A 144179-nucleotide genomic window follows, 5' to 3' on the forward strand; every position below is an offset into this window, starting at 1 on the left:
TACTGTTACTGTAATGAAATATCTCAAAGGCAGGCTAATTTTATGAAGAAAAGTTCATTAAGCTATAGTTTTGGAAGCTGAAAGTCCAAGATCAAATGGCCTCCTTGGTTTGGCCACTGGTGGAGACCTAATGGCAGATGGCATCATGGTGGGAGAGAATTCTAGAAGGAACATTCCCAAATAGGAATCCAGAGAGGCCAGGCTTCCACAATCTCTTCTGAGTGTACTTCTCTAATGATCTGAGAACTTCCCACTGTGTTCTGCCTCTTGAAAATTCTACTACCTCCCAACATTGCCAACCTGTGTTGGGCTTCCAAAAATAGAACAACTGGGGGACACATTCAAACCATTGCAATGGATTTTGTTAGTTAGCCTTCAAAATCATGTTATGTAAACTATTGCAAACTATTGGTTGAGGAAATTACTTAGTTTTGCCTCAGATCCTAATTCCTGATGGAGGAGTATCAACACTATGTTGTAAATAGCATATGGGATGGTGTATATAATGTTGAGGGTATCTATGAGAAGAACATCTGCCATAACTTACAAGCATCAATTACCTTCTTCTTTGACTCATATTTCTCCCTTGTATCTTGCCCTTATATTTTCACATAATTTCCAGTCCTGCATGATTTTCTTATTCTCTCATCACTTTCCTGGTTTCATTTCCTTGCCTCCCAATTTGACCCCATGGCTAGACACTTTTTCACATTCTTCAGTACCTCCAGATGCCCTCTCTTGTGATCCTTAAATACACTAAATATTTCAGTCACTAAATTTAATTATGTCTGCTTCTGAATTACTGTATCATATTGGATAAAATTACATTACTGCATTGTTGGATTTATTTTCATTCTCCTTATTTTAATTTTTTACTCTCAACTAGAGTTTTTGACACTGCCCAGCAGTACTGTCACAACTAGTAAGAAATATTGCTCATTCCCCAGGTTGTATTTTCTGAAATACAATTTTTTTTAATAATTCTTTTCTACTAACAGAAAATTTGGTCCATTGCAAACAGAAATTTAACTTATTTTTTAAAATTTAATCTCCACTTTATTTAATTTCCAAAATTCAATATTTTTGTTCAGTTATGTTTATCATTAAAAAGAATATGAACATATAATACTTCATTTTTATTTATAGATATAGCAGTTTTCCATCTATTGGTTTCTTAGAAGAAGAAGAAGACGACTTCTCTGAAGTCTTCACTTTATCTCTTTATTCTTTTTTTTAAATAAACTTTAGTACTTTCTTTTTATTGTAGTTGTCTCTGTATATTAATTATACAAAGCAATAGTATTCATTGTGACAATTTCACAATGCATGTAATATATTTTGATAGTATCCATCCACTCTACATCCTTCTGATTCCCCTTACCCTTTCTTGGTTCCTTTCCCCTTCCCTAACACTCCCCTTTTATCTTTTTTTTTTCCCTAGATTTGAGAGTAAACATGGGATGCGTGTCATTCTGATCTCCAGTTCCATCCATTTTTCCAAAAATGATGATGTCATTTTTTTTTTCATAGCCGAAAAATATTTCATTGTATTTGTCAAGTTTTCTTTATCTACTGATGGCCACCTAGAGTGATTCCGTAACTTGATCATTATGTATATTGCTATGATAAATATGGGTATGCAGATATTCTATAGTATGATGACTTTGATTTTTTTCAGGTATAAAGAAAGAATGTAGTAGTTCTATTTTCAGTTTCGTGACAAATCTCTATAGTGGCACTATTAATTTACATTCCCACCAAGAGTGTATAAGGGTTCCTTCCTTATGGCCCTTACAACATCCTCACCAGCATTTGTTCTTTTATAGTATTCTCAATAATAGCCATTATTACAGGGGTGAGATGAAATCTCAATATAGTTTTGATCTGCATGTCCTGATTGCTAAATATTTTGAGCATTTTTTTATGTATTTATTGTCTATTTGTACTTTTTAAAACTTGCAGGACAGTATAGTATATTTTGACATATTTATACAAACATAGAGTACATCTTATTCTAATAAATGGGATGGTATCAAACTAAAAAGCTATTTATAGCAAAGAAACAATCAAGAACGTGAAGAGAAAGCCTTCAGAATGGGAGAGAAATTTTTGCCACCTGCACCTCAGAAAGAGCATTAACCACCAGAACTGAAAAAAACTTAACATAAAAAACCCCAAATAACCCAATTAATAAATGGGCAAAGAAACTCAATGAGCACTTCACAGAAGAAATACGATTAGTCAACAAATATATGAAAAAAAATGTTCTACATATCTAGTAATTAGAGAAATGCAAATTAAGACTACATAGAGATTTCATCTCACTCCAGTCCAAATGGCAATTATCAAGAATACAAGTAACAGTAAATGTTGGCAAGGATAGGGGGAAATGTACACTCATATATTGCTGGTGGGCCTCCAAATTGGTGCCACACTGGAGAGCAGTATGGAGATCTCTCAGAAAATTTGGAATGGAACCATCATTTAACCCAGTTATCCTACACTTAGGTTTAAACCCAAAGGACTTAAAATCAGCATACTACATTGAGACAGCCAGACAGCCATATCAATATTTATAGAAGCTCAATTCACTATAGCTAAATTATGAAACCAATCTAGGTGCCCTTCAACAGATGAATGGATCGAAAAATTGTGATATATATATGTATGTGTGTGTTTATATATATATATAATATAAATATATTATATATATATTATTTCACTTATGCTAAGTGAAATAATCCAGGGCTCCCCTAAAACCAAAGGTTGAATATTCTCTGTGATATGTGGATGCTAACATCCAATGGGGGCAGGGGAGAATAGAAGTTCAGTGGACTAGACAAAGCATAATGCAGGGAAAGGAAGGGGGATAGGAATAGGAATGACATGGGAATGGATCTGACATAACTTTCCTATGTGTGTGTGTGTGTGTGTGTGTGTGTGTGTGTGTGTGTATAGATGAATATACCACAGTGCATCTCCACATTATGTACAACCACATGACTGGGATCCTAATTAGAATAAGATGTATTCCATATTTTTATAAATATGCCTGAAATATACACTAATATCATGTATAACTAAATATGTCAAAATATTCTCTTTTTAAATTTTGGTCATGGAAATCAAACCCAGGGTCTCACACATGCTAAACATATGCTCTGCCACTGTACTGCATGTGCAGCCCCCTATTTTTACATTATTTTTAAATTAAATCCATCTTATCTTTTACTTCATTTTAAATCAAGTACTACTTAAGAGCATGTGTCTTAACTTTTTAGGCTAACATATATCCATATTAATATTATTTGTTGGTATATTATTTATATACCAACAAGGTTTCTAAGTGCTTTATATGTGGTGAGTAGTTCAATACTCAAAAGAGCTCTAAGATGTTGTATTATAACTATATATACTATTTTATATTATATTTATAATATACTATATTATACCATTTTAATCCTTATATTACTGATGAACTAAGAAGAGTAACTTTTCAAGATCATAAGACTAAGCTAACTTAAGGGTTTAAGTTCACAACCACTATTAATATTGACTCAATTATGTCTAGTGGGTATTAAATTATTAAATTGGTTTGTAATATCCATACCTTCCTGCCTCTATCAAAGTTTTCTGAGTGACTGAAAAACATTACCAAGTTTTATAAATATTCTGACATCTTAAGAAGACAATCATGTTCTTATGTATAGTCAACAAAGTATTGTATACATATGTGTGATATCAATACATTATTTTAGTTTGATGTTACTTTGTGTGACAAACACATTAATGTTAGTATGATACATATATGAATAGATAGTTGGCATGTGATCAAGTTTTTTTATTTTTATATTGTCTGTATTTTGTTAAAATTATTTCAAGTTCATAAAAGTTTGTGACCATGATCATGGATTTGGGTTGTATTTATCCCTATGTAATGTTTCTCTTTGTCATGTTATCACCTTATATTTTACTTTGCCTAATATTAATATATTAACTTTACTTTAACTTGCACTTGCCTGGACTATCTTGTTCACGGTTTTTCTTTAAAATTTTCCTCATCATTTTAGATGGAATTCAGGGCCACATGCATGCTAGACAAGTGCTCTACCAATTTTTTAGTCTACATTCTCAGCCTTAAATACACTTCTTATAAACAATGTATGACCAGCATTTGGTTGAGTAGGATTAAATCCACTCATTTTTACTATAACATATAGTTACTTTTATACTTTCTAAGTCAATTTGTAATGACAGTTTTCAACCCAATACCCCAACTCATTATCAACTTTCAGGTTTTTATCTTAAATCATTTAAGATTTTTAGTCCCAGTCTCCTATGAAGTTTTTCCTTAAGTGTAACTCTTTGTTGTCAAGGTTCTTTTTAAATTTTTTTTTAAAAAATTATTTTTTAGTTGTTGATAGACCTTTACCGCTGAGCCCCAGCCCCAGTCCTCTCAAGGTTCTCAACATGCATTTTATATACTTTCATAAATTGCAGCATTAGAGCAGAGCAGACTGCTGATTTCCTCTCCGCTATCTATGTTACTATTTTTCCCTAATCTGAAGCATCACTGAGCCCAGTTAAAACACTTTATATCCCGTCCTCTCTGAAAATAAAAAATGGTTAATCAGGGTTTCCAGGAAAGTTCCTGAGAAGGGGAAAGGCTGATGTCACAGATGCCATGTATCTTTCTGTTCCTTCTTTCTCTTCTCTTTGCTATGATTCAGGCATAATAAATGCAGTGTTAACAGCCACCTTTCCTGCAGGGCAACCTGGAGCATGAAAACCTTCTTGAAAGATACAGAGAAAATATGGGAGCCTGGTGTCCTGAAGACTGTGCACCCTGCATGCCGTCCTCCCCTGCCCTGCCTGCTCTGAAGTGCAAGTAAGTGAAAGACAAGGAGACTTTGGCTTTGAGCCACTCACTTGAACTTCTGTTTTCTGTAGCTAAACCTAACCCTATCTAATAGATGATCAGTTTTGATTTGACATTGTAATTGTATGCGCATATGTGAATGTTTATGTTAAGATTTGCTGCTCAGCTCATTTCTTGTCACCTTTATTTTCCTGTTCTGAATTCTCATTTTGCCGCTTCAAATTTAGTTTTTAAAGTATTTTCTTGGGAGGCATTCTCTTTGATTCATAAAATCTCCCCCAAATGTCACCCTTTGGTTTGACAAATTCTGGATTTGGCACCCACAAATCGCAGACTTATCTTCCTGCCTAGACACAGTCTCCAGAAAGGGCTCAAGGATTACAGGGTGGTCCCCTGAGAAAGAGCAATCCAACTGTAAGCTGCACTACTAAAGAGCTTCTAAGACTTGGACCTAGGACAGGTTTTAATATGAGACACCTCTGGATGTGTATAACATGAGAAAAGAAAATGTGTCTTGCATTTCTTCTGTTTAAAGTAGACACATACACTTATACACTCAATGAGAGAGAGAGAGAGACAGAGAGAGAGAGAGAACAGACCCTTACAACCCACACTCATATAGGAAGGCCACCATTAGCCAGGGAGCAGCTAGCTAGCAGAGTAGGCTGTGGGCCAGGTGGTGGCAGATTCTTGGCTGTAAGACTGGCAGATTGGCAGCAATGGCTGGGTGGGTGCCTGAGGCAGCATATGCCAGAAGGAGCGGGTGGGGTATATCCCTTGGCAGAAAAGAGGAAGGAGACACCTCAGGGAGTGAACTTGCATGCATGGTCACAACTTAGCCTCCCCATCCACACACAGAGAATAAAACCATGTTAACAAGGGGAGGACAAACTGCAAATGTATTTAAAGTACCTCCTAGTCTCAGCTACTGGAACCAGACCACTGTTAAAGTAGGTGATGGCTAGGATCCATTGTAAATAGAATTAAACATTAATGTGATCTCTCTTATTCCCCAAATCTTCATCTAGATGTTAAATCTTTTGTTGACTTTCCAGCCCCCATTGCCACTGCCTTGGTATAGATCCAAATTATGTTCCTTGAGAATGGATACTTTTATGAAAGCCAGTTTGAGATCTAAACTTACAACCCTCTAGCTCTCGAATTCATCACTATAGGGCTATTAATATCCTTTGTAGAACACAAGCTAACCTGGTCACTGTTCTGAACAAAATTCTTACATTGCTCCTCATTATGTAACACAAGTTTCAAGTTTCCTTGAACACTGTAAAAAGTGTTTTACTATCTACCTCTTCCCGTCCATCCCACACCAGTTCCTGCCAGGGCCCCATTTTCCTTTAAATGATATGATGGGGGTGCTGCTCTACATCCTGTCTGAATATGGAGCTGTCCCTTCTGTACAGAATGGCCTTCTTCATGTCTGCCTTTACATTCCAGCAACCCTTTTCAATGTCACCTTTCTCTAAGCCGAGCCAGACATTTTATCCTGTCTAATCTCTGACACCTAAAAAATGATTTTTAAATTTTGTTTAACTTCTTCCCAACAAAAGCATTAGCTTAATGTGGGTAGGCATTTCATTCCTTAGATCTGTATATCACTTCTAAGTACAGTGTTCACATAAATAGTAAACATTCAGTTTTTGTTTTCTTTACTAGCAATGTCTCACATTATTCCTAACACTTTTCCTAAGTAAGTAAAATAAAGCACAATCCGAGACAGCGGACCACGCATTTATTGGTTCAGTCTGTGAATGTTTACTGTTAATGTGACACTTGATGGCACAGAAGTTTCTTAATTCCATCTAGGGAGTTCTCAAGATATGTAATGTAGGGATGTTTACTCTTTGGTGGTGGCCTGACCTGGGCAGAATAATTTAACCAAGTCTTCATGGAAATTTGTAGTAAGAATAATCTCTTATATACAGGCCATGTTTGGGGAGATTGGGGTTTAAAATCTGCATTTGTATCTAACATGTATTTTTATAGTTCCAGTTCACTTGTGATACAGTTTAGTGATATTGAAGAGAAACATTGTGTATATGTAACTATATCTGAAGCTAGCTTTCCTTTTTGCTTGCCATTCATGTCTTTAAATTTTTCCAAGTACTCTTGGTTTTTGTGCTTTCTAACAGACTTTATTTATATTTATTTTTTCCAAGAATCATTTTAGTGCCAAATACAATTTTAAAAATTAAAATTACAGGAAATGAAGACAAATAGGGAAGGAAAAGTAGGAAAATAAAGTGAGACTAGAATGGAGATTAGCACAAAGAATGTTGCCTAGGACATGGTATATATTTGCAAAGGTGGGAATGAGTAGGTTACAGATCTAATCTTTCCAACAGGCAATTTGAAAAATGAGCACAATTTGAAAAAAACCAAGATATTGTACAATGAAAGCAAGATGAAAGCAAGAAAAGTACAAGTACTCTCGGTGCTTAGTCCCCCCTAAATTTTCCTTACAAACTCCTTCATTTTAGGACTTTGGAATGCCATGAGCAAGATCAGCCACAATTTTGGAGTAATGTACTTTTAGGAATCATCCTTGGAATGCTTTTCTAGAATGCTAACATCCTGCAAAAGTACACACACACACACACACACACACACACACACACACACACTGTATCAAGAGAACCCAGTTCCTCCTGAGGTTAATATAAAAATGGGTTTTGAAGTAGATGGAGAGACAGGGAAAAGAAAAAAAAAAAGATTCCTTGATCTACCATAGAAAATTCTCCAAAGATATTGTTTCCAGTCATTGGTTTTGATATGCAAAAGTAAATTCTATAGGTTCTTTTTATTACTTCCAGTTAGTTTCTGAAAAGTCTAAGGAAACTTATTTATAAGTAAGTTCAAAGTGACACTATCTGGTAAGGGTAGAAAATGTTTTGTTTTTTCTTATAATTCTTTTTGATCAAATATTGCTAGTAGCAGATCTATAACTGGGAGAAAATCTGTGAATTGTAACAAAGTCTGGAATGAAGCTATATTGCTAGAAAAGAATAGGAACTTATAATTTAGCTCTTATAAAATAGGATTATATTGACATTTTCTGAACATTAAGAAGCCAAACAAGGACAATGGCTGCAACAGAACACAGCCAACTGGAGGCAGAAGTGGGCAGAGAGGCCCATAGACTAGAGACGCTCTCTCCAAGATACAACAGAATCCTTTCTAAAATGAATGAGTGAATGGTGGACCTCCCTAGAGTCCCAGGTGATAAATAAGTGGTTAAAGGCCATTCTGTACCATATGAGTCAGAATCTGGGTTTCATTCCAAACCAAGGGAATCTTCATTTTTAACAAGAATCTCAAGGGATATTGAAGCAAAAAAAAAAAAAAAAAAAAAAAAAAAATTGGTAGTCCCTGCCAGGGAAGACTGGTCACAATAATGCAAACTTGGAAACAAAGTATAGTCAAAATCCGCCCCCACTAAATCACTCACAGAATGTCCAACTTTAAGAGGCACTAGCACAACTTACCACCTAAGAACTGCTGAAAAATATCAGTGCTATTGCGTGATTGGATGAATTATCTTCTATATAGGTGACCAGGATTTACATTGGCTAAAATCCTAGAGTGGAGGTATTAAATTATACAAACCCTGGCTAGTGAGCTTATTGGGGTATAGCTATGCAAAATAATCATATTTATTTAACATATTTCATTAAGCTCTGTAATGATAGTAGTCGCTGTTTTTAGTGATCTATTCTGGATATTCCTGGTGACAACATGATACTGTTATATGTATATAAAATACCTAACTATCATTCTGTGCTCTGTAATTTAGTCATCCTAAATTCATCTGATTTAAGTATTGAATTAAATAACAACAACACAACAACAACAACAACAACAACAACAAAAATAGTTACTTAAAGAAGGTGGCAGAACTCATTAATGTTTTATCCCAATGAAAATCTTGTTAAAGGAACATCTTAACAGACCATGGCTCTAAAAATATCAAGTTTTAGAACCAGTATAAGCATCAGTAGCTGGCCTTACCATCACTTTTCAACCAACTAACAGACGGTAGATGGTTTCAGTTTCTTGAACAAGTTACATTCAGGGCTCTTTTTAATATGCTTGTAAGCAGTTGATGAACAATAAGCGTGAAAGACTGTCTTACAAGAATACATACAGTACTGTGAACTTTTGAAACAGAGACTTCTGTTCACAAAACAAGGGACATATTTCCTTTTTCAGCCTTCTGAACTCCACCATCTCACTGTATTCTAGTTATGTTTTTAAAAAAAACTCATAAGAAGAGCACAATCTAGGGGCAAGAAGGTAAGAAACAGTTAGCACCTTTTAGAAATGTGACTATAACAATCTTGGGGTAGCATTTGAAGCCCATTCTTCAGAATCTGTTGGTAAAACCAAACAAACTTATTTATGATGATACATCCTAAAGGCCTAGAGTGGATTTTCAGGTGAGGAAAGTGGAATTTTTAGAATTGGTGGACTCTAGATTCAGGAAAGAATACATATATTGTCAGGAGAAAGGTAGTTTTGTAATACAAATATTTTAATTAATTTGGTCAATTCTTACCAATCTGTAGAAAGTTTCTTCCAGAGGAGAACAAAATACAATATACCTACTTTAATAATTAAATGAGGAGGAGTTCTGCCACCTTTTCAACATGCCAGAGTAGAATGAGGTAAATTCTACATTTATAACAGCTCTGGATAAAAGGAATAGAATCACAGGATTTACATAGTAAAAGAGTACCTACTGCAGATACATTTCAAATGGATAATTTCCTATATAAAAAAGATGAATAAATGAGAAAATTATTAATAAATACTAAAGAAAAATTAGATGAACCTATTCTTGCCTCCAAACACACCTAGTTAAAAGCAAAGATTGGGGGATAAGAAGTAAGGGTTGTAGAGGCTTTGCAAGATCAAGTTTTGCAGATTTGTGTGGTCTTAAAGAGCATTTATAAATAATAAGAATTATTTTCAGAATTGCTTCTAAAGTAGGAGAAAAAATAGTGTGTGCTCATGACACGAGAGATGGGGTGAAAAAGTGACATAATTGAAGCCCTGGCAGTCTTCCTTCCTGGAGTGTTAGGAATCTGTACCACAGGAGAGAGGCTGGTAATCCTGAGGCCCATAACTTCCCAAGGACTTTGTGCCTGGCTTGGGCCTTTTATTTTCAGTGCTATAGAAGAGCAGTGTCTGCATTGCATCAAACTGACATGATCTTCATTAGGAAAAAAAAAGTAAAAATTTGTCTTCAGTACACAATGTCTACCAATTAGTGCAATACCATTCATGGTCTTGCTTTTCTCTGGGTAGGGAAGGAATTTCAGAATGGACCTTGTTATTAAGGACATTTGATTCGAAAGTACTATTGGCATGTAATGTTAGAGTAGATGGACTATTCATGGACCTCTCCTTTTCATTTGTTCCAATTTCTATAACCATATGAAAGCCAGTAAAAGTAAACTTAACAAAAATCAATACAGAGAAAAAAAATCTGTTGGAAAATCTTTCTAGAACAGCAAAGATATGAAACCTGGATATTTGTAACAGGGTGAGGAGAACTAGTTACCAGATTAAAAGATAAGAGAGTGAACTAGATAAAAGAGAAATCGTTAAAAGACTCATATGAAATTAAGATACATTGTGAGATATTTGCAGACCAACTACCTGTGTTGAACCATGCACACACACACACACACACACACACACACACACACACACACAAAGATTTACATTTGCAAACATTTTACAGTGTTGGAATATGTGTGTTAATAAGGCTCTAATATGAGTGGGTTATTTTTTCCAATTCCATAATGGATATTGTGTATGACCTGGACACAGCTTATTAGATAAAAGTTCTCCACTTACATCTTTTAAATCCATGTCCTGTGAAAGGGAACATTATCCGTTTCTGAAGATATCCTCTGTGTCACATTAGTAGGAAATGGAGCTCCAGGTTACCAGGCACTATCAGGGGTTTCCCAGTTCCACAAACATTTTGGTTATTTCATACTTCCCTGGTAATTAACATATTGCCTTAAGCATTTTGAAATTCATTTTGAATTTATTATGTAAAAACAACATTTAAAAAATAAATATTATCTGTAACTACATGGGGGTTTGACCTACAAAGGGTAATGCAATCAATGTTTTGCTTCTGAAGGTGCCGTAGGCTACTCCATAAGCACATATACCCACTGATCTACCTTGGCTTTGGATCTCAAAACTTGGATCCTTTCCAGTTTGGGACAGCAAGCTTAGCTAGGCCTTGGAAAAGGATCTGATACATCCAAAAGTCCATGGTGAACATTATTCTGGCAATCACTTATATTCTCGGAAGGAAATAACTGACCTTTTAAAAAATGTAAAATTGATAAGGTTTTTGTTGTAAAGCACTTTTTTTTTCCTTTTTTCCCTTTTCCTTGAATTCTGCTTCATTTTTTTTCTCCAAATTTACTACTTGCCAATTGTTCTTAAGAAATAGAGCCTAGAGCTGGGCTGCAGAGCACTTGCTTGGCATGTGTTTGATCCTCAGCACCACATATAAACACATAAAATAAATGTCAATTGACAACTAAGGAATATTTGCAACAAAAGAGAAAGAGCCTGAGGTCATTGAATGGTGCTGAACTGAAGGAAGATCCAGGAGCTCTGTAAAGCAGGAGAAACTCCTAAGAGATCTGTCAGTGCTGAGGTTGGGGATCAGCCCTATAGGCAATGAATGAGAAAGCAGCGAAAGGAAGATGGGACCAAAGAGGTGCTCCAAGAAACTCCTTCTGTTACCCCACTTCTCCTTCATGGCATTGGCCTGGAGCAAGGTGCAGATGCTCTGATCCCTCTTCAGGGTTGGTTCAAGGGGGAGATGATTAGTACCTACTCAGTGATCATAGATTGCTCAGAGCAAAACATTCTCACCACTAAAATAGATTATCTTTCACTATAAAAAAGTTCACGTACTCCTGAGGAATACCCTTAGACTCTAATCACATCTCCCTAGGAGTCAAGTATTTATCTTGCCTGACTACTTTATCTTTGATAAAGGTTAAAATTAAAAGTGCTGAATAAGAAAGGATCTTGAACATTAAAATCCTTGGCACTTGACTCTGAAATTTAACAGAATCTTTTAAAACAGAAAAATATATATTTTCAGAATTCACCATTGAGTTTAAACAGTCTTACACATAATGGCTTAGAACAATTAATTATGTAAATGGATGCTTTACATAATATGATAATAAATTGAAAATCATGAGGTTGTTTTTTCTGAGTCAAAAGTGCATTGAACCTCTGACTCAGAATGAAAGCTCCAAAATTTAATGCTTTATGTACATAACTTTATATAACTTTTAAGAAATATTTCTGTATTAATCTTAACCCTTATTGTAATACAGCTCTTAGAAACAATATTAAAGATCTTTTATAACATGATTATCCCTGGTTATATAAACTTATTGGGAAAAATATTTTGGTCATTAAGTACTGCACCAGAGGGCTTAATCTGATCCTTAACTGCAAAGATTTGACACTAATTATGAGTGAATATCCAATTTATCTAATCAACAACAACAAAATTTTTCATACAATAGAGAGGGCAGTATGATGTGATTATAGAATTCTCAATATTATTTTTTTTTACTTAAAAACTGCATCATGAGTACTCTTCACAGCAGCAGATGTGTAATCACCTTGGATGTGATAAGAAATTTCCTATGAAGATAGTACACTCAGGCATAAATAACTTTTAAAAGTATAATTGTTGAACAATTGACATGATGTTATACACATGGAACACCATAACTAGAAAAACACATTTCATGGAAAACTTAAAAGACCTTCAAACTTCAAAAGTTATAAAGAAAATTTAAAGAATAGGAATACGTGGCAAATCAGGGGGCATCTTTTGCCCCCTATTGGTAGCAGTAGTTATCTAGAAGACAAGTCCCTTTGAACTTTGAGTAAGTGTTTTTCATGCCTTTGTACTTCATTTTCAGTGGTAAATAAAGTAATAAAATTGAAAAATTAGCAATATTTCTCCTGTTTATATAATGGCTCTAAAAAACACTATTATTTTGCTTCATGCAACTTGAGAACCATTTGAACATAAGCTACTGGAATTATTATTATTTTTTGTTTGAGTTGTGACTTGTGACTTGTAGGAAGTAGAAAAGTCATCAGTTGTGAAATTAACTTTCTTAAAAAGCTTTCTAAATTGTAATAACTAGCCAGATATTTTTGAAAAGCAATTGACTATTATTAAGATATACACCAAAGGCAAAACATGGTATTATTACACTAGTATCAAAATACTAATAGCCCTCCTTGTAATTTGGATCAAACAACTTTGGGGTTTTTGCCATTCTGAAGTTTCAGATTTAAGCATATTCAGAGTACATTTTATGTGGATTTTCTTGATCATCTTTACAACATTATACACTGGGAGTGAAACTTGATATCATTGTGGTGAACACCGAAATGAACTTACCAACAATTTGTGACAGGTATTTAATATCCAGAAATTCTTCATGTTTTGTGAAATTTGAAAGTAATTTTTCTCACAAACTGGCTATAATCTATTGTCATGAATGAATGACTCAAATGTCTAGGTTTTCATGGTTTTGTAGTAATTCAGAAATAATAAAGCTCAAACATAGTCTATATTAGGTAAAATTATTATCCCTATTGAAAATAAAATTTCAGTGACAATGACATATTACTACATTAAGTTTTTAAAATGTAACAAAAAAACAGAGATACATATTCATTGTATAGCATAAAATGGCCCAACACATTCTTCATAACAAATCTTCTCATTTGTGTCATTAGCACATAATGAGGTAAGTAGTTGACCCTTTATTCATCACATTCATTGGGCTTAGGAACACTTGTGTCTTTACCATTTGTCCTATTAAGGTACCCATACAAGTCCAGTTCTCTTAGGAAGTTCCAGGGTTCACATGTTGAGAGATACATACATGGTCCATTATTTCCTTTCCCAGAGTTTAAATACTGGCTTTATTTTATGATTTTCCTTCCAGACAATGATCATTCTTAAAAACAATCTGCTTTCACAAAACTTAAATTTTAATAAATAAAACTGAGAATTTAAAAGTCTTAGTTAAAAACACAAGTCATTCAGGTTACTCTAAGCATATGAGTGCCTGGATACCGGTCTTCTTTCACACTTATAACACAGTGGCACTTGTTTTATAAGCCATTATCTCTTTGAGTGAGATGACACTTGTGAGGTTCAGCGTTGACACTCAGCCTCTTCTTTCAGACCTCCAACCAGGTTGACAGTAGTGATGACGGTGGTCCCTGTTGTAGATACCTGTGCAGTAAGAGACTTTATTTCACACGGGCTAATAAATTGATGCAAATGGTATCATTTTTAGCAGTGTTTCTCAAATTTTAAGGTGCTTGAAAATCACCTGTAGGTCTTGTTAACACATAGATTCCTGGGTACCACCCCAAGGTTTCTGGTTCAGTAGGTTTTGATTTTGCATGTTTAGTAAGTTCCCCGGAGATGCTGATGCTGATTCAGGAACCACACTTTGAGAATCACTGATTTAGAGCAAAGAAATTCTGATTTCAGATAAGTTATACAAATGCCACCTCTCTGAGTTTTCTTCTCTCTCTCTCTCTCTCTCTCTCTCTCTCTCTGTCTCTCTCTCCCCCTCATTCACTTTTAAATCTCTCTCTCTCCTTTAAATGGTAAGAACTAGGTTTAATAGTTTTTAAAATACTCACTCTTATTCTGAGCTTTACTTGTCTATTAAGGCATGTTACCAAATTATCTGAGATTTTTCTCAAACTATTTAAAGTGCTAACTTTTATCCCAATCTGAAAATTACAACTCTCCTTTCATGCAACATACATAAGACAAAAAATTATCACATGTACAAAATACACTATTTGCACTGATAATAGTGGAGATATTTAGCAATGTAGTTCCATAAACCTGTATAAAAGGGTTGTTTTTGCTTTGAGTAGGAAAAGGCACAAAGTAACAGAATCCTAACTTCAAAAGATTATAAAACAATTCTGGATGCATTACTTTTCTCTGAAAATGATGAATAGGGCAAAAAAGAAAGAGATAATAAAATATTAATTATCTTCTAAAATATTCTGTCCAAATCTTTCTCAAATATTGTGTCCATATCTTGTTTTAATACAATCAGAAGACATGCTGCTATACAATGAGATGAAGAGCATCGTTTCATGAACACTTCTTCTACTTTTAATGTAATTTCAAGGTGACTATTTGAATCAGAAGATTTTTGAAGAAGAACAAATCTAAAGTACTCAGTGCTTTGAGTTGCAGATCTATTGTTTATGCTACACATGCTCTACTCCTTTAGTTTATGTGTGAGTTGAGAGCAAGGCTCTCTTTTCTCCTAACCACCTGAATCTCAGCACAAGCCCAGTGGAAATCACTGGCATAGAGAGTGTGATTAAATGTATGGCCCATTTTCTGGTGAGGACTGTCCTCTTTAGTTGTGCCACAGCGCTGCCACATCAGGTAGCATCCCTTGAGTTGTGTGTCCTCTTGTGCTCTTCAACATGTCTTCCTGCCTAGACTACAGCTCCCTTGAAGGCACTCACCTCTTCCCTATTGCCTGTCACCTTGATTTTATCTTATTTTTAAATGTTAAAGTTTTTCCTAAGAGACAGAAATTATTACATATTAGGAGTTACTACAATTTTAAAATTTTAATATACTGTCTTACTGGTCATATGTTGGGGAAGAAATATTTGCAACAGTAAGGTTATAAACCTGAGAAAATTGCCATCAATGAGTGGTAAACTAGTGGAAAATAAAGTTGAATAGTACTTATTTTATGTGGTTTTGAAAGGTAGTTTATACATTTTCTAATGTAATATTTTATTTTATATATATTCTTTCAGATGTCACATTGTATTGGTAGTATTTTGTGAGTTTTTTAAAAAATATGAAGTTGTTAATATATGGCAGTTGTTAATCAAGAGTTAGTAATTGCTATCTCTTTTAGTAACCAAAAGAAAATCACTGAATAATACTTGGTGATTTTTAACAGCCAATTTGAATGTGTGAGATTAAAATAACAAAGGATTATAAAAAGGATTAGAAATGTTCAAACATTTAATTGACACAAGTTTAAATACATGAAGCTAAAAGTCAAATAGCCTGAAATAAGTTCAGTAATGTTAAATTTCTAACATGTTGAAGTCAAAAGTTGAGATTAGTTTAAACTCACTTTTTTTATTTTCAAAGAGCAATAAGTTATTTAAAAAAAAATCAATGAATAATTTTAGCTTCAGATCATTAGGATAATAAAATTTCTTTTACAGATATTTTAAAAAAGAATAGTTTGACTCAGGTATCCTCGTCATATGAATAAATATTCTACCAGTTTTGCAGTGGTCCTGCCCCATTGGCTGCTGGGAGTGTGCTTATGCTGGTGAGCACAACTTGCTCTGAGAGTTTTGAAACATTATCAAAGTTGCTAATCTGGGTGGTCAGAGACTTCCTGCTCTCTGTGCTTGTCCTTCCCCGGGTGAGACGATCCTCCTGGCGATGGTGAGCTCCAAGGCAACAGCAAGAAAATGCAGCTTTAAATTCCTCCCGAAATTTTCCTGGGAGAATGAAAGAGAAAGGAATTATGCATAAACGTTTCAACAAATACCGCTTAAGGTCCAACTGAGGAACTCCCTTGAGCCAAACCACCAACCAATGAGGTGCAATGTTTTACAAAGATGGAAAAAATGGGAAAAGGAAATTAATGTTATTGGTAGATTCTTATAACAATGAGACTTCTTATATGTGATGGTCACTGTTTGTTTCATTCCTTTTAGATCATACCCCATGTATTTATGAATTTAATTGTATTTAACTATATAATTACAATAAAAATGATCATCTATAGAGGCATACTCAGAGATACATTATTTTTATTCAAAAATAATGAAAGCCATGTTATGCATTGCCCAAACTGTACAGAAATGACTCCCTCAATTTCATTCTAAAGAAGATACCAATGGCACACCAAAGTTCAACAAAATATCTAGAAAAATATATTAAATCATTTATAAGCTTCGTAACTTATATCAGAAGAAAAAATAGAAGGGGGGAAAATCTTTAGAAGTCTGGATCAAAATTATTGATGGACAACTGGAAAGTTGTGAAATGAAACAATCACCTTTATTAGAGCTAATGACAGTGCTGGAAATCATCACTTCTTTTCTTTGTGCCTCAGTTGGGTTACCAAGTGTTTACATGAGAAGATGAATGTTAAAGCATCAGGATACCCCAAGTTTCAGCAATTATTGGCTGTTTTCCCTAACTCATTCTTAAACCCATACCAGGACTTTGACTTGGCAATAAAATGAATTGTTTCTTTTACATATAAAAATATCATATATTAAGCTAATAGGTTAGAGAAGAAGACAATCAAAGATGTAGTCAATGAAAATGAAATTCTAAAAGTCAGGCAGGTAAAATAGAAAGAAAACAATAGTTATTTAAAATAATTTTTAAAATCATATTTTTTCCATAGACGTAGGTAGAGTGAATAATTTATAGATGCGTGTATGTGCATGTTGCTTACATTATGTGTAAATTATGAACAATAGTTTTTTGTGGTCAGTGAGACCACACATTTTGGAAAAGGAACAATAAACAGATAAAAATTATTTTATATGATTGTGAATCATTAAGTTTAAAGTATGACACACAAGATTCTATGTCATTCATTTCTTACAAATTTCACTTTCTTCCTATTTAAACACTTTTTCTAAATTCACCAGAAAAAAAAACAAAACACTTAGATAATTTTCTCTGATGAGTGAGGTAATGTGTTTCTTCTCAGAAAAGAAGACACTCAAGCAAATCAGGTCAGAGGAAAATTTGTTTCAAATAGCAACAAAGCTCTTCACATACTTCAAGATTGTTCCAAACTTTTGGTTATCAATGCCTCAGCCTCTTTCAGAATTATGGTTTATAGAAAAAATAGTTGAAAACTTACCACTGAGAAAATTGTAAATAATGGGGTTTGCAGCACTATTGGCATATACAAGCCAGTGGGAAAATGTAAACCAAGCATATACAGTCTCTCTGTCTTCAGTGTGGGCAAACATCCCAAATACTCTGTAGGAAAAGAAACAAAAACAGAAAATCCAGAGTGATTCTGGGAGGCACATTTTAGATAATCAATTCAAAGGTGAGCAGGGCCCTTGGTAGAGGCCTAACCCCTAGTCCTCTGAGCAGGTATCTACCACTGATAATTTCATGACAGCAGAGTCCCTTTAGAACAGCCTCAGTACCTGAACAGAGACACCATGGCTCAATAAGTAAATCAAAAACTGAGTAAAATCAGAGGGGCGGCGGGGGTCCTCTTCTTTCTATAAACAGCAAATGCAATGTTTTATGGTAAAAAAAATATAGAAATTGAATATATATCCTTCTTATTTCATTTTGTTTCTAAATACAATTTTACAATATTGTGTTGATATTCACATACTATTATGATTTAAAAATCACTTCTTCTAAGTAATACTTCTTATTTGTTGGATTTGACTGATCAGGCAAAAAGTTAAGTTTCAAGGAAAAGAAGCTAGGATATTTTGTATGTGAGAGAGAAAGAAAAAAGCATTTAATATGCAGGGCAAACCTAGAGCTAACTATTTTAAGAAAATGTATGTGGTAAAGAGAAGAACGATTTTCAAGATTCTTTTTAAAACATTTTAACTTTGTGGGAAAGAAAACACTCAAAAGCTTGAAAATATTTTAAATTGAACTTGGACTTTTTCCTTAGAAAGCTATTTGTTTTCCTTGGATAGGATGATATTTAACTCAGAAGTATAAGATAAATATTACTGACAAGTAAGTATTTGGAAATAATGAAAGGAAAAGGTACAAGTGCTGAGATATAGGAAATTCAAATGAACAACCAAGAGAGCAGTAAATCCACTTTTTGTTGAATTTTGACTGGGTAATAAAGGAGTGAGAGAAAGAGAGTAAGAAACCCACCCATGACCATAGCATATTTTCTTATAACATTCTTAAGAACAGAACACAAGATCTAGCAAAAGTTCAGAATAAATTTGTATAGGATTTCTCTGAGCAAGAAAAATAAGAAGGGATGATTATGGAAAGATACGAAGGCAAAACAATTTTAATGATCTAGCATATGGCTCAAGGAAAAGCCACCCAAAATCTTATACCTTTAAGGTTGGGATGGCAGTAAATAATATTATTGAACAAAAGTTTATTTTTCATTTTTTTCTCTATTGAAAAAGCCATTAGGCAATCAAAAACAAGGGCCAAAGAGAATGAGAAATTTTTGGAGCTGGTTCTACCACCTTTAGTCAGTTTCCAGCCAAAGCTGCTGCTCTCCAGAGTCCCCAGCTGTGAGGAATATGATATTGACTCTGAAGCAGGAAAGAAAAGCAGCAATTCAAGGTTAAGTTTGAATCTATTATAAACAGAATTAGTATAGCCTTGGGACCTGTCTATTTGCAATATTTTTGCTAATTCCCAATAAAGTTGACTGGTCCTGAAGTTCAGAGTAGACCACTGCCTTTGCAACCACTTTTCCTGTCATATTGACCCATTATCTGAACTTAATAGTAGTCATGTCTGCAGCATAACAAATTCTATACTTTCCCCCATTGAAAAATGTTGTGCTAATTTTTCTTCAATTTGAGATTATTTCAGTAATTTAAAGGGATTTTCTCTTCTAAGGTTAGACATTCAGCACATAATATTTGTTTTGATTACTTTTGTTGTTGTTGTTTAGTGCTTCAAACAAAAGCTTATCTCTTTTTATCCTTTGGAGAGAATTTTTTCATGATTGCCTACTCGTTGAGAACAAAGTTTTGCAAAACCCATTTGTTCCCATCAAAAAAAAAAAAAAAAAAACTCTTAAGCTGTAAATGAGGTTTTTTTTGGTTTTGTTTTGTTTTTTGGCATTAGAACTTTTTCTGCATCTTAGACTTAGCAATTAGCTTGAGGAGGTTAGAGGAAAGGTCTGTTTTATGTCTGCCATTCAACTGAGAATCTGCATGAACAAGAGCACATGTCAATGTACTCTCAAAGGATATTCACCTTACCTGCTGGTAACAACAGCATAACTGAGTTATCTGGCCTGACAAGCTATCAAGGCAGAAAGTGGAGATTTTGGGTTTTGCCAACAACAACAACAACAAAAGTTCTTAATTAAAATATCAAGTCACTTTATTTTCAAACAGTAGATGTCCTTTACCTCTTTAGTACATTGAGGATGCTAATCGGCAGATAACAAATTGCAAACACCAAAAGCACCACCATCAACATCCTCGCTGTTTTCCTTCTGGCTCGGATCTGCTTGATTTCAGCCGCCACAGCACTAATCCGGGACTTGGTAGGCTGCCCTGGTCCTCGGGGCTGTGAAACCGGCTGCAGGGGCTTCCATTTTCTCTGAACTACAGATGATGTTCCAGGAATCTGAAAGGAAAGGGAATCCTTTATTGGTACTTGGTTTAGGAATGTTCCACTTTGGAGAAGTCATTAGAAGACACAGGAAAGGGTCTCAGACGCTGGCTGTCTGTGAAGTTTGAGCACCTGTTTCTCCAGAGCGTTTGCTAGGCTGAATATGTTCTTGGCATTCATTTAGTCGAATGCCAAATGGATGTTGGTGGGAAAAAATAATAATAATAATTAAAAATAATTTTGTGGAGGCATACCGAGAACAGTAAATGGAAAATATGACTTCTTATATAAAGAAAAGCAAAACGTGGGGGGAAAGAATGCTAAGAAAAGGGCAACCATATCATCCCACAAGGAATTCTAGATTCAGATCCCTTGACTAAATGTACAAAGAAAACCCTAGCAGGTAAAGGAAAAAGTAATGTGAAGGGATTTTTTTTTTCATGCATCAATACTGCCATCTGCTGTCAGAAGGAGAGAGAGGACTTAAGAATCAACTGCTTTTGTTAGGTTTTGTGTTTCTCAGATTTGGACAAAACAAATCTTTGGGGTGGGGGCCAGGGGAGAGAAATATTCTCTGTTGTTTACAATTTTTAGTAATGGAATTGTTTAAAACCAATTTTTCAGTTCATTTTAAGTATTTAAAATGCACACACACACAAAAAAAAATACTGAGAATCCTTTGTGCTCTTACATTAACATTTCAAATAGCTAGAATTGGAAACAACAGTTATACAACTTGTACTTTTCCATTTCTTTTCAAAGTTATTTGATAATAGCAGGGAGTCCTGCCAAGTATAATATTTTCTTAATTATAAGCTCATGAAGATTGATAGGGTTTAGTGAGCAAAACAATAAAATTCAGCATGCCTAATTTTTTTTAAGAGGAAAATGTGCCAACAAGCACACCATACGGCTGTCTAACTTCTATTAAGATTATTCAGCTGTTGCTTTTATCTCTGTGCTGCACGCCAGGACAGACCAATGCGTCCCTGTGGTCTCTCAGAATGAACGTTAGATGGATTCTGTTGCTTTTACACCACAAGATCAAAGTCTGTTAGATAATCTTTAATTTGAGAACAAAATTTTACTTTGATGTCTACACAGCAGAAATAAAAGATGCTCCTTTTGACCATCTTCTCTCTTGAAGAAGAGTCCATGATGCTAATGAAAACCTGAACTTAAATAGGAAACATCTAGTAAATGATTTTCCTCCTCCCTCTGTATGTCCTGTTATGTTGACTACCCTTTTCACACAGTGGTGGTACAGTTCAGTCTTCTCATGCAGTGGTTATGGGAAGATAGGAGCTGAGAAGTCCTTCCTCTTTTGTGACTCTTTAAGCATCATTTTTTTTTTTTTTAAGCAATTGAGATGAAGCAGCAATGGATGCTGGAAAGTTCCAGAACTCTAGCATGAAAGCCCCCAAAGTGCCTGCTAAATGGTCTTGAACTATTTTCTAAATGATCTCAGAGAGATCATTTAAACTTTTGTGATTCTATTATTGAGTGTTCCCCTGAAGGAGAGAACCAACAATCTGTATCTGATGATTATAGAAACTATCCGAAACGGTTCCCATGAAGAGAAACTACCACAGGGAGCACAGTTATGGTCCCAGCAGTCATTAAAAAAAAAAAAAAAAAAAAAATCAGTGATGCCTCTTTTCAGATCATAACCTAAACAAAGGACAGAAAATATGCTCAATCTTGCAACTTATTTTGAGGACACATAACCTTTCTCCACTGATAACCTGAACAAAGAAATTGAATATCCAGAGAAAACTGGCATAAAATTAATTAGGAGTTACTGACATTAACTGAATTTCAGGAACAATGAATAATTGTGAGTGATTCTTAACTCATAACTAGATTAGATTATAATCTCATTTTATAGGTTTTGATCATGTAGATACTGAAGATACTGAGAAGGATTATATCAAAGTCCCTATCTTTAATGTATGAAACCAGAATTTGCAATCAGATCATCAAAACTCATGTTTTTCTATTTCGATGCAAGTTTTTCATTTGTAAACTTGTGCAAAGTGATATGGGATGGGAATCAGTAAAATTTTGAACACATGTTTGGTTACATGGAAACAGTAATAATGATACAAAAGATAGGAAAGGTTAATCTTGAAAGGCTGCTCTTGTGGGAAGGTCTTTTCCTTGCCATGTTGGTCAGGGCTCTATAATCTTTAACTGTGGAGAGCACATTCACAGACACAACACTTTTATAGCACTATTTTAAACATTATGAATCATCTTTCACAAGAAACTATGTCCTAAAAGAGGGATTACCACCATTATGAATTTGAAATATCATGTAAATCATGGACTTTGGAAACTACACCATCTTAAAAAGTATTTGTGACCAGAATGAAGCTACATGTAAAGGGAAAACGCTACAGACATTAAAAAGAGAATAAGGACTTTTATGAACAACCAGTAAGTTTGCCAACTTACATGAAATGGGCAAAGTACCCAAAAAAGGATTACCCAAAGCTGAGATTGTGCAGCTGAAAAAAAAATCTGCAAGTCTATATAGATTCATTGATGAATCCTATGCAACAAGAAAAAATAAATAACATATATGTTTTGGAATTCCTTACAAAATTCATAGACAAGATAATACTGTGCAACAAATTTTATGAGGTTGCCCTTACCTTGATAATCAAAGAAATGATAATTGAGGAAAACTACTAATCAAATATCCCTCATGAATAGAGAAAAACAAAGATCCTTAAAAACATATTTTCAAATCAAATCAGCAATGTGTAAATACAATGATTCAGTTTGCTTACTTGGAATGTTTCCATCAGTAGTTTTGACTTTACTTTGAAATATCAGTTAATAAAATTTATCATATTAATGGTATAGAAATGATAAATTCAATAGAAAAAAGCACTTGAAAAATTCAACATGGGAATTTGAAAATTTCCCATTCATGATTTAAAAAACTCTCAGTAACCAATAAAAGGAAACTTTTTCAATCTTCTATCACCCTACTAAATGATGAAAGATAAGTACATTTTTATAAATCTGGGAATGAGTAATGAAGTTTTCCTATACTATTTCTACTCAACATTGTACAAGAGTTTTCGACCAGTATAAGAAGACAAGAAAAATAATAAGAGGCAAACATATTGATTCTATTGGGAAGAAATCATTGCTTACAAAGAAAATCTGGACACAATCATGCCAGAACTAATAAATGAATTTAGCAAGATACAGAACACAAAATCAATTGTTATATCTCTATACTGGTAATAAACAAATGGAAAATTAAATTACAATATAGATGTTTCATTCATACATAAAATTCAGACAAAATATGTGCACTGAAAACTATTAAATGTGGTTTGAAGACCTAATTAATGAAGATATTCATGTTCTAGAAGATTTAGTATTGTCAATATGCTAATTTTTCAAAAAATGATCCATATATTTAATGCAAAAATTCCATTCAAAACCACAAACTCTTTTGGGTTTTTGTAGCAATTGAAACAAAGATTTTAAGTTTTTTTTGTGTAAAATGTAAAGGACCTGTAATACAAATTTTTTTTTTTAAAAAAAAGAACGAAGTTGGAGAACTGATATCATCTGATTTCAAAACTTATAATAAAAGCACAGTGTGTACTTATGTGTATGTATTAATTGTGTGTATCCAGAGGACTGGTCTGATTTTCACATTTTCGATTACCACATTAAGAAGTTGTCAGGGGAAAGAGACATCTAAAAAAGTGCAGAGTTATCATGAGACCAAATACAGAATAATTCAATGGCCAGAAAGGAGAGGATAACCATTTAAAGGAAAGAGATGCAGAAAGACATACAGACGGGTCAGGGTAGGGAGTATATGGGCAGTGGAACACCATTGTTTAATTTTGTAAAAGTATCAAGCAAGAAAAATTTTAGGAAATTATTCTTTAAGAATCATTGCTGACTCTAGTGAAAGCTGTTTCACTACAGTGATAGAACTTGAAACATGAACAAAGGTCCTGAGAAATCAATGCTGTTGAGGGTTAGAAAAAGAAGACAAGTGAAAAAAAAGCAAAGAGTTAAACTGTATCTAGAATGGTCTTGAGAATTTGGATGACACTTTTTCTTACCATGTAACAAATGCCTGCACCAGGAGGAGGAGTCTCAAGTCTCCTTTGTCCTTACCCTGTTCCTTGATTCATTACCTATTTCATCAGCACAGAGTGCAGCAGACACTTGACAGGTGCTAGCTGCTGGCTGTCTTATATGAAACAATAACCACACATTTCTCTGTTTGGCAGGGAAAGTGGGACTTTTTCTTCTTCCTCACACTCAACAACATTTGAGGATGATTGTGTTCCAACACCCCAGTGACTTTTTCTCATTAAACTCTATGACTTTTTGTAATTAAAAAAAAAAAAGAAACAAAAACAAAACAATAAAAAAATAAAAAACTTGGCACTACTGTGTTGAAATTAAGATCCACATGCTAAGTTCTAACAACAAGGATTATAACAATTTTTGTTGTCCCTTCTCTGTTAACTTCATTCTCACAGTAAATACCCACTTTAAGAGCCTTATGGACTGCCATTGCTATAACTGATCTTCTCAGCTAACCCCAAACCCTTTTTTGGGTTCCCTGACCATCTCCAGATTCATTGATCCAACCTTAACTGTCATTCAGGGTACTAGCTCTTCTTTGTAGAAATATACTTCCTTTCTCCTTTCTGACAACTAATGTTTATTGTCCATTGACTAGGCTCTCTCACCTCCTGCACTTCTAGGGATATAGCCTCCAGTCATGGACAAACCTTGGGTAGTTTTCAATTATACTCTTTTATTACCTGGACTAGCAAATTGCATTTAACTCTTTTTCCCTTCTTACTTATTTAGCAGAATTTTCAAAGAGAAATCTCCATCTTTTTAATTTTTTATTTAAAAAATCAATTTTCCTTTTCTTTCTTAGAAACAGGTTGAACATACCATAAATTTATGGTTTTAAGGAGTAGAAATAAGTAGTTATTACTATACTTACTGAGTTGTACAACTACAACATCATCACCACCTAATTCCAAAACATTTTCATCATTCTGAAATATAGCTCTAAACTCATCAGTAATCATTCCCCATTGTCCCTTTCTGCCACACTTGGTAAGCACAAATCATTTTGTCTTTATAAATTTGTCTACTCTCAATACTTCATATAAATGCAAAGAGCTTTATTGTATGTGATCTTTGTACCTGGCTTCTTTCATTTAGTATCATGTTTCAAAAATCACTTATGCTGTGGTTTTGCGTCAGAACTTCATATCTTTTCATAGCTGAATAATACACTGTGGTGAGTATAGACCACAATTAGTTTATCCAGTCATTCATTGATGAACATTTGGGTTATTTCCACTTTTGGCTACTATGATTTATACTGCTGTGAACATTGTTGTGTAAGTATTTGTGGGTACATGTTTTCAGTTCTTTTGGCCATATACCTAGGATTGAATTGGTGGGTCATATAGTAGTTCTTTAAAATTTTGGGGAACTATCAATATGTTTTCCTAAGTAGCTACCTATTTTGCATTCGCAATGGCAATGTACAAAGAGTCTCATCTCTCCACATTTTTAAAACCAAAATTATCCTTTAAAATTTGGGAGGCTGTCCCATTGATTATGAAAACATAGATATTGTGGTTTGGTTTGCATTTCTCTAATAACTAATAAAGTTGAAAAGTTTTCCATGAGTTTATTAGCCATTCATGTATCTTTTATTAAAACCTTTGAATAGAAGAAATTTTTATTTAAATTTATGCACACTTTTTCCTTATTGTTCATTCATAAGAATACTTTATAAACTCTAGAGACCAGTCTCTTAACAGATATATGATTTGCAGATATTTTCTGACATTCTGTGGATTTAATTTTCATTTTCTAATGATGTACTTTGAAGCAGAAAAGTTTTAATTTTGATGATGTCTAATTTATTTGTCATTTTATGCTTGTGGTTTTAGAATCATATTTAAGAATTCCTTGCCTGAGCCACTGCATGGTGGAAACCTATTTTTTTTTCTAGAAGTATTTTAGTGTTACTCTTACATTTCAACCTATGATTCTATTTAGGTTAAATTTTGTATATGGTGTGAGGGGATTCCAACTCCATTTTTTTGTGAGTTGTCCTAGCACCACTTGCTGACAAGACTGATTCCCCTCAGTGAGTTATGTTGTAACCCTTGCCAAAAATAAATTGACCATAAATACTCAGGTTTACTTGTAGACTGTGAATTCTATTCTATGGAGCTATCTGCCTGTCTATATGTAAGTAGTAAATTATTGTCTTGATTACTACAGTGCCATCTTAGGATTTCACATTGTGAAGTAAATTTCCCAACTTGTTTTTCTTAGACAAGATCATTTTGGCTATTTTCTGTTCATTATATTTACATATTAATTTTTAGTATTAATTGCTTGTCTATTTTATAAAGGAAAAAAAAAAGCAGACACCTAGAAATTTATAGGGATTGTATTGACTCCATAAGTCAATTTGGTGATAATTTCTGTCATACCAATATTCAGCCTTTTTTGTTCTTTATCAAATTGAAGAACTTCTTTTTAGCCTAGTTTTTTGAGAGCTCTGATCATGAACGTTGTATTTTGTGAGATGCTTTTACTGTATCTGTAGAAATGATTGTGTGAGTTTTTCCCTTTATCCCATTAATATTATGCATTACATTGATTGATTTTCATATATTAGACCCACCTTACATTTTTAGGTTAAATCACACTTGGTCATCATGTGCAACCCCTTTTATACATTATTGGATTTAGTTTGATAATATTTTGCTGAGTACTTGACATCTCTGTTAATATTTAATTAGACTGTAGTTTTCTTTGGTTTTAGTGGAAGGGTATGCTTTCTCTTGATCTAAAGGAATAAGTTCTATTGTCTTCTATTTTCAAAAGTTTGTGAAGTATTTGAAGTATTTGTATTAATATTTAAATGTTTGGCAGAATTCAGTGAGAAAGTCAATAGATGCTTATAGATATAAATTTTCCTCTCCGTACATATTTTACTAAACTCTACATACATATTTGGTATATTGTGTTTTAATTGTCATTGATTTCAAAATACTTGTTTTCCTTGTATAATTTCTTCTCTTAACTATTGGTTATTTCAAAGTATAACATTTAATTTTCTTACATATGTAAATTTTCCATTTTTTTTGTGTGTGTGTATATGTGTGGTAGAACTGGGGATTGAACCCAGGGCCTTTCATATGCTAAGCAAGTGCTCTAACCATTGAGCTACATCTTTAGCTCCCAAATTTCTTTTCATGGTTATTTTATAATATAATTCTATTGTGATAGGAACTTGTACTTTTTATTATTTTAATCAGTTAGCATGTACCAGTGCTTGTTTTACGAAGCCCTATCGTATGATTTGCTTGAAACATGCATTATATGCATCTGGGACAAATGTATATTCTACTCTTTTTGGTGACATTTGGCAGATATTTGTTAAGTCTAGTGATAGATATTCTTGTTCCAATCTTCTAATTCCATTTTGATTTTCTGCCTACTTTTTCTATTCATTAGAGTTAGTGGAATAGTGGAGTTCAATTGTAATTGTTGAACTGCTTATTTATTTCACCAAAACTGTTAGTTTTTCCTTGGTCTGTTTGAGTTTCAGTTATTAGGTCCATTTGTATAAATAATTTTTGTACCTTCTGGATGAATTGATTCTTTCATCATCATGAATTATTCCTCTTTACCAGTAATGTTTTTTTATAACTTATTTTGGCTAATATTAGTATAACCACTTCAGTTAATTTTTGAGTCCTTTTTACATGGTGCATCGTTTTTACACTATTTTACTTTTTACCTATTTGTATTTTTAAACATAAGGAGTATCTCTTGTAGACAGAGAAAGTTGTTTGCTGGTTGGTTGGTTTTGTCTACTCTAATATTCTATGCCTTTTGATTAGAATATTTCACCTATTTATATGTAATATAATTATTGAGAATATGCAATCTGGTTTTATTTTGAGCCTTTCATTGGCAAATTTATTGGATTACCTTATGGTTGGCACAATTAGATAATTTTACTTTCAAAGTAAAACTTAGGAAGCTAATTAACTGATATACTTTCTAAAGAAGGATTTTAAAATTCTTTTTATTTGTTCCAATTACTTATACATAATAGTAGAATGTATTTTGACATGTTATACATATATGGAGTATCACTTCTCATTCTTCTGGTTGTACATGATGTAGAATTGCATTGGTCATGTGATAATATATGCACATTGGAAAGTGAAAGTCTGATCCATTCTACTATCTTTCCTATTCCCATTAGCATTCCCTACTTTGCCCTTTGTCTAATCCAAGTTACTTTGATTCTTCCCTACCTAACTCCCTCATTGTGAGATAGCATCCACATATCACAGACAACATTTGGCCTTTGGCTTTGGAGAATTGGCTTATTTCATTTAGCATGATAGTCTCCAATTCCATCCATTTACTGGCAAATTCCATAATTTCATTTTTCTTTATGGCTGAGTAGTATTCCATTGTGTATATATAACAAATTTCTTTATCCATTCATATGTTGAAGGTTTCCTAGGTTGGTTCCATAGTTGAGCTATTGTGCGTTGAACTGCTATAAATATTGATGTGGCTGAATCACGGTTGTATGCTGATTTTAAGTCCTTTGATTATAAAACTAGGAGTGGGATAACTGGGTCAAATGGTGGTTCCATTTCAAGTTTTCTGAAGGATCTCTATAGTGCTTTCTAGAGTGGTTGCACCAATTTGCAGTCCCACCAGCAACATATGAGTGTACATTTTCCTCCACATTCTCATCAACATTTACTGTTACTTGTATTCTTGATGATTGCCATTCTGACTGGAGTGAGATGAAATCTCAGTGTGGTTTTAATTTTCATTGATGCCAATTTAATTTCAATAATATACAAAATGTTTGCTCCAATATAGCTACATTCATCCTCTTCCTTCTTTTCAATTATATCTTTATACATCATAAACTGAATCTTTATTATTTTATGCAAGTGTCTTTTAATTTAGATATAAGAAATAATTACACATAAAATACATGTACACTATTTTTATATTTACCTATGTATTCACCTTTACTGGTGCTCTTTATTTCTTGGTGTGGACTTGAATTACTACCTTCATAATTCTGCCTTGCAATTGTGATTGACTATTTCTCACACTAGACTTATTTGTTATCACTTAACATTACTGTGTTAATTTTAAATTCTCCAAGAAGAATATTAAAAAATAACAAGAGACATAAGAGGGTAAGAAAAGAGCTGGGAAGTAGAAGGTCTTTCAAACTCTTCTGAAAGTAGAAATATAGTCTCAGACCCAAGTATACACTATAGTTCATCCCAAATGCCTCTTGCAGTACCAGAAACAGTATGTTCTTAATAAATATTTATGAGATGAATTAACAAAAGTTCATGCAGTCTTGAAGACTGAAGTTTTGTTAAACTCTCTGAAGGATCAGAACTGGAAATAATGCTGACACTATGCACACAGGGCCAAGCAAGCCAACGTTAAGAAGTTCTTAAACAGAAGATTTTAGAGAACAGTCTGTTGAGTTTTTTAAGTCATATTGTAAAAAAAAAAGAAAAAAAAAAGTAAGTAATTGATTTCAGCATAGCAATAGCTAATTCTTTTAATGAGGCTTAAAGTTCTTGAGAAAGTTGAACAAGGGCACACAGTTCACTTACTAATGATCTTATGCTTACCAATTCAAAAGTATATAACAGATTCCCTCCATCTCCGTAATTTTAAACAAATAGGATAGGCCTTCACTTGATGGCTCACTTGATGTAGCCTATGGCACACATAATGCCTTACAACTCTGTTTATAGACACTAGCAGTTGGAAATTGAGAGTTGCTCAAGCAGAATTCTACATAATTACCCATTTGGGGTTAATTTACTTTATTGTGGCTGCTAAAGTGAGCTCAGCTGAATTTGCCATTTTCCATTCCAATCTGTTTTGTAAATGTTTTTACTTTCACAGCCCAGGCATTTTACTACAATCTTCTGAATCATGTGGTTCGCACTAACCAGGACAGTTCATCAACAAGAATGTGGATTATTTCTGAACCTCTAATACAATTTTGAAGTATTTTAGAGTTCAGGCAATTGTGAACTATAAGCTTAATTAAGTTATGAAGACATAAATTGTTTGGGGTTTGGTAGTCATTCATTTATTCAAAAATGGTTTTGGAAGACTTTCTATGTGAGGCATCTCATAAGAAATGGGGATACAATGGTAACAAGGCAGGTCTACGTACCACCCTTAAGGTGTTTTAAATGAATGTTAATTTATAAATAAATAAGAAAATATGAGTTTCTATTATGCATAATGCACTAATGAGTAAAAATGTGGAAGGGGATGCTCTTCACACTGAACAGTTTCAGCATCTCAATCTAAATAAAAATATCTTCATTACTCTGTGCTCACTGAATATTTTTTCTTCCACAGTAATTTTTTCTAGGTTTTCTTAAAACATCTCTGAGTTAACTGGGCAATGTATTCTTCCACGTCCCCCTTCACTTAAACCCTAAATACTTTCTCATATCTTCTTATTTTTTAGCATTTATTGAGCAATAGATATATATTGAGCATTGTTAATTATAGTGATACAAACATGAAGACTATAGTGTATTATCTTAATTTAATACAGTAAAAGAGTCATTATAAGGTAATTTACAAGTGCTATGAAAGAGGTTCATTTTTAAAAAGGCAGTCCTATTCAACAATTCAACACATTATTTTGGAAATATAAGCAGAATTGGTTGAAAAGCCAAATAACAGCATATACTATTAAGGTATTTTATTTAATGAGCAGTCTCTATGCTTTAGGTCCTTAATTAGTCTATATGTAACCAATCTGTGAGGTGGATGCTATACAACCCCACTCTAAAGATGAAAGTGAGGCACAAAAAACAATTAAGCCATTGACAAGATTATGTAACTACTAAGTGACATTGTCAGGGTGTAAAATTCATGTTGTCTGGCCTTTGGGTCTGTCATTTTTACTTCTTTATACTATAGTATTCCAGATTATCCACCCCTCAGCTTGCAAAAAGATCCCCATAGCCCTGTGACCTTCTGTGTCTTTAGTAAGGAATGCTTCTCTTCTTCATGGTCAGGATTATACATAAGACAAGTCTTGGCTATTGAAAAGTAAGGAGGCATAACATATGCCACCTCATGGCAGAAATTTTCATTTCTTCCAGCTTTCTGCTCCTTCTCTCAGCCCCAGCATGCCATGTCTAAGGAAGAACTGTTTACTCAGATGGGAGCACAGCCATGGCAAATCCCCAGTACTGACATGAAACACAAGTGACACAGAACTGTTGCTGCAAACCACATCCACCTTTTTATAGCACAATAATCAGTGAAAACTTACCAACACAATTATACGTCCCAGGAAGTGGGATGCTATATTAACAAAACACTATAAAATATGTGGCCTTGGCTTCATGGGTAGGTGGAAAATGTTGAGGAAACTCACTGGGATCAAGAAAATCACCACTCATGGTTTACAATGGTTCAGATTTGGGGATTTTTTAGTTTAAAAGGTTGGGGAATGGAATGCTAATAAACTTTGCTATTGGTTGCACTTAAAGGTCATAAAAGAAATGGCTTCTTAGCAAAAAATTGAGAAAAAGAAAACTTGGAAATCATACAATATATGTGGAAGATGCAAGTATTGCTCATATCCAATCAGTATATATACAATCTTAAAAAAAATGCTTTGAATAATGAGAGTCGAATTAGACATGAATGAAGACCCAACCCCAATGACCAAATAATAGGTTTGTGAAATCCTTTTAACAAATTAAGATGGTCCTTATAAGTTCTTTCAGTTCAGTAAAATATGTCAAAGAAAACAGAATAACAGCATGGCTTTTCACTAACCTGATAAACTCCATATAATGACAAAAATTTTAAATAAGGACAAAAATACATTTAAAAAATACATCTTTAAGAAGTGTGTCATTTTAAGATACAACTTACAAAATATAGAAGGCTGACCCATAATCTTTTTCTGTGCCTTTATAAACCACTGCAGGTATGTGTTAGTGATTTCATTCAAATCATCAACTTAACACTTCAATACTTACATGTTGTAGGCCTTGGATTCCATACCCCTTCACTATGTCTTATTCTGGTTCCCTGTACTTATATAATTAAGGTGATTTTCAACCTGCATCTGACTCTGCCCCTTCGTATGTGTTACTCAGTGACATAAAAAAAGCTTTTAGCTTCTTGCAAGACAAGTGTGAGAAAGATCCGTGATGAATGTTTGGTGAGTGAATAATTGAGTGAAGCAATACAAGCCTTTGCCGACACAGCGAAATTATCTAACAGATTGCAATAATTCAACTTGGAATTATTAAAATTTTTAAAAATCTAAATGAGACCTGATTCTTCTACCCTTCTAAAAATGAGATCTCTGAAGTTGGAGGTTTAACCCATTAGTTAAAAATGTAAATCTTATTTTAAAATATTACCTTGTAGATATAGTCTCAGGAAAATTTAAGGAAATTTTTATTTGCTTCTTCTCATAAAGAACAATATTAATAATGTTATTCCTAGTCAAAAATCAACCCAATCACTGAAGTTAAATTTTGGCCATAAATTTAAATTCATTAAGACAAGACTTAATGTATTTATTCCCTAAATATCACTGTAAAAAAACATCAAGACATATACTTCCATGGCTAAAGCCTCATTATTTTAGAACAAATGATCCTTTGCTGAGCATGGTATGTGGCACAATTTGCATTCTTAAATTTTAAGCACATCCTAAAGAAAACACATGCAAATTATTTGACATTACATACCTGTCGGCACCAGAGTTTCCGGAATATTTGCAGATAAGCCAACACCATAAGACACAGGGGTGCCATGTATGTCACAAGAAAGAAACAGATGTGATACATCTTGGGGTAAATTTCACCTGGGATGAAAGTTAAAATAATAAAATCTTATGTTAAAATTGATGAATTTTTAAGATAGTTCTCTCAACATTTTTCCTTCAGAGTCTGCATTTAGTCTCCTTATGGTTTCATTAGCATATTACATATAGATATAAAATAATTGAAAATATTTAACTACTTAAATTTACTCAGTATATGTGTATACATATACATGTATACATATACCAAATGTGAAGTTGTGATTTCACTTTATGTACTTATTAGCCATGCCTCATTTGTGCTACCATAATCTATCCAAAATCAAATATTCCTTTATTAAAAGGCCTTTATTTCGCTAAGTACTAAATATTAATTGGGGTTGTTATGTTTCCATTTACAAAAAGGGACTTGACTTGATCAAAGCCTAATAAGGAAATCTTTTATTAAAGTGGGAAGAGAATATAAGCTCAATTGATTCTTTCTCATTAGAATATAAATTCCCTGAGAAATTGGGAGGTTGTTTCCCATTGTCTTGAATGAAATGTCTAAAACTTTTGGAAAAATAAATACAATAAACATTTGATGATTCTTTTTGTTGACTTACTGTAACACATACAAAACTTCTCTTAAAACAGAACATCTCTGTGTGTGTGTGTGTGTGTAGAATAATATATGCATGAACTTTCAATGAAAATGAGAATTTTAGAGATTTTTAAAGTTAATTTTTAATCCAACATGAGATTTTTCTTTATTATAACCATCTCACTTTTTAGGAATAAGTTCCTTTAGGCTTGTAGTGATTTTAAAAATTTATCCTTAATCTAAATACACTAATGATGTTTATTACTAATTAGACATTTCACTGAAGAGTTGATTAATTAGTTACTTAATGGCATTGTGGCTTACTGTTAACATTATACCATTTCTAAAATACTTCTATCACTGACCTTTTATTTTATTGTTGTTTTATGGTGCTGGGGATCGAATGAAGGACATTGCACATGCTGCACAAGCACTCTGCCCTATCACTGACTTTTTAAATGCTATAGAAAATGTTTTCCCTACACTAGTATTTGGATATATCACAGATATACCTACTTAAACTGTAATGTAAAATAAAACAGTATATGCTACACAGATAAGATTCATATTAAATCTAAAAACTCAATAAAATTGTAAGTGGATGCTAACAAAACAAAGTTATTATCATTTCCTTCTAAAACCACATGCCTTATTTTGACCTTGATATCAGCAAAAGGGTTAGTTTCATACTATTACAGAGAGGTAATGCTATCCCCTCCATGAAACATTTTTTTATTACTTCAGAAAGGGTGTGAATGATGAAAGATGAATTATGTGATCAAAATTCTGATAAGGGAAATTTATTGTCTGGTTTTACCAACATTAAGTCTGATAATGACCATAATAATGGATAACATTTATTTCGCAATCATCCATTTTATTCTTACTGAAAATATTTTAAACCTTTCTATGCATTTAATATTCTCCATATTCTCTATTCCATAGTTTGTTGTCCTGAGTTAGTTGAACTTGAGTCGAATATTCTCTGTATTCTCTCTTCTAAAACTGTCTTATTTCTCTGTTTTTTTCTTCACTGTAATCTTTTGAAGGGACAGCAGGATGCATGTGCTGCTAGGAGGTCTAAGAGACCAATTTGAGCTGTCATTTTTAGCTCTGCCTGGCCCAGAAGGCACTCACCTACCTCATCAGTTTCTAACTTCCTTTCAAGTTTATCCTGTAAAACCGGCCAGTGACATAAAAAGTGATAGAATTCAAGCAGCCTGACTGGAGGAATAACAAATAGTATTTCCCTTTGAAGTGCTACAGCCTGAGATGCATTTGGTGGGCCAATTTCAAACGAATTGGAAGGTGACCTCAGCACTTTTCAGGCACCTAAGTGGCTTTGAACTTTTATTTGTTTTGAAGAAAGTGTCACATGAGCTTTCCACATTAGAAAACAAAAAATTTATCTTTGAAGCTTAAGTATCTGTGAAGACCTGATGTCTGCATTATACTAAATTGACTGAGGGAAGGAAAGTAGATTTTATAGCTAACTTTTTAAAAATATCATCACTGTGATAACAGTTTTGGGTTTTGAACAGATGGGTGCAAAAACTTATTCTACAGCTTAGTGTACTTATGAATAGTTGGAAAAATATGTAATTGGCTAGTAAATGAATATTATGATAATGAACACTGAGATGGAGATCAGTTGATCAAGCAAAATTATATTTCCAGGCAAGGATAGATTGTTTTAATAAGGAGATTATAATAGATAATTGGGGAAACATGATAGTCTTAAATTCCTCATTTTGTGCTTAGAGTACAGGCCAATAGGAAACCCACATATGCCACTGAAAATTTAAAATGTACATTGAAAATATCTCTGAAACCTTTCTGCAGTAGATAAGCAATGTCTTCTAAACATTATATGACACTTACATATAACCTAGAATGGAGCTGTATAAAATGTGTTTCACTGGAGGACTATTTTAATAAGAAACCAGCATTTCAAAGATGGACAACCATTAAAAAATCTTTGTCTCTATTCACTTGGTGGCAGCTACAATCTAAATAAATATTTTGCATAGGTATGTATGTTTCATATATATGTTTATACACACATATACATATCTAACAAATAAGGAACAAATGAAGTTCTTAAAGCCATCTTTGAAATCAGAGATTAAAGATTGCTGTCATATTACTAAATTTGACCATTGTTTCAAAGCTCATAGGTCCATTTAATGTACCTGAATCTTTAATATGCTTTATTATCTTTCCTCTAACAAATGTTTTTAATAAATGTTCCAATTAATACACACATGTACATATTTAAATGCTTTGAGAGCCTCATAATAAGTCACTCTTATAGAAGAGTGCCACTATTTTTTTCAGACCATCAAAGAATAACTTGTAATATTCAAGAGAAGAGCTTTTCATCAATCCCCAGTGTTCAGAACCATGTTTGACTAACAGTACATGTTAATTAAAGATTTGCTAAATGAGTAGTGAAGTGATTATTTTTCTGACTGTGCAAAAAGAAATTACTTCCTTCTCAATAGATTTTTATCATGTGGAACCATGAATTTACAAACCAAACATTTGAGAAAGTAGGAATATAATTCTGAAACAATTTTTTAAACCTTAGGAATATGAGTTGAGTCAGTGGAGCAGTGAACACATACAAAGAGAAGAGCTATTCCCCAAGATTCTTAAAATCAGTAGCATGAATATACTTATATTTTCTTAAGTATACTAGTGTCTATCAGAATATGTGGTTTACAGTCAATTTTTAAAAAACAAACAAACAAAATATTGGCATGATGACTATTTATTTCAGAAATCATTTATCCATAACAGTTATATGTTCTGGATAATATCTCCATTGAAACATGATTCCAAATTATTTTTTACCACATGTAAAACAGGAATTGCTGGACTTTCTCAGAAGAAATTTTATAGAGATAAATCAACTGGCCACATGGTTTTCCTGACTTTTTCTCCACTGTGATATTGGTTGTAGGAAAATTAAATATCACTGTTTACTTTTATAATTGTATTATTTGTTGAATTTAGGAAAAAGACAAGAAAAAAAAACAGATTGTGAATTAATCTCAAATAAGATAGTGTATTTTACAGCAAAAGTTTTAAAATTGAGTTCAAATGTATTGGGCTTTTAGAGATACTTGAATTTAGAAAAGTGACATTATAAAGTGTACTTTCCTATGGTGTTTTTAGGTTTCGACTACCAGACATATCCCAAATTTTAACATCTTTACTTGGACATGGAATTATAAATATTCTACTTGAAAGAACTCATGGAATATAAAATCATTTTAATAAATGATGTATCTATAGAACAATAAGATTAGAACCTGATTGGAATTATTTTGTATTCCTCTAAAAACATTTAAGTGACTAGCAACTTCATTAAATATTTAAAAAGCTAATTTACAGCTTTAAGTAAGTTCAATATTGTGGATGGTTCAACTAAATTTAATATCACTTAATTTTGACCTTTAATAAGCATTTTAAATAAATGTTGAACTCTTTAAAAATCAATTTCAAATAGTTTTTAAAGTGACTCTGAAGACTGAGTATATATTTTTAGATATTCAATAATGTCTTTTATGAAAGAAAATATCCATGCAAGAGTTAGGCAATATAATACAGAGGGAGAAATGAACTTTTTGTATTTATGTTTATTGCTTAAAGGCAAGAAAAAATAATGTGCCTATTTTGTCATGTCAATAGTAAATTGATAACAATAACAATAATGGACAGGATTATAACTTTATAACTTTTTTTGTTAGTAGGAATTAATGCTCCTTAATTACTTAGGAATACATAAGAACTTTATGTGATAGTCCATAAATATGTAATGAAACTAATACCAAAATAGAGAAGATACTCCTGACACATGTTGAATAATAACTGAGTATTTTATCATAATTTATAATCTTTATAATCTTTAAGGATACCAGATTTTGAGTTGGAAGCTTTAGATTTACATGCAGATGTTATTTTATAATCTTGAACAAATAGTTTTTTCTCTCTAGCACTCAATTTAGTCATACATTAACTAAAAGATTCTGAGCAACAAACTTTAAGCTGTTTTTCAAATATTGTTAAGGAACTGTATAAGAAACACAATGTCACAATCTGTCCTCAACATACCTTATTTTCAAATTTTATTTTTTAGCCTATCTGCTCTGTGTTCCAGAAGTGATAAATTCCCATTAGGTGGGTTCCCATTAGGTGGGTTTTCTAGTTCCTGGTACACCCCTTTCCTCTTCCAGAATTCCCACTTATTTTTAATGCTTTGCTGAAATGTTCATAACTCCTCTGTAAACTTTTGTCCAAATGGCTAGGACTAAGTTTGCTCTCTCATTTGTGTTCCTAACACTTTGACTCTATTAGATTAATATAGTGATCACACTATAAATATTTGTTTATTGCTTTTCAGCCTCACCATAATGAATATGCTCAATTAGGGAGAGTCTATTTCTCTTCAGGCTGGCAAAATTCACGGCACACTCTAAATATTCATAATGTTGTTTGAACATTAAATAAGTGGGACACAAGGCACTTATGAAATATACCTACTATATTGGAACTTTCCATTCATTTTTTGGTCTATATTATTAAAGGAAAAAATTGTAAGATTGAAGATGATCCAGAAAATAAATATGGCAAACCAATTCTGATTTTATAAAGGAAGTGTAAATCTACATTTTTAAAAAGATTACTTAATATTTGGGGTAATAAAATTTGGATGAAATTGCTGTTTTTGGCAGGTCTTATGACAATAAAATATAATTCCAGTGTCTTTTTAAATTTTATATTGCAATAATGAAAGCATATTTCCAATTACTGATTTTTCTCCTTTTGTGTTCAAAACGAGCACCAAAGTCAGAATTATCAGAAATTCAATATTCAAACATTTGAAAATAACATATCTATAAACAATCCTTGGAGTACACTGCCTTTTAACCCATCTTTCTAATAAGCATAACTGTGCCTTTTTCTCACAAACAAGCACTCTACTATGTTTAAGTTGCCTAAATATGAGGCAGGCAATACACTTATCCAAAAGAAATCACATTGTTTTCTTCAAATTTCTTTTTTTTATCTTTTGTATATTTTATTGTATATTTTCTATATTTAAGTGCACAAATACCATTGTGTTTCGATTACCCACAGTATCTACTGCATGGGCCGTGATGTGCTTACCTCCCCAGCGCTCATCACATACTGTAAATAGAGTGGTTTTATTAGCTAAGCCGGGGAGCATGGTACTGCACTCCATGACGATGGCCTGAGGAATCATTATGATGCAGGAAACAATCCAGATGATGACGATGCTATTCCGGGCCCGTTTAGCTGTGCTCTTGAACATCAAAGGGTGACAGATTGCATACCATCGATCCAAGGCAATGCAGCTCAGTGTTAGGACAGACACAGACACAGACACAGTCTAGAGGAAGAGAACAAAGTACAGGAGAAGCATCAAGTGTTAAGAGCATTGCTTATAGAATATTTACCATATTACAAAGGTAGCACAACCAAGATTGCCAAAAAGCAATTCATGCAAGTGATTTCTATTTAAAGAAAGCTATGTAAAAAAGAAGAAAAAAATAAAAGTCTGTTACTAACATTACTATGACGATTACTATCATGATTCTGTTTTCCCACTTAGCCATTGACAGGGGAAATCATATCCTTGGATGGACAGAAATAAAACATATATGAGTGATATGAACTGAAAAATTCTCTTTCACTTAAAGACAATAGCATCTCATGTCTTTCCTTTAAATCATCAGGTAGAGATTTGATTGAAATATATTCAATTTTCATACTTGAATTCTGGGTACCTCATTTAATATTTTCAAATAATAAGGGATATTTGTACTTCAATATCTAATATGTTGCATCCAAATAAAGGCATGGGTCATGTGACAAGAGAATTCTATATATGGATCTCCTTACCATAGTTTGCTTACTGTTAGCATAAACAACTTGCCTCTTAACAATCAGATTAGGTTCACCCAGTCCAGCAGTCCAGATTTCTAAATACTACCACCACAAATGATTCTTTGTCTTGGAGCTTTAAGGAAATAATAAGCATTTAATCTTATTTCCACACAAAATGTGATATGTTTAATGGATTCTTCTATACTGAGTGAAACATTGATCCTGATATTAGTGTCAAAATTCACCCTTAAAAATAGAGGGTCCTTCTAATTTTCTTCTTAGTACTAGTCATATGATGGATTACTTATTTAATTTGTTCATTTGTGTGTATGCTCTATTGCAACAAAATCCTATGGCAGAAAGAGTTATTTTTTTCCACAACTGTGTCCTGAAAACCTAGCACAGGATTTAAAGTGCTTTATGTAATTAACAAATATTTTTTTTACTCAATTAATAGTGAAAAGCCTCAATGTAAAGTAATAGATATAATCCAATGATTTTCCTCTTCTTTTCTGTCTTAATTGTATTGATCCCATAGTGTGCAGCAAGGATGGGTATAATTGCTTCATACATAAGGATGCTCATTGTTAATGCATTTACTACAGGTATAAATAAATGAAAGGGAGCTAAGATTCAGTGCAGAAGAGAAGAAAGGGCTTTGGGCTAACTGTTAGGGTGACTGGTCTATTCTTACTCTTCCACCAGTGGACTACATAATATTGGGTCACACAATATTTTACAGCTTTGGGCTATGTGTGTATGTGTACATCTGTTAAATGGAAAAAAAATCAGCAAGATGAGATTTCTATCAACTCTGATTCTTTTGAATCTCTTTGGGAGAGACAGAAGGTTGTAATTGGATCAATTCTAAAACTAGGTTTCCTAGGCAAGAAGCACATCTGGTAGTATTGGGTAAGTTACTCAACCTCTTTATTCCTCAGTTTTCTCCTCTATAAAATGTGGATGATAATAGCACACAAAATAGAACTGTAGAGAGAGTTAGTTGAGATCATAATATGAGCTCAAGACCGTCACATAAGTGACAGGCTTATGATTCTTGAGAATTTTTTGTGCTATGTTAGAGTGCTTTCAACTAACTTTCTCTCTCTCTCTCTCTCTCTCTCTCTCTCTCTCTCTCTCTCTCTCTCTCCTCTCTAAATTCCACTCCTCCCTTGACCTATTAAAAATGAATCAAGTACCTAGAACCTCTTGATTCCATTGCTAACCCAGGAAATCCACTATGGCAGTCTTGATCTTCAGTTGATTTTATTTTCATATCTACTGGGTCAGGGCTATATTTATCCTCTCTAGCAATTAGAAGTGTAAAGTGTTCATCAAGGCTTAGTAATTTATTATTCATGAATTTTAATCAACCTGGATGAATGAGATAGAAGTAGCATACTTCAAACTTGAATGTCATTTCTAGTATTTACCACTACTATTATATACTAATAATCAATTCATACCAGCTAACTTGAAAGACTGATGTCCAGTGCCAAAGAGGTACCCAGGGTGCAGTGCCATCTGTTTTGTATAGTGAAGGGAGAGAATATGCTGGTGTGATCCTCATAGCAGAATTCATTGAATGCACCCTTGACAATCAGTGATTTAATATTCACTCTTGCTACATCCATATTTGCAGGTGTATAAGGCACACCAGTATGCAATTAACATCCAATTTACAAGATTTTCTTGAGGGGATATAAAATTTCATCTTATCTTAAGTGATTATAAATGAGAGCTTTGTTGCTGCTTTTCACTTCTAGGAGTTTACTTCTGGGTGCCTTTTTCATTTACATGCTGATATTAGCTTGTGTCATCCTGATAGTAAGTCATTTGAGAAATGAGTCTAGTATGAATTATGAATGTTGTTGAACGTGAGATGATGGGAGCAGGTTCTGCCTTCAGGTTCTTGGTGTCACTCATCCTAGAGGCACCAATGCAGAGGGTAATGCTTGAGGACGTCCTTTGGTAGAAAAGGATTCTTTTTTATGCTAGCATAAAGGTATGCCAAAAGAATCTCAAAGGTCCATGACAAGTAGGAATAGAAATCTTGCCAAATCATGAAGTTGGATGATAGGCACTAATAGATTAGAAGGTAGTAAGAAAGCCTGTCTTACCACCCTACATGAACCACATACATCTCACTTGGATTTTGTTCTTTTTCTGGCAGGTCCTATGCAGAGCCCATTATACAGTGTTTTTTAAAAATAAATTCATTCTGAAAAAGTAATCATCTGTTCCTGTCATTGAGTGAAATGCATGATTATTTTCAGTCAATATTCTACTAAATGTTAATGGTCTTGGAATTATAGAATTATTAAAAATCTAAAAGGGTCATTTTAATTATTCAGCTAAGCTTTATTACGTTTGTGAGATTATTAAGTTGTCTGAGTCTTTGCCAAAATGTTATAGTACATCACTCATAAATCTAAAGGTTGTATTTAGAAGAAAAAGAACATATAAATCATAGAAAATTAGTAAATGTCCTACAAATCTTAAGTGGAACCCAATAACCTTAAAACGTGGCTGGAAATTATGTAATGTTTTTAAATATTAAATAGGACATAAATATCACTTCAGAGATAAAATTCATTAGCTTCAGAATATCACATCTAGGGGAAAACTACTCAAGGCTTATTATCTATTGGCACTATTTGTGACATTTGGACAACTTCTATGGAAAGGGAGCAATAAATATTGAGAATTCAGACATAATTTTTGTCAGTGCATGAAACTCTTTGTATGCTAAGAAGTGATGTTGAATGAGTGAATGGAGGGACAGAGTCATTTCCATTCTGTGTCTATTCATTTGTTTCTTCCATGGCTTGTGGAGAAGAGAATCAACTGTGGAATCAACTAACTGGACACTGTTTATACAGAAGTAGAACTGAGGATGTTCCTTTAACTGCAGAACCTGCAGTTAAGCATGTGGTATGGATGACCACCATCAGTGAATTCAGGAGAGATGCCTGCTTGCATCACTTACTGTTTCCTTGCTGCTTCCCCTGTGTGTCCTTTAGTGCTTAGAGGACATCTGAAATACCTGCTCCATAGCAGGGTATTGCTATGCATCAAAATAGGGCTGCACCTGCTATAAGGTGATGCACTCCTCCTCATCACTCCATTCCCCACTAAAGCTTCTGGTTCACAGAGAAAACACAAAGACACTCTTAGTCAGCTGAAGAATCTGGGTAACTGGAGCCATCCTGAAAATTACAAGAGCCCCATCATTTCCTCCTGATGGTTATTGGCACCAAAAATAATAAAAGTTTTCTGGAAATACCACAGACAGTTGAATATTGGAATTCTTTGCTCCTTAGAATTTTCCCAGTGGCTCCATGCAAATACTGTCAGAGGTACTCATTTGTCTGTTGTTCTTTTTACTATCTCTTGCAAAAACTTTGCTAAAGTTCATTTTTTTATTATCTGTTCATGGTTTACAGCAGGCTGACCCAAACTAACCTTACAGTTAAACATATGTGCATGATGCTTACAACTTCTAGGGCATTTTCCATTAGTCTGCAAATGATGTCTGACCTTAAAAATTATCACTTCTCTTTATAAGAGGTCACTGAAGAACTATTGAGCTGAAAATCTCTTATAACATTTCAGTTCTAAAAGACCAAACAACATAATTTCCAGTAATGAGCTATTTGTAGTCTCCCCCCGACTTTCTGTTATCAGAAGCCTATTTTCTCTTCCTGCAAATATTATTATCCCCGCCTGGAAAACTGGAGAGAATAAGACAAAAGGTGGAGGAAGACTATGGAAGACAGGTTGAATAGCCACCATTTCACTTACTTTCCAGTTCCTAAAAGGGAATCTATGTTTAAATAATGTGGCTGTGGCCACTATCATAGGAAATTTTTTCCTCAAAGGTCTCAGAACTACAAGAAGCATTAGAAGATTACTCTCTTAAAGTATTTGTTTTTAAGGTTTTATATGGCAATTAAATATAGAAAACCTGCCCTTGCTGTTGACTAATAGAACATGCAATAACGATGTTGATAACTGAGGTTTATTGAGAACATATTATGTTTACAAGATCATCAGAGGGTAATCACTCTGCGAAGGCATTTATGTAAATTATCTAAGCAAACTGTCACAACAACATATGAGATAGATCTCATTAAAGATTTCATCCTTGTAAAATAAGTGAATTGCAAACAGTCTGAGTATTTGACTTGATAGCATGCCATTTGTGAACAGCAAAACAATTTCCAAACCAGGTAGCCCCAGAACAACACCAAAACCTGTTCACTGTAGTGCTTGACCCCACAGCTCTTAATTCCTCCATGTGAAAAGAAACCATTGTAAAAACAGATATCCTATTATTTGTACTGGAAGAAACTTAATCATTAATTTTTTTCACATTCCTTATTTAACAATGGTGATATTAGAAATCAAAGAAGCCAAATACTTGTGTAACACTATAAAGATAATTTAACAGCTTTGTGTCTCTATTTTATACTCAGACCTTAACTTGTTTTTCCAGAAAAATCTCAAGTATTATCTTCCTTAAGTCTGCCAGTTCCTAGCAAAGTATAATTCTTTCTCTACTTATTAGTTTATCCAAGGCCATAGCTAGCTACTATTGAAAATATTTTTTTGGTAGTGTCTGTGTTTGAATTGAAAATATATGTAATAAAAGAATTACCTGCAAGTAAGGAATCACTTTACAGAGGGACTGTCCAAAAAACCAGGTCTCTGTGATATCCACAACCAGCGTGGCCGGAAGGCAGGTGATGGTCACGAGCACATCAGCCAGAGAGAGATTGACGATAAAGTAGTTGGTCACTGTCCTCATGTGGTGGTTCTTCCACACGGCCACACAAACTAATGTAAGAAGGAAAGGGAACAGTAAGCAAGCAAAAGAAGCAGGGGTCGATAGGGAAATTCTGTCTATCTGGCTAACACTTCTTAAAGTCCCTACAGTGAAAAGGCAAGGTCATGAAACCTGTTCTGTTTTAAACTGAACTAGTCAATCTGTGTGGATGGCTGAATTACATGCTCAAAAATCTGTTCATTTGCCTTGGTACATAATTTTCGATCAATGTGTTTTTTTCCCACTGGAGTTTGAGTTGCAGCTATCAGAACTTAAAGAATAATCTTCTATTTAGCCTCTATTTTGCCAGCACTCAGCAATGCAGAAGGGCCTCAAAAAATATTTGATAGTTAAGATGAATTAGCAGCCAGTGGTTTTCAACCAACTGTTATGGTTTGCAACATCCATGATCTTTACCCAAATCTGTTAAACTGCATTTGGAACTTCTAACAGAGAAAAAGTCTTATCTTTAAAAGTCAAGAGCCAACAATTATTCAGCCCCTACTATTGCCAAATACTGAGCTAGACTGCTCATATACTTAAGTTGTTTAATCCTCACAACAATCCTAAGGGAAGACGTCACCCACATGCAAATGTGAGGTAACTGAGACATAGGGAATTCATGAGACTTGTCTAAGAACACATGGCTCATGAAATAGAAAACTACAGTTACGACTGGGATTTAGTTCCAAGTGAAAAGCTGGCTTTTTCACCACACAGGCTGCCTTCTTTCATGAAAATGAGGGAGCTGTAACAAAGCACATATAACTTTTGGAAACTCTATCCTCCCTCCTTTTTATTCTTGATGGTCTCCAAACATCACCCTCAAATCAAACCTGTTTTTCAGTACCCTCACAGCGGGCCTCCCTCATTGCCTTGTAGAACATCCCCAGTTTAAAAGCTGTGCTATCTCATTCAGTTGCTCTTTCCTAAAAGAACATCCAGTTCCCCTATTCTTGGTCTTCCGCTAGTCTGGTGTGTGCAAAGTTTACAAAGTCACTGGCTCCAAAATTATATAGGTGTCCATGTCTATTGATGGGTTTTCTTTACTGAAAGCAGCTGTGATTGTGTCTGGGGTATTATTAACCTGTCAGAGATGTCACCCATGCACCCAAATGATACAGTGATTAGTAACGTTATAGAGGGTAAAAATAAAAGTACATTTTGTTAAACTTATATTACGGAGTAAGATTTTCTTTTTGATTATCATGTGGCATTTATTAAGAGTCTCATATGGTTGAATATGCTTTTATCATATTCTAAGGCTGAAATTGGCCATCAGCTACGAGTTGATGTCAATTTAATAAACTACTTAGGTTTCTGATGATTTCATTTTGAATATTTCACCTCTTTCTCTAACACCTGCACAGTAATACCGAGAAGCTCAGGTGAGCCTTAACTAGGTAAATGATACTTTATTATTTTAAAAGGATGCTGTAGCATGATTTATTTCTCATAAACACTTGAAACACACACACACACACACACACACACACATACACACACACACACATACACCCTAGGCAACTGACAAACACATTGTCATAGTTTGTAAGGAGAACATTGGCAAAAAAAATCTTATTTCTGATATTTGTTCAACATATGGCCTAAATCATGGAAACTTGGATCTAGAAAAGAACATAGGCCTTGAAAAATGCAATTAGTTCTGGTTTGACTTTCAACTCTTCATATTTTTGAGATGAGGAAAAGCAGAGATGGGAAGACTGTTAATGCACTGCATCTAACCAACATTAAAGGAAGTCTATGTTCCACAAACACTCCTTTAGTACTTATTGCATGCCATGCCTGTATAAGGTACTTTAAATTATTAACTATTTTAACAGCAATAACACCATGAAGTGAATACTATAAGCATTCTTTTCAACATGAGAAACAAGAATAGAGAAGTTAACCTAACTTAGAAAAAAAAAAACTATATGCACAAGAGCTTCTATTTAAATCTCACCCCCTCCCAACATGGTCATCCTTACATACTCCTTTTTGGGAGGCAGGTACTGGGGACTGAACTCAGGGTCACTCAACCATTGAGCCACATTCCCTGTCCTTCTTACATACTTACATACAAGTTCTTTTTCTTGTTGAGTTGAAACCTGCTTCTCTTTTATTTCTGCTTACTCATTGTTAATTCTTTCTTAGAAACCAAGGAATGAACTTTACCTAATTTTTTAACTTGTACCTGCACTCATCTTCTAGGGCTACTTCAAAAACTGAGCATCTTAAAGCAAGAGAAATTTATTGCCACACAGTTTTGGAGATCATAAATCAGATACCAAGGTATTATCAGGGCTATGCTCCCTCCAAAATCTGCAGGGAAATCTTTCTTTGCCTCTCCTCAGATTCTTAAGGTTTTCTGGTTACTTGGGTGATTTTGACATTTTGGGCAGCTGCCTAAATGAAGTCTCTGCTCTGATCATCAGGTGTGGGTCATCCTGTGTTTCTGTCATCACGTGGCCATCTTAGAATAATAACCATCAGGCTGGAGAGGCTCACCCTATATGACTTCATCTTTAAAAATTATATCTATAATGACCCCATTTTCAAATCAGGTCATCTTCTGAGCTAATGAAGTTAGGATTTCATCATTTATATGGCGGCGGAGGGGGGGCAGATTTCAAACTACAACAGTATTTATTCAAATATTTAAAGACCAGTTTTTTTTTTCCATTCCCTAGCCTTTGCTCCACCCTTTTAAAGATCTCCAGAATCATTATGTGCACCTGAGGGGCTCTGTATCCCATATCACCATGGTCCTTTTGTTCTGAACACACTCCAGAGGATCAGTAATGGCTCTGAATGAACCATCTGTAACTGAACACACGTTTCCAGGTGAGATGTATCCGAAGCAGCAAGGAGCAGGATGATTTCTTGGGTTGCTCTCTCTTTGGACACTACAAATCTTGTAAGCTTTCTTAAGAGTAAAGTCACACTTCTTTGCATCATATATGTATCTAATGACTAGAAACTGGTTTTCTTGTGTAAATGTTACACTGTCTTACCTTTGAATCCTTAGGAGGTAAAAAGGGGGAAAAATCTATAAAGAATATTACTGGGACAATTAGAAAAAAAACTGAATTTAGATTTTATGCTAGATTACAATTATACTATTTTAAAACAGCTTAGGTGTAGTATTTATATTATGTTCATTTGAATATTTATGTATTGTGGCTATGCTTACTTCCCAGGGCTTTGTTGTGCTGGGAAAAGGAATTATAGTTTTTCATATACAAAGCAGAGTTTTGCTTATTGTCACCTGATCTATGACACATTCCAGATTATGAGTACCTTCTTCTAAATGACATATTCAAAACTGCACACACATCTCCAGGTGCAAATATCCTAAATTTTTGTTAAGCTAACATTCATTTGTTAACTCACCCATTCAAGTACAAAAGTCACAAAGTGAATACCTTCTTCTTCTGATAGCATACCAAATTGGTACAAAATTAAATTCACCTTTTCCTGAAATTGGAAATTTAACTTCTTTCCTTTTTCTTTCTACTGGCCAACTTTTGAAATCTCCAAAATATCTCCAAGCTCTATCACAATCTTTCTTTTCCTATTGCAAATACCCAATGTCAGATCCATGGAACCATTAGCTACAATAGTGCAGACCACCTAATATTTTCCTCTACAGTATATCTGTCTTTACTCCTGTGTATCTTATCTAATAATGCTATTCACTAAAATTATATTATTTTGATAGGATGTCTCTTTTCTTCTCAACTAAGTATAAAACTCTCAGGTTACCATTCTACCATTGCAGGTCTTCCCCTTGTATCTGGCAATGCTCCTCATATAATATTCAGACCACCAGGATAAGTTTGATATCTCACTGTTAATCAAACATATTCTATGTAGAGGTCATTGCTCACGTCCTTTTTCTGTCTGGCATTGCCCACAGTCGATTTAAATCCCCTTTTCAACGAAATAAGTGCTTCCTAGAACTATTCAAAACCAACAGAACAAAGAAATTTCTGATTCACGAACCATCGCCCAATTAGAGTAACTCACCATGGTTTCTTTCTTCTTTGCAACACTTTTTCACCTTTCGTGGTCACGAATTACATTCTAAAATTGCAGATCATTATGGACCCTTTTGGTATCTTTCTTTTTTTGTCTCCCTACCTTCACAGAGGTTCTTTATCATTATAAGCTATCCATTCGCTTTTCCTTACTGTTTTTTTGTTTTGTTTTTTACAACCGCCATCTCCAACCCCCAATGCTTCCTAAAACAAAACTTTGCAGTAACTATTAATTAAATTGGCTTTCATAAAATTATAATTTGGTACTTTGGTACGGCACATTCTCCCAAATGAAAAGTCTTTAAAAGGAAAGGAAAACCCAAATTACAGAAAGGAGTATTTACTTTCTCCATTTCTTTTGAGTTCTGAGAGCTGAGAACTCAATTGCTTCTCAATGTTCTCTTGTAAGCTACTTTTTGTCCTTCTCTATACACTGCCTTCTGGTGAACTTGGGCAAGTCCCAAGACCTGAATTGGATAGTACATTTGACATCAGTCTGTGAATGACATCATACATCAATATTAAGCTCTGTTTGTAGTTTCTACAATTAAAAACCTGCAACTCTCAACCAGGAACATGGAAAGAAATTGAGCATGAAGAGGTGAAAGAAGATAATAGAAGACCAGAATGCAGATTGCATGAAGATCTGCCTTTAACAAGGACTTTGTTGAATAGAGATTTCTGAAATGCAGATGTGCCAAGAAGATAAAAATCTACTTTTCCTTGTCTTATCATGTTTTTTTTTTTTTTAAGAATATGATGATGTATAGCTCTTGCTTTTTGTCTGCATGACAAACAGATGGAGGTGGCTCAAGCTGCATAAGAACCTCCACAGGCTATGATTCAGAGGGATTTTTAAAAGAGCACACAAATATAATCTTTAGAAATGAACTGATCTATTTGTTTGTTACTGTGTGGACCTAAAACTAGAGACTAAACTGACATTTAAACAGGAAAGCAAAATATGAACTTATAAAAGTTCTTTGCCACTACTGTCTACATTTATGGTAAATTTGCTTTATAATAAATTGGCTTTTAAAATCTATCAGATCACATATGGACAGAGTTAATTTTTCAAAACCAATAGTTATATGTAGAAAAAACTAAAACTATGGTGATACTATTAGTCTACTGCTATTCTGAATTAATTAACAACATATAAACTGCATGACTAAGATTGCATATCTTATTAAACATCTATTTGGTCCTTGAAATATCATGTAATAATTTCCATAAAACCTGATTTTGAGATGTGACTGTGAATGGTATATAACTAGTGTATTACTGCATGTTTTCAATGCTTTGTTCTAGATATCTCAGCATTTTTAATTTTTCATATTTTTGATGATAGTCACTCTTCTAATGGGTAAGAATGTTCCTTAAAAAAATCTTTAACACTGAATGGAAATGCTCAGGAGTGAACTTAATAGCTAATTTTATGAATGTATATATTTTAAATCTACTAACGTCTAAAGTAAAAGATAAAAAAATTTCAAAATTCAGTAGTTTCAATATATTAATGCAGTATCAAGGAAAGCAGTCATCTGATTTAGTTATTCATGTGCTAGCATGCTAATAAAATATTTTGCAATTTCTTGGTTGTTTATTTAATTTTCCTACCTATTTATATCTATCCATATGTATACAAATAGGTGAAGTAACAATTTATTGATATTTGTTATATTGTGCACATATAAAATAATAGTCATTTCAGAAAATTTTCCAAAATAACCTGTAGTTCCACCATTTACCACAAAGTGTCAGTGAAAGACTTTGAAACCATTTACCTTGTCTTGTCAAGGACGTTTTAAGCATTAAATAAATGGAAGTACTCTTTATAATGAGGAAGTTAATATATTTACTTCAATTTGGATTTTATAGACCAAAAAGAATGATCAAGAAAAGATAAAATTAGCAATGTCTTCTAAATTAAGTGCAAATGAATGAATGAATGAATGGGAAAAAAAAGAGAGAGAAAAAATGAATACATTCAGAAGAGAGCCTATAGTTAACTCCTTAAAATTAAAAAGAAAAAATATGTCTTGAAACAGATCATAGACTGGAGAAATCTAGAATTATTGTGGATATAGACTTCAGTCCCTTAGAGGTTCACCATCAGTATAGTCCTGAAAGAGTTGAAGGAACTTCCCTCACATTAACAAAGCATTTTCCTTTGTCTTATCTTCATGCCACCCAATTATGGCATTGATATTATGCCATCCTTATTTCTACCATTGGTTTCACTCCTTTCTTTTCCCAGATCAACATGCCTCTTTCAATCTTCCATTTTCCATCTCCACATCTTGGTGAAGTGTTCTACGAATCTCTCTGTCTTGGAAGCATGGCCCAAGAAAATATTTCCGTGTCCTGAAATGACCCACCCAAAATTCATTATTAGCTGGCATAAAAAAAAAACTTTAAAAACAAGTTATTATTATATATGTTTAAGACCTGTTTGGATTTTCATTTGCTCAAGAAAATATAAAAGTCTGTAATTTGATAAATGTCTCTCATGAGCACCCACCCATTATGTGAAACTGGGCAGAAATTCTCATAGAGTCTAATAGTGTCATTGTGGTATTAAAATCAGTGAGGCAGTATGGGGAGTAATTAAGATTTCACAACTAATAATTTTCCTGGGAAGAGATTTAGAAAGACAATACTTTTACACATGCAAAAATTCAGGGAAGAGATGCATAAAGGAACACTTTAAAACAGAAACTCAAGGGAGATAATAATCTATAGGAATCAAGTCCAAAACCAAATTCTTTAGAGAGGAAAAAGAATACAGCAAATAAAGTGGGAAAATAAGCTTATCAATGGCCTCTGAGTGGCATGATTCCTCACAGGGAGTGCTGGCTCAACCTTTTATGCAGGACCTGCCTGAGAACAAAAAGCATGGCTATTAATAGGTATCCATACTGCTGTCCTGAAGGGAAGGTTAAGAAGGTGAAATGCTCCATGTATTCTGAGCATTCTCAGTTAATTAATGGTTGCATGTAGTACATAGTTATAATTATGCTTCAATGGAATTTGTTTTTGAGGAAACGTCAACTTCCTGGTTACCCATACCTTTTGACTCTTTGCAAGTAAATCACTACAAGTCCCTGTTCTTAATGCAGCCTCTCAGAATTGCACCTGAATTTCTGCCCTACCCTCACAACTCTTTGGGGGCAGATGGTGAGTCCTCATTTTTGACCACTTTGCATTCATTAATACAATTAACCCACACAAGCAATGGATCCTTCCCATGATATCTGATGCTTGTTCATCTTACTCTGTGAATTTATTTGGGGTCTTTTGGCAGAGATGCTTTCTCTTTTCACCACATATAAATATTCAAACTACTTGTCTTTTTTCCTCCATGTTCTTTCCTTAGTTGTCATTAACTCTCAAAACTTCAACCCTCATCTTTAGGAGTCTAACTCACAGCTTTAACCGGCAGTTTTAATTCTAGTTCTTGGCCCTCTCTCAATTTCCATATCGTAATTTCTAACTATCATCAAGATGTTAGAAAGAGCTCACATTTTATGGAGTCAGAAAATGAAAATATTTTAAAAATATAATAATAAGGTTGAAATATGAGAATTCAGAGAGGGATTAGATATGAGAGTAAGGAACTGAGGCTAATTAGCAAGTATATGGCTGGAAGAAGCTCCTAATACTCTCTGAGGTAGCAAATGAAGGAGAAGGATCTGGCTTTGTTTGAAAGAAGGGATAGAAGATGAGTAATTCAATTATGTATACATGTGTTTGAAGCAATTGTGAATTATCCGAGTGAAAAAAATTCAGTTGGTATTTAGATTTATGGCTCATATTTCAGGCAATATATTTCATTTATAGGTAAATACTTGAGATTCATCAGAATATAGATAGAGATTAAAACCAGTTGAGTGACTAAGATCAAACAGGGATGGAATGAAAGTAAGAAGGGACCTAAGACAGCTCCATAAATCTGGGAAATTTCAAATATATATTTCAGACTGGGAAATATGCCAGAAGTTCCAATTGTCCTGTTCCAGGATTGAAGCATACATATGTTTTACTATTATAAAATAATTTATATTTCTGATAGTGGCAGATAACATTGTTGCAGCAGAAAAGTCTGACCTAAAACAACCAGAACATTGTACATTTCTTTAAGACATGGGAAAGCCACAAAGGCAGCAAAAAAGTTCAAGGACCAATATCCTGAAAGAAATGTAACAGGAAAGATGTTCTAGCCTTCAGTACCTCTTTTATTCTGAAGGCTTTGGCAGTTTGCAAGCACTAGTTTATGACTTAGAAGACAGAGCAGAAACTGAGTCAAGCAGGAATCTGAGTAGTCCAAAACTGAGAAGAGAACCTTTGAGTTTAAGCCTATCCAGCAGGTTTCAGCTGAAATTCCAAATTTCATGTCTGGTAGGGATAAACCTGAAATACATGAGCTCTCCTGAAGAGGAAGCTTAGGTTCAAATGCCTCCCTTGTTGGCTAGACAGAGGTTCTATGTGCCAAGACTAATGTAGTGGCTCTTCTATAAACAATAATTAGTAAACTGATTCTACAGGACAAATCTGAAATTTAATTTCTTTTTTTTGGGGGGGAAGGCACTATTACTGTAATAATATTTATTATAGTAATGAGCAATCAATCCAGAAACATCATTATCTCCTATTTTTCCCCACAATTTTTGTTGATACATTTTAGTTGCTCATATTGATGGGATTTATTGTTACATATTCATATGTGCACACAATATAACAATATAATTTAACCAATATTACTCCCCAGCACTTCCCCTATCCCTCCCCACCTACCACCCCTTGGTCCCTTTCCTCTACTGATCTCCCTATGATTTTTTAGAGATCAATCCCCATCTCTGATTTCTTTATTACATCTTATACAAATATTAATTCTATGTCAATTGTATAAAATCTAAAAAATAAATTTCCAGGCCTGGAGCTATACCTCAGTGGTAGAGTGCTTGCGCTAGCATGGGTAAGGCACTGGTTTCGATCCTTAGCACCACATAAAAAGTAAATAAATAAAATAAAATTATAAAAAAAAATTTTTACAAAAATAAAGAAATAAATTTCCCTTTGGTATGACTTTGTGGTACATAAGCGTATCTTGGACAGATTGCCTCAAAAAATATTAAACATAAAGAAAATGTTCAACAAACTAAAGAACCCTAAAATTACAGTACATCCAGAGAGTATGAAAATACATGCCACAGAGTAAGAGAAGTTAATTAGGGCACATTTATTTGAAACAGGTCAATTTACATATTTTTTTCTTGTAGCTAATGAGCTACCCCTCCCACACTGTTGATGATGCTTTTAAGATAGTTTTTATTGTGGGATGGCACATGTATAAATATATAGAGACTATAAATATATCACTGGTTTCATGGAGTGAACATACCCTTGTAAATACACTTCAAACCAAGAAATACTATATGATTTGCACCCAGAACATTCCCAGTATTTCCTCTCTACCAATATTCCCACTATGGCCAAGAGAAAACCTACACACTGATTTATAGCACCATAGATTAATTTTCACCTATTTTTAATGTTATCTAAATGGAATCAAATGTATGTTTAATTGTGTATCTGATTACTTTCATTCATGATTATGTTTGCAAGATCATCAATGTTGCTTTTGCTTACATAGCTGAAGGTCCATCATTTTCATTGCTGTACAGTTTTCCAATGTACAATTAGATTACCATTGATTTGCTCTATGATTCATGAACATTTTGGTTTATTCTAACTTGGAATATGGTGAACAGGCTACTACTCACATTCTTGTGTATGTCTTTTGATACACATTATTTGTGGATTTCTATTAGTTAGAAATCTTAGAGTAAAATTGTTATCATATAATATGAATATGACCTCCAATACTACATAATAGCCAATGAGGTTTCCAAAATGCTTGTTGCAGTACCAGCTTTTACTCTTTATCAACAGGTAGGACTGTATTGGTTGCTCTACATTTTTTGCCAACACTTAGTACTGCCAGGGGACTTCTTTTCCCATATTAGATAATCTTTTATGTTAAGCTTAACATGTTTTATATATTTATTGACTATTTAAAATTGGAATAGACCATTACTCTCTAGAACTTTTGTTATTTTCCAGAAGTATTATTAAAAAATACATCAGACAATTTGAGGACTACTTTAGAATGTGATTCTTTCAGAACTAACATGTGTTATTTGGTTTAAATTTGGGTATATTTTGGGCTGGGGCTGTGTCTCAGAAGTAGAGTGCTCGCCTAACATGAGTGAGGTACTGGGTTTGATCCTCAGCATCACATAAAAATAAAATAAAGGTATTGTGTCCATCTACAACTAAAAAAAATAAATATTAAAAATATATACACCAGACAATTTGAGGACTAGTTTAGTATTTGGTTCTTTCAGATTTTTTTTGGCTTAAATTAAAACTAAGCATGATTTAAATTTATCTAGTTATTTATCTTCCTTCTTCCTATAGTACTTGGCACACTTCTATATTTTTTCCTATCTCACATAGTCTATCGTTTCTTACATTTTTTTATACATTTAATCTTTAAACATTTATTTTCTTTAGTCAAGTTTTCTATTTCTGAATATAGTAGATGCACAATAAATGATTGCTGAGTGATTGATTACATAAAGAAAGACATTTATATGACTGAAATTTTGACATTAGGGACTTAATCACAAATATTTAATCCTGAATAGAAAAGCTATTCACTGTAAGTAAAGCATAGAAGCTACACCAGATTTTGCACCTTATATCATTTTGCTCACATAAGTTCCTGAAATAGTCTCAGATGAAATGTCTCAGATGAAGGCCAAAAATAACAGAATAACCTTTAAATAATAAGATATACCACATTAAATCTTTGCACCTAATCTAAAGACTTTGAGGAAACTTCTCTGTCAGGGTATAGGTACACTGCAATCATAAAAATTCCACCTCTGCCAGAAATCATACTGATTTCTATTTTATAGAAATTTATATTTAATGAATTTAAGTGGATCTAATACTCAATTACTACATGTTTAATTTTACTAAATAATATAGTTGCAAAGACTGAGTAAATAATAGAAAACAAAACTATTTGCATCTCTTTCAAATATTACTAATTTTAAGCTTGTCCAGGATTATGATAGTCAATTGAAATTTGATAATAATATGCAACGACTTCTTTAAAAAAAACAACCTATTGATTTTTAAAAATCTGTCTTTATCTCTCATTTGATTTTATAATATATATTTCACTTTTCCTGGATCATAAAACATTCTTTTCTCCAAACAATTGTTAAGATCCTGGAATGGTATAAAAATACTTTAATTTTTTTTTAAAGAGAGAGAGAGAATTTTTTAATATTTATTTCCTTTAGTTTTCAGCGGACACAACATCTTTATTTGTATGTGGTGTGAGAATCGAACTCGGGCCGTACGCGTGCCAGGCGAACCTGCTACCGCTTGAGCCACATCCCCAGCCCTACCTTAAATTTTTAATAAGATTTTATTAATAATAATGCATAATAGTGGTATTGATTATGCCATATTCATACATGCTTATAACATACTTTTTATTAGCACACTGTAGGGATCCATAGTAGTTGGATACATTTTGACAAAATCATACATTCAAGGACTTTGATTTCAATCACATTCTCCTGACTTTTCCTTTCCCCTGCTTTACTCTCCTTCTCTACTGATTTTCCTTTTGTTCATGTATTTATTGATTTTTTTTTGGCATTCTCTACATATACATAAAGAAATTTGGTACATTTATATATGCATACAACATGGTTTTGTTAAATTCATCCCATTTTCCTCCTTTTTACTATCCTTCCTCGCTCCCTATCATTCTTTTTCTTCTCCTCCACTCATCTTCCCTTGTCTTTTTTTTTAAAAATATATTTTTAGTTGTTAATAGACCTTAATTTTATTTATTTATTTGTATGTGGTGCTGAGAATCGAACCCTTGCTTCACACATGCTAGGTAAGCACTCTACCTCTGAGCTACAACTCCAGCCCTATCCCATGGCTTGTGACATTCAATCCCCCCAACATTCTTTCCCTTATTTTGCTCTACCTTCCACATATGAGACAAAACAATCAACCCTTGATTTCCTGTGTCTGACTTATTTTACTGAGCATTACTTCTTCATTTCCATCCATTTTCTTCCAATTCCATTATTTCATTCTTCTTTATGATTAAGTAAAAGTCCATTGTGTATATATACCAGATTTTCTTGATCCATTCATCTGTTGACATGCATCTAAGCTGATTTTATAATTTGGCTACCATGAATTGTGCTGTTGTAAAACTGAAATGCTGTATTATTATGGTATGCTGATTTAAGTGTTTTTGGATAAGTACTAAGGAGTGGGATATCTGGGTCATATGGTCAGTTCTACTACTAGCTTTTTGAGAAACCTCCATATTGCCTTCCAGAGTGGTTGTACTAATTTGCCGGTCCACCAACAATGTATCACTATGCCTTTTCCCCAACGTGGTCATCAGCATTTATTATTATTGGTGTTCTTGATAGGCCCTAATCATATATGCTTATAACATAACTATAAAAAGAAAAGAATCTAGTCTTTCAATCATCATTCCACTTGTATTAAAATCATTCTCTTCAAACTGTTTTTTGTTTCATAAAAGTTAAATTCATGTACTTAGGAAGTAAAATATCAGAATTCATATTCCACATTCAATATTCTGTTAACTTTGGGCAAGTTATTTATTCTCGCTCTTAATATAGATATGAATAAGATTGAGATTCCTGTATCTCTCACATAGAACTCTTGCTATGCTTGGGACATAAATATGAACTAAACCACATATTTTTCAAAAGAGAAAACTCAATAAAATTTATTAAAAGTGACCTATGTCACACAATAAGTAAGATTCCTATTAATGAATATTTTTAAAATTTTACTGAAGAAGCTAATCTTTATTCAGGGTAAAAACTTGACCTGCAATCAGACACCAACAAACTCTTCCTGGTGTTAGAGTTTGCACTGAGTTTCAATTTCAACTCTAAGCAAGGGAAAAAACCATAACGAGTGTGTCCACCTGGCTCCATTAAACAGCAAGAGCAATGGCATAAACAGCCACAGCTGCTTCAAATTCACATCCCATGGATTCAGTGAGAACTCCCAAGGAATTAGGAACTGTGTGATGCATTTTAATAAGTGAATATGTAAAGATTATATTAATTAATTGCCCATCTGACTCAGTAATATCCATACCCCAGTGAATGGGCATGAAAGTGAATTACATGCAAATTAATGTAAATAGTTGCTCATTGACAAAGACAGGATGCTCTTTGAAGCAACTATTAGTATTGTTAGTTTTTAATTATATGTTCAGGCCAAATGTTTTTTGTCAGAATAGATATTTGAAATAAAAAAAGGAAGCATTTTGTATACAAAAATGCATTTAGGAAAATGGGTTAGGACACATCTGTTCCATGGAAGATGGTGGACAATTAACCAAAATGGAGAAATTGATCACAGTGGGAGGGGAAGGATGGAGGTGAAGAGATTATGAGTTTTATTTTGAACATGTTAAATTTGATTTACTTACAGAACATCCATGAGGATGCATAGTGAGGTGTAGTCAAATTTAGAGCAACAATGAAATATATGATGAAAGAGACTCTACTTGGGTGATAGAGCATTTATTCAAGCAAGGATCATAAAAAAACTTCACAGTTTTGCAAATCTTTTTCCTTCATTCTTTTCTTTCATTCATTTTTCAAGGTTTGAACACATTTTTATACCAACCGAATTTGCCACATTTAAGTAATTCATTTCTAATTTGAAAAGACAATAAAGTAGAAATTTATTTTTTTTTAAATCCTTGCTTGTTTTTCCTAAAAAAAAAAATGTGTAACTATCATAGTTTTAATTCAGAAATTAACAACCTGGGCACTTTTCCTTGTTCAGTTAAATAAAGTGAGTTATTCTTTTTAATTCTTTTCTCCATTAAAACAAAGAGAATGATCAAATGTGTAATTTTTTTAAAGGAAAAGACAATTTTAATGCTAGTAAGTTATTTCAACATGCATTTATCTTTTTGTTAAAAAGCACACTAACTAAGAAAGCCAAAAGTCATATTTTTTTGAAACCTCTTAAAATATTGCTGCTGAGAAAATGAATTTCAGTCATTTTCAAATTTGTGTAATAAAACGGATGATTACCATTAACTGACAAAGCTTTGACTATTTTTAAACATTAGTTTTTTCGTGTGTTACCAAAAACTACTACTGTTTCAAAATATCTTAAAAATTGCCCCAAATTATTTCTGTAGCTGTGTAAACTGTACTTTGAAATGGGTATCCAAAAATCTTTTTTATTAAGTGAATTATTACAGTGCACCACTACATTTAAAGACTCAGTTTTATTATGCATGAGCTTTATAAACATTAAAGAATAAATTGTGAGGTATTTGACGGTCTTTATTTCAAACACTGCACTTAAAGGAAAGTACAAACTCTTGTATCCAGGTGGAGGTGTCTGATTCAGTCTGAAATGTTTGCCAGCTTGCCAAGGCTGATTGAACTCTATATGTTGGCAAAAGAGGCAGGAGGATGGTTCCCTTGTTTGACCAACTGGCTATAGATACCCTGCAGCATGTGTGAATGCACTGGCATCTGGAAGCTCAGTTTTCCCCATCAATGAGCAGAAGCGAAATTTTCTTGAAATGTCAAGTCTGATATGCACCCAAAGTCTTTTTTCCTTTGGAGTCTAGTGCCCAACAAGTGTATTTGACTTCCCTCTTGATTACATAGGTGAATGTTGCAAACTTCATTCAACCTCAAGAGACAAATTGGTATCATTTTGTAGAGTTGTCTCTAGCTAGGAAAGTGCCATTCTCGTTTATGTTTCAAAGAGCAATTGCTGCCTCTGATCAGGTAATGTAAGAAATGTAGTTCTCTTGTTTAATGAATTATCTTCATCTCCAGAGAATGACAGCTAAGGTTTGTTTGGCAGAAGTAAGGGAAATTATTTGCCTTTAGCTCTGAGAGGTAGTCTGTTGCTAGGGCCTTGAGAAACAGGTGGTTACTGTGGGGGACTTTGAGTTTTTGAGAATGCGCTGGCCCTGTGAAATGATGGGAGAAAGCACTCGGGATTTGACTTGAAGGGAAAAGTATGGGAGCTCATAGAAAATAACAATGGCTGGGTCAAGAGTCTCTTAATGCACGTCATCTCCATCATTCTCTCTTCTTTCTTGTCCCTCATCCAGGCTTTGACCCTGGTGGCTTCCCAGGCAGGGCGCTATTTCTTTAATGCCTGTGATTGGAGGTTAAGGAGGTTTTTGTATCTTGGATAAATGCTTCATGAGAGACCTTCTTGCTGGAGGGCAGGACCTGTCAGAAAACGCTGTTGTTTTTTTTTTTGTTTGTTTGTTTGTTTGTTTTGTTTTGTTTTGTTTTGTTTTTTACTGTGAAAGGCGTTGGCTAATGAATGACAGAGAGGAGGTTGTGTACTTCTCTCTACTGAAGAAGCAGGGAGCTTTGTTCTTTCTGTTTTTACTCTTTGGGATGGCACTGAGTGAGTAGAAGTTGTGATTCTGGCCTTTGGGACAGACAGGGATGGCAGCCATGCATCTTTGAGGAGCCAGAGGGATGGGAGACTTTTTTGGGACATGCACATAAAATGGAAATTTATATTAAAGGAAATTTATATAGAACATGGGATTTGGTTGGGACAAGGCTGGGCAGGTAGGATGGAGTTTTGCAGAGCTTCATCATTGTTGGAGGATGGTGGTTAGCAATCAACAATTTCTATGGCCTCCACTATGTCCAGGTTGGGCGGCTCCCATTCTCCATCATCCTCCCCATCCTGTCACTGGGACTCACACAGTGATCTGTTTTAAAGGATGCCCAGCCCAGGTTAGTTCATGGTGTTCTATCTTCAGGAAGCTGATAGACTTGAGGTTGGCTTGAAAATGCTCCTGCTCTCATACTTGTTCATCTCTTTACTTAATTTTATTCTTGCCCCCAACAAGTCCCCTTGCCCCACTGGTGGCCCTTTAGTGTATGATAATATATGGATATTTTATCATTGCTCCTCATAAGAGAGACTATTATTCTCCCCATGCATATCAACTTTTGTAACTATAACTTAAGAAATAATGAAAATTGGTATTGAAATATTTGTGGTTTAAAGTTAAAAAGTACCCTTAATGGAATCTAAGTCTATGCCCATTATAAATATGTGAGTGCTATTTACAAATTTCATTCATTTTTGCTTAATTACTGAAATGTCTGCAGATGACTAATATGAGTTTGGTATTATTTGTATCATATTTTTTTTAGAAATACAGCATCTATTTCCTAGTGCTTGCCCAAACCACATCTTTGAATGACCTACTGGTCTAAAAGTGGCAAGAGCCCCAGGACCTAGGAGCTAGGGGGAATAGTAATTACCTGGGCTAAGTATGGAAATGATTAAATGAATTGATCTTTCTCACTGTCTCATAGTTCTCAATAAAGTACTCCACGCAGACATAAGGTGAATGGGTCTTGGCCTTGTTAGTTAGAAACAAACTGGAAAAGGAATTTTGAACTATTTCCGTGGATAATAACATTCAGATGACTGAGTACACTTCTTGAGTTTTCACCTGAATTCTTATTCTTCAATCCATTCTTTCAAAAGATAGTTACTGAAGATAGTATTTCAAGCTTACAATCAAGCAAGCATGAATATACAATAACTTTTTACATGAAAAGTATAAACTGTACTGTGGCTTGAATAATTCTGATCTGGTATTTTAATATTCAGGCATTAATGCACATGAAATGGAAATTTATATAGTAACTAATACCTGTCACTCACTAGGCTAGATCACAGTGAAAAATGTTTTTGGTGTATTTTTAAAATACATCCTAATAATTCAGGAGAACTGTATTACTTCTCATTTTTTAAAAATTCCTGTTAAATATTTTAAAGTACAGTATCGAAAGGAGTGAAGTTTCTCAGGCAGGTGATGGCTATGGCTGCTTCATGAAATATATTTTGCACAACAAATCTCTAAGAGAACTGTCATATTAAACATTTTGTTCATTTTTTTTACTGTTGACATTATTATTATTACAGAGTTTAGTATCATACTACCCTTTAAATAAAGAATTATTAAGCACAAAGGCAAATTTTAGTACTTTATCATATGTAGGTCTATAATTCATAATTTAAAACAGAATAAATACGTTTTTGGTGGGATTAAAAGAAAGTTATTTATATTCTTGGTTCAGCCATATCCTGGTTAGGAGATATACACTCTTCCTTCTAATGGTGTCTCCACTAAATTATAATTAAGGGATGCTGAGAGCCATAGCCAAGTAAGAATGATGCATGGCATTTTTTGGTTGAAAGGTGACCCTGCTCAGGGATTAGGGTGGCTCTAGTTTTAGGGTGGATCCTGCTGGATTAGGGTGGCTCCAGGTTTAGGGTGGATCCTGCTGGGAATAGGGCATATCCTGCTGCCTCAGGCGCCCGCTCCTTGAGTTCCCGTGGAGTTCTCACAGGGTTCTGAGAGAATTGGTACGCAGAGCCCGGTGGAGGGAGTGTATTTTTTCCAGAACATGCATGTAGAGTGCTAGGGAGAGTTCAGGAATAAAGAGTTGCTGTTTGAATCTACAAGGCTTTTGTGGTGGCTCGGTTATTTTGTGCCCAGCCAGACTGTGGCATTTGGTGGCCTGTACAGGGAAGATAGGATAGCATTTCACCAGGAGATAGAATAGCACAGTTATTAATAATACCCAGCCTGCATGATAAATTTTCCAGTCGTAGTGTAGAAAGAGATTCCAGGGGATTAGGCTCCACAGGTGTAGATTGGGCTATGCTGTCTTTAAATTTAGATTCTTGCCCAATGCTAAAACTAAATATTTAAGGACATGAGTTTAATGGGCTACTGGACACAGGTGCTGACCTTAGCATCATATATCGTCAAGAAAGGCCAAAACACTGGCCATTACAACAAGCCACTCAAACACTTCAAGGCCTAGGAGTGGCAACTAATCCCCATAGAAGTGCAATGGTATTAGATTGGAAGGATCCTGAAGGATGTGAAGGAACTATACAGCCATATGTATTGGATCATCTTCCTATAAATTTATGGGGACGAGATGTCCTAGATCAATTAGGTTTGACATTAACAAATAACATCAATCCTAATGTGCCCACTACTAGGGATAATCAAGGTTTTAGGAAAGAAAAAAGATTAGGAGAACAAGAACAAGGTATAGCAGCTCCAATTCAAATAGATCAAGAAATAAATAGACATGGATTGGGTTTTCAGAAGGGGCCACTGAGACAATCAAAATTACTTGGAAATCAGAAAGACCAGTATGGTTTCCTCAGTGGCCCCTGACTAAAGAAAAGATACAAGCAGCCCATGACCTGGTCATACAACAACTAGCGGAAGGACATATACAAGCTTCCACACCTCCCCATAATACTCCCATTTTTGTCATCAAAAAGAAATCTGGTAAATGGAGATTATTGCAAGATTTAAGAGCCATTAATAATGAGATGGTTATTATGGGACCTGCTCAATCAAGGATTCCTCAATTGTCTGCTTTGCCAAAAACCTGGTATGTTTTAGCTATAGATATTAAAGATTGTTTTTTTTTTTTCAATTCCAATTCTTCCCGAGGATAGTCCACGCTTTGCATTTACTATCCCTGCACTAAATCATGAAGGTCCTGATCAGAGATATGAATGGAAAGAACTCCTTCAAGGGATGGATAACAGTCCAACTATGTGTCAAATCTATGTTGACAAAGCAATCCAGCCACTTAGAAATCAAAATCCTGAACTACAAATATTTCACTATATGGATGATGTAATATTAGCACATAAAGATAAAAACACATTGCTAGAATGTTATGCCACACTTACAAACTTATTAAAAAATTATAATCTAGAGATAGCAATAGATAAAGTACAATTAAATTTTCCAATTAATTATTTAGGAGTTCTATTATCCTCAACCATGGTCCGTTCACCAAAAATTCAAATACGAGTAGATCAACTCAAATCAATTAACGACTTTCAAAAGTTTTTGGGAGACATAAATTGGATAAGGCCTTATCTAGGCATACCAACAGGAGAGTTGGGACCTTTATTTGATATCCTAAAAGGTCCATCAGTTCCAATTTCACTCCGCATGTTAACTCCTAAAGCAAGAAAGGCATTAAAAATTATTGAAACATATATGGAAAATATGCATTTGGATAGAATTGATATAAGTTTGCCTTTATTATTTATTGTACTACCAACAAAAAATATTCCTACAGGAGTATTTTGGCAAGAAGTTCCATTATTGTGGATACATTTATCTTATTCTCCTAACACTATTCTTACTAGGTATCCTGAGGCTGTAGGACAATTAATACTCAAAGGAATAAAAGCAGCAAAGGGAGTGTTTGGAATTTCTCCCAATAAAATTATTACTCCATATACTATGGATCAAATTGATGAGTTAGCTAATGAGTTAAATACTTGGGCAATAATCATGTGTAAATCTAATGTTTCATTTGATAATCATTTACCATCTAATCCTTTGTTGTCTTTTTGGTCTAAGCATCCTGTAGTTTTTCCAAAAATGATAAGAAAAACCCCTATCATGAATGCTCCAAATATATTCACTGATGGGTCAAATAATGAATGGTACAGCAGCAATAGTTATACCTGATCAAACTTTTACATTTTTAGTACCCAAACAATCAGCTCAAAAGGTAGAGCTTAATGCAGTTTTACAAGCTTTTGTGATGTTTAAAGATTCTGTATTTAATTTATTTTCTGATAGTCAATATATAGTTAATGCTATAGTATCCCTTGAAGATGCTGGTAGGATTTCCCCTTCCTCTACTGTTTTCTCTTTGTTTTCCACTATATACAAAGTATAATCTAGGACAGAAAAGATCCATTCTTTATAGGATATATCAGGGCACATACAGGATTGCCTGGAACCCTTAGTTTGGGCAATGATTTAGCAGATAAAACTACACATGACATACATATTTTCTATACACTAGAAGAAGCTACAAATTTTCATAAAAGGTTCCATGTCAATGCTAATACTTTACAAAAGCATTTAAAAATAACTAAGGAAGAAGCCAGACATATAATAAAACAATGTCAAAATTGTGTGACCTTTTTACCACAAGTTAATCTTGAAGTCAATCCTAGAGGACTGATACCTAACCATATTTGGCAGATGGACATCACACACTTGCCAGAATTTGGAAAATTAAAATGTTTGCATGTTACAGTTGATACTTCTTCCAGATTTTTGATAGGCTCCCTTCATGCCGGAGAAAAAAACTAAAGATGTTACAGCTCATTGCTTACAAAATTTTGCCACTGTGGGTGTTCCAAAACAGTTAAAAACAGATAATGGTCCTGGTTATACTTCTACCTCTTTTAAACAATTTTGCTCATCATTTGGCATTACTCACATAACAGGAATTCCATACAATCCTCAGGGACAAGGCATAGTTGAAAGAGCTCATCAAACTATTAAAATGCACTCATTAAAGCAAAAAGAGGGAATTGGGAAGGGGTATATATCCCCCAAAGATAAACTTAAAATAACGCTTTTTACTCTAAACTTTTTAAATTTGGATTCATGAAGACTTAGTGCTGTGGAAAGGCATATGTATCCAAAAAATGTACATAAGCCTAAGGTACTTTGGAAGGATATTCTAACAGGACAATGGAAAGGTCCTGACCCAGTGATTGTCTGGAGTTGGGGTTCTGTTTGTGTGTTTCCACAGGGAGAACAGCAGCCAATTTGGATTCCAGAGAGACTAACCAAAGCAATTTCTACAGACCAAAAAGAAGATGATTTGACTCAAATCCATAACAGCTGATATACAGAGCTCTAACTTGGCTATTCTTACATCTGTGACAGTGATTAACCAGGATGCTTTTTTCAATATCTATTTTATTATTGCCTTTTCCCACATCATAAATTTCTGTTTTATTTTTTGAGCTCATACAAACCTAGGTTAATGTTTTTCTGATCAGTTTTATTTTTTGACTGTGGAGTTTTTAAACATTGCAATGGAGATTTCACCTAGGTAAAGCTACAAGGCCTTTATTATTGTCTTATGTGTTGTATGTTATGAGTGCACACTTGTGTTTTGTGTTGTATGTCTGTATGTGCGTATGTCCATATTTCATATATGAGGAGTGCTCATGAAAAAAATGGATCCAAATTTTTTTTTATTCACCTGATTTTAATGGTTTAATTTAAATTGGGTAAACAGCTGTTGAGGATTGTTTTTATATGTGTACAAATAAGGAAGTTAACAGATCTGTTTGTCTACTTTCACCTTTCCTTTTCATTATATTTAATAATTCTGTTCAGGATGATGTAAATTGTTCAGAAAATTGTTTTCTTAGTACCTGTTGGATTGTTACATAATTTTTTTTTAGCTTCATTGCCAGAATTTCTATCTTCATCCCAGTGCCGGTGAAGACAAAGATAAAGCCAAACTACAGCTTCTATAATAGCTATCACAGTAAACTGTATAAACTGATGCATCAATGAATAATAACCCAACAAGTAATGCTCAATCAAGGAGTCGATTTACTTTGGGATGAAATGGATGTATTGATAGATTCCTCCGCTTTGAACTGCTTGTAGAACTTGTCTGGACTATGTATCACTTGTATGCATTGTGAACTATCTGTTGGTGCAGCAAATTGTGGTAGTGCTGGGGTATCTTTGCTGATGGTGTCACCAGTGATGCAATTTTTCCAAAAGAGCCATCAATTGGCTTGGTGTCGTGGCATTTCTGTATCCTCCTCCCTTTTGCTGGTGATGGTCTAAAATTTGGGGGCCAACAGAGGTGAGGCAAAGAACCTCACCCCCCACTGGTGCATAGGCCTATCCACAAGTATGGCTGTATGCTGGACCGGTAGTCAGTGACGTGTATGATCCAATTGCAGTGGTACCAACTTAAGACAGGAGGCTGATGCCTAGAGGTCAGCTCATCTGATGATGGGTAAGGACCATGTGTTGAACTGGACGACCTAACAGGCACAGTCTCTAAGCCACATTGCTTATTGTTTAATTAATCAGAAGGGGGGAGATGCTGAGAGCCATAGCCAAGTAAGAATGACGCATAGCATTTTTTGGTTGAAAGGTGACCCTGCTCAGGGATTAGGGTGGCTCCAGGTTTAGGGTGGATCCTGCTGGATTAGGGTGGCTCCGGGTTTAGGGCATATCCTGCTGCCTCAGGTACCCACTCCTTGAGTTCCCGTGGAGTTCTTGTGGGGTTCTGAGAGAACTGGTACACACAGCCCGGTGGAGGGAGTGTATTTTTCCCAGAACGTGCATGTAGAGTGCTGGGAGAGTTCAGGAATAAAGAGTTGCTGTTTGAATCTACAAGGCTTTTGTGGTGGCTCGGTTATTTTGTGCCCAGCCAGACTGTGGCAAAGGAACACAAGTGTTGTTTGGGGTAGCGCCTTCCAAGTCAGAGAACTACAGTTACTGTCATTTGACTCCCTAGGACACCCCACTTCCCTCATGGGACTCTAAAAGACTTCCACTTCTATTCCTACTCAACTGACCTCTTCGAAGCAGCATATGTAAGTACTGCTGTATTTTATTTTATTTTTATTATGGTAAGACACATAGCATTGTATCGAGATGAATTTTAAACACATATTGTAGTATCATTTTAAGTACAATGTGGTAGAAAAGATACCTAGAACATACTCATTTTTGTATGATTGAAACCATATACTCACTGGATAGTAAATCCCATTTCTCCCGTTGTGTTCTGGTAACCAATATTCTGTTCTTTGTTTGTATGAGAGTTGAATTACTTTAGATTCCACTTAAAAGTAAGATAAAATCAATACCTGTCTTTCTGTGTCTGGCTTGTTTCACTAAGCATAATGTCCTTCAGGTTCACCCATGTTGCTGTACATAGCAGGATTTTTTTCTTTTCTCAAGGCTGAGTAATATTTGGTTGCGAATACACACAATATTTTCTTTATCCATTTATCCACACATGGGCATTTAGATTGTTTTATAAATAACGGTATAATAAAAAATAGAAGTACAGATATGTCTTTGAGATTCTGATTTCAATTCTTTTGGATACATATCCATAAAACAGATTTGCTAGATCATATGATATGTGTATTTTTTATTTTTTCAGGAAAAAAAAATTTCCTCAAGAAATTAAAATTTTCTATAATGGCTTCATCATTTTATATTTCTACAACAGTGTACTAAAGTTCTAATTTCTCTACATTCTTTGCTATCATTTGTTATTCTTTGGGTTGTGTTCTTTATTTTTTTTAATTTTTATTTTTTTCAAGAGGGAGAGAGAGAGATAAAGAGAGACAGAGAGAGAGAATTTTAATATTTATTTATTTTTTTTTTAGTTTTTGGTAGACACAACATCTTTGTTTGTATTTGGTGCTGAGGATCGAACCCGGGCCGCACGCAAGCCAGGAGAGCGCGCTACCACTTGAGCCACATCCCCAGCCCCCTGTGTTCTTTATTTTAATCATAGCAATACTGATAGGTGTGCAGTGATATCTCATTGTGGTTTTGATTTGCAAAAACTCTATGCCTAAACACTCCATCATGAAAATCAGCCTCATCACATGCACGGTGACCAAAACTGTGCAGTAGGCCTGCATGGCAAATGAATGTGAATATGTAGTTTATTTCTGAGTGCATCCAAAACAAATGGTAAAAATTTGAGTTTTAGTCAATTATTTCTGTGTTCTCAGCTTACTGTCATTAAAATATTTTGTCCGAATAAAAAATTACAGGTAACTTGAAAATGTCCTTCCTTAAATGTCTTAAAGACGTTTAAGGGAAAAAAAAGTAGAAAAATTAAATTGTTCAATCTAAAAATTTATGAGAATAAAAGTGAGCTTACTAATTGTCTAAGAAATTTGTTTCCACTTGATATAGAAAGTCAAATGAGAACTCTAAAGCAAAATGAATGTGTTGAGATCTTAGAGACTATTTGTTTGATTAATGAAAAATATTAGTGCATGTTTTTGGAAATTTTGGGTTTATTTGTAATGTTTGTCAACATGCTCTCTGAAGAAGCCCCATGGCCCAAACTTACCAGGAGTCCTGGCCTGTAAGATGCAGAGATTCTTACACTCCAGTCTACATTTCCGGCCAAAGAGGCTGTGAAGCAGCATCACACACTGAATTCACAGGCTTTGGAGGTCAAACTCTATGGGTATTACATACTAAACTTTAATGTTTTGATATATTATTAAACTCTTATTTTCTTTTAAAGTTACAACTAAACATTCTCTGTTCTCCACAATTTCACTTTCTTTGATCAACTCTGACACACAAAATTCAAACCTTTTCTCTGCCCGGATTCTGCCTGACTTATTGGTTCTCTGTCCCACCATTATTCCTGCTATGCTCTAAGTCCTCATGCTCTTTCTATTGAGATTCTATTCCACATCACTGTCCTGGAAATTCTCTCAGCACCTCAACCAAGACTTCTGCATTTGTTCAAGTCTTAATTGACTCCTCCCTCACAGTCTGTCTCCATGCTCTAGGGCCAAATAAACGAACTTAGTGAATCATCTTCCAGACTCTGATCAGGGCCTAAAATAATCTGTTTCCTAACTACCAAGATAGCAGCTATTTGGATAAATAATAATTGTTATGCCCACCTTCATTTGTCTTCTCAGATCAGTCTTTCCCAGGATATTAGTACCTTTATTACATAGATTTTTCTCTATTCTCAAATCTGAATTTCATTTTAATTCCATTTATCTTTTCTTTTTCTCTTTTATTTGTTTGCAATAGAAATTGACTCTCCAGGTTTGGCGGTCCCTATTCTCCTCACCAAGTGTAACCAAGAGCATCTACTTTAAATGAAGTACAATGTACCATGTAGAAAACAGAGATGCATCTGATACTGTACTTACCCTTGCAATAATACAGATATTTTTATGAGGAGAGAAAAAATTTAGAACAGATAAAGACTGCCGATTGTCAAATATTTAATTATGCATGATGTACAGAAATAATTTTTTATGCAGTACAGAATTCTCTAGTAAAAGAAATATCTTAAAATATTAATGTTTTTCATGTCACAGAAAATTAGGATAGGAATTTTTGCTGGTGACATTTAATGCCAGCTGCTCTTATAAATCTCCTCAAAATTATACAATTCGATGTTACTAAACTTTTTGCCTTTCTCATAGCATAGGGATGCCCAAATGGGAAAGATGCCCCAACCAGCGTAGACTGTCTTTCCTACAGAGTTGTGGTGAGGACCAAATAAAAAGATTTTGAAAATGTCTTGTCAGTAATAAGCATATGAAATAGGGCTTACCAAACATTTAAGAATGAAAATCCTTATATAAAGCAAAGAGTATCAAAGACATTTAATAGCAGACAATACTAAATTACAATCTCAATTTGATCAGAGTCAATCTTTGAAATGCATTTATGATTTATTAATTACAACACTGTTTTTTATGTGTTTAAATTATTAGCATGTGCCTGTGGAATTACTATTATCATGTGCTTGAACATTGCTGAATAAAAGAATCAGGGGTGACTCTCTGTGTTCACATTTTCCTTATACATAGATTGTAGTAGAATATTCAAGAATCAATTAGGGGGCTATTGACTTGGCCCACACATTCCTTATGTGCAGCAAAACATATGCCTTCCCCACACCACTTGGCACCAGAGCTTTACACCATTATTCTAGAACAATTGATAATCCAACTCCCAGAAGAAAGGGCATGCATGAGCAGAACATAATTTGTTTTCCAAAAACTGATGGGGACAAAAATCATAAGTAGGTAGGTAAAAATGTCCTTACACACCACCTGAAGCCATCTTTCTATTAGATATTTGAGTAATGGCATCATGGAAAGAAACATTTCTGTGAACATAGGCCAATAATACAAACTGTGAATAAAATTTCATACACTAATTCCTAATTTTATTTCACCACCCATATTAATAATTGTATTATTTGTATTTGTTTTTAATTAATGTAAAAATTTTATGTAATTATTGTGTACACCATGATGTTTTGAACTATATATATAAAATCATATACATATGAACTACACGTGTGTATGTATGTATAACTACAAACTCATACACAGTGAAATGGTTTAATTGAGCTAGTTAACATATGCAGGACCTGTTACACTTATTGTTTTTGGAGAGAGAACATGTACAATTTATTCTTAGCAATTTTCAGGAATACAATGCATTGCTTTAACCATTGTCTGCTATTGTTAAGTACTGTCACCATGTTACAATACCTCTCTTGAATCTGTTCCACAGATATAATAGCAAATCCATATCCTTTGAAAGCCTCTCCCCAATGCCATATAACCCACACTCCTCAGCCTGTAACCACTATTGTATTCTCTATTGTGAGTTTGACTTTTTAAAATTTCATATGAGAGTGAGATCACAAAGTATTCCTCTTTTTGAGTCTGGTACAGTCCACTTAAACTAATGTCTTCCAGGTTCATCATGTTGTTGCAAAAGACAGGGTTTTCTTCCTTTTAAAGGCTGAATAATATTCCACTGTATGTGTATGTGTGTGTGTGTGTGTGTGTGTGTGTGTGTGTACATCTGTTTTTCTGCCATTCTATACAGTTTTGATTACTATAGCATTGGGTTATGTTTTAAAATCAGAACTTGTGAGATCCCTTGCTTTGTATTTTGGTCTCAAGATTGTATTGGTATTACGTGCACTTTGTCATTCCATATGAGTTTTAGGTTTTTTAAAGTCAATTTCTACAATAAAAAATTGCCATTAGGATTTTGATAAGGATTCCACATAATCCACAGATTGCTTTGGGTAATTTGAGCCTTTTCACAGCCTTTAGTCTTCCACTTCATGAATAGGATGCCTTTCCATATATTTGTGTCTTCCAGCAATGTTTTATAGATTTTAGTATATAAACCCTTTACTTTCTTGTTTGATTTTATTCCTCACCATTCTTTACAAAAAAATGTGATGGGGAATTGTTTTCTAAATAGTTTGTCATTATTGTATAGATTTTTCTGTTGATTTTATATTCTGAAAACTTTGCTGAGTGTACTAGTTCTAAGAGTTTCCTTGTGTAATTTTTAGGCCTTTTTGCATGTAAAGTAATGTCATCTCCAGACATAGGCACTTTTACTTCTTTCCTGATTTCAGTGACTCTTATTTTTTGCTTGTCAGGTTTCTCTAGCAGGGACTTTGAGTAGTATATTTGGTTGAAGGGGCAAGAGCAAGAGCCCTTACCTGGTCCTTTAACTTAGTTGAAGAGTTTTCAGGTTTTTACTATTTAAAATGAGGTTAGCTGTGGACTCTACAATTATGGCTTTTATTATTTTGAGGTACAGGTCTTGTTTGATTTTTTGTTGAGTGTTTCATCATGAGAGTGTTAAATTTTGTCAGGTGCTTTATCCACATCAATAGAGATCACCATGTAATTTTTACCTTTCACTCTGTTGATGCAGTGTATCATATGGATTGATTAGCCTATGTGAAACCATCCTTGCATTCCACTTGGCCATGATGTATGATCCTTTTAATGTTTTATTGAATTCAGTTTGCTATTATTTTGTTGAGAAATTTTGCATCCATGTTCATCAAAAATATTGGCTTATAGTTTTCCTTTCTTGCAGTGACTGTTTGATTTTGATATCAGGGTAATGATGGCCTCATACAATGGTTTAGAAATACTCCCTCTTCAGTGTTCTGAGTTCCACAAGTACTCTGTGATAGATGAGGCAGGAAACTGTCCCTCCAGTAGCCTCTCTAAAACCTGTAAGTCTGTGCTCAGGTTCTTTGTCTCCACAAGAGAAGATAGAAGTTGAGAGTTTCCTCCTGCTTATTCTGTGCTGAGCTGGGGAAGGAAATATGGAAAATGAACGCATGCTAATTTATACTGATGTCTTTGTTTTCTTAGCCCAAGAACTGGCTCCCTTTTCTGCTAACATTTATATTCAGGCAAGGCCAATGATATTCCCTTGTGTATTCCCCAGAAATGTCATATTATTGGTCATATGTATAGTATTCTCTTTTCTTCCCCAGGGAGGAGCAGTGGCTGGGAGATTTTCTTTTTCCAGATGTCACTTTGCTATACCTGGAGGAGTGACTGCTGAGCAAGTGCCCCAAGCTTCCTTCTGACTTCAATGCAGCTAATGCTATACTTACCAAGTGTACAAGACCCTCTTAACTGGCCTCTTAAATTCTTACACAAAGAGTTTATTCATTTATTATTTTTGAATCAGTGTCTCCATGGACAGAGATTCTTGGGCTTCTTATTTCTCCATATTACTAATACCTAATTTTTAGTTCTCCCCCAAATTTTTAATAAATGGAAGGATTCATAACAAATAATTCTCCTTAGTAATTATTTACACTATATGTTGGTTATTTTAAGATGTCACAAAGTGGATGATAACTTATTGAAACATGATTTTTGTAAACACTAAGAGTTTTATGCACCCCTAAGATTGCTACTTATTGTCATTCGGTATTCTCTTTTCATTCTATTCTGTTGTACCTTTTTTTTTTTTCAAAACCTCAAGCATCTACTTTCTGTAATGCTTACTCCCATCCAGGATTTGACCTTGTCTTGTTATTTTTCTCTCTTATCTTCCCTCTCTTACCCTACTTCTCTTTTATATCTTATACTTTAATTTCCTTTTCTCCCTTAAGAGTCACTCCAGACTGGAAATCAAGAATCACAGCTACAGTGCCAATGTAATAGCCTAGGAAGCTCTCCCTGTTGAACAAATCAGGTCTTTTATACCCTCTTCTTTCTTTGGGAAGTGTAGATAGTTAGATGTTTAAACTAAGTGGCCATTGATCAGGTGCATTTTTATTAGATCAAAGAAAGATTACATTACTCATGAGGTATTCATCTATGGAGAACAGGTTAAGACAAAAAGGTTCTTATTATGTAATAAGAATCCAGATGATGCTGCAGTCTGGCTAGGCACAAAATAACCGAGCCACCACAAAGCCTTGTAGATTCAAACAGAAACTCTGTATTCCCGAACTCTCACGGACGGACACTCTACATGCACTTCCTGTGAACACCCTGCCTCTACTCGGCTCCATGCACCAATTCTCTCAGAACCCCAGCAAGAACTCAATGGGATCTCCAAAGGAGTAGGCGCCTGAGGCAGCAGGATACTCCCTAATCCCAGCAGGATCCGCCCTAATCCTGGAGCCGCCCTATTCCCAGCAGGATCCACCCTAAACCCAGAGCCACCCTAATCCCTGAGCAGGGTCACCTTTCAACCCAAAATGCCATGAGTCATTTCTACTTGGCTATGGCTCTCAGCAAGATGAATGCTTTCTTAGGGTTGGTTCAGCATTTTATGAAGTAAAGGGTCTCTCTCCACTCTTCCACATGGCCCCTCATCCTCCCTTTTACATCATGTGATTACAAAATGTCTCCACAACTCCAGGTACCATAGTCTTTCATAACTGCATCGAAGCCAGGAAGAGAGGAATGAGTCCTAAAGGGATCTCCACCTTGTATTGCTTTTGCTTTACATTAGAGAAAAAAATTTCTCTAAGGCTCCCAAACTGGATTCTCCTTAAATCCCCTTGTCTAGAACTTGTTGACATGTCTTCTTCCATACCAGACATTGGGAAAAGGGTGGACGATTGATATGGTTTCTTTAGAGTAATTATGTCGTATCCTTGAATCTGGGCATGATTCAACCTGAAAGAAATTGGGATTCCTATAGCAAGGAGACCGTGAGAAACCACTTGTGTAGTTATCAAAATGCATCTGCTTTAGAGTCATTTCCAAATGGGTGGAATCTCAAGAAGCCAAACTCTTCAGTTCATACCAGCAGCAGGTATCGTACTCAGGAAAAAATTGCGACCATCATAGGGTTCTTAGGAAGCACAATATTTGTTTGTATCCCCAGTCCTAGTCCAGGAATTTATGAATGAATGCTGGGCATTCAGCATATTTTTGGGTTATGAATCAAGACATGTATTTCTCTGTATGTGTGTGCTTGTGTGCATGTCTTTTAATGTATTGCTTTTGTTGTTGTTGAGCACTTACTTATAGAGAGTAACTGTGTTAAAACAGGGGACAAGACTGTCATGACTTTTGTTTATATAATGCTCATGGGATACCTGGAAAGATACCATTGAACAAATAATAATAAAGGGGGGTATCGCTGTGGCATATAGTCCAGCAAGTTGTGGGAGAACACATCCTACCTAGTACATTGGGAATGATAGAAAGCCTCCTGGAGGAAATGGTGCTCAAATGGAAATCAGAAGCAGTCAAGCAGGCAATTCCATATTGGGAACAGTGCATGCCAATGCTTCAAGCTCAGATATGTGCTCTGTTTAGAGATACAAGAGAAAACCAATAGCACTCAAAGGCACAGTTAGAAAAGAAGTCATAAAAGATGGGCCAGATCATGAGAGGCTTTTATCATTACCAAATGTATCTATTCCACACAAATAGGGATAGACGGCAAAAAATCCATTGACTAAATGACATACTGAGTACAATGGGAATTATAAGAATAGTGAAAAAGTCTGTGTTGTCCCATCAATATTTAGACCAACTGCCTTTTCCAGAACTAAGAAGTGTATTAATTATAGATTTTTAAATGGTGATTTGAATTATACCATTTGATGCTTTGTAAAATACATGTGACATACTTAAAACAGAGGGTCCAGGACACTCATGATTTGAAATTTACTATACTTGTAAGAATTTTATTTATTTTTATATATCTTATTATCTAGTGATACAGAATAAATCGACTTGATAATATACTTTTCTGAACTAGAGTCAATGTCAATCATGTTCAGAAGGGAATTTAAATACAGGGGAAGGTCACAAAATTAGGTTGTACCCAATAGTTTTATTTTGTTGCAAGTAAAAGTAAACAACACTAACTTATGAAAAGATATAGAAATACTTTGTAAGGATGATGGCATATTTTATTGAGCCAAGATAGGACTATATTTGTCCGCTGGAAGAGACTGTAAGCAGGAAATAAAAAACCATCAAGGCCATCTCTGTGTGTCTTGGTCTTTTTCCTGCCCTTGATTATTTATTTTATTCTCCGCATTTGTTCTTCTGGGGACTGATCTTCTCACATTCCCACTGCTGCAGTGGAGTATGAATATCCATCCTATTTTAATCTCAGTTATGGCAGAAAAGTGCTGCAGCTTCTAAGTTCATAGTATAAATTTTAAGAAAAAATTGGAGTAACCCCAGAGCAGATGTCAATCCCTGCTATAGTCAGTAATGATCAAAATTTCAGCCATACAGTCTGGCTAGCCAGTTCTTTATATTCAGAGAGCAGACTCCCAGCTCCAAAAGTGTCAATCTGAGGCAAGAAAATCCCCAAAATTCCATTACATTATTAACAAACTAAAAAGTAATGCTAGTAATTATGTTTTTAGTAATTTCAAATATTTTATCTCATTATACCTGCCTTAAAATTAACACATTTCTAATAATCCATGTTATATTTGCAGTATATCATTAATGTAAGAGAGGCTATGTTCAGTGAATTCGTTTCTGAATGGTAATACTTTGAAAGAGAAATCAGAGGACATCTTGTGGGAGAACTGTTCCGTTCAATGAGATTCTCTATAACTTTTTCCCAAGTTATTTTTTTAATCAGTTAACCTTTTTCTGTGATACTTAAGTAGCCTGATAAAGCTTCTGTTATTATGTAACTCACTAGTGTTCAGATAGCCTAGAGATTCAGTCATGTTTTCTGAAGCATGCTGATAATGTACAGTAGGTAGAATATAATTTTTTACAACTTCCTCGAGGTGCCTACTATAATGGATTTAGAAAACTCTGGTTTACTTTGAAATTATACTATCATAACCTACAGTGGTATCTAGTAGTTAAATGAGAAAATACATCTATAAACATTATGAGTAAAAAAAAAAAGTAATTTTTAAATTTGTACATATTTTCAGTACTTCACATCTCCTTACTAAGAGCTGCCTCAGCAGCAGTATCCACATCTAGACCTTGATTTAAGGCCTTGAAGACGTGATTAAACTACAATGCAATTCAAAATAGTGCTTGATTTCAAGTCCTCTGCTCAGCCCTGTGTGAACTCTAATAAATAATGCTTTTAAGCAAATGTCATTTCAATGCATGTTTCTTTATTTATGTAGTGCATCTAAGTCTGATGCTGATTAAAACATAACTCATTGTGGAGTCAATCTAAATGTACCTAAAATACTCATCATGGCTGCATGCCATTACAGATTTAATCTGAAGGAGATCTTGAATGTCATCGCATCAGAAAATGAGAAGACGGACACCAGCTCAGAGTGAGGTTCAATTTCATCCATATGAATCAGAGCAGAAATCAATAGATGACTGGGGTGACACCCTGGATAAACATTCCTCAAAATATATGTCATTGAATGATTAGATTTAAACATAAATAAGACAAATTTAAGAGTAATTTGTTCTTCACTGGAGGTAAAACTTGGAATTCTGCTTATTTTATTAAACAAAAAAATAGTTCTTGTTAAAAAAGATTGACTATGTTCTTATTAGGGTGGAAATTCATACTTGTTCAAAGCCTATCCAAACATAAGTATAAAACCATATCACAAGATAATGTCATTAAAGTACAAAAGAAAACCCACCTAAATTTCTTTTAGGATCACAGATATTACAAACTGTTTTCAATATCTGTCATTACAGCAGGTTTCTTAGTGGATTCTGATTATATTTTGACATGTGACACTAGATAATTGCATGTTGTTTTTTGATAATATATCCTCTTAAAAGATAGGAAAAGATGAATTGTTGCTATTTTCCTATCAGAAGAAACCATAAAACCATAAAAGGAAGAAAATCTATGGTGTAATGGCAAGTTGTACAGTGAATTGCTTGAACATTTGACTTTTTAGGAGCTTGCATCATTATTTCAATCTGTTTTATCACTTTACCATAATTCTTAGAAGTTCTTCCCTATTGTAAACTTCAATTTCTTCATATTATTTCAACCCTTTTATCCTAATGCAATCCTACAAAAGTATGAATGTGGTTCTTATATCCTGTATGCTCATAATCAAATTAAAATTTTATGCTCATCTCAAATGCCAAGGTTTAAAACAAATCAATCACATCTGTATTTCAGACTTGCTATAAACACTATTGAAAAGAGATACACTAATTACTAAGTGCGCAGAAAAGATAAATTCTTCAACCTATTCATTTTTATGTTTGACTGAGTTCATGGCAAAGAAAACATTCTGTTTCACATGTTACATATTTCATTTAGAATTCCAGCAAACGCTTTCATTATTCAATGTCTTTATTTTACAAACTAGGAATGCATTTATATAAAATAAATGTCCTTTACCTTATTGGAAAAATGCATTTGAAAGTTATCTCAATCCTCCCACTTTATAGAAAAGTAAACCAAGCCAAAGGGTTAAGCTTATTTTATATGGTCACACATCAATTAATTGTAAAGGCAGGACTATCATGAAGTCTCTGGTCCTCTCAACAAGTGTTTTATCATTTGTTTGTTTGTTTGTTTTGGTACCAGGGATTGAACTCAGCATCACTCAATCACTGAGCCACCTCCCCAGCCCTATTTTGTATTTTATTTAGAGACAGCATCTTACTGAGTTGCTAAGCACCTCACCATTGCTTAGCCTCTGGAGCAGCTAAGATTACAGGCATGCACCACTGCACCTGGCTGGTTTTATAAACTGAAAAAAAAAAAAAAAACCCAACACATTAAAATTGTGCATGTTTGTGGTTTACCTATTTAAAATCAATAGTAAGTCAATAATAATAATCACAAAAATTATTCTATAATAGTCATTTGAATATTTTTTTCTGATGTGATCTTTTCAAAAGGAACAGATTATATTAGGAAGTTTCTAATTAAATGATAAAATTTTCTCTCAACATTAATACATCTAAAATCTCTTGTGCTTTTAATGAATGTCATGTCTTCATTTTGCCTCCATTGTTTTTATCCAGTTAGGATGAGCTAAGGATATGAGACCTTCATTTGAGGTATGCTACTCTTGTTTACAAATTTGGATTTTCAAATGCCAATAGGTAGATGCTGTCTTTCAATACACTTCTTGCACTTACTTTTTATAAAATAAACCAGATTCTTATTAAACTCTTAATTGCCTCAAGCAGTTTCCATTAACTTTAGTTGGGTTTGAATATCTGCGTACTTCCCCTGTACTTTATCTTGGCTAGTTTAATAAAATAAAGATACATAGAACAAAGACTTTTCTTTCAAAGGGGATGAAGAAAAATCAAAGGTGCAAGATCAATCATGGGTTCATTTTTTGTTTAAAGTTGTTTTGCAGTTTTACATTTTTAAAATTATTGTTACTCCTTACATTTTAAGGTGTTTCAAAGATTATGAATTCAAATAGGTATTCCATAAACATGCACAATTTTAGTGTGTCAATTTTTTTACAAAGTAATCTAGCTTGTAATTTATATAACTTCGTGCATACTTATTTAAAATACTGAGTTAGCAAAAACTTGTTTTTTCATTAATAAAATATATGAAAATTTCTCTGACCAACAATTTGCTATTTATTAGTCTCATTAAATACTTCTCAAAGCCTTTCTAAATATTTATTTAGAACTTAGTTTCCAATAAATGAAACAATGCCTTTATTAAGTCAAACAGGTAGTAGACATTATTAAACACATTGTTGTTTATTAAAGATTATTAAAAATTTTTTAAAAAGGTTCAGTGGTGTAAATCTGTAATCCCAGCATCTTGGGAGGCTGAGGCAGAGGATTTCAAGTTCAAAGCCAGTCTCAGCAATTTAGAGTTCATTTTTTGTTTAAAGTTAGTGAGACCCTGTCTCAAAGACAAACAAACAAACAAAAAGTGCTGGGGATATGATTAAGTGGTTAAGCACCCCTGGATTCAATCCCTGTTACCAAAAAAAAAAAAAATTAAATATAAGTACTAATATAATAAAAGTGTGTGAGATTAACAAAGGCTAGCAAAAATTTATTAGCTGAGCAATATGTAAAGGTATTATGTTATATATGCAGCCAGGACAAGAGTGCAAACCTAAGTAAAAATACAAAAGATATATAACCATAAAACAACAAATCTCAAGAAATCACTCTTGAGTCTATTTTGCCTTCCAAACACTCCCCACTTATTTTTTAATTGCAAAACTACTGGAAATAATTGAAAAATTATCTATTACCTCCCCTTGCCCTGTGCCTCCTCTTAGAATCCTGTCTATATTTATACCCACCCCCCACCATTTCTACACCAAAAAAAAAACCTCTCCTTAGAGTTATGATGATCTCCAAAATGTTAAATTCCATGGTCTCTTCTCATTTTTCATCTTATTGAACTTATTAGTAGCAATTGAACTGATTACTCTCTCTTTCTTGAGTCATTTCAATTTCTCAGCTCAGTCATTTCAATTTCTCAGATTTTTTCTGCTCTGGCCATTGTTAGTCTTTTCTCATGTTTTACCCTCTCTGTAACATTTATTGGCATACTCCTTATCTTAGTAGTGGGGTGTTTTCTCTTTTGTACCTGTATTCACATATGTAGGGGTCTCAACCAACTCATTACTTCAAATATCAAGTACATGTTGACATTTCCCCAGTATGTATCTCCAACCTGGATTTCTCTATCAGAGCCCACTCACATATTAAGGTGTTTGTTTGTATTTTTCACTTGTATATATAATAAACTCATCAAACTCAAATATTTAGAAATATAATTTTTATATTCTTGGATTTGAATTCTCTCAAATTCAAGTTTCCACTTGCTTGCTTAGGAAAATAGTTTTGGGGACATCCTTGACCTCTCTCCCTCTCATCACAATCACAATCTGATTTTCAATAAATCATGTTAACTTTACCTTCAATATGTCCAGATCATGATAGTTCTCGTGATCTTCATTGCTATCATCTTGGTCCACACTACCAGACTCTTTCCTTTACTTTACTACTGCAATAGTCTACAAAGTACTTCCACGTTTCTATTCATTGCCTTGGTCTTAGCTCTGGTTCCTATAGAAGCCAATTTCAAGTAAAAAAAAAAAAAATTCAAGCAAATATAGTTTATTTGGGAAGGAATATCTGCTGGGAAATCGAGAAGTGAGGTCAAGGGGAGAGAAAATTAATAATAGCTCAGAGAAACCCTTCTAGGTGACAGCATAGAACTCATACCTCACAGCTATCCCACCTGAGGAGTGTGAAATCTGGAGTATTTATCCACTAACTTCCCGGAATCACATCATTGTGGGTGCTCCTGGTGAGCCCTCTGGGTCTAATAGTCTGCTAAACGTGTGTTTAGGCTCTCATGGTGTTCATGAGAGGGTATAGAGAGAATTTTTGTGCAAAAAGTCATCGGATATGACAATGATAAGTTAGGCTGATGTAAAACACTGAGCAGATAGGATTAGGGTCATCATAGGATCTGATACATACCTTTTGCTCCATTTTTTACCCAGTAACAGAGTAGACCTGTGAACTGTAAACTAGATCAGGCCACATTTTTGCTCAGATGCTTCAAATAGACCCATGTCTCAGTTGGAGAAAAAAGTCTTAAGTCCTTACAATGGCTCACAGGTTCCCATAAATGTGCTGTTCGGTTCCTGTGTCTGTTCTGCATGCCACTAATTCTTCCCTGTCCTTGTGGACCCAGAGCTGCTGCACTGGTTGTTTCCTGGGTTGGGAATGTTCTTCCTTAAAATAGCTGCCTGGAGTTCTTCTTCCCTTCTGAAGGTCTTTATTCAAATGCCACCAACTCGGAATTCCTGTGGCCATCTACTTGTAAGGTAGACTCATGTTTCACCAGGCATCCAAAGTGCCTGTCCCATTGACATAGAACCTAACTTCATGTAAAATTATAATGAATATATTTTTACCGTTGTTTGTGCTCACTGTCCCTTTGCCTTCAACAGAAATTAGCTCCAAAAGAGTAGGGATTTGTTTCTGTATTTTTATTTCTCTCTCCCTTATACTCTTTTTATTTTATTTTTGCATCAGGGTTTAAACACAGGGGCGCTAAACCACCGAGCCACATCCCCAGCCCTTTTTTGTATTTTACTTAGAAACAAAGTCTCCTGAGTTGCTTAGGCCTCACAAATTGCTGAGACTGTTTTTGAACTGACAATCCTCCTACCTGAGCCTCCTGAGTTACTGGGTTTTGAACTGACAATCCTCCTACCTGAGTCTCCCGAGTTACTGGGATTACAGGCATGCACCCCCCATGCCCAGCTCTCCCTTATACTCTTAACACAACTGGATATATAATAGGCCCACAATATAAAAAATGAACAATAAAAAAATCCAAGAACCTCAAACCATGATTATAATGTTGAATATCATTGTTTAATATGAAAGGTATACAATAATGAGGAAAAAAACTATTTCTTGAGCTTTAAATTACATATGTTATTTTTCAAATAAAACTTCACGTGTAAGACTAAAGACAAATTCCTGTACTCAGAGAATTTTATTGTAGATATGCATATATAGTTATTTTTAATTGGGTTTTAACGAAGTTTAGGGCACATGCTTGAATTTAGAGAGCGGGGGTCCTAATTATGTGGTTGTTTTTGGTTCTAATTTTAATATAACAATAAAACTGGAAAAATTGTCAATAATGAACTGTGAATATTCTTTCTGAATCAGAGTTTTTCACATCTGTAAGGCATTGGAATATATTTAACAACTTTGATGTAAAATTAAATGTCATGTAATGCTGGATGTAGTGCTAGGTTGGGGTTACAGCTCATTGGTGAAGTACTTATCTGGAGTGTGCAAGGCCCTAGGATTCACACACACACACACACACACACACACTGAGAAAAATGAGCCACTGATGAATATGTTTGTGTGTGTATGTGCGTATATGTTACTTTCATCTGTCCTACAACATTTATCCCTGCCATGCTTTATCCCTGCCATTTATCCCTATATTGAGTAAATTAATTCCACAGGTCAGATCCTGAGGTTAGGCACTGCTCTACACTGAAATTATATTATTCCCCAAATTCATGTTGACATATTCTCAAAATGAGAGCAATTGAAGAAAAGCACTTTCATTAGGTCATAGGGTGCACCCCTCAGTTGCAGGATCTCAAGAAGTTATGTAATTTGAGGACACACTAAGAAGACCCCTCTCTGAACGAGGAGATGGCTCTCACAAGATACCAAATTTAATCTTGTAATTCTCAGCTTCTAGAATACTCATAAATAAATTTCTGTTGTTTATAAGCCACCCAGTCTTATAGCATTTTCTTATACCAGCCCCAATTGCCTGTCTTAATCAGTTAAATGCTTAGTCTGCATATCATTCTTTCCAATTAAAAATGAATGATGAGGCAAGGGGAAGATACATGATTGAAAAAAAAGAACTCGGCTGAAGACAAGATAGTGTTTAGTCAAAAATTATTCTAAGAAACAGACAAAATATTGGGATTTTGCTTAAGTTTCTCAAAAATGAGAGGGTCTTATAGTCTCATTCATGAATGAGCTAAGATAAAAGCAGAGCTCAAAAGGTAAGTGAATTAAAAATAAAGCAGTACCATGAGGCTTTCAATTCAAGGTAAGAATTAAAAGAGACACTACAGGTGACATGTCCTGGAACCAATAGTGTGCAGGAAGCAATCCAGAATTCAAAAGAAGAGAGAATGAAATATAACTATATCAGAGATGAATAAATAGACCAGACCAAAATAAAATAAAAACGGTGTAAGAATTATATGTAATACTGAAGTAATTCCAGCCCTATGCAAAGAATAGAAATATCTTTAAAATATAAGACTCAAATCAGATAAAATGGATGCATACAACTTCAGATACTAAAAGTGATTATGGAGTGAAAAAAACAGATTGCTTCTCTAAGAGCAAAAGAACCAGGTTTGATTAAAATTATCTTCTGACTGTACTAAAGTGCAAACACTTCGGACAAATGTGTATAGAATAAGATTTAAAATTTTTATGAACAAGGAATTTCATGTCTAATCAACCTTAAGTTCACTTACAAAACTAGTGAATTCCATTATCTGTTAGGAAAGGATCATTTGGATCCACAAAAATCAACGCATCAATCAAAATCAAAGACAACAGTGGGAAACAAAATATGAATGAACTGCATTTGGAAATCAGAACCAATTATATTAAAGAATAACAAAATAATTGCTAAATATTTATAAAGAATTCAAAGGAAATGCTAAAAGCTGTTGTACAAAATAACATTACAGAATATGTAACAAAATATTGTATAAAATGTATTGTTAAAAATAAGATAAAATTATACTCAATATCTCATCATGAATAGTAAAAATCAGTAAATGTAGTTTTAAATTTTCAGGATAAAGATCAAGGAAATTATAAAGAAGAATATAGGATCATGGTAAATTATAAGCAAGGCCAAAAGAGAAACAGCAGTATATGTTCTAACTCAGAAATTAATAGACTTCAAGGCAATAATTAGTAGAAATAAACATGTGAGCCCTATCTTCCAAATCACAACAAAAGTGCTTTGAAATATATAAGAAAATGGGCACTCTATATGTAACTATATATACATTATACATATATATAGTGTGTATATATATAACATCTATATATATATAATATTTCACTGTTAATAATCTGTAATAGTACAAGTATGTACATAAATATATATATATATATATATATATATAATAAAGATTTAAAAGGTCATTTTAAGGACTGAGGAAATATATAGTCAAAAAATCTAGATTCATCTAGGAAATTTTTTTAAGATTTTAAAATGATGTGCTTTTTCACCTTGATTGGTACAATATGTATTGCCTTCCCGGGGGAGAAATCTACTGGATGGGAAAATTCCCTTAAACAGGGTGTGGCAGAGCCCATATCAGACCATGGGACACTCTAGACCAGCCCTTACTCACTGTGTTCTTACTCAATCACATTCAGAACACAAGAGGTAGATTTCTTTAATGTATGTATTCAGGTACTGAGCACATTGATAGTGTGCAGTGAATAATGTTTTGATGGATTTACATTTTTGACTGACTGATTAAATCCTTCCCTTATGAATTTTTCATTTCATTCATGCAAACAGGGGAGAAATGTTGAATTTTAATATAATATCATTCTCAATTCATCCATTATAGTGAAGAATATTTTTCCCTCAAGCTTTAAATTAACCCCAAATTGCATCACTTGTTATTTTTTTTAAAATAAAACAAATGCAATTATTTTGAAATTCACACGAGGAAAGTTGAACACTATTATCCCTAAATGCATAATTCTATTGTGTATTTACCTTCCCATTGCTATTTTTTAATACATAGAATGCACTGTTAGAAAAATCAGCAAAATACATGAATTGTATATTTGTACTCTGGATGGATCATCTAGGAAAAGACAGAATGTAACTTTGCAAATTGCAATAATTCAGATTAATGAATTAGAAAGAAAATAATGTTGTAAGTTTTTTTTTTTTCTAGCAAGCCACCTACATTGTCTGAGTCAAAAGCCTCATTGTTTACATCCTCCAAATTATCCAGTCCTGCCCTTTGTAGACATCTTTATTAAGTCATCTCTAAAGTTTCAAAGACAAAACACAGAGACATCTCCAACTTTGTGACATATCTCCTTTAAAGAAATGACTGGAATTGGGGTTATAAATAGAATTAAGGTTAGTTTGAAGTTAGGATTAAAGTTAGGATTAGAGTTAATATCAGAGGTAGTTTAGGAATTAATGTTAATATTAGGGTTAGAGACAGGGTTAGTGTGAGGTTTGGCATTAGATTTGTGGTTGGGTATAGAGATAGGATTGTGGTTCATTTTAGGATTAGGTTTAGAAAAAGGGCTGCTTTCAGGGTTTTTAGGATTAAAATTAGCATTAGAGTTGGGGGGTAAAGTTAGATTCAGGGTTAAGTTTAAAGGTAGAGTTGCTAATGTTAGGGTGTGGTTAGGGTTATAAGTAGGATGGGGTTTAGTGTTATTGTTACAGTTTTGATTGGATTGAAGGTAGATTAGAGGTTACTGAGACAGTAACACATTCCAGGACTCATTTAGTTTGAGATCCATGGAAGACCAGCCAAGCCACCAGTATATATATTATACTTGTCTCTACATCAGCAGAGAAAACAATCTCAAAGTAGTATAAACTACATCAGGAAAGAATAGTGAGTGGTAGTGAGTGAGAGCTTCTTATCTACCTTCTCCATTCTTTTTTCCCCTTTAGTCTTGTTTTTTCTCCCTCGTCCCCTTCCTTCTCACTACTTACAAAATACAGGCTCGATCTTGTTTTATTTAGTGTTTTGAAATACAACCCTTTGAATTTAATAAATTTAAACAACATAAGGCACATGCAACTGGGGAAAAGGTGAAGAAATTTTTTTGGTCTTCTTAGATCTAGGAATTCAAACAATATCATTAGGGTTCTCTCCATCTCTTTCTCTATAGTCTGTAAGTTGGTCTAAAATGCACCTACTTTACAATAGTTCCCTCTCATCCAGTGTTTTAGTTTTCAGAATTCACTTACCTGAAGTCAACTGCCATTCAAAAGTTTTGAATGGGAAATTCCAGAAATACACATTTTGTAAGTTTTAAATTGTCTCATTCTGAGTAGCATGGTGTAATCTCACACCATCTGCTCTGTCCCACCTGTGACATGAATTACCCCTTGGTCCAGTGTACTCAGGTTGTAGATATTACCCACTCGTTGGTCACTTAATAGCCATCTTGGTTACCAGAGCAATTGCGGTGGTATCTCATCATTCATAGTCAAGTAACCATTACTTAATTATGGCCCCAAGATGCAATAGTACTTATGTGGCAATTAGGATATGCCAAACAGAAGTCACAAAGTGCTTGCTTTAAGTAAATAGATGAAAGTTATTGATGTAATAAGGAAAGAAAAATGAATCATATGCTGAGGTTGCCAAGACCTGTGATAAGTTATCATTGTCAAACTCCTGCCTAATTTTTTAATTTTATCATATATATGTATGTATAGGAAGAAACAGTATGTACATATCGATACATATCTATATAAATGATATATACATACATATCTGATACTATTTATCTCTCTGTGGTTTCTGGCATCTATGGGGGGTCTTGAAACAACCCCTGCAGATACAGGAAGGACAACGTAGATTGTTTAAAACGTGGGAAAGAGATCTTAATCATCTCTTAGGTCTAGTCAATTCAAATGGCAAAATCTTGGGAAAACATTCATTTGTCTGTCATAAGATAGCTGAAAATCCAACAAGCAAACTAAGTGTTTCCTTAGGTTATTGCCCCTTAGATAGGAGATGACCAGGCATTTCTGTATCTGGTCCCAACAACTGGAGTATTGTGATTCAAAGCTTCTCTTCTCCTTCTGTCTACACTGAATGGCAAATAAAAAGTCTCCTAAAGGAAGAAGATATGCTGCTAGAAGAAGGGTGTCATGGTTTAGATGTGAGATGTCCCCCAAAACTCCTGTGTGAGATGATGCAAGAAAGTGTAGAGGTGAAATGTTCAGGTCATGAGAGTCTTACCCTAATCAGTGCATGTAAACCCCAGATAGGGATTAACTGGGTGGTGATCACAAACAGGTAAGGTGTGGCTGGAGGAGGTGGGTCTCTGAGGGTGTGCCTTTGGGGATTATATTTTGTCCTTATTAAGCAAAGCTCTCTGGCTCTGCTTCCTGGTGCCATGTTTCCAGCTTCTTTCTTCCACCACATACTTGTACAGTAATTTTTTTGTCTCATCTCAGGACCTGAGGAATGGAGTCGGCCATCGATGGACTGAGACCTCTGAAACCATGAACCCGAAAATAAACATTCCTCCTCTAATTGCTCTTTTCGGGACTTTTGGTTCCAACAATGAAAAAGCTGACTAAAACAAAGAGGGGATATGAAGAAAGGGGTTGTAGATAAGGAGCATCAATTACAGATCCCTATGCTAGAGTGACATTTTTAATGATTGACATTTTAGTTAATGTTGAGGTACACAGGACTGTGTTTCAATTCATCATCTGTCTTTTTTCTATGACTAGAAAAAAAATCAATCTCTCTCTCTCTCTCTCTCTCTCTCTCTCTCTCTCTCTCTGATTTTAATTAATTTCCTCTGGTTTTATCTTTAGGGGTTGCCTAGGACAAAATGATTATTATGTTTCTTATGTTACCTCTCTTGAAATGCAGTTTAAAAGTTCAAGTCAGCCTCAAGTCATTCTGATATGCTATCCCTTTAATTTTGTTATTTTTGATGTTTCTCTCCCAGAGGTATTTTATATTGTAATGTTTCTGTCTTTTTTAAAAAAGTTGATATCCTATTGACTTTTCATTATATCTTTATTCATTTTTTCTGTTCTCCATTGTGACTGAGTTTCCTCTTCATTCATTCTTTCCTCTTGCTGCCCTTTATTCTGATATCGAATGATTTGACAATTTTCAATATCACAGTGGTTTTGGTATTAATTTGACTGGAAAACATGGTGTGTGGAGGAAGTAATATGCCTCTATATTTTCAGTTTCTAAAATATTTTACACGAATCACTCCATGTTTGTCTTTTAATCTAATTTTGTCTTTTCATATGATTGAATTTTATTTAAAAGTCATTCTTTTTTATATTATAGAAATCCAAGAGGTTCACAGTTCTTATGAGCTGTACCAGATTCAGTGATAAAGAGCTGTCACTTATGTACCATTGTTTTGATGTTCCACAGGAGCCATACCTCCAGCCCACTCAGTAACACAGACACGTAATTAAATATCAACCTTGTAGGAGCTGAATATTGTGAAACCAAACAGAACACAACCTCCCAAAATACATCACAAATTTTTGTATGAATCTGTTTATCATGTTTATTAGAAAATTAAACTCTCATATTAATATTTTATTCTGTTTTCAAAATTTCACTAAATTATCAGAATTTCTAGATGATTTAATTTGTTGTTTTTGAAACAGAATGGGCTATAGTATGAAAATATATGTTTAAAATGAACTCTGTTCTTTTACTATTATTCAGAGTAAAGCATTATGGTCTTTTATAGGAAATGAATGGTTACTTAGCAACATAAAATATTTTCCCCTAATAGAATTTTAAATAGATAGAACTTGCAAATAACCAATGTTCCTAATAGTATTATATACATCCCAGAGGTGAATATATCCCATAATTTGCAAATTGGAGTGACAGGAGAAAAAACTCTCAAATATAAATGTATTTTGTCATTCTCTAAAGTAGCAAAAGTTTGGCTTCTTAATGTCCTGCTTTTACAAAACCTTTTGCCTTTTCAAACATTTTGCCTTCTCTTGTCATTCATTTATTAATGTACCAATCTCCTGTGTTGATGTTCCCTTATCATCCATTGAATAAATTTTAGATGTATAGAGATACCCAAATGCATATATCTGATCCCACTTCTCAGTTCTTTGTTCATATCTTTTTAATAGTAGACATCATGTTGAATTGTACTTTAGTACATTGTATTTCTGACCTTTGAATAAGACTGCTAACTTCTTGAGGTCAAGGATGAAATATTTGTGATCTATGATCCTTCCTGGTCAGGGGAGAGTGCTTGGCAATTAATAGACTCTCCATATTTGTTTCATGAATGAATGTTCTCTTATTATCTAAATTTAAATTATACCTAGTCAACAGTGACACACTACCCAGATTAGAGCAAAACATGAGGATGAAGACTTTTTCTCTTGAGAAAATGGTCTCCAAGTTTCTGAAAAAAATTGGTCTCTGTGATCTGCAGTCATTATCAGCACTTCTTAAATCTGAGCACAGAACATATTTTCTCATATTAATGCTCAGTGCTAAAGATAAACTTTAAGTATTAATCATAATATTGAACAAAAAATGGACATTAAAAATATATATCAAATGACTGTGTTGTATTCTGAGTATGTAGAGTAACATATGAAGAAGGCAATTAGATTTAGTGAAGAATGAGTTTAAAATGTTTTACAAATCAGCAGTTAACTCATTTATCAATACTGTTAAGTAAACATAAAGCAGTAACTTGGGATATATGCATAGAAAAATGCATATCCCCAGTGTTTAAAATAACGGCTTTCTTAATAAAATCCAAAACATACCCAAAATATTTTTATTGGAATGAAAATAGGAGGTTTATATTATAATAGCTTGAAATAAACATAAAGGGATCCAGATTATCTACTACAAACCCACTGATAGAGCCTTATAATATACGTGAATATACACAAGGTTACACACACGTGCGTGCACACACACACACACACCACTTATGCAATGTATACAAAAAATAGGCTTACACGTTTAAATTCTGAAATTACTTTTACTTTGAAGTGAAAATGTCTCTTCTTTAATCTGCTATAGCTAAATACATCTCAAGTTTTATAAATCTAGTACAATATTTTGGTAACACCTACACGTTGGGTTCAAATATTTACAAACTCCAGAGTACTGAAGAAGAAAGGTAGATAACAATCTGTCTGCAGTGGATTAGATGAAGCTTTCTAGAATCTTATTTTTCTTCCTTTTTTTCCACACAAAGGATTAAAGATATTTCAGTGAAAATTGCATCTCTAATATCAGTATAGACAAGTCCTTAGAGGAGAGTTTAATTCCTTGTTGTAATCTTATTCTTCCAGTATTTTCATGTCTCCCATATTATTGCTGAAGTTTTTGATGTTTTTCAACTTTTATGTAATCTTAGTATCTACGCTGTGATGTCTCTCATTTAATAATCCAGAATTGCTACGTCTGAATCAGAGTGAGACTTTCACAATACTTTTGAGTGGTGGTGAAACTCCTTTAATTTTAATACCAATCCTTCATTTCTCTCCCTAACATAATTAACTGCATTTATTATGTATAGAAATGAGTGTATGGACTTTGTTTAATGGTTCAAGAAACACAAAGTAAAAGGAAGTGATTTCATTTTAATCGTGAACGACTGACTTCTTATATGGAAAATCGTGAGCTAGAAAACATAGAACGAGATTTTGCTTTATTAAATCTATTGTGTAGTCAGTCCTATATATCATACCAGACTTCTGAGATGTTCTCTTTTTTGGAGGGGGAGGTGCTTAAGATGTATTATTAAAAGCATATTGGTTGGGCTGTAGCTGTGAATCAGTGGTAGCACACTTGCCTGGCATATGTGAAGCACTGGGTTTGATTCTCAGTACCACATATAAATAAATAAATAATTAAATAAATGTCTATCAACAACTAAATAATTTTAAATAGATAGAACTTGCAAATAACCAATGTTCCTAATAGTATTTTATACATCCCAAAGGTGAATATATTATTGTTTTAGGCAACCAATAAAACATATTGGTTGCCTAATACAATAATAAAGTGTATATGTATAATCACAGAGGGAAAAAACAAACATCTTAGAGAAGCAAATTAACTTTGAATGGCATGAGAGAGGGATGTGGGGAGCAAGCCCCTTTTCTTGTTGGACAGGAATATTCCTGCAGCCATTCCAGTTCAACCCATCTTTGCTAAATTCATTATGATCCCTCTACCATACTTGATTTTCTTTTCATATTCCACGTCAATGTTAAGAAAAAGACAAATAAGAAACCATTGTCATTTCTTTGGCTCAAAACTTCTATTGACCATCAGGTGCTATTTATTCCTTTTAATTTCCCACCTCTGTGGCATTGCCACCTCCATATCCAGAGTTTCCATCCTATTTGTTTAATTTTTACCCATATTCAATTTTATTACTGACTTTACCTATCAATCACTGTCCTGAAGAGTCTCAATGAACTTCTGTATTTTTAAGTGTTTGGTCTCATACCTTCAACCCATTCCCACCATTAATTGCCCCAGACTAGTCTTCCCTTAGAAAGCTCTGAAAGATTAGAATAAAGTTATTTAGAAACAACTCCAGAAATTTTAAATTTTGTTAATTTCAATTCACCATAAAACAACACAACAGAGATGACTGGGCCAGACACCCACATAATTAGGAGGCTGTAGAGGGGATGCAAACCCCAGAGAAGCTTAAGTTGCTCTTTCTTGAAATTCCTCAGAAAAATCTTATTGGAATGAAAATAGGAGCTTTATATTTCTATCTTGAAATAAACATAAAAGCCTATGTTTTACTGAAATTTCCTGAGCAATTATTTTGGTATGGTATATAGACAACTATTTCTATATTTTCAAGCTATCATAAATTTGATACTTCATCAACTTCGGTGGAAACTATTTTCACTCTCTGGAACTTTTCAAAATTATATTCACATGTCAGCAAATGCAACCTCAAATGTTACTTCCTCAATGAAGGAATACTTCTTACCCCATGTCAGATCTAGCTCATAATTTGATGTTCTAGTACTTAACATATGCCTCTTCAATAATCTCTATACCACTGCCTATTGTTCACATGTTAGTCACCCTCACAAGATTAGAAATTCCTTGTAGGTAATGACCATGTCTCATTCACTTCTGTATTTCCTCCACAGAATGTAATAGAACAGATTACATGTTGTGGGTGTTCAATAAATATTTGCTGAATGAAATAAGAAAAGGAAATGGCTCCAAATTGGATAAGCCCAAGAAAGTCAATGTGTTGGCTCAAGATGTTTTATTTCTCCTCGCTTCTTTTACTGTAATAGTAAAACTGAGTCCTCTGTGACTCTGTTGCTTTTGCCTCCATTTATATGAGACAGAGGAGTTTGCATACCTTCAAACCACAATTTTCACATAGTTCCATTGTTGCTGAAGGTAACTAAGCAATCAGAGCCATATTATTCAGTCCTATTTACCAAGTGAAAAACATCTGTGCTTGACTTGACCCTTGCTCTTGAATTCCTCACTCTTCACTGCTTCTAATACATATGACTAGCTACCTGCAATGAGATATATAGATCACTGAGGCAGTGGTGATTAATCAGGGAATTCAAGTGACTTTCAGTTGACTTTACTGGAAAATATGTAGGGGAATTTGTGTTTTCCTACAATTTCCCAGATTATATTTTTAACTCATTATACAGACTAGCATAGATATACCATAAAAAGAAGAATGAAAATGGGCAACAGAGCATTAAACTTTCCACTATTTAAGAATGATAAAACTGATAAATAAATAAGCTTTTGATTCAGCTCAAGGCTATAGAAAAGGAACAACAAACTAATTTCAAAATTAGTATAAGATGAGAGACAGTTAAGATCTGAGTTGAATTTAAGAAATTAAGAATAAAAATACAATACACAGGATCAATGCAACAAAGATTTGGTTCTTTGTAAAGATAAATAAGATAGATAAACCCTTAGCCAAACTAACCAAAGTGGGGGAGGGAGAGAGAGGATGTGTTTGTTGTGTGTGTGTGTGTGTGTGTGTGTGTGTGTGTGTGTGAGAGAGAGAGAGAGAGAGAGAGAGAACATAAATACATAAAATTAGAGATGAAAAAGTCTCTCGCTACAGAGACTTCCAAAATTCAGAGGATCATCAGAAACTATTTTGAAAGTTTATACTTCTATAAATTAGAAAATCTAGAAGACATTGACAAATTTATATATACAGATGACCTGTCCAACATAAACCAGGATGATATACAGAAAATATAAGCAGACCAATATCAAATAACGAAATTGAAACAGCAATTAAAAGTCTTCCAACAAAGAAAAGCTCAGGCTTTAGATGGATTTTCAGCTCAGTTCTGCCAGACACTTAAAGAAGAATTAACAGCAGTCTTTCTCAAATTATTTCATGTAATTGAAAGAGAGGAAACACTCTTAAATACATTCTATGAGTTCAGTATAATCCTGACTCCAAAATGACAAAAGGACACCTCAAGGAAAGAAAACAACACACCGATATCCCTAATGAACATAGATGTAAAAATCCGTAATAAATTAGCAAACTGCATTCAAAAATACCTCAAGAAGATAGTACAGCATGATCAAATAGGTTTCATCCAAGGGATACAAAGTTAGTTAAGCATAAGCAAATCAATAAATGTTAATTCACAACTTGAATATAATCAAGAACAAGAATCATATCATCATCTCAATAGATGCAGAAAGGCCTTTGATATAATCCAGCAACCATTCATGTTAAAAATATTGGAGAAACTAGGGATAAAAGGAACTTAACCCAAAATTATAAAGGTTTTATATGACAAACCAAAAGCCAACATCATACTAAATGGAGAAAAACTGAAATATTTTTTTTTAATCAGGAATAAGACAAAGATGTCCACTATTACTACTTGTATTGAGTATTAAAAATCTAGTCAGAGCAGTCAGGCAAGAGAAGAAAATTAAAGGAATACAAATAGGAAAAGAATAAGTCAAACAGTATCTGCTTGCTGATGACATGATCCAAAACTAGAAGATGCAAAAAACTCCACCAAAAGATTTCGAAAGCTGATAAATGATTTCAGCAAAGTAGCAGGATACAAGATCAACATTCATAAATCAATAGCTTTCCTAAACTCCAACAGCAAATCTGCTGGGAAAGAAATGAGGCAAATCATCCTTTTAATAACAACCTCAAAAAATTAAAGTATTTGGGAATTAATCAAACTAAGGAGGTGAAAGATCTCTAAAATGAAAATTATAGAACACTGAAGAAAGAAATTGAAGATGACACTAAAAAATGGAAAGACCTCCATGTTCTTGGATAGGCAGAATTAATATTGTCAAAATGGTCATACTACCAAAAGCAATAGATTCATTCAATGCAATTCTCATCAAAATATCAATGATATTCTTCACAGAACTAGAGAAAACAGTCCTTAAATTCACTTGAAAGAATAAAAGACCTAAAGTATTTCTTCTGTGAAGTGCCTGCTCAGTTCTTTTCCTCATTTATTGATTGTATTATTTGTGGGTTTTTTTTGGGGGGGGTGTTAAGATTTTTGAGTTCTTTGTATATCCTAGAGTTAAATGTTCTAGTTGAGAAGTAGGTGGCAAAGATTTTTTCCCCCTCTCTTCACATTCTTGATTGTTTCCTTTGCTGTGAAGAAGCTTTTTAGTTTGATACCATTCCATTTACTGATTCTTGATTTTACTTCTTGCATTTTTAAAAGTATTATGAGGAAGTTGGTTCTCAAGCTGATATGAGAAAGCTTTGGCCTACATTTCCTTTTAATAGGTGCAGGTACTTAGATCTAATGTCTAGGTTCTTAATACCTTTTGAGTTTTGTGCTGATAGGGGTTAAATTTCATTCTACTACATACAGATTTCAAATTTTCCCAGCACCATTTATTAGAAGAATAATAGATGTTTATGGCACCTTTGTCTAGTATAAGATCTCTCTCTCTCTCTCTCTCTCTCTCTCTCTCTCTCTCTCTCATGCTGTTTTCAATACTGTAGATCTGTAGTATTATTTAAGGTCTTGTATTGTGATGCCTACTGCTTCACTTTTCTTGCTGAGGATTGCTTTGGCTATTCTGGGCCTCTTGCTTTTTCAAATGAATTTCATGACTGCTTTTTAAAAATTTCTATGAATAGCATTATTGGGATTCTATAGGAATTGCATTAGGTTTGTATAGCATTTTTGGTAGTGTGGCCAATATTTATTGACAGTATTTTGGTAGTGTGGCCAATATTTATTGACAATATTTATTCTGCCTATTCAAGAACATGGGAGATCTTTGCATCTTCTAAGGTCTTTTTCAATTACTTTCTTTACAGTTCTGTAGTTGCCATTGTAGAGGTTTCTGACCTCTTTTGTTAGGTTGATTCCCAAATATTTTATTTATTTATTTTTTAAGCTATTGTGAATGAGATAGTTTTCCTAATTTCTCTTTCAGCTGATTCATCATGAGTGTATAGGAATACAATTGATTTGTCAGTGTTTACTGTATATCCTGCTATTCTTCTCAATTCGTTTATGAGTTCTAGAAGTTTTCTGGTGGATTTTTTGGGGGGTCTTCTAAATATAAATCATGTTGTCAGCAAATAGGGATAGTTTGAGCTCTTCTTTTGTATTTGTATTTTTTTTATGTCTGATTGCTCTGACTAGGGCTTTTTTGAGGACTAATTTGAATAGGAGTGGTGAAAGAGGGCAGCCCTGTCTTGTTCCAGTTTTTAGAGGGAACACTTTCAATTTTTCTCCATTTAGAATGATGTTAGCCTTGGTTTTAACACGTATAGCTTTTATAAGTGGGCAAAAGCACTGAACAGTTACTTCACAGAAAAAGAAATACAAATGGTCAACAAATATATGAAAAAATTTCAACATCTCTAGCAACTAGAGAAATGCAAATTAAAACTACACTGAGGTTCCCTATCATTACAGTCAGAATAGCAATTATCAAGAATACAAGTAATAATAAATGTGGAAGATGTAGAGAAAAAGTATACCCATGTATTTCTGGTGGTACTGTAAATTGGCACAATCACTCTGGAAAGCAGTATGGAGGTTCCTCAGAAAACTTGGAGTGGAATCACCATTTCACCCACTTATCCCACTCCTCAGTATATTCTTAAAGGACTTAAAATCAACATACTACAGTGACACAGACCCATCAATGTTTATAGCAGCTCAATTCATAATAGCTAAGCTATGTAACCAAACTAGGTGCTCTTCAACAGGTGAGTGAATAAAAAATTCATGATATATACACAAAATGGAATATTACTCAACCACAAAAAAGAATGGCTTTGCGACTTTTTCCAGTAAATGCATGGATCTGGAGACTCTAATTATAAGCAAAATAAGCCAATCCTCCCAAACCAAAAGTCAAATGTTCTCTCTGATATGTGGATGCTAACACACAACAAGGGAGGGGAAGGGAAGAGAGAAGTTCAGTGGATTAGACAATGGAGAATGAAGTGAAGGGAGATCAGATACGAAAAAAAAAAGTGGATGAGTGAGACATAACTTTGTTATGTTCATATAAGTGAAACTCCATATCATGTACAACCATAAGAATGGGATTCTAATTAGAATAAGTTATACTCCATGTAAATATGTCAAAATACACTCTACTTTCATGTATATCTAAGAACAACAACAAAAATGACCTAGAATAGCCAAAGCATCTGAGCAAGAAAAGCAATGCTAGAGTCATCACAATATCTCAAATTACACAATACATCTATAGTAACCAAAACAGCATGGCATCAAAATAGGCATGAAGACCAAAGAATAGAACAGTTCACACAGAGACAAACTCACATACTTATAGCCATTTGTTATGTGACAAAGGTTCCAAAAATATATGTTGGAGAAAAGATAGTCTTTTTAATAAAAGGTACTGAGAAAAATGAATGTCTCTATGTAGAAGAATGAAACTAGATCCCTCTCTCTCCCCCTTCACAAAAATCAAAGCAAAATGAATCAAATACTTAGGAATTAGAAATTGTAGTAACTGCTAGAAGAAAACAAATGTTACCGCTCCATTACTCCTGTACCAACTTCCTCAATGAGACTCCAGATGTTCAAGAAATAATACCAGGAATAAATGAAGTGAAATGCCATCAAATTAAAAAGCTTCAGCACAGGAAAGGGAATGATTAAGAACATGGAGAGAGAGCCTAAGAATGGGGGAGAAATCTTTGTCAGTTGCTACTCTGACAGGGGATTAATGTCCAGAATATATAAAGAACTTGAAAAACACCAAAAAAGTAAATTGCCAAATCGGTAAGTGGGCAAAAGAACTAAGCAGATATTTCTCCCAAGAATAAACATAAACAGCTCATAAATATATGAAAAATGTTCAACATCTCTCACCAACAAGGAAATAGAATTCAAAACTACACTAAGATTTCATCTCACTCTGGTCAGAATGGCAATTATCAAGAACACAAAGAATACATGTTGGCGAGGATGTGGGGAAAAGGTACACTCATGCAATTTTGATGATTTTGATGGGACTACAATTTAGTACAATCACTCTGGAAAGCAATATGTAGATTCCTAAAAAAAAAAAGGAACAGCTCTATGACCCAGCTATCTCACTCTGATATTTATCTAAAAGGAGGAAAGTCAGCATACTATAGTGATATAGCCTTTTCAATGTTTCTAGCAGCACAATTCACAATAGCAAAATTATGGAATCAGCCCAGTTTCCCACCAAAAGATGAATGAATCAAGAAAATATGGTATATATACACAATGGAGTTTTACTCAGCCATAAAGAAAAATGAAATAATAGCAGTTGCCTGTGAATGAATGGAAATTGAGAATATCGTGGGAAGTGAAATAAACCAGGTGCAGAAAATCAAGGATTAAATGTTTTCTCTAAAATGTGTAAGCTAGCTCAAAATAAAAGAAAGAATATTGGGGGATCAGATATTATAAAGATATAGGGTAAATTATTGGAGTAGAATCGAAAGATTGAAGTAGAAAAAAGAGGGATGGGAAAGAGGAGGAAATATTTTATGAATTTAACAAAATTATGTTATATGCATTTATAAATTTAACTTTTATGATATGTACAAAGTATTAATGAAAACTAAATAGAAGAGCAAAAGGAAGATTAGTAGAGGAAGGATAATAAGGGAAGAAAGGGTGGTGGAAAAGGGTAGGCAACCAGGATTGAAATCAAATTCCATGTCTGATCTTGTCCAAAGGGACCTACCTTCCATGTACATTTATAATTCAATAATAATCATAATAATCATAATAAAATAGTAATGCCAACTGATACATGTAAAGCGATATAGACAACCAACACAAAAGCAGCTCTCTATTAATATAAAATTTCACTACCTGGGAAAAGGAGTAAATAATAGCACAATCACACTAGTAACTGGAAAATTAACTAATACAGTCTATGATGAAGACATTTGTTGATGTGTTTATTCTGTAAATTCTACTGCAATTCACTGACTTACAGTAACAACAAATACTGATAAAGTTGGTTTGATTGTTCCAAGGTCTGCCAAAATTCTCAATGCCACCCTTCTCTAAGTAAAATTGCTCTTTGGATTTTTAAAAATTTATAATTTGATTGACATTTCAGGAAACTAAGGCCCAGAGTCAGTCAGAGGGTTATTGTTTTCTTTATTCACTATTACATAAATTTTTACAACTATTCAGCTTTGATCAACATTGCTCTTGAACTCTGCCTGAAGTTTGATTCTTTTATTTATTTTTCTCGACAGTGCTGGGGATCAAAAAAATGTAGGACCTTGTCCATGCTAGGCAAGTGCTCTAACACTGAACTATATTATATTCCCAGCCTTATTTTTTTTCAATTGTCTACACAGTCCAGAGCCAGAGTCAAAGAATTGGTATAAATCACTGGTAAAGTAAGAAAACGACAGAGGAATCCTTAATCTGAGTCTTTTGGGGCATGACTGATCCCCATGCAACTCTTTTTACTGAAAAAAATACATAGAATCGTGGTAACACTTGGTCACAGCTTTTACCTCATTTAGGACATTAATGGTCAAGTGTTTCCTTAGACTTTTATGAAAGTGGCTGGGGATTATTTTGAAACAAACAATTAAAGTAGAAGTTTTTGCACATTACATGTTCTTCTCCATTATGGCAGAAATACAGTACATTATTTGGAAGGTTCTTGGTGTACTTTCCTTGAAAAAACAAAAAGCAATACTATTACAGTTTATAAATCACATTTGCTTTCCATGAAAAGCAAATAGTTTCATGATGTAAGACACTAAGTAATGTCAAAGAGATCACAGAACTGTTGAGGAATTTTGGAAGTCATATCTCACAATCATTATTTTAATAACTTAAAACTCTTATTTTAACATACATGGTCCTTAAAAAACAGACCAAAATGGGTCTCAAATATAGCTCAGTGAGAGAGCATGGGCCTAATATGTATAAGTCCCTAAATTAAACCCACAGGACCAATAAATAAATAAATAAAGATATAGACCAAAATAATCACAAATATAATGCAAATCATTGAAATTTTATTTTAAATATTTATACAGACTCTTAAAGCCCGCAATACCTAATTTAAAAAATATATTTACATCTAAGATATTTCTCCTAGTGGAAGTCTAGCCATTAATTTGGTAGTTTTAAAATGTTCTGTATTCCTGGCACTGTTCTGGGCCCTGAGGATATATCTGCAAACGAGGAAATTAAAGAAACCACTTTTAAGGAACATACCCTTTACTTTAGTGAGATGGCAAAAAAAAAGAACAAACAAAACAACAATATAATTTTAAAAAGTAATAAGTACTTTGATGAAAAAAAAGGTGGGGGGAGTGTCTTCAACTCTTCTTGTACAGGAAGGGGTAGCAATGCGGGCTTTGAAGTCTGAGAGACTTTCTGTGAAAATGTGACACATTAACGGAAGGCAGCATGGGAGCATCAGAGTGGGTAGCAGCTGAGAAGACCCTAAAGCACAAATATATGGAGTCTGTTGAGGAGAAGAAATGATGTTACAATGACTAATCACTCAGGGGATGCTCCTTCTTTGAATGTTAATTCAAGGACTTATTCATCTCCAGTGTATTTAACTTTTCTATTATCCTAAAGTCTATAGTTCATTTACACAGTGGATAGTTCCCTTTGATTTTGGGAAGATCAAGGCTGTTAAGTCCAGTTTTTGGCATATTTAATATTTGAAAAATAGCTTCTTAATCCTGCATTGAAAAAATACTAGAGCCTATTAATCATATTATTCATATTATTAAATCTCCCAAATTTGTATTTATGTGTAAGATGTGTGAACATATTTTTTGTGTTTGCATTTTTAAATTCTTAAATTTTTAATTTCCCCTTTTCTCTAAAATGGTTTGGTTTCCTGTCATTGACTAGTCACAAATTTTACTATGCCTTGGGGAGAAAACATAAATTTATAAACTAAAGGTAATGTAAAGTAATCTAATAATATTTCAGGAATCTCTGAGTCACCAAAATCCTTTCCAATGACTTCAAAGAACAATGACTTTCTAGGCTTTCCTGTGTCCAAAGTATAAATCAAGCCCATGCACATAATTATTCTAATCATTAAGATGTTTTTCTATATTGGCTTATAAAATTTGTAAATACATTTGCTTCCAGGCTTTCCATCATTGATAACTTTTGTATAAAATACTATAATTGAAACTATTACATTTTTAGCTATTTTTCATAATGAAAAGTTGACTCAGTCTCACATAATAATAATATGCTTGCATAAGCACTTAGCCCTACATCCTTACTCCTGTTCCAGAAAGATTAGCACAATCTTTCCTTTTCCAGAAAGATGGATTTCCTTCAAAATGATATTTGTAAGCATTTTAGTTGTCCACCAAAGTGGATGACTCATCAAATTCTTTCCAAATTGATGAAATAAACTATTATTGCCAGTGTCTTTACTGACCCCATTTGTAGTAATGTAGTAAGCTCAAGTCCTCACATGGTAACAAACCATGTGCTCTATAAATTTCATTTTAGAGTCACTAAGTAGGGATAAAAGACCATTGAGAATCTAGAAAAGGATACTACAGCTTTTAATCACTGTTGTCTTCTCATTGTGAATGAGGAATAGCAAATGAAAGTTTTTAAACTATTTTTAAAACTTTTGAAGCATGTTCTCATTCCAATTCTTAAGGAATTCACTGAAATTCCTTAAGAATTGATTGGGATCAATGAAACATGTTTAATTATAATTTAAATGGCATAAATATCAATTAAAATCAATTTTCAAATGAAAATTTTCTTTGTCGTCCTGGGAATCAAAACCAGGGAGCTGCCCAAACTTAGTAAGCATTCTACAAGTAACCATATCCACAGCCCCTAGAAAGTTGTAGGTAATGAAGAAGAAAAAAAAAAAACCCTGAAATTTAATTGATAAAAAAGTGTGAAAAAATATTGATTGGATTTCAATATTTTAATCTTTTAGCTTTCAGTGTGAGACCCAAACTTGAATTAAAGGCCAAAATAAGGAATTGCTAAGAGTATAGTAACACACAATAACTCAAAGAGTTATTACAAAATGTGTTAGTGAGAACCTATATAAAATATTGGAAAGTATTAATAGAGCTATGCCGTGTAAGATTCATAAGCATATATTCAAAAAGTAAATTATAGATAATTATTTCAAAGATAAATTACTTTTCAAATTTACATTTTTTTCTTTCCTCTGTATTTCTTATTCTTTCCCCATTTTCTATCTCCTTTCTTCTCTTTATTCCTTATGTATCATGTAGAAGGCCTCCCAGAAATAATTATCTAGGGAATTTATATTATGACCACTACTGTCAGGTGTTTTTTTTCCTTTGTCATTAAACTCTCTTGATTAATTAGAGGAGCCAAAATAAGACACAAATCTCAGTATGAAAACTTTCACTTGTCTTTCTTTATTTGGATTTATTCTCTACATCTACTTCAGAATGCTCTCATGGGAAATGCAAACTAATGAAGTCACTTTCTTGAAAATCCTTTAATGGCTTCCTCTTAAGCCAGTGTCCAAGTCTCTATTTTGAGCACGGTACACAAGGCTATTCATGGTCCAAACTTATCTCCAGACTTTTCCTCTTCTCTACTCATACTGGAGTTACCCAATTGTTTAATATTCTCTTTATAGTTCCTGCAATTTCATGCCTTTTTGATTTTGCTCATGTTGTTTCCTCTGCTTGGAACATCCTTACCCAATTTTCTTCACCTGGGGAACTTGAATGCATCCATTAAAACTCAGTTTAGGTGACATTTCTTCCTGTATTTTCTCTAATCCCCCAGATGGAGCTAAGTGTCCTTATATGCTTCCACTACTTTTTGTGCCCCCCTCTATCACAGCAGTGGACACATTATATTGAGATTATCTGTTTACATGATTGTCTCTTCAACTGGACAGCAGGTCCCTTGGATTCTATTATCTAGCATTCTCAAATCAGGACAGTAATTGGCACAATTGGCTGACGACAATTCAGGGTTAATGCTATTATGGCACAGCCTAGCTCTTCAGACCAATGGTCTTCATGTGTCAGTGACATGTATGTCATATGACCCACGTGTTGGTCATTCTGATAATCATCTGGCCAAATCCAATCATGTCATATCAACCTTACTGCAAGGGAATCTAAAAGATATGCAGCTTCTGTACAGAAAAAGACTGATGGCTAAAAGGACAAAATTCCTCAATGTTATCAGTTATTTCTATTTGATCCAAAATGTGAATGATGTATCCATCAGTTTATCTTAGTGGTATACCATAATGTACGGAATTCCTTGATTCCTTGTTCTGAGTTTATGAAAATTAAGAATATTTTTAACTCTTTTGATTTCTGTGACAGAGATTGCATGTCTCCCAGCTTCCCTTCCAGTTAGGTTGATATAATATGATTGGGTTTGGCCAAATGAAAGGAGCATGACTGACATCTGTTTTTTTTTTTTTTTTCTTTTTAATGAGCATTACTGACACATTATATTTTGGAAAAAAGTAGTTAAGAGCCAATATGTATTCCAGTTCACTCCTCTGCAATGACAACTTTAGAATCTGTACACCAACTTATTCCAAAATTTAACAGCTTAAAACAACAAAAAATGCACTGAGACATCTTTAGAATGGTCAAGAAACTACGAGAAGCTTAGCTGGATGCTTTGACTCACATTAGTGAGGTTGGGGGTGCTCTTGTAGTCATCTCAAGACTCAACCTGAACTGTGGAATTTGCTTGTAAATGCACACATGAAGTTGTTAACAGACTGCATTTCCTCTATGACTTTGGCTGAAGAGTTCAATACCTGGTCTAGAGGAATATATTTAAGAGAAAGACAAAGAGTGGACACTAAAGCCAGATATTATGATCTTTTATAATGTATTCTTGGAAAAGAAATCCTCTTACATTTTCTGTATGCTGTTGTCACCCAGACCAATTCTGACATAATATGGAAAGGCAACAAACAATGGTATGAATATCAGAAAGCCTGGAAGGGGTATCACTAAAAGTTTTCTTGGAAGCTGGTTACCAGAGTTCATGTGAAAAGGTACTTAAAACATGCAGAATGCTCCACATGCATCATTAGGTGAAACAGACTCCAGCTCACACTAAATGTTAAATGAGCAAGCAATAAACCTCTGTGGTATTAAGCTGATGACAATTCAGGGTTAATGCTACTATGGAACAGCCTAGCTCTTCAGACCAATAGTCTTCATATATCAGTGACACATATGACATGTGACACATGTGTCTTTCATGCTGATAATCATTTGGTCAAATCCAATCATGTCATATCAACCTAACTGCAATGGAATCTGGGAGATATGCAGCTTCTATACAGAAAAAGACTGATGGCTAAAAGGACATTGAGAAACCCGAGATTATAAGTTACTTCTTCCCATAAATTAAATTATTAGGATCATTAGTTTATTTTATTTTGACAAGTTAGTGACTTTGATTAATGTGAATCATTCCCTGAGTACTAATAAAATTAAGTAGCAAAGATGAACTAACTGAAGGCCAGACAAAGGTCATTACATCCCCTTTTTTCCTGTGCTCTTGAAATACAAGAAAATCAGCAATATTTCCCACACTAAACACCTGACATTTCTGTGTATGCATGCTTTTCATTCATTGGGACTTTAAATCACTTCAACTACTTGAGTTTTCATAGAACGTCAGCTTCATTGCCTGAGGTTGTGGCTCAGTAGTAGAGCACTTGCCTAGCACATATGAGAGACCTATCGGCACCAAATAATAATAAATAAATAAAATAAAGTTATTGTGTCCAACTACAACTAAAAAATAAATATATATAAAAATTTCCACCTCATAAGGTCATTGTGAGGAACAATTGAGACCCCCCCCCAAAGAAAACCCGCAACAATATCACCTGAAGGTTAAAATACTATAGAAATATTAAGCATTGTTTCTATGTTTCCAATGTTGAAAATAAATTACTAGTAAACACACAATGATAATAATTTCTAATATATATTAGGAATATATTTTAGAAATAACATAGTCACTTATTTTGAGCATTTTGGGAGTTTTATGAGAAAACAATTCCACTGGCAAATGACTTAATGTAATTTTAATATCTATTCTACACATCTATTTGGTTAAAAAAATCACCTGTCCTCGAGAACAAAGTGAACAAATATAGTCATCATAGTAAGCTATTTGATGGACTGTCCATACAGATCATGCATTTCATTCCATTGCATCTCAGATTTTCTACAGTCAGTGTCTTAAGTTTATTTCATGTATGGTGTAATACGTGACACCTCTTTGTACATATGTAAAAAACATTCTGGTCTAGGAACACTATTATGTGATATAAAGATTGACCTATTTAACAAAAGGAATATAAACTCATGATTTATTTAAGCAATTATTTTTTAAAGACAATTTAATGATTTTTTAAAACACAAGAAAAAAAAGATCTATAGATTATGTGAGGTTGTAAGTGCTTAGGTCTTTGTCTTCATTTATGTCTGACAAAAGCACTTTTGATAACAAAATAATTCCTGGCCACAGCTGTCTTTTCTTTTTTTCCAGTGAGTCACCCCCACCCCCAGAAAAGCAAAAGCATTTTTGGCAGCACCTATTTTACCTTAGATTTTTCTCTTGTACAATAACCCTAGAATGACCTTGATTAGCTTATCAAATGAGCTCATCCTCAGAGCTGAACTGTAGTCTACCAGAAAAACAGCAGGGCAACAAGCCAGAAAAACTGTAAATCGTCTAGAGGGCACATCAGAGCATTACTTTCTCCATCCTTTCTCCTGTGTGCCTCCAGTTAGGGTTAGAAGCTGGAGACAGAGGAAGAATGAAGTAATAAAGCAAGCATGGAGCATGGAATCTGATAAATGGGTGTTTGAAACTTAGTGCTGCTACTTACTATCTGACTGATCTTGGGAATATGTTAAAATTATTCTTTGCATTTCATTTTTTTCACTTATAAGACAAAGTTAGTAATCTCACAGTAAGTTGGCTGTGAAGCACCAACTAAACACATATAAGTCTGGCATACAGGACTTGACATATGGAACTCTATTGAGTTCTTTATTTTCTTTTGCAGAGAGAAGAAAAAGTGGATTTGAACACCCTCAGTTTTACATCTCACTTGTCACTGCCTGAACCATGCCAGTGAGCCATTAATCAACAAAGAGAGCATCCCTCAGTGTGGGAAACATCAAGATTCCACAGGAAGGAAGGTGAAGGGATCTTCTTTCACTAGTGAACTAATATCAACAATGGATATTTCTAAAATTTGAGGAGTTCAATGAGAATTCAGAAACTTTGAAATAATAACATAGCCACAGCACATGAGATTTTTCAAATATAATTAAAATACAAAATAATGAAAACTCATACAGATACATGATGCAATGAGAACAGAATTTTAAAAACTAAAGAATTACACTTGAATTTGATTTTCATATTGTTCCTCTTTTAACAATGCTTTTTATTCCATTATTTCACTTTTACATATGCAATGAATCTGTTACATTCAAATTATCAGTACCATGTTACTCTCATTATTATCTGCTCATGATAAATGTCGCTGTTCTCTATGAGGCAGCCATTTGAAAAGTTATTGAGATTCTATTCAAGTCAGACATAATGTATTTTTACCAATTAAAACTAAATGGTTATGGTTTTAGCAAAAACGCAGGTGTATGGGTTGGTTCAACTCTTATTTAGATAAGCATTTTTTGAAAATCTATTACTAAAAACACACAACAGGTTTAGAGTGTAATGGCTTATATCACCATTTACCTTCATGATTCCTGATTTCTACTGATTCTTGGCAAACTTGAGTAGTGTACCTAATCCTCCTCTTCTTTTTGTGTAGGAAAGGATGGGTTTACAGACACACATGCTGCTGAACTGGATAGGAAGAGAAGCAGAAGAGCACTGTTTCCTAGGTTTAGGAGTAGCAGTGGTCACCTCTGCTTCTTCCCCTTCCAGGGCATAAACTTGACTCTGTAGAAATTCTGTAGAAAACAGCACTATTACAGATTCCCACCCCCCACATATACAAATTATCCTAACTTTTACCTGATAAAATCTTTAATTTACAATGTGCTTAAACTGAATTAAATAAACATATTATATATAAGTTATTTAAAACATTGGTAGTGATAGATAAAATGATAGCAACAAATGAACTTTAAGTGAAACAACAGCAACAAATGAACTTTAAGTGAAAGATACCCAGTGCTAGCAACTTAAACTGAAAGAAAAAGAAAAATAATCCAGTCATTAGGAATGACCTTCAGAGAGAGAGAGAGAGAGAGAGAGAGAAGGGAATATTGAGCAGTCAGTAAGAGGAGGGTGGATGGATGGAGCTAGGAAGGAAAAGAAGAGTAGTGCGCCGACTCCAGCTTACTTACATTATTGAGGAAAAGGTCAGGGCAGAGGCCATAAAGAGCTACAGAGATTCAGACTGGCCATAGAGGCAGAAGATGGCTACAATCCACACTGAGGAGAGATTACAGTAGTGGAAAAAAAGGGATAGAGATTGACATAAATCAATAGTGTTTACTATATTTCAAAGAAAGTGTGTGTGTGCGTGTGTGTGTGTATTCCTCTATATACATGCACAGAGGATATCTATACATTATATTCTATATAATTTCTATAAGGCAAGCATTATCAATTTTAATTTTTAACTAGAAAAAAATAGACCTGAACAGTTTAAAACTTGCTAACGGTCACACAAGAAACAAGAAACACATCACTGGACTAAAGTCTATATTTCTTGAATTTTTTAAATCATTTTTCATATGGAGACAGTAATAACTAATATAGAAGCATACCAAGTGGATGTTAGGATATCTGAATACAAAAGAGAAACAGTATGTTGATTATTTTCTCTAGGTGTTTAATGTTTGAAATGACTACAAACCTTTCCTCTCTCTTTCTCTCTCCATATCCGCCTCATTTCCATTCAAAGAATTAGAGGTAAAATTTATTTCAAATATATTTCTTCAAGTTTCCCCAGGAGTCCTCACTCACATACATATTAATCTTAAAAACCAAACATTGAGCTGGGCACAGTGGCTCATACCTATAATCTCAGCAGCTTGAGAGGCTAAGGCAGGAGGATAGCAATTTGAAGCCAATCTCAGCAACTTAGCAAGTACCTAAGCAGCTCAGCAAGTCCCTGCCTCAAAAAAATCAAAACAAAACAAAAATAAATATATAAGTAAATAACAATGCCCAAAATATATTGATTAAATAATTGGGTATATGTACTTGATCATCATACCAGATAAATTTATGAATAAGTTATGTGTCATCAGTTTGCAGATAATGGAAAAAATACTTCTTCCCCAAAGAGCTTTTACCTATGCTCCTTCCTAAAAATCTGCAATTAGACACACATATGGCTTTTACCTAAATACAAATTTTCATGCCATTCTATTTACAGTAATTTGTTTCTTCATGTGAATGACTTGGTCATTTTTTCCAGAAACAGCTTTCTATCTCTGGAATTAGCATCTGATAATGAAGAGTAGACATAGAGAGAGACTCTGTGTGTGCGTGCGTGCGTGTGTGTGTGTGTGTGTGTGTGTGTGTGTGGTGGTGGTGGTGGTGAGGAGGGTGGTGACCAAGACTTCATTATTCTGCACAGAGTATCTTGTTACGTCATTTCACCAAAGGACACTGTGGGAGAAATGACTTCTAACTGGTGGCATTATATGTGTAAGTTCAACAAGATTGATATTTTCCAAGCAGTTACATGAAAGCTCAAATAGTGAGTGGACCCAATGGGTCAGTGTTTACATCTGCTGCCTACACTGTTATTTCACCTTCATACCCCCCATTGTCTCTTTATCTTGCATGAATAATGTGACTTCTTGTCCTGGTATTCTTTGTAAAATTAGTTATGTCAGAGGGGCAAAAAGGCATTTCTAAATCTAATCCATTTTGTATATTTGACAGTGACATCAAAGAGCAAGAAGTTGACTGTGAGTAATGACACTGCTCATTTGTGTAAATGTCAAACCTGAACCTCATCAACTTTCAGGGATATGTCAGTAAGGAATGAGTTTCAGTTCAGCTGCAGAGGGTTTCAGCGTTACTCAATCCTGAGGAAAATAGCTGTCAGTATTTTCAGAGCAAAGTGCTTTGAGTAAATATTTCTTTTTAAGCTGAATGAAATTGGCTCTTTCAGCACTTGGGGCTGTGGACAGTGCTCTTTTCCTTGATGTTATGAAACAGGTAGCTTTTACTGTAGAGGTGTTTCCTTTTAGAAATTAAAATTCCTCAGGCTAGTAAACATATATCCCTAAACTATGCAATTAGGATATGAAGACCATGGAATACAACGTATGTGCAATGAAAAAAAAATGAAATAGCATCAAAGCAGAGTTCATTTTATCACAAAGATTAAGCCTGAAATAAAAATAAGTAAGGAAAATAGTTATGGTTTGTAGTTATTCCTGCAGGGGAAAAAATGTCATTTTGTACTGCACAGAAATCATATTCCTCCTAGACAGGTTTTTGGTGGAGGGAATGACAGTGCCATTAACCTCTTGTGGTACTTTATTGGCTGAGGACATAGATGAAGGCGAGAAGAAACCCATCCAATCGGCTTGCAGACAATCAGGAATACAGATTCCATTCTCTATATGCTTTCTAGATCAAGCATGGAATAACAATGGAGAATTCTGAATCTGAGGTCAGAAGAAATGGAAATGAATCTCAATCATGACCTTTAATAAGTCACTTAATACCTCTAAGTCTTGTTTTTTCCTCTAATGTGGGCTATTTTGCATTTTAAGTGACAGCATATGTGAATGGCTCTGACACACAGTAGGTACTCAATATATGTTCATTTTTGATTACCCACCTTTCAGTAAGTGTTGGCATAATGCAGTAAAATGTTGCTATGCGGGTAGCCACGTGTATTAATAGTTTTAATCTAATGATAGATCATAAGAAGAAAAGCAATAAAGGCATTTTTATTAAAGAAATCCTTATAAAAGATCCTTAACTATGCATATTTATACTTTTATCCACTTTGTCTGAATCCCAAGATGATCCCCTTTATTTTACCTTTAACAAAAATCAACAAAAGCAAAACTGTCCAAAAATTATATAGAAAGAGCAAACTAAAGTTCTCAGAGTGTTCTTATCTCATCAAATAATATCCTACTAACTCTCCAGAGAATCCTTCTCAGTCTCAAACTGTCAGCTACTCTGCCTGCTGAATTGGTGAGAGACTATTTTGGATGCTTCTTACCCATACTAACACACTTGGGAGAAAAGGTAAAAATCAGGTGAGTGCTCAAAGCCTGATAAGTTCCTTATCTTCCTCTGTTGCAGCCACAGATCTTTTGCTTTTAACTTCCAAGCCTCCCATCCCATCTCACCTCACTCACCTTTCTCCCCTTTTTGTAGCTGAAAATCAAGAGTATCTTCTCCCCCACCTCCTCCTGTGATTTTTCAGCCCAGACTTCCTCCACACTGCCCTCTGCATTTGAAATGCCTCCTAGCCTCCCACCTCCATTCATTAAGGTGCATGCTCCTTCCATTCACAATTTATTTTAAATCGCCCTTCCCTTTCAAAGCTCCTTTTCTTGAAGTAGATTCCCCTCCTGCCCTAGCAAACTGCATAACCACAGCCTCATAAGGTCACCTAACCCCCCTACACATCCCTCATAAATTATAGTGGGGAGGGTGATGGGGGGAGCAAGAAAATTTGTGTTTGCATACAAACCTACCTAGGGACAAGTAGGGGGAGTCTAGTATTAAGCTTAGCATCATCTTTGAAAAAAAAAAAAATCAGTTCGTACAAATATTTTCATGAACATGGCAACAAGCGCCCTCTGGAGAGGAAAAAAAACAACATATTGGTTGAATGGATGAATGAATGAATGAGTGAATGGATGGATGAACGATTAAGGTCTACGTGGTACTTTCCTTGGATGCTCCTCCTTGCTCCCTGCATGATTCCTGTTTAATTCAGTTTTGGAGAATGAGTGTGCTTCCCTGCTTTGCTTCTGTCTCTGCTCTCTGCCCTTTCATTACCATTTCTTGATGGGAGCCTAAGCCTCCTTGCCAGAGGGCATGCTACCTAGCTCACAATATGCTTTGTGACTTCAACAGCCAAAGAGAGCTTACTCCCTAGGGTCGCAAGCATTGCATTCTGCAAGCTCTGTCCGCCCCCAAAGCTCCTAAAACACCTAGCCAGGTTACACAAAAGCCTGACTGATTCCCTTACACTCCACAAAATCCACCTGGAGATGCCTGTCACTGTCCCTTCTCCCTGTATGTGTAACCTAGGTGCTCAGAGGAAAACAAAAATAAAAACAAAAACAATCCACGGGTTTCTTTTCTCCCCTTGCAGAAAAAGGAATAATCACCCTTAGTCCTGATTAGTAAAATCAGAAAACTTTTAAAATTTTTTTTTCTTTGTATCAGAAAACCCCACGGAGAGCAGCAACCTCTTTGTTTGCATCCCAAGGGAAGGGAGGGGTCTTCAGAGTCTTTGCAGCCTGGGGCAGGGGGGGAGGTGACAGCTCTTTGGAGGTCTGCCCGGGAGGAGACTCACCCAGGACGTTCCCAATGAGAGCCACCACAAACACGATGATGTACCCGGCGATCAGGACCCACTCATATTCTTTCGGGTGTAGGTATTCCCTCCACAGGTACCGCAGGAATTCCTCGTCGTCATAGTCGGTGGGATTTAAAAACGGCTCTTGAGTTTCATTCAGTTCCGAAGCAGATGACCAGTTGCGACGAGGGAGGGAGTCCTCCAATTTGGTGCCGGACATCACGGGCTCGAGTCCGGTTCAGCTCAGTGCTGCAAGCTCCTCTTCTCCTGCCCCATGAGCACTGGTGATTTGCGGTGGGAAAGGCTGCGTGGAGAGGCGAGAAGGGGATCCAGAGCAGAAAATGACGTGAAAAGTTACTGAGCCAATACCTCCGTAGTCTTACGCCGGGCAACTTCTGCGGCGGCTTTGCTGTCTTTGTAGGCGATTTTACACCAGGAAGAGAGGCAGCTGAGGAACTAGGGACCCGGCAGTGGAGGCTGCAGCAATGACACCGGGAGGAGAAAGCTACCTCCAGCTCAGCACAAGCTCAATTACTCCTCATTCCAGCACTGAGTCCGCAGCCTCCAGCCTCCTCCTGCTTTGAGCTGAAATAGGAAAAAAAAAAAAAAGTAATGAAATTTTAACCTGCTTCTCTGTGGGTTAAATGTCCTTGTTTTCTACCCTTCTCTCTTTTTTTACATGCATTTTTTTCTTAAAATAGAGATGTAGGTATAGGGACATGAGGAAAAGGTCATCACATGGTTAATACAGGAGGTGTTGATAGATTGGTCTTTGTAATGCAAACATAAAAATAATGAGGAGGAGCCACTGTGGTCCTCAAGCCCCACAATTCGAAAGTCATTTAAGGCAAATATTTTAACATTTCATAAAAACATATTTTTAACACTTATCATTTGCCAAATTGGCACTAGCTGAGTCTTTAAGGCATCTCCCTCCTCCTCCTCATCCTCAAGACTGGAGGATGAGAGAGACCATTTTTTAATTGAAGGGTATAATTAGCAGGAATCTGTATTGGCAATAGCAGGTTTCCTACAAAATACAACAGCGAATCCTTGAAGGATATCAAGTTTCATAAATGTGGCCATTTACAGTTGTCAACAGACAACTGTAACAATACTAAAGGATATTAAACGGAGTCTCAGTAGAATGACCAATACAAGCAGCAGTGATCTCTCTGGCTGAGTACCACACCCCCATTGGTCTTCTTATTGATTCAGGGCTGATGTCATCTGCCATTCTCTCATGAATTGGTTTTATCTGTAAGAATAAATATTCTTGAATTATTTTCAGCACATGAGTTCATGATCCTTTCATTCTTAATACCTATGTTAGGAATATGGCATTTAATTACAATATGGGAATTGGGAAGAACCTTGGAATCACCTAGCCTCAACTTCAGCTAGTTGAAACTCTTGGTACATTGCTGATAAGTACCCTTCTTACCTTGGGTGTGATTACCCATTTCTCTACCTCCACCACTATAAAATCCCTATAGTTAGTAGGCTGTTCCTTACAGTCACCAAGTAAGACCTTAAAAGAGTCAAACCTCTATTTGGCTTTTTAATTTCCCTTCAACTCCTCATTTGCATCTTGGTACTAAACATAATAAATCTTTTAATTAAAATTATTCATTTTCAAAATAAGCATCACAGCCTCCACTTTCCTTTCCATGTTCCTTATGATCATACCTCCCTCAATTTTCTTTACTATTTTTCAAATTTCACTATTTCCACACTTGTAGAAGTATTTGGTTTACTTGTACACAATTGTCAATATCTTGTAAAATATGCAACTGAGAGGAAATACAATAACCTGGTTTGAGTCCAACCAATATAAAAAGTATTCTTTTCTTTGGATGCAACATTGCATCTATTTTTTTTTTTTTTAAGTTATCATGAGACACTAACAGTTTACACTGAGGTTTTGGTCAACTGCCCCTGGTTCTACCATCTATCATAATCTTTCATATTTGTTTTGTACTTTATAGTTAAAAATTCTTTCCTATGAATTATTTTAAAATTCTTGAGAGGTTGGACTATGATTAGGAGTGCTTGACAAATGAGGAAACTGTTTCTGAAAAAATTAAGTGATTTACTAAAGATCAAGTGATTGACCAGCAGCAAATTCTGACCCAGTGATTAAATAATGTACATATATTATATTTCACATGAAATACTGTTTTTTTTCAATCTGTACTATTTAAATTTATTTTTAAAGAGAAGGGCATAAATGGACATTTATTTTTCACCAAATGATTTTATCCCACTCAGTGATATAAATCAAATAGGTTGCTATTTGCATGTATTTTATTGTGCTGTGAAGCTAGTGAAGAAACAAATCAACCAATAAATATAAATAAAGAAAATACTAGGATGGGATAAATGCTATGATGAAAACCAAACAGGATGAAGTAATGGAAAATGGAGAATCCCAAAGGTTACATTAGAAATGAGTCGTCAAAAGGCCTCTATGGAGAGGCGACATATAAGCAGGAAACTCAATTGACATATGCATATATTAATTTGGTTTTGTTAATCTGAGGTTTAAACAGATCTTTCTTAGATGCTAATGTTATTATCAGAGATATTAGCCATTCCTCCAGACGTCTTGTTCATTGATAAAATCCTGATAGCTTTCTGCTGTTGTATGATGTCTTCTTCTGACTTTTGAATGCTTGTATTTTCCTTTTCTACTAATGATTTCTTTAAAAACGGGAAAGCTTGTTGCAGCTTTAGTTTAGATCTGTATTCATTAATGTCTGCAGATTTTTTTTTGTCATTAATGATCCACATGTGAACCTAGTCTGCTATTTTCTGAGTAGTCAGTGGCATTAGCTTTCACTTTTGACATTTCAACTTATCTAGAGTTTAATCTTCTCTTTTGAAATCTCCTACTGCAATTAATCATCACTGTTTATTAAAGTTACAAATGAGGAGAAATAAGAATTTTTTCAAGATTTTATTCTGATATCTGCTTTATGTTGTGACTAACCTGGATTTATCTTGAGCCTACAAAATATTACAGTATCTATCCATGATTAATCAGGTGCTCTACTTAATGTTGATACTCCAATGTCAGACAAAATTCCCCCCAAATATTCAATTATTCCCTTTCTTTTTGCAAGCACAATAGAGATAATAAATACTACAATAATCTTCACTAATAGCTTCTTTCTTAAATACTTTAATCCTTCAAAATATTTTAAAATAATTTGTTGTTATTAGGTATTATTAATTCAAAATCTTTCTGCATTATATAAGGAAAAGAAGTCAACCCACTATCCCAAAATACTAAATAGAGACTTAAATTTGCTCCATGATCTCCTCTTAAAGTTGTTATGACAAATGAATAGATATTTTTAAAACAGTTCCTTGTACATAGAAAGTAATCTGAAATCTTTAATAAATAATACTTTAACATTCATGTTTTATAAACATTATTTCTATACATGATAAGTTTCTATGTTAATAATTTTTTGTTTAAGTAGCTTAAATATTCTGAATGATTTTGATTGAACTACATAGCTTGTTTCCTGTAACTGTCAGGCACAGTGATGCATGCCATTAATCCCAGCTACTTGGGAGTCTGAGGCAGGAGGATAACAGTTCAAGGCCAGCTTGGGCAATTTAAGAAGACCCTGTCACAAAATTAAAAAAAAAAAAATAAAAATAAAAATCAGTCAGTGATAAAGTTCAATTTCAAGTACTGGGGAAAAAAATCCTCTAACTTTTATTTCTCCTACTAACCTAAATATATTAAAAATGAGGGTGCATGTGTGAAGTGAAAAACAAAATTAAAAAGGGGGAAAAAGGAAGAACGAATTAACAACCAAAATCCAAATGTCTTTTCTTAGGGGTTGTAGTTAGGTTGTTCAGAGATCTCAGGTAGCATATCCCGTGCCAGACTTTATTTTCTTATTCCTGGTGAAAGATCATTCTTTTTGTGGATCTCTTATAACTTTCTAGATCAATTTCAATAAACATTTCTGAGTGTCTACTGTATACCCAGGAGTTTAGGTAGGAACTGAGGACATAAAGATCAATAAGTATAGCCTCAGTGATAATTTAGTCCTCTGGTAAATTAGAAATGTTATGATTTTCCAATAAATCCGAATCTTTACGGTTGAGAGATGCACAAAGTGTCATGAAATCATGAATGAGTTCTTATTCAGTGTGGAGAAATCCAGAATGGACAGGGAGAGTTGCTCAGGCTGACTCCTCAGGGAGAAGAAGGAGGTTCCTGAGTGGTTAAGGAGAGGAAGCATTCAATCAGAGGCAACTGCACTTTGTGAAGACTTGGCAGCAGGAGAAAACATGGAGCAAAAAAATGCAAGGTGCAGTGAAGCAAGGTCAAGTTTTAGAACAATCTCTAGCAGAAGCATGGAGAGTGCATTATATCAAGACTGAGGTGAGATAACCACTGAGAACCTAGTAGAATGATCCTACTGTCAGAAGAATGGCTGTGATTATGGGGACAGGGTGGAGTTGGGCCTTAGTCACAAGTCTAAGGGTCCTCCAGAAGACAGGAGTCTTATTAATGCTTCCTTAAGGAAGACTGACCTCAAGGTAATAGGATACTTAAAGCTTGTTTCTGTTTTCTCTTTGTAATTTTTTATGATTGCAGTTTTAATTTTTAATTGACACAAGGAAATTTTTCCTATTCATGAATTATACTGTGAAGTTTTGATAAATGTATATAATCTCTAATGATCACATCAGGATCAGGAGCAAATTCATCAACTCAAATATTCATCATATGTTTGTGGCAAGAGAATTTGGAATCCTCTTTTCTAGCTATTTTTTTAACCTAGGTTTTTTTTTTTTTAATGCCTAATTAATTAATTAATTAATTTTATGTGGTGCTGAGGATAGAACCCAATGCCTCACATGTGCTGGGCAAGCTCTCTACCTCTGAGCCACAGCCCCCACCCCACCCATTTTCTAGCTATTTTGAAATGTACAATGATTCTGGTGAGCTATGGCCACTGTGCTGTGCTTTGAAGTCTGGAAATCATTCCTCCTATCTCTTATCTCACAGGAACTTTTTAATCAATCTCTCCTTGTCCTCTCCTGCCCTATGCCCTCTCCAGCCTCCGGAAATCATTCCTCTACTCTCTACTTCTGTGAGGCTATACTCTGAGGAAAGGAACAGAGATGTGTCCAAAGGTTGACTTCCTGGAAATTGAAAGAACTCACTTTCCTTCCTTGTTCCCTGTTGCAATGAAAACAAAACCAAGCCTGAGCACTCTTGGTAACGACTGTACTGGCAGTGTGTGTTCCCAAATAACTGTATTCTTCTCACAGGAAGTTATCTGTCATCTCTAGGCTTCAAACACCACATTTTCTTACAGGATGACCTTGGCCTAAATCATTCTGGAAAAGTCCTAAATTACATCAGGTCTAGAAAGCAATGTAGAGGGAGAAGCAGACTCCTGATCCCAAGGGTTACTATGGGAATATTACTGAGAATCATACTAAGGCATGCCTTAAAAGATGAGGCCTTAAACCATCAAAACCACTTGTTGCAAATTGCTACAAAACATTTCCGTCTGTCATTCCTCCCCCACATTCTTTTAATTATGTCTCATCTCAAGCAATTTTCCCTCTTCTCTTTCCTACATCCTGTTTCTGCATTATCAGGCCTGATGATTTCCCCTCATGATTGATGAATATCCCACTATCTTTCTATGTTGAGCATACAGACACTGTTCCTGTTTTTCAATCTTTATTGTATGAAAAGCATAGAGGAACAAGAAAATAACTTCATTCAGCAAAACTAATATCCTTAGAAGTACACCTTAAAAAATCTGAAAATGCAAATGGAAGAGACATCTATTCCTCCATTGTGGGATGGAGAAGGCTACCTGAAGGACATATTGTCAAACTGAGAATGGGTAGTGGTAACCAGATTATGGAAGGGATGGGAGGAGGCTATGGGTGCCAAATGGGAAGAAGTGAGTTGTTTGTAACAACAAGAAGAGTGAATGTTCATCAAGTCACTGTACAGGCCAAGTTCGGTGCCAAGGACAATACATCTATTAACTCAATTGACCTTCATAACTCCAGGAGGTAGATCTTATGAATTTTTATTCCAAGTTTGCAGATGAAGACTTTGAGACACAGAGAAATTAAGTTACTTGCTTAAAGTCACACAACTAGAAAGTTGCAGAGTTTTTGAGAAAAACTTGTTAAGGTCCAATTTCAGAAATCATTTTTTTGCCATTACCCTGTTCAGTTTCCACAGTAAAGAACCAAAAGGTTTTCAGTATAAGTACTATTTCCAGTTAATAATAATGATAACAACAATAATAATAATAAAAAATTTTTATTCTTACCAAACACATTTATAAAGTTATATGTTTTTATATTTTTAAATATTCCTATACTTTAGTATTGGAATATGGAATTGTAGGGGAAATTGTTACACTCTTTAAGATGATGTCTCTCCTAAAGCAAATCAATCTTCTTCTATGTTCACTTGGATATGAATGTTTATTTTTCAGGGCATTATATACTGAAGGTCTTAAATGTTGTCTCATTCATCTTTATATCCTCAAATTCAGAACAGCACTTTCCAAGAAGATATTGTTCAGTCACTTTTTTTTGACCAGGCTTTAAACTGAAGGGAGGAATCCCTTTTTCAAAAGGGAAATATTTTGTAAAACATTACAAATGTGTTACCTTGGTTTACATAACGCCAAGGAAATTGCTGTATTGCTGCCTGTTGTTGAATTTTCTTCCTCGAAAGGACTTAGCCATCTTTCTCTTCTAAATGCTACTCTATTAATTCCTTTTCTCTTGGAGTAATTTAAAGTTTGTTCTTCCTATTTACTGTGACAAATGTTTATTTTAAAACATTTTAATGACATTATTATCATTTAAAAATTATAATAGCAAGTACAAACAGAGTGTGTTTTAAAGTATTCCTGGAGTGCAGACTCCCTTCAGGGAGTCATTTGAAGCACCCTTCAATAAGTACCCCTGCTACCTCTGCAATCTGAAGGTGGGGCTCCTGTGATGGTGGGACTGTGAGCAGGAGCCCTGCATTTCCAAGCACCATCCCTGGGACCCAGGACAGTCTGCCAGAGACTTGCACCTTGAAATACTTCTATGTTCTTTCAATATATATTGTTTTTTCTTGTCATGTCTCTGACCTTCTCTTGCTTAAAAATAATAATATTTGGCCTTGTTAGGCAAGCAGCAGGTTCAGCGTGTAAACATTAAGGCACATGCTCCAATTTTTCATATTAAAAATAATCCATTTTATTGTGTCCATGAAATTCACCTTAATTCTATTTTAACAAGTATACATGCTGGGTATTCCAAATAGTTATAGTGAAGATGAATCATGTATTGAATTCTAATATTAAAATCAAGGTGACACGTTGTTACTCAGATACAAATGAAATAATTGAATTGCATTTGGATGCATTGTGGACCACATGCTGTCTGGGAACCTCTGTTGTTGATTATGTTTGTTTTACTTTTTATTTTCTAATTTAGGTAACATTCACATAAGGTATACTTTTGTACATTTTGAAGGGTACAATTTAACAGTTTGTATGTATTCACAACATTGTGCCACTGTCGGAGCTATCTAGTTCCAGAAACCCCATAACTCCTCTTTCCCTTCTCCTCTCATTCTGCTTCTATGGACTTAACTACTCTGAGGAATTTTTATAAATAGGAATATAGCCAATGTTGGGTTTTGTGCCAGGTGTCTTTCTCTTAGCACAGCATTTTCAGGATTCATCCGTGTTTTAGTATGTATCAGTATTTCAGTTTTGTGGCTGAATAATATTCTATCACATTGGTATAGCACACTTTTTTCATAGCTCAACAAACTTTTTAGATATTTCCTCTTTTGTCTAGTATACATAATATTGACATGGATATTCATATTCAAGTTTTGTTCAAACTTATGTTTTCAATTTGCTTGGGTATATATCTAGGATTGGATTTACTATGTCACGGAATAACTACGTTTAACTATGTTCAATGAACTGCTCTTTGTGGTAGTTTAGTTATATGCTTTTACAAGCAATGTATGAAGATATGAATTTCTCTACATTCTTTTCAAAACTTGTTACTTTCCTCTTTTATTATAATTATCCTAGTGAGTATAAAGGAGTGTTTTGTTGAGATTTTAATTTTTACTTCCCTATTGACTAAAGATACTGTATCTTTTCATGGGTTTATTTATCATTTGTGTATCCGTGTTTGAGAAATAACTATTCAAATTCCTTGCCTGTTTTAAAAAATCAGATTATTCATCTTCCTTTTTATTGTTGAGTTCTAAGAGTTCTTCTATAATCTGAACACTTGTCCCTCCTTATCAAATAAATAATTTGAAAATATTTTCTACCATTCTGTGGGTTATCTTTCCACACCCTTTATAACATCCTCTGGGATAAATCAGTTTTTCATTTTTATGAGGTCCATATCTCCATGTGTTATCTATTGCTTTTTGTTTTGGTGTCATCTTTAATAAATTCCCAATTAATATAAAGTCACAAAGATGTATGTCTGTTTTTTTCCAAAAGTTTATAGCTTCAACTCTTTAGGGTATTTAACTTATTTGGGGTTAATATTTGCATATGGTGTGAGAAAGGGTTTCAAATTCATTGTCTTCCTTGTCAAGATGTTCAAACACAATTTATGGAAAAAACTCTGCATTACCTATTAATGATCTTGGCACCCTTGTTGAAAATGAATTAACTGAAGATGTATGGGTTTATTTCTGTCCTTTAAATTCTATTCTGCGGGCCCTTATCTGTCCTTATGTCAGTACCACAACGTTTTAATTATTGTGTCTTTGTTGCATGTTTTATGATCAGTACAAATGTTTGCAAATTCAGTTTTCCTTTTTTAAGATTTTTTAAGCTATTCAGAATTCCTTTCAATTCCATATGAATTCTAAGATCAGCTTGTCCATATCTGCAAAAAAGGCAGCTCTAGACTTTATAAGGATTGTATTGAATTTGTAGATCAATGTGCAGCATATTTCTATCTTAACAACATTAAATATTCTAATCCACAAACATAAGAAAGTTTTTGATTTATTCAGTGAATTTCAACAATATATTTTTCAGAGTCAACAGGTATAAATTTTGATTAAATCAATTGTTAATCATTTTAGTCTGTCCTACTATTTAAATGGTATTATTTTGCTATTTTTATTTTCAGATTGTTCTTGCTAGTATATAGAAATTCAAGTGTCTTTGTGTATTGATCTTACATCGTGTAACTGTGCAGAACTCATTTATCAACTCCAATAGTTTGTGTATGTGTGTGTGATCTTTAGTTTTTTAAATGTAATATGGCATCTGCCAGAGATAATTTTACTTCTTCCTTCCTCATCTGGATACCTTTTTAACTACTTTATCATGCCTAATTGGCTTGAACTCCTGTGTAGTGTTGAGTGCTATTTGTGGGCCTGCTTATCTTGTCCTGATCATAGGGGAAAGCTTTCAGTCTTTCACCATGAAGTATGATGTTAGCTATAAGATTTTTTAAAAAGTCCTTTGTCACATCAAGAAAGTTTCCTTCTGTTCCTGGTTTGTGGAATGTTTTTATTGTAAAAAGATATTAAATTTGGTCAATATTTTTCTCTATGGAATAATCTTGGGTGCTTTTTTTCTCCCTTTATTTTGGTATACTACATTAGTTTTTTTTTTTTTTTAACTTTAACCAGTCTTGTCTTCCTGAGATAAATTCCATTGTCCTTGCCGTATAATCTTTTTAGTATACTGATAGATTCAGTTTACTAGTAATTTTTTCATTCGTTTTGCATCTATATTCATAAGAGATATTGGTCAGTAGTTTGCCTTTCTTTTTTTTTTTAAAGAGAGAGTGAGAGAGGGAGAGACAGAGAGAGAGAATTTTCAATATTTATTTTTTAGTTTTTGGCGGACACAACATCTTTGTTTGTATGTGGTGCTGAGGTTCGAACCCGGGGCGCACGCATGCCAGGCGAGCGCGCTACCGCTTGAGTCACATCCCCAGCCCAGTTTGCCTTTCTTATAATACCTTTGTTTGGTTTTGGCATCAGGGTAACACTAGCCTCATAGAAGGACTCTCTGGCATTGATTACAGTTTACTATTCACTAGATATTTTAGTAAGGAACAGTCACATAATAAGTTAGAACTTTATATTCTTCATTTCTGGATTAATATCTCCATACAAATTGTGTTAATGATTAGATAATATTATCATGTATGCTTCATCAACTTTAAATTGCAGTATTTATATCAAATTATGAGAAGGATTGGTGTGGGTGGAAGTACTAATAGCAGCAAATAACAAAGAGAAGAAACAGCTGTCCCTTCACTCAAATTATTATACTTGATTTTCCTTGTTCCCCATTATAGCATCTATGAAATTACAACCATTCCAGTTGTGTTACAATAACACTGGTAATAATGCAAATTTAATGATATAATTGATATTTTCAATACTATATATACTGAGTGCACAGGGCTCAAGCACTTGATATCTATGAACTTATTTTATGTCCACAGCACTATAATGAAAGTGCTGATGTCATCCTGCATTTTCCAAGTGAAGATGGCAAGCGAAGTTTGGGTGACTTTTCCCAGGTTACACAACTTAGAAGTTTCAAAGAACCAGTTAATTATATGACATAGTAATATTCACAAAATTAGTCATTTTTCACTCATATCCAGGAATTCCTCACATATTTATGTATTTGAGTCAAACTTTGTTCATATATTTTTTCAGAAATCAACCACATTTCCTGATATAATCAATGCGTTTAAATTAAAATAAGAATGAATCAATATATCTTTTTTTTCTATAACCTTGGAAATTAATTTCTTTAAAAAACTTTTTTTTCCTTTAATGCCTGAGTGAATCAACAGTGTGCATGTTGACAATGTCTAACCACCACCCCCACATACCTCTTCAATGAATAGCACCCAGGCCTTGGCAATCCAGACAAGTGTTTCTGGAATAAAGCACCATGCACTTATAAAAAAAACATTTATGAGTAATGGCTGAATGTCTTCCCTGAGAGACAGAAACAAAGTTTATCTGATTGTTTAGATTGCTGGTAAAATATGAATTGGGGGCTGATTTAGAAATCCTTGGCTATTTTCTGTGCTAGCACAAAGTATTACTTAAATACATTTAGCTCTTGTAAATAGCTAAGAACTCATTAATTGCTTTTGGTAGTTGATACTTAAAGCACAATTAGGGACCAACTTTTGATCTTAGAGGCAAATTCAGAAACATAAAAGGAAACCCAATATAATCTGACTGTAAAACCATGGATTGGTTTAATTGGTTTAAACATACAGTGTTAGGATTGTGTTTTCTATTTCTGTAAAAATCCTGTTTTTTGCATGAAAATTGTTGGTATTTTGATAGAAATTAAATTGAATATGAAGATTTTTTTTGGAAGTATACACATTTTAACAATATTAGTTCTTCCAATCTGCGAACTTGGATGTCTTTCTGTTTATGTGTGTCTTTAATTTCTTTCATCAGTATGCAAGTCTTTCATACTCTGCTAAATTCTATTCTTGTTTAAGAAAAGACTTTAATATTTTTGATGTTATTGTAAATGGGGTTGTTTTCTTAGTTATCTTTTCAGTTTGTTTTTATAATATAGGAATGCAACTAATTTCTGCATGTTGATTTGTATCCTGCAACTTTATTGAATTTATTTTTTTAATTGTATCAATTTTTTGTGGAGACTTTACTTTTCTACATATAAGATGTTATCATCTGTAAACAGGTTGTTTTATTTCTTCTTTTCCAATTTGGCTAACTTTATTTTTCCTCTTGCCTAATTGCTCTAACACTTCAGATACACTATTGGATAGACATGTCAAGATTGTTATTGACTTTAGAGAAAAACCTCAGTTTTCCCCCATTGAGAGTGACTTTAGCTGTGGACTTTAAATATGTGTATTTAAGGGCATTGAAGTAAGTTCCTTCTAGGCTTAAATTTTCAGAGTTTATATCCTGAAATGATATTGATTGTTGTCAAATATTTTTTATGTGTTTGTTGAGATAATCAAATGTTTTTTTTTTTCCTTTGCTCTTTTGATGTGTGGTGCCACATTGATTTTGATATGGTGCACTTTCTTTGCACCTCAGGGATGAATTCTATTTCATCTTGGATATGATTCTTGCAATGTGCTGTTGAATCCAATTTGCTAGTATCTTATTGTGGATTTTTACATGTATACTCATTAGACGTATAGGTTTGTAGTTTTCTTTTCTACTAGTGTCTTTTCTTTTAATATCGGGGGAATACTAGCCTTTTAAAATGAGTTTGAAAGTGTTCCCTCTTCTGAAATTTTAAGAAAGGTTGTTGTTAATTTTTCAAATATTTGGTAGAGTAAAGCCACAAAGCCATATTGCACTGGGTTTTCTCTGTTGGGATTTTTAAAAAATATTTTGAATTGGCCCACTTCTAGGTTGTTTAATTTTTGGTATATAATTGTTCATTATAGTAATTTATGATTTTTTTTTTTAATTTTGAAGCATCCATTTCAATGAGTTCTTTTCCTGGCTTTATTTATTTTAGTCTTTTCTCTTTTTCATAGTCAAACTATAGGTTTGTTAATTTTATCATTGCAAAAAAAAAAAAAAAAAAAACTTTCAGCTTTGTAATATTTCCAGTGTTTTTGTTTTTTTTTTTGTTGTTGTTGTTCTCTATACCATTAAATTTTTCTTTAATGTTTACTGTTACCTTTTTTTTCTGCTAACTTGGCCTTAGTTTATTTATTTTTATTTTTACTTTCCTAGTATGGAGCCACTAGAGTCCATTAGAATGGATACTCAATAACTAAAGCAAATTTTGAGTCGGAAGAATAAAGCTGGAAGCATCACAGTTCTTGACTTTAAATATATACAAAGGTATACTATCAAAACAGTATGGCACTTCAGTTAAGCACAAGTATACAAACCAATGGGACATCACAGACAATCCAAACATAAATTTGTGCATTTATAGTCAGCCTGATCCTTAACTGGGGTGCAAAGACTAGACAAGGGGAAATGAGAATCCCTTTGACAAATACTGTCAGAAAAACAGGATATCCAAGTGCAAAGAATTAAATTAGATCCTAATCTTAAACCATACAAAAAATTCAGCTCAAAATGGATCAGACTTAAGTCTAAGACAGGAAACCATAAAATTTCTAGAAGAAAGCAGAGAAAAACCTTAGCATTGATTTTGGAGATGATTTCTGGAATGTAAGACCAAAAGCACAGGTAATAAGAGTAAAAACAGACAAGTAAGATTATATAGAACTAAAACATCTAGGCTGGGAATGTGGCTTATTGGAACAGTGCTTGCTAAGCATGCAGGAGGCCCTGGATTCAATCTTCAGTATCACCAAAAAACAAAAACTCTAAACAGCAAAGAAAAGAATCAAGAAAATGAAAAACTAACCTATGAAATACAAGAAAATATTTTCAAGACATATGTAAATGTTTATGTGTCCTCAAAATTAATTTGTTAAAATGCTGTACTTTAAAGTAATAGTATTGAAAACAGGCCGTTTGGAAGTAATAGGTCATATGGATGATGTCCTCATGAATTTGACTAGTTTGTTTAGAGGGGACCACAAAGAGTTATCTTACCAACTCTTTCCTTAATGTGAAGATATGACCCAGAAGAGTATCCTCATCAGAATTGCCTATATTGGCATTCTAATGCCAAGTTTCCTGCCAGAACTGTGAAAGACACATCTCTGTTGATTATAATCCACCCAGTCTATTGTATTTTGTTATAACAACAAATGTTTACTGAGACACCACACTTTAGATAAGGAATTATTATTCAAAGTATATATGGCAATATTACAACTTTCAAACAAGTTTAATTAAAAAATGAACAAAAGACCTAAATACACAATTTTCCAAGAAGATACACAAATGATAAACAAGTATATGAAATGATGTTCAATATCACTAATAACTAGAAAATGCAAATCAAAACCACAATAAAATATCACCTCGTACAGTTAAGACAGCTATTCTAAACAAAAACAAAAATAAACAAACAAAAAAACCTGACAAATAAAAACCCAGAAGATAAAAAATGTTGGTGAGACTGTCGAGAAAAGAAATATTTTGTACACTATCATTTGAAATATAAACCAGTGTGATTATTATTATAGAATTTATACTATGGAAAATAGTATAAATTCTCCCATTCTATTAAAAATTTGAAATAAAACTATGATCCACCAATTCTAATTATGGCTATATATCCAAAGGAATTCAAATGAGGATCTTGCAGAGACATCTGCAGTCTATGTTCATTGCAGCATTATTCACAATAACCAAGATATTGAAGGAACCTAGATTTCCATCATCAGATGAATAGATAAAGAAAATGTGGTATGTAAATACAATGGAATATTATTCAGCCTTAAAACAAAAAAATGCTGCCATTGCTATAATGAATGGATCTGAATGAGTCTAGAGTATGCTAAGTGAAATAATTTGGAAAGACAGAAAAGACAGAAGGACAAATACCACATAATAGCATTAATATGAGCAACTCAAAAATAGGAAGACTCATAAGCAAAGAAAAGAATTGTGGATGCTAGAAGCTGAGAGTTTGGGTTGTGGGGGAGATAAACAAGGGAGGTGTAGTTAAAGGGCACAAAGTTTTAGTTAGAAAAAGTTCTGAAGATATACTTTATAGCATAGTACCTATAGTTAACAATACTGGGAAATGTGTGTGTAAACATGACAAAATTAATCCCACCAATATGAATAATTATAATGCATTGATAAAAAAAAATAATATTGTATTGTATACTTAAAATTTTGCCAAGAAGGTAGCTCTTTTGGAAATGTTCTTACCACATAGAATAATGATCATAAAGTTTTGGAGTTGATGGATATGCTAATGGCATTGATTGTGGTGTTGGTTTTATAGATATATATTTATCTTCAAATTCATCAAGTAAAATACATTATATATGTACAGTTTTTTTAAAGTTAATCAAATTTTAAGTTTAGTGAAGTGCAACATTGATGTTGTTTAACCTTATCAGATATTCTAAATGATTTCCAATCAGAAGTTCTGAAAGTCAAATACATCTGTCTTGTTTAAATAATATATTCCAAACATTTTCTGAAAATAGGACTCTGAACTTTATGTAGATAGAATTAAGAATAAGTAGAAATTGGAGATAGGTATATTCCCCCTTAAGTATGTTTAAATTCATAATTTAAACATACTTAAAAATTTATTATTGGAATACATCTAAAAATTTTATATAGTTGAAGCACTGATTTCTGAATGCTAGTATAGGATATAAATGTTACTTGTCACACTATTTAAATCCTGCATTAAAAAGCTTACATTTAACTTTTAATTTGCTGTTCGTTTTTAGATGATAACCTGTTTGCCTTTGACAAGATGTTTTGATGTATCCTCAGTTGGCCTTTCTTGTATTCATGCTTGATAGAACGAAGAGAACAGAAAGCACAGCTAACTTAATTATAATAGCGGTTTGCCCATCTCACAATTTACCCATAATTCTGTCCACTTGCACTTGTGATAAGATCTTGAAAATGAGTGGTCACATCTGCACTGTCGCAGAGAAAATTCCTGCTGTGTAATATTAAAATCTGTTGGGAGTTCATCCTGGTCCAAAATATTACAAGCATTGATGATTTCTTTTAAATACAGTAACAATTATGAGCTAACAAATTTTAAAGACGTAGCATTAACATAAAACTTTTCTTACAAAATAAGATTGCGTTTGTTTGAAATAAAACAAATAATAATTTTAGAAGAATTACAAACCTAAAAATGACAAGGAATGAAGATTTGATAGTGAAATTTTCTTTATGAGGTCCTCTGGCTATGATCATACTAGAGTAATCAACCAGACAATTGCCCTAAGGTTATATGTATCCATGCAAGTCTTTTCATTGAAAGATATTAACTTTCCCTACTTCATGAAAATATCTAGATTTACAATTAAAGCATAAAATAGCAGGGGAAAGGAATGTATCTACCAGCATTTTACTTTCTTACAATTTAAGTACTTTGTAAAATTGCATTGCAATTCAGTTATTCCTCTAAGTGGTGGTTCTTAAACTTTGGTAGTTCTCACATGTGTTCAGGCATTTAATGCAATGCAGTGAAATCTATCCCTATTGAAATGTTCAAATAAACAAATGCATATTCTATTTGAAATATATCCCAAAACTTTTTTTTTGAAAAATTATTTATGTATTTATTTATTTATTTTTTAATTTTTATTAGTTGGTCAAAACATAATTTCATATTTTTAGCCTGTAGACATGCAATTAGAAGCCTCTCAGAGATGCAGGATTTTCGTGTCATAAATTAAGGAGAATTCATAAAATTTCATTAGAGGAGGGGATTGTCTTTTTATAATATCCCAGAGTGTTTTTTCCAGCAACCTATAGATTATATCGGCCACTTGCTTCTGGAATAAACATTACATTCAAGTTTGAAGTAAGCAATCATAGAAGAGAATGAAGAACAGGGGAGGCTGTTACTTCCTGACAGTGAATTCATGGAAAAGCAAAGAATGCCCACCTCTATAATTGTCAATTAACAACTGATATTTCAGAGCCTTAAATAAATAGTATAGGAAGAATGAGTTCTCCTGAAGACAGGTGCTATAGAAGTTGAAGATATGACAAATTTCTATGATCTTCAGTGGTTGCTTTCATTTAATGTTTTGAAAGACAGAAATTAAGAATATTAAATTAAGAACAGGTCTCCCAGGATTCTTTCAGTCAGTATTTATGTTTAAAAGTGATTATTTTGCATTACTCACAAAATTAATGATTATTGATAGATGGATAAATTCAAAAGAAGACTAATCATTAAAAAGACCAAACAAAGATTTTTCTTTTGAGTACCTTCATATTTGAAGTTAATTTTGTCTTTTGTTGCTAAATTTATGTGTGGGGGATTAAACTCAGGGCCTGGTAAATTCTAGGTAAGCAATCTACCACTGAGCTACACATCAAACCATTTGCTGCCATTTTAAATCAGTTCTATAATATTAGAGGATTTTGCTACTTTAAATAAAAATACTATAAACTGTGGTTTATCTCACTGTTGGAAACATTAATGATTTATTTCCATTTAAAAGTGAATGCTGTCTAAGAAAGATGTCTAACAATGCCATTCTCGTGACCTATAGATTCATTCTAGCACCCTCATAGTTTTAGTCAAACACCTTTGCCAGAAGCTCAACTGATTACCACCAGATCAGGTACAAAGTCATGCAAAATACAATCAGCTCTTTTCTTATTGCAACATAAATGTGTATCATCATTTTTAGGCACTAATTTCAGAGAGATGCTCTGTTAAAATGAGAAAGTATCAAACTTACTAGACAGAGTCTCAAAATGAATTATTAAAAAATAGCATAATATAGAGACTCTTTACTCTGAGAGACTCCTTGGTTAAAAAATCTTAGTTTTTCTTCTAGCTAATTATGTCACCCAGGAAAAGTAAATAACTTCTCTGTGTCCCTGTTTCAATTTCAAAAATGGGGATAATAATAGTATCTATATCATAAGATTGTATTAATTTATATGTAAAGCACTTAACACATTACTTGATACATATATATATATATATATATATATATTATATATATATATATATGTTAATAAATATGTAAGTATATATATGTATATGCAAACTTATGGGAGTCTTACTAAGCCTCTGTTTTGCTGGCATTTATTCCCCCTATATATTCACTAAAAGAAAATCACAATATAGTATATATTTATTTTTATCTAATATATATTGATTTTGGTGACACTTCATCAATAACCTCACATTCTATACGTTTACACAAATACTGATTCACAGATTAACTGCAGATGTAACTAATAAGTATATATTTTATTCATTCATATATAACTAATGAAAATCAGCAAAATAAAATATTTTTTTTCTTATCGTTGTTTCAGTGATGGGTATTAAATCTGGAACTTCCCACATGCTAGGAAAGTGCACAAAATAAAATATTAACAGTTTGTAATATATTAGTTTTAAGTATCCCCTAAACATTTAGTTTCCTAAGTTTTCTGTACACTAGAAACATCTGGGAGTTTTTTAAAATGCTAATGCTCAAGCAACATCCCACACCAGTAAAATCAGAATGTGTGGCTGTGTGAGCCAGTAAAATTAGTGTCTGTTTAAAGATTCCCTAGTTATTATAATACTCAGCAGAATTAGGAATAATTGCTCTGAACCCACTTTATTCAATGTGTGGTGCACTGACCAAAAGCACAGGATTCATCAGGGAGCAACTAAAAATGCAGAAACAGTGGCCTAACCCAGAACTACTAAATCTGAGTCTACATTATTAGCAAGATTCCCAACAGATTCATATTAATGATGAAGTTCTAAAAACTTTGTCTGACAACTGAAAGAGAAATTAAACAAAACCCCTACATAGAATAATATATAGAAACTAGTTTTGGCAAATCTATTGGCATCAAAAGTGACTTAACAGTAATCTTAAATAGAAAAGAAAAGCTTTTGTGTTTTCTAATAACCTTTGCCTTAAACTGATTTCTGATTTTATTAATCAAACATAAGGTATTTTATATGCAATGTTAATTATTCTAGCTTCATTCCAGTAAAGCATCTTGCATTTCCCAAGACTCAATTAGCATTTTTGACCTTGAAATGTCAGTTTTGTTATAGATCAGTACTGTGAAAATTAATGTTCACAAGTCTTTTTCAGTACAGTAATAAGAATTTTATAACAATGCTATCAAATGAATAGATTATTACTTTTGCATTAGTGCCAATGTACTTTATTCAGATTTTATGGAATTCAAACTACATCAACATAGAACATATGCCAATTCCATACAAATAACTATTCTCCACTATTTAACCATTTATGACTGTGGTAATATTTGCTGCATATCCACTATGTACAAAACAGTTTCACAGAGGAAGATTTTACAAAGTCTGTACAACTCATATTATACCTCATTCAATTTGAATAAAGGATTGGAAAAATAAATAATTAAAAGTAAAATTGGAGCAGGGCGCAGTAGTGCATGCCTGTAATCCCAGTAGGGAGGCTTGGGAGGATGAGGCAGGAGGATCATGGATTCAAAACCAGCCTCAGCAACTTAGCGAAGCCCTAAGCAACTCAGTGAGACCCTGTCTCTAAATAAAATACAAAATAGAGCTGGGGATGTGGCTCAGTGCCTCTGAGTTTAATCCCTAGTACAAATTAATTAATTAATTAGGAATTCCTAATAGCAATTGTATATACAAAACAAAATGCTACTAGACAAAAAAAAAAAAAAAAGAGTGAATAATTTTCCTAGTACTGGCCACTCTTCTGTGAAGAGTTTATGATTTTTATGATGAATGAAAACAGAGGATGATTCTGTTTTAAGTAAATGAAAAGAGTGTTTTGAGAGATTAGAGAGAAGTTTTTAATAAAATAAATAAATAAATTGAGAATATAATAAGCTCAGTGATGGAGCACTTGCCTAGCACTTTTTGAGGCATTAGATTTGATCCTCAGCACTGGTAAATGAAAACAAACAACAACAAAAAAGATACGTGATGTCATTATGGCATTGCAAGAGAAAGAAGGTTACTGTAGTTATGGGAGGAAAAGGATAAAGGAGGTGAGAAAAAAGTTTGGTCAAAATTATTATGAGATAACTTTATATGCCACATCAGAAAACCACAGTATTTTCCATGGGTGTGCGGAGTTGTTAGATGGTGACATATAAGCAACATCAGGAAAATCATTTTTGTTTGTTTACTTGCTTGTTTGATTGCTTCAGAAGGGGGCAGCTGATATTGAAGTAGCACAATAGGTTGAAGGAAAATTAAAAAAAAAAAAAGACCAATTAAGGATCTGTTGCAATAGTCTACATTTCAGAATACAAGAAGGTAAAGTACATCAGTAATACAAGGAGAAGAAGTCTATAGGGCTTGATGACTTGAAAAATATCAGGCACAGGAGAATGAGACAACAAAGTATACAGATAGTTTTCTTTGTGGTAATATGCTAGGGTGAGGCCAAGATATAGGGAGAAAAGGCAATTTGGAGAACATTGGTAAATATTATTCTGTCATTCTATCCCTGTGGAAGACTGTAGCATAGCTTTTAAAGAGACAATGATATATTCTAATCCAGACAAGATAAGCACAGTCTGGACAAAAAAATTTTGAAGTCACGAAAAGACACAGGTTGTTGTTGAGGCTAAGTGATCCACGTCACTTGGAAATTGTTGGAGAAAGATTTTCAGTTTAAATCCTGTAGACTAGTAAGGTTTTAAAGGTACATGGATGATAACTCTGCAAATGACTTTGAGAAAGAACTATGGTGGGGCGTAAGCAGGACAAGAAAGTGTGGTGATTTATGCCAATTTTTATAAGAGAACTGAGATAAAATGTGTGCCTGTAAATGTCTGTTGTGGTTCAGTTTTCTCAAATGTAACACATGACTAATATGCAAATTTAATTGCTTTGTGAATGGTCTGAGGATTACTTAAAACCAATACAAAAACCTAGATATAAGGAAAAAAAGCTGATCATGACTATCTCGATGCATCTTAAAACTTTGGCTTTAACCCTTATTGCTAAACAATTGGAGTGTGACTGTTAGGCAAGAAGATCCTGGCACTAGGCTACTTGGATTCTTTGTCATCTCACAGAACATAAGTGATCCTGATCATGGTAATTTTCTCCTGTATATCTTGTTTCACCATGTATTAAATGAAGCTCACTGTTATCTCCTTGCCATAGAATTATTGTGTGAATTAAATTAAATGCTAAAGGTCAAAGGTTTGGAAACAGTTGGCCCAAAGAACAACTCTAAGTAAATGTTAACTATTATTATAATAAATTTTTAAATTTGGCTTAGATCCTGTAAGGATATATGGGTCACACCCACAATTCCAATAAGACAGCACTTAAAAAAAGAAATAGAAAGCATTTTCTAAGTAAGTCAGCAAGTTTCTGGTGTTAGGAAAACTCTCCTTCAGAACTACTATGTTTTTAAACTTGCCTTAAAAATAGATGGGGACATAACTCAGTGGCAGATGCTTGTTTGTGATGTGCAAGGTTTGACCTCCTGCTCTGCCCTCCCTCAAGAAAAGGAGAGATATTCGGAATGAAAATTTTTCATAGCAAGACCCAAATAGTGGGTGTGGGGTCCATTATACTGAAATAATTGGAAGAAAGCATTTTATTCTGATTTCTAGGGGAAAAATATTAGAAGACATTGTCAATAAGGGTGACAGAGTCTCTAAACTAAAAAGCCAAATATCTAGAACATACGTAAAAAGTCAAGAGAATTTGAGGACTGACCTTTCAAGCTACTCAGGATAATATTTAACAATGTGATAACTTATAAATATTGGAAACTGACATTATAGTAGCTTACAAATATCTGTATATTTATAATTGCCACAATTTGTCCAATAGTTTAAAACTGCTTTTAATTATCTAGAAATAGACATTTTTACAAATAATATTTATGTATACTGTAAGAGCCATTCTATCAATCACAATCTACCTCTGTCCATCTGTTTATCCATCTGTTTATCATCCCTAAATTTTGAAATGTGATGTAAATAGAAGTACATGCATTTCAAAAATATCATCTCCTTGCCCCAAGGTATTCATTCTGTTGACCACATTTAATGGACTTGAGTTGTAGACATTTCCTTCAATAGAAATAGTGTGAATGACTCAGAATTATGGACCTAGTAACATACACAGCTGGAAAGTATTACATTATTATTGTATCTTGGTGTGTGCATTTTATCTCTAAATACTTTGTTTTAAAAATATTAAATCAAGTAATTGTATAACTATGCTATAAAAACAGAAAAATAACATTTTCTGTAAACTACTTATATGTACTTACATATTAATGTTTAAAAGTACTTAACACACAGGTGTGTATCCAAGGAAACTAGACATGCTATTAACATAACTTTAAAATATGAAATGTTCAATTGAAATGCACTCTACGAAATGCCATCATTTGTGTTAAGGACTCTTTAGTTAATTTTCTTTATTAAATTGTTTAAATTTATGTGAAGATAAATCTCAATATTTAATTTACTTTATGTACTCTTTTGACATCTATCACATCTTGATTTTACTATCTGATTAACCATATTGGATTTTTCTGTTCTTTCTTTTATGATTTTAATGTGAAATATTTCACTGACATAAATTTTACAGTATATTCTCCATTTCTTGGTGTTCTGTGTCCTTTAAATTAGGAAAAAAAATCTTACATGTATTTTAAATGAACTTTAGTAGCCTTTATTCTCTTTAGTACCAATTTCTTTTTACACATCTCATAGTTACAATGTTCTGAATGTGTTCATGCAAATTGAGTCATAACTAATATGTTATTCATTAAAAAATTTTGTTATTTTCTACCTATTTTGTCTTCCCGTGGTTATTTGTTCACTATGCGTCTTTGGGAATTGATATTATGGATCCTTAAACATCCAACAGCTGGATTCAAAGCTTCCATGACCAGTTTTATTCATTTGAGATACAACTTCGTTTAAAGAAATTAAAAGTTTCTCAACATAAATAATATTTTGTAAAAGTAGTGTTCTTAAAACCAATAAAAAAAAAACAGTGCATGCATTAGGCATAGGAGCACAGCATGACAATGGAGAGAGTATTTAAGTGGGATTTAGGACCTCCCTCTCCTTCTGACTCCTCTATAAAATGAGGTAATTTGCTTCTCTTTCCTGGTTCTCTCATATGGAAAATGAGAATCTGAGCTATTGCTGGTACAATTTTCTAGCACAGCATCTGTCACCTGATATGTGATCAATACATATTTCTGGATATTGTTGAAAAGTTATTAGGTGAAAGAGCAGGAATTCCAACCTAGGCACAGCCACCTTCTAAAACTCCCCATTCCACTAAGTTCCTAATCTCCTTACAGGAAGATATGCCTGTATATAAAATATTAAATAACTTATGAGTATACATTCACAAGACTGTCTAACAAACTTTCCTAGGCAGTTATGAATCTGTAGAAGAAAATAGAATTAAAGTTGAAAAGTTATTTCAACGTCAACAAATTTCCTTTGTACATCTCTGTTTCTGCAACACAAAATAATGGGAAATCGTTCACAGTGTGTATATGTATGTGTATGTCTATGTTTTGAAATACAGATAAATATTAAAAGAATTTTATAAAATTTAAATATCTATAAATTCTGGGATTATAAATAATGTTTTTTTTTTTAACTTTAGCCAAAAATATTTGATGAACAACTTTTTTTTTTTAAATAGGGTCCTTGCTACTTTGTTCATGCTGGTTTCAAAATCCTGAGCTCAAGGATCATTCTGCCTTAGTTTCCAGAATAGCTGGATTGCAGGTGCCTACCACTGTATCAAGCAAAGAGAAAAATTTTAAAAGTTATTTTCTCTTTCCTGCCTTCCTCACCTTTATCTGCTCTTGAAAAGAAATGTTGTGCACTAACCTTCAAGAAACCTTGACAACACCTAAGTAAGGAGCTTGGAGAACTAAGGAAAAAAAAATAGTTAATGACAAAGCAGAGGACCCTTAATGGGATAAAACTCTTCAAAAGCAGTTTGGATCTCCCTAACCAGTCATGTCAACCACAGGCCATTGTGTTTTCAATATAACAAGAGGGGGAAAAGAAGAGACTGAACAGTGAGATGTAAAGTTGGGGACATCAGTGGAGGTACCCTCTTGGGTTTTCTATTCACTCAGATTGGATTAGATTAAATTTTACAAAATCAGAAGCACCATTTCATTTCACTTTTTGGTTTGTCCCAACAGGAGGTCAAAGTAACCAGGCATAGACAGGTGTGTCAACATCCTGAGATATGACTGTAATCTTCAATGAAGTCAGACAAATCACTATGGCTTACTTTCATAACTATAACAGTGACATTTTATGGAGACATTTTTTAAAAGTTACTCCAACATCTGTAAGTATTTCAAATTGGTCAATTTTATGCTTCCTGAATTTCAAGGCAAAAATCCCTTTCTAAAGAATAAATGATTATCTTCAGATTCTACCTACTTTACTTGGAGTACCAGGCATGATTTCTTGTGGTTTGGAATGTTGCTTGGTTCTTTTTTGACCAATCTAAAGAAAATAGCTTTTTGCTGAAAACCAGATCAGCAATAATCAGGCATAATCATGCCTTCCGTTTGAACAGCACGATGATTTGAAGCTTATGGTTTAGCAGCACTTTTATTGCACATTATAATGTATAATCCTTCTAGCTTTGATCCCATCACCATTACATATGGAAGGAAAGACAGATGTCAGGATTGCACTGACAAGTAAAACTGAGATTTTTAATGATTATGAAGTTCATCAACTTCTTGAAGAAGCAGTAAACAACCAAACTTAGTCACAAAGTTCAGTCAAATCAAATGGGGCTTCTTAAGCTTCAGTCTTTAGTTAATTTAGGATACTATTTTTCCCCTTAAATAACAATCATAGAATGTCTTTAGTGCATGGAGGTGTGCTTCTAACTTGCTACACTTACCTCATAATTGGCCTCTGCTTGCATAATAATTCTTTGTAGTCTCCAGCATTCAGTAGGGGCAATGCTCAGCTCTGTCTCTTTCCCCTAATTCCAAAATCTCCAATGGCTACCATCACTAAAGCGAATCCATAATTCTCATTCTGACCTATGAAGCCCTCCAGGAGCTACCTTCCAGGTTATTTGTTTCATGTTCTCATCGCAAGGTAGCCACATTTGCGTCTTTCTCACACATACCAAGAACACTCTTACCTTGGGCATTTGGGTTTGTGACTGGAAAATTCTTCCTCCAGATGCAAATACAATCTGTATTACCAAATACGTGCTTCCAATTCTGTAAGGCTGATTGAGATAGGTCTCTGCTTGCTATCAAATACTCAGTGAGACCCTCGTTATGTAAAGAATCTTTCGAACTCATACATTCTGTCTTCTTACCCTACCATATGCCTGGCTCCTAGAAAAATGCCTAGCAAAGGCAGTTCTCAACAAATATATGTTGCATAAACAAATAAGTGGATGAGTCCAGTTGAGAAGTAAAAAGAGTAAGGAGTTTTGGTTTCTTTTTTTTTTCTCCATGTGAGTCTATCCTTATGGGAATATTCTTAAGTGGAGATGAGAGTAACTGCCTGCTTTTGCAAGCACTGACTTTCCAGGAAATTTCTAAATTTGTGGTTTTCATAGGCGCATGTTAAAATTTTGGCTCTAACTATAATTAAAAGATGAAAGCTGTATTCCAGAAGGAGTTAGTTCAAGTAAAGCAGCCATGATAACATCCCCTGCCTCCCAAAAGAGTTTTTCAACACCTGTTTCTCAACCCACTGAATAAATTCAACTGAAAGTCCAGCTCCATACCAGGTAGCAAAAGCATGCTGTTTTGCAACCCTGGCCACATATGTAATACAGGTACAAATTCAACAACTATTAGTCTTCATTTATTTTAACAAGTTATTTATTTGACCAAGCTCAATTTAGCAGTAAAATTTTAGAATCTCACAAAAGCACAGCCTTTTATACAAAGAAGCTCATGTCACATACTGGAGGTGGATACACAAATTACTTCTTCCTTAAAATGGATGAATTATCATCAAATGGATCATTTGGAATATGTTTACAGACAAATCTTTCAAGAGCAAAAAAATATACATAACCATTCCACCTTTTCAGCATGATTGGAAACCTAACACATCTTTTTTGTTTCCTTTTTTTGCTTCATACATGGTATTTTCACTGATCATGGAAAATACATTTAGGAAAAATATTTCTAAGTGTGATTAACTCCTAGACATAAAATAACTTTTAAAGTTTCTTGTACCTGTATCAAGGAAGGAAGAATGGAATATAACACATTTAAAATAAATGCTATCAATAAGACACAGGAAATAAAGAAACGTAAGGGTAGAAGTTCCTCTGATCACATTTCTAATGGTAATACCCTGGTTCTTACATGTTATAGGATTTGGTCCATCTTTTCCTTCGTATCAATCCAAAAAATTTATGATAACTCCTATTTTTTTTTAAATATTGGTGCTTTACTGTTTAAAGAGTGCTTTCGCTAAAAATTATCCCATTGGTTCTTCATGATTACCCACTAAAACATGTGTTAATATTTGTGTTGTTTCATAGTTAATCTGCCTGAGGCTTATCAAGATCCAGATCAAGGACACTTGACTCTGTAGCTCAGCCTTTTCCTATTAAATTATTCTGTCTCATTGATTTCCAAGATATAAAATTGTTTAGGCCATTTAACTAGCTACTCTGTCAAGTTTCCAGAATTCAGGGCAATACTGAATGATAATCCTTCTTATCCTTGTGGACAACTTCTAATTTCCAAATATTTTTAAAAAAATCTTTTAAAAGTCATTGTTCTACCTGTCCAAATTATCATGATAGATCTTGGGATTTTTTTAATGCCTCACTCTTAGAGTAGATACTTAATTAGTTAATTAATAAGCAAATTTGCTGCTGTGTTTATTCCTTCTCTCTGTTCTCATATCAAGGACATCAGTTCTTCTCTCTGATGCACCTAAAAGCTCAGTCTCTAAAGAAGACCTTTTAGTCATCTCAGCAATACAGGCTGACATTTTCAGGGTATAAGGAGGGATTTGTTGACTGCCTTTCAGGCCATTGGCACTTTAAATGTGGCTTGATGGGTTTTGGATTTAATCTAAAGGATTTTTATTTTTATTATTCCTTCTGTCATTTCTGTAATCAGAACAGAAATTAATTTCAGAAAGCCAAGCTATGGAGAATTACTTAATGTTTTTAGTGCTCATTTGTATACCTTTGATTATTAGTCATCCATGGTCATAATGACTGAAAACTCACCTACTGATTATTCACATCCAATTTTCCTCCCATTCTGGGCTCAAAGAAGGGTAAGATTTTCCACTACGTGACTATCTCTGGCTAATGGTTTGTGAGCAGAAATGATGAAGCATTCAATTACTGGAATGAGACCCTTTAATGCTCTCTTCCCCTGACTCAGCAACTGAGGAAACATCACCTTCCAGATGGTGTATCTGCAAGAGAAAAAGATTCATCAGATAGGGTCCCCATGTGGAGTAGGACATTCTGCCAACCCTGTAAGCATGAATCAGAAAGGAGCTTTATTGGCATAAACTACTGAGATTTGGGAGTTATTTTGCTCCTGCCTATGCCAATTAAAAGTCCTAAAGGACACAGAATTAAGTTTAGAAAATATGGATAATTTGCAACTTAATAGGTTCATCAACTTAGGTAAGTCACTTATTTGGTGAGTTTCATTTCTTCCTTTCTAGAATAGAGGTGATTAAAATAATCCCTATGTTTTCAAAAAAGTGATTATAAAAATCAAATTACATAGTGTAAGCTGAATTACCTTGCAATTTATATCTGTTAATGTGGTGACATATATTTTTATTTCTTTGTAATTATGGCTTCCTGATTGAGTGAATTTCTCTTCCCAATGTCTTAAATTCTATCTCCACAGACTAAATAGATACTAATACTAAAGTTAGAGTGTGTGAGCGTACAGAATTTTGTTCTTAGTTCATCTGTTTTGACCCGTTATTATGATCATATTGTGGCTCTAGTAATTAAATTCAAGATTTCTTAGATCAGGTTTTCCAGAGTCAAGTTTGGTTCCATGACAACCAGCTGTTTCAACTTCACCAATGTATTTTTCCTCTTACTGGCTTTGAGCCTCAGAGAATCAAGACGTTTCTTATATTTGTTTCTGTATAGTGTGAAGAACAAAGTTAACTATGTGTTAAGAGAGCATGACATCCTTTCTATTACTTCTGGGACTCTTAGTCTGGATTCCCCAGTTCAGCAGGTAAAAAACGGCCAGCAAAGCTGGGGCAATCATTGGATATCCATTGTTAATTGAAACAGCACAACTAAGAAGGAAACAGACATATAATTAACATTCTACCTTTTAGGGTCTTGGTAAGTAAACATGTCTTATCTTCTTCCAACCCAGAGATGCAGGGGATGTGATGTGACTCCTTAAGCTGACAGGCAAATTCTCTCTCCACTGAAGAAGAAACAGTGCAGTCATTAGAGAGACACTCAAAACAGTGGTTAAATGTGGACTCTTCAAGGCCAAATGAATCCCTGCACCACCACCTACTGAATTACCTTGAGCATCAAATTTCTCTATGCCTGTTTTCTTTCTATAAATAGGTACAATAATAGCAAATAACTTAAACAGTTTTTTAGAAAACAAAGGTGTTCAAGCATATATATGCTTTATCCAAAGGACTAAGATATAGTAAGCACTGTTAGGCTTAGTATTTTCTCCTTTTAATCAAATTCCAAGCTATTATAATGAAGCTGAGGGAACTGGTGCTCTAAAAAATGGAGGAGTTGGTGGGAGGAAAGAGAAATGAGTGGATGAACTGGTTTCATGAACATGTTGAAGTGATAGCAGCTGAGTAAAGATCTTAACATTATTACTAACTAGAGATCTATAAGACTTTATTGCTTTGGGGCCCAGATTTGTGGGCGTGTGTGTGTGTGTGTGTGTGTGTGTGTGTGTGTGTGTTTTGTGAAGACCACATTTAGAAGAAAGAAATATGTTTTATGACTAAACTAAAATCAAAATCTTATCTCTTAGTATTTTTGACAAAACTCTTAAGTGTTTTTTTGGCCATTGCAGTATAAGACCTCAGTGCCATTTTTATTCCTGCATGCATCCATCTTTCAAACTCAACCAGTGACCAAAACTAATCAAATTTTCGTAGTATTTTTCACCACTCCTTCTCTGTGGCCATTTCACAAATCCCTCATCTTCCTACTGTCTTATTGCTTTGAGATTGTTCTTCACATTCTTTCTGATCAGTGAGGCTCACTTATGCCTCCAGTTACCACCAGTTAATCTGTATCAATGGATTCATCCATTCATTAGGTTATGACTCTCATAATCTAAACATTTCACCTCTGAACATTCTTACATTGTCTTAAACATGGGCTTTTGGGTAATAACTCATATCTGAACTATGACAACTCCCCCCCACACACATACACACCCAATGGACTATTAGTCATAAAGAAGAAAAAATATGCCCTTTGCAATAGCTGGAGGAAGCTAGCACACATTATTCTAAGTCAAATAAACTAGACATAGAAATACAAATACTGTATGACTTCATTTATGTTTTTGAAGTTAAAAATATTGAATCCATAGACATTGGTTATTAGGGTCTAGATCAGGGGAAGATTGCAGGGGATGGAGATGTTGATCAAAAGAATCAAACTTTCAGTTATAAGACAAATTAGTTCTGAGGACTGAATATACAAAATAATGTCTAGAGTTAATAATAATAATACTTCATTCTGTTTTGTGAAATTTGCTGAGAATAAAATAATTTGCTGTGTTATTGATCTTCCCATACACAAAAATGGTGACTATGTGAGGTGATGTGTTAATTTTATCGTGATAATCATTTCACAGTGTACATACACTTCAAATCATCACATTGTACACCTTAACATATACAATTTTTGTCATTTACAACTCAGTGCAACTGGAAAAGTATGTAAAAGATTTTTTTAAAATAATGACAAACATAAGGTTGTTTGTCAAATTCCTACTGATATTTCATTGAAAATGCAGTATCCTAACTTTTATCAAAATTTGTGTAAAATCTGGTTAAGTTTTGCTTGATAAACTTTGTCAGAAAACTATGTGAGTTGAATTAAAATGTCATAATACATGCATTTATATCCAGAAACTGTGAAATGTGTGTCACAGTATAACTTATAATTCTCTTATTTCTCATATATGGGCAAAAAGGCACATGGTATAATTTTCAATCAAAAAGTTATCATGAGATGGAGAAAATAGAATTTTTGCATGTATTTGCAATCTATTACCTTTCTTAGTTACAGGAAGTATATTTTGATGACCAGAAAATTAAAAATAAGTTATATTACTGACATTGATGAACCTTTACATCCTTCATTGAAGACAGTAGTGAATTTGGCTCCAATTAGGTGAAGAAAGAATGTATGACTTCATTTATGTTTTGGAATTGTGATCCATAGGATAACTAGTGGCTACTAGAGATATATACATTGGTTGTCAAATTAATTAAAATACAAAATACGCAAATGTCTTCAAAGAGATTTAAATATTTTTTGTAAACACATACTTTCTACATATGGAAAGCCCCACTTCTGGTGTGGTGGATTTTTAAGTTAATTAATATATTTTAATTAGGTATATATGACAGCAGAAGGCATCTTGATTCATTATACACAATTGCAGCACAACTTACATTTATATGGTTGTACACGATGTAGCATCACACAATATGTAAGGATGTCCATCTCATTCTACCATTTTTCCTGCCCCCATGCACCCTCCATACCCTCCCTCCTCTTTGCCTATTCAAAGTTCCACCATTTTTTCTATGTCTCCTCCTTCCCCGTTATGGATCAGCATCCACTTATCAGAGAGAATGTTTTTGCCTTTGGTTTTGGGGGATTAGCTTACTTCAGTTAGCATGATATTCTCTGACTCCATCTATTTACCTGAAGATGCCATAATTACATTCTCTTTTAATACTGATTAATATTCCATTATGTATATGTACCACACTTTCTTTATCCATTCATCTATCAAAGGGCACTTAGGTTGCTTCCACAGTTTAGCTATTGTGAATTGAACTGCTATGAACATTGATTTGGCTGCATTACTATAGTATGCTGATTTTAAGTCCTGTGGGTATAGACTGAGGAGTGGGACAGCAGGGTCAAATGGTGGATCCATTCCAAATTCTCTAAGGAATCTCTATTCTGCTTTCCATAGTGGTTGCACTAATTTGCAGTCCCACCAGCAATTTATGAGTGTGCCTTTTCCCCCCACAGCCTCGACAACATTTATTGTTGTCTGTATTCTTGATAACTGCCATTCTGACTGGTGTGAGATAAAATCTTAGAGTAGTTTTGGTTTGCTTTTCTCTAATTACCAGAGAAGTTGAACATTTTTTTTTTCATATACTTGTTGATCAAATGTATATCTTCTGAGAAGTGTCTGTTCAGCTTCTTAGCCACTATTTATTGGGTTGGTTTTTTTGAGGTGAAAGTTTTTTGAATTCTTTATATATCCTGGAGATTAGTGCTTTATCTGTCTTCTGTGTGGCAAAAATTTGCTCCCAAAATGTAGGCTCCTTGTTCACCTCATTGATTGTTTCTATTGCTGAGAAGAAGCTTTTTAGTTTTAGTTCATCCCATTTATTAATTCTTGATTTTATTTCTTGTGCTTTAGAAGTCTTGTTAAGGAAGTTGGGGACTAATCTGACATGATGAAGATTTTGGACTATTTTTCGTTTATTAGGTTCAGGGTCTCTGAACTAATTCCTACATCCTTGATCCACTTTGTTTTGAGTTTTGTGCATGGTGAACAATGGGGGTTTATTTTCATTTTGTTGCACATGGATTTCCAGTTTTCCCAGCACCATTTGTTGAAGAGACTATCTTTTCTTCATTGTATGCTTTAGGCACCCTTGTTTATTATGAGATAACTGTATTTATGTGGGTTTGTCTCTGTATCTTCTATTCTGTACCCTTGGTCTACATGTCTAATTTGGTGCCAACACGATGCCATTTTGGTTAATGTATTATAGTTTATAGTGATGCCTCCTACTTCACTCTTCTTGCTAAGGATTGCTTTGGCTATTCTGGGTCTCTTACTTTTACAAATGAATTTCATGATTGCTTTTTCTGTTTCTATAAAGAATAACATTACGATTTTAATTGGAATTGCATTACATCTGTATAACACTTTGGGTAGTATGGCCATTTTGGCAATATTAATTTTACCTATCCAAGAGCATGGGAGATCTTTCCATCTTCTAAAGTCTTCTTTACTTTCTTTCTTTACTGTTCTTGGGAAAATAGGAACATACCTCAGCTTTGTAAAAGCTATCTATGCTAAACCCAAGGCCAACATCATTGTAAATGGAGAAAAAATGGAAGCATTCCCTCTAAAAACTGGAACAAGACAGGGATGCCCTCTTTCACTACTTCTATTCAACTAGTTCTTGAAACTCTAACCAGAACAATTAGATGAAAAAAAAAATAAAGAGATATGGATAGGAAAAGAAGAGCACAAACTATCACTATTTGCTAATGACATGATTCTATACTTAAAAAATCCAAAAAATTTCACCAGAAAACTTCTATAATTAGTGAATTCTGCAAAGTATCAAGATATAAAATCAACACACATAAATCAAATGCATTTCTATATATCAGTAATGAATCCTCTGGAAGAGAAATTAGAAAAACTACTCCCATTCGCAGTAACCTCAAAAAAAAAAATAAATAAAATATTTGCTATGGTGTTTCTTAATATTGCACAGAACTGACAAGGACAGGATGGGTATTGAAAAAAAGAAAAAAAAATAGCAGTATAATCAATCTTACTCCAAAATATCTGCTGTCCAACTTGTGAAATTCATTGAATATCTATCAAAATAAAATAGTTTTTTTTTCTGCTGTAATTCTGATAGAGAAATAAGGAATTGTATAAAAAGTGATAGGATCCAAGAAACAAAACAAGGGGTTTAGATTTTCATTAGGACAATCACATTTACTCAGAGACCTTAGGCCAATTAACTAAACTAGAATTTTTCTTGTTTGCTGAATAAAGGAATCACTGACTTTTCTGCTGTGTCTGTGGTAAGGGAATAAAATTAAGGAGACTTTTAAAAAGGGAAAACAGCTCTTTGGGGCCACTTCTCCCACTAAAATTATTATAGTATTTAGGAAGGAAATATTTAAAGTAGCCAAGTGGTAGTTTTATTTGTAATACAGTAAGCCAGGTTTGAGTTTCAAAGAATTGACAGACAGATAGATATCCCTTCTTTCTTAGAAGATACAATGACTCATCATCACCAGTAGATATTCATACTAGCATGAAAATGGATGTTAGCCATGAATTCAGGTCCCATAATTCATTCCTGAATCTCAGATCACTATCCTGTAATTGAGGAAAGCTTTGAAATGGATATCATAATTTTACTTTAGGCACTTGTTATTTCTAACTCAATGCATATGCTTTCTGAATTTTATAAGAAACTTACACTGTGTGTGTACGCATGCATGTACACACACACACACACACAC

The 144179-nt window shown here is 33.9% G+C and overlaps 1 protein-coding gene across 1 annotated transcript; it reads right to left on the minus strand.

The window, feature by feature from the left end:
- Window positions 1–14164: 14164 nt before the first annotated feature.
- On the minus strand, window positions 14165–111238 carry Hcrtr2 (hypocretin receptor 2). The gene is made up of 8 exons (XM_076860075.2): window positions 111016–111238; window positions 44427–44605; window positions 39026–39269; window positions 33194–33309; window positions 20131–20351; window positions 17893–18014; window positions 16279–16504; window positions 14165–14219 (listed from the first exon to the last, which is right to left on the minus strand). Exons 1-8 carry the CDS (start codon window positions 111236–111238, stop codon window positions 14165–14167), a joined length of 1386 nt encoding a protein of 461 aa, XP_076716190.1.
- Between the last annotated feature and the right edge of the window lie 32941 nt (window positions 111239–144179).

This window comes from Callospermophilus lateralis, chromosome 6, assembly GCF_048772815.1.
Source record: "Callospermophilus lateralis isolate mCalLat2 chromosome 6, mCalLat2.hap1, whole genome shotgun sequence".
In the NCBI taxonomy this organism is placed as follows: domain Eukaryota; kingdom Metazoa; phylum Chordata; class Mammalia; order Rodentia; family Sciuridae; genus Callospermophilus; species Callospermophilus lateralis.

Coding starts and splice junctions, on each gene's coding strand:
- Hcrtr2 (XM_076860075.2), bottom strand. CDS start 111,238: ATGTCCGGCACCAAATTGGAGGACTCCCTCCCTCGTCGCAACTGGTCA. Junction 44,606..111,015: donor TCTCATTGGGAACGTCCTGG/GTGAGTCTCCTC, acceptor TTCTTACATTAG/TTTGTGTGGCCGTGTGGAAG. Junction 16,505..17,892: donor TATTTACAATTTTCTCAGTG/GTAAGTTTTCAA, acceptor TCATTCTCCCAG/GAAAATTTCGGGAGGAATTT.